This window comes from Colletotrichum godetiae, assembly GCF_030913485.1.
Source record: "Colletotrichum godetiae strain CBS 193.32 chromosome Unknown BDP55scaffold_4, whole genome shotgun sequence".
Classification (NCBI taxonomy): domain Eukaryota; kingdom Fungi; phylum Ascomycota; class Sordariomycetes; order Glomerellales; family Glomerellaceae; genus Colletotrichum; species Colletotrichum godetiae.
Genome location: NW_026851252.1, coordinates 57 through 118167, shown reverse-complemented (window position 1 = coordinate 118167; position 118111 = coordinate 57). Strand labels below are relative to the sequence as shown.

At 53.1% G+C, this 118111-nt stretch overlaps 34 protein-coding genes across 34 annotated transcripts; 13 read left to right on the top strand and 21 right to left on the bottom strand.

Moving 5' to 3' along the window:
• Positions 1–4744: 4744 nt before the first annotated feature.
• Positions 4745–5227, bottom strand: BDP55DRAFT_626864 (uncharacterized protein; the record flags this gene model as incomplete). Its single annotated transcript, XM_060571683.1, has 1 exon — positions 4745–5227. One exon carries the CDS (start codon positions 5225–5227, stop codon positions 4745–4747), a length of 483 nt encoding a protein of 160 aa, XP_060434873.1.
• A 1079-nt stretch (positions 5228–6306) lies between these two features.
• Positions 6307–6990, bottom strand: BDP55DRAFT_710829 (uncharacterized protein; the record flags this gene model as incomplete). The annotated part of the gene is made up of 2 exons (XM_060578166.1): positions 6801–6990; positions 6307–6733 (listed from the first exon to the last, which is right to left on the bottom strand). Exon 2 carries the CDS (start codon positions 6643–6645, stop codon positions 6307–6309), a length of 339 nt encoding a protein of 112 aa, XP_060434872.1. The 5' UTR covers positions 6646–6733; positions 6801–6990.
• Positions 6991–17994: 11004 nt separating this feature from the next.
• BDP55DRAFT_646191 (uncharacterized protein) lies at positions 17995–19960 on the bottom strand. The gene has a single exon (XM_060573690.1). It carries the CDS (start codon positions 19589–19591, stop codon positions 18416–18418), a length of 1176 nt encoding a protein of 391 aa, XP_060434871.1. The 5' UTR covers positions 19592–19960; the 3' UTR covers positions 17995–18415.
• Positions 19961–20931: 971 nt separating this feature from the next.
• On the top strand, positions 20932–23453 carry BDP55DRAFT_256419 (magnesium transporter NIPA-domain-containing protein). Its single transcript, XM_060566307.1, has 2 exons — positions 20932–22142; positions 22206–23453. Exons 1-2 carry the CDS (start codon positions 21317–21319, stop codon positions 23423–23425), a joined length of 2046 nt encoding a protein of 681 aa, XP_060434870.1. The 5' UTR covers positions 20932–21316; the 3' UTR covers positions 23426–23453.
• Positions 23454–23951: 498 nt separating this feature from the next.
• BDP55DRAFT_723804 (RNA recognition domain-containing protein) lies at positions 23952–26243 on the bottom strand (the record flags this gene model as incomplete). Its single annotated transcript, XM_060578797.1, has 1 exon — positions 23952–26243. One exon carries the CDS (start codon positions 26241–26243, stop codon positions 23952–23954), a length of 2292 nt encoding a protein of 763 aa, XP_060434869.1.
• Positions 26244–26752: 509 nt separating this feature from the next.
• Positions 26753–29981, top strand: BDP55DRAFT_541658 (nuclear condensing complex subunit; the record flags this gene model as incomplete). The annotated part of the gene is made up of 2 exons (XM_060568239.1): positions 26753–29465; positions 29527–29981. The coding sequence occupies 2 exons, from the start codon at positions 26753–26755 to the stop codon at positions 29979–29981; spliced, it is 3168 nt and encodes a 1055-aa protein (XP_060434868.1).
• Positions 29982–30233: 252 nt separating this feature from the next.
• Positions 30234–33191, bottom strand: BDP55DRAFT_626858 (GPI ethanolamine phosphate transferase; the record flags this gene model as incomplete). The annotated part of the gene is made up of 8 exons (XM_060571682.1): positions 30234–31269; positions 31325–31587; positions 31647–31882; positions 31935–32305; positions 32358–32485; positions 32535–32826; positions 32881–32925; positions 32980–33191. The coding sequence occupies 8 exons, from the start codon at positions 33189–33191 to the stop codon at positions 30234–30236; spliced, it is 2583 nt and encodes an 860-aa protein (XP_060434867.1).
• Positions 33192–33843: 652 nt separating this feature from the next.
• Positions 33844–34970, bottom strand: BDP55DRAFT_646186 (uncharacterized protein). The gene is made up of 3 exons (XM_060573689.1): positions 34508–34970; positions 34384–34434; positions 33844–34326 (listed from the first exon to the last, which is right to left on the bottom strand). The coding sequence occupies exons 1-3, from the start codon at positions 34692–34694 to the stop codon at positions 34187–34189; spliced, it is 378 nt and encodes a 125-aa protein (XP_060434866.1). The 5' UTR covers positions 34695–34970; the 3' UTR covers positions 33844–34186.
• A 1188-nt stretch (positions 34971–36158) lies between these two features.
• On the top strand, positions 36159–38068 carry BDP55DRAFT_542371 (MIZ/SP-RING zinc finger protein; the record flags this gene model as incomplete). The annotated part of the gene is made up of 6 exons (XM_060568310.1): positions 36159–36309; positions 36455–36754; positions 36805–37112; positions 37186–37291; positions 37346–37571; positions 37621–38068. 6 exons carry the CDS (start codon positions 36159–36161, stop codon positions 38066–38068), a joined length of 1539 nt encoding a protein of 512 aa, XP_060434865.1.
• A 951-nt stretch (positions 38069–39019) lies between these two features.
• Positions 39020–40033, top strand: BDP55DRAFT_723799 (transporter particle component; the record flags this gene model as incomplete). The annotated part of the gene is made up of 4 exons (XM_060578796.1): positions 39020–39396; positions 39526–39643; positions 39745–39834; positions 39902–40033. The coding sequence occupies 4 exons, from the start codon at positions 39020–39022 to the stop codon at positions 40031–40033; spliced, it is 717 nt and encodes a 238-aa protein (XP_060434864.1).
• A 184-nt stretch (positions 40034–40217) lies between these two features.
• On the bottom strand, positions 40218–41600 carry BDP55DRAFT_646179 (lactate/malate dehydrogenase). The gene is made up of 3 exons (XM_060573688.1): positions 40897–41600; positions 40702–40846; positions 40218–40632 (listed from the first exon to the last, which is right to left on the bottom strand). The coding sequence occupies exons 1-3, from the start codon at positions 41343–41345 to the stop codon at positions 40492–40494; spliced, it is 735 nt and encodes a 244-aa protein (XP_060434863.1). The 5' UTR covers positions 41346–41600; the 3' UTR covers positions 40218–40491.
• Positions 41601–44171: 2571 nt separating this feature from the next.
• Positions 44172–45245, bottom strand: BDP55DRAFT_256096 (ribosomal L28e family protein). Its single transcript, XM_060566306.1, has 5 exons — positions 45113–45245; positions 44930–45024; positions 44838–44861; positions 44605–44729; positions 44172–44495 (listed from the first exon to the last, which is right to left on the bottom strand). The coding sequence occupies exons 1-5, from the start codon at positions 45162–45164 to the stop codon at positions 44315–44317; spliced, it is 477 nt and encodes a 158-aa protein (XP_060434862.1). The 5' UTR covers positions 45165–45245; the 3' UTR covers positions 44172–44314.
• Positions 45246–47875: 2630 nt separating this feature from the next.
• BDP55DRAFT_626852 (uncharacterized protein) lies at positions 47876–48262 on the top strand (the record flags this gene model as incomplete). Its single annotated transcript, XM_060571681.1, has 1 exon — positions 47876–48262. The coding sequence occupies one exon, from the start codon at positions 47876–47878 to the stop codon at positions 48260–48262; it is 387 nt and encodes a 128-aa protein (XP_060434861.1).
• Positions 48263–49243: 981 nt separating this feature from the next.
• BDP55DRAFT_542270 (fatty acid hydroxylase superfamily protein) lies at positions 49244–50409 on the bottom strand (the record flags this gene model as incomplete). The annotated part of the gene is made up of 3 exons (XM_060568299.1): positions 49244–49448; positions 49506–50087; positions 50162–50409. 3 exons carry the CDS (start codon positions 50407–50409, stop codon positions 49244–49246), a joined length of 1035 nt encoding a protein of 344 aa, XP_060434860.1.
• Positions 50410–50699: 290 nt separating this feature from the next.
• BDP55DRAFT_255975 (uncharacterized protein) lies at positions 50700–51658 on the bottom strand. Its single transcript, XM_060566305.1, has 3 exons — positions 51586–51658; positions 50995–51516; positions 50700–50883 (listed from the first exon to the last, which is right to left on the bottom strand). Exon 2 carries the CDS (start codon positions 51440–51442, stop codon positions 51038–51040), a length of 405 nt encoding a protein of 134 aa, XP_060434859.1. The 5' UTR covers positions 51443–51516; positions 51586–51658; the 3' UTR covers positions 50700–50883; positions 50995–51037.
• Positions 51659–56899: 5241 nt separating this feature from the next.
• On the top strand, positions 56900–59403 carry BDP55DRAFT_255922 (WD domain-containing protein). The gene is made up of 5 exons (XM_060566304.1): positions 56900–57206; positions 57260–57341; positions 57408–58299; positions 58361–58828; positions 58879–59403. Exons 1-5 carry the CDS (start codon positions 57074–57076, stop codon positions 59104–59106), a joined length of 1803 nt encoding a protein of 600 aa, XP_060434858.1. The 5' UTR covers positions 56900–57073; the 3' UTR covers positions 59107–59403.
• A 59-nt stretch (positions 59404–59462) lies between these two features.
• Positions 59463–60452, bottom strand: BDP55DRAFT_626848 (uncharacterized protein; the record flags this gene model as incomplete). The annotated part of the gene is made up of 2 exons (XM_060571680.1): positions 59463–59973; positions 60046–60452. The coding sequence occupies 2 exons, from the start codon at positions 60450–60452 to the stop codon at positions 59463–59465; spliced, it is 918 nt and encodes a 305-aa protein (XP_060434857.1).
• A 3132-nt stretch (positions 60453–63584) lies between these two features.
• Positions 63585–66038, top strand: BDP55DRAFT_690142 (transmembrane amino acid transporter; the record flags this gene model as incomplete). Its single annotated transcript, XM_060576825.1, has 7 exons — positions 63585–63748; positions 63868–64557; positions 64619–65031; positions 65089–65249; positions 65304–65369; positions 65426–65820; positions 65885–66038. The coding sequence occupies 7 exons, from the start codon at positions 63585–63587 to the stop codon at positions 66036–66038; spliced, it is 2043 nt and encodes a 680-aa protein (XP_060434856.1).
• Positions 66039–68125: 2087 nt separating this feature from the next.
• BDP55DRAFT_541885 (kinase-like domain-containing protein) lies at positions 68126–70081 on the bottom strand (the record flags this gene model as incomplete). Its single annotated transcript, XM_060568259.1, has 1 exon — positions 68126–70081. One exon carries the CDS (start codon positions 70079–70081, stop codon positions 68126–68128), a length of 1956 nt encoding a protein of 651 aa, XP_060434855.1.
• Positions 70082–74471: 4390 nt separating this feature from the next.
• On the bottom strand, positions 74472–74840 carry BDP55DRAFT_626845 (uncharacterized protein; the record flags this gene model as incomplete). The annotated part of the gene is made up of 1 exon (XM_060571679.1): positions 74472–74840. The coding sequence occupies one exon, from the start codon at positions 74838–74840 to the stop codon at positions 74472–74474; it is 369 nt and encodes a 122-aa protein (XP_060434854.1).
• Positions 74841–75917: 1077 nt separating this feature from the next.
• BDP55DRAFT_626844 (uncharacterized protein) lies at positions 75918–76724 on the bottom strand (the record flags this gene model as incomplete). Its single annotated transcript, XM_060571678.1, has 3 exons — positions 75918–76096; positions 76200–76366; positions 76567–76724. The coding sequence occupies 3 exons, from the start codon at positions 76722–76724 to the stop codon at positions 75918–75920; spliced, it is 504 nt and encodes a 167-aa protein (XP_060434853.1).
• Positions 76725–81192: 4468 nt separating this feature from the next.
• On the top strand, positions 81193–82228 carry BDP55DRAFT_723789 (enolase-phosphatase E1; the record flags this gene model as incomplete). The annotated part of the gene is made up of 3 exons (XM_060578795.1): positions 81193–81238; positions 81357–81397; positions 81590–82228. The coding sequence occupies 3 exons, from the start codon at positions 81193–81195 to the stop codon at positions 82226–82228; spliced, it is 726 nt and encodes a 241-aa protein (XP_060434852.1).
• BDP55DRAFT_255698 (uncharacterized protein) lies at positions 82197–83198 on the bottom strand. Its single transcript, XM_060566303.1, has one exon. The coding sequence runs from the start codon at positions 83114–83116 to the stop codon at positions 82442–82444; it is 675 nt and encodes a 224-aa protein (XP_060434851.1). The 5' UTR covers positions 83117–83198; the 3' UTR covers positions 82197–82441.
• BDP55DRAFT_541657 (nucleolus protein) lies at positions 83113–84018 on the bottom strand (the record flags this gene model as incomplete). Its single annotated transcript, XM_060568238.1, has 1 exon — positions 83113–84018. The coding sequence occupies one exon, from the start codon at positions 84016–84018 to the stop codon at positions 83113–83115; it is 906 nt and encodes a 301-aa protein (XP_060434850.1).
• A 394-nt stretch (positions 84019–84412) lies between these two features.
• On the top strand, positions 84413–85617 carry BDP55DRAFT_646117 (ribosomal protein L23/L15e core domain-containing protein). The gene is made up of 3 exons (XM_060573687.1): positions 84413–84500; positions 84774–84841; positions 84982–85617. Exons 1-3 carry the CDS (start codon positions 84476–84478, stop codon positions 85360–85362), a joined length of 474 nt encoding a protein of 157 aa, XP_060434849.1. The 5' UTR covers positions 84413–84475; the 3' UTR covers positions 85363–85617.
• BDP55DRAFT_646116 (Tim10/DDP family zinc finger protein) lies at positions 85618–86534 on the bottom strand. Its single transcript, XM_060573686.1, has 2 exons — positions 86220–86534; positions 85618–86037 (listed from the first exon to the last, which is right to left on the bottom strand). Exons 1-2 carry the CDS (start codon positions 86335–86337, stop codon positions 85871–85873), a joined length of 285 nt encoding a protein of 94 aa, XP_060434848.1. The 5' UTR covers positions 86338–86534; the 3' UTR covers positions 85618–85870.
• Positions 86535–86925: 391 nt separating this feature from the next.
• On the bottom strand, positions 86926–88843 carry BDP55DRAFT_723784 (cora-like Mg2+ transporter; the record flags this gene model as incomplete). Its single annotated transcript, XM_060578794.1, has 2 exons — positions 86926–87502; positions 87552–88843. 2 exons carry the CDS (start codon positions 88841–88843, stop codon positions 86926–86928), a joined length of 1869 nt encoding a protein of 622 aa, XP_060434847.1.
• A 1603-nt stretch (positions 88844–90446) lies between these two features.
• BDP55DRAFT_690135 (microsomal signal peptidase 12 kDa subunit) lies at positions 90447–90912 on the top strand (the record flags this gene model as incomplete). Its single annotated transcript, XM_060576824.1, has 3 exons — positions 90447–90497; positions 90586–90645; positions 90712–90912. 3 exons carry the CDS (start codon positions 90447–90449, stop codon positions 90910–90912), a joined length of 312 nt encoding a protein of 103 aa, XP_060434846.1.
• A 230-nt stretch (positions 90913–91142) lies between these two features.
• BDP55DRAFT_626838 (RING-box protein) lies at positions 91143–91662 on the bottom strand (the record flags this gene model as incomplete). Its single annotated transcript, XM_060571677.1, has 4 exons — positions 91143–91241; positions 91290–91360; positions 91423–91501; positions 91552–91662. The coding sequence occupies 4 exons, from the start codon at positions 91660–91662 to the stop codon at positions 91143–91145; spliced, it is 360 nt and encodes a 119-aa protein (XP_060434845.1).
• Positions 91663–93782: 2120 nt separating this feature from the next.
• Positions 93783–94913, top strand: BDP55DRAFT_541929 (uncharacterized protein; the record flags this gene model as incomplete). Its single annotated transcript, XM_060568264.1, has 1 exon — positions 93783–94913. The coding sequence occupies one exon, from the start codon at positions 93783–93785 to the stop codon at positions 94911–94913; it is 1131 nt and encodes a 376-aa protein (XP_060434844.1).
• Positions 94914–97657: 2744 nt separating this feature from the next.
• On the top strand, positions 97658–100848 carry BDP55DRAFT_646084 (ubiquitin interaction domain-containing protein). The gene is made up of 10 exons (XM_060573685.1): positions 97658–98577; positions 98640–98749; positions 98806–98878; positions 98931–99100; positions 99159–99196; positions 99280–99353; positions 99450–99510; positions 99598–99782; positions 99880–100070; positions 100276–100848. Exons 1-10 carry the CDS (start codon positions 97804–97806, stop codon positions 100667–100669), a joined length of 2070 nt encoding a protein of 689 aa, XP_060434843.1. The 5' UTR covers positions 97658–97803; the 3' UTR covers positions 100670–100848.
• Positions 100849–101107: 259 nt separating this feature from the next.
• Positions 101108–101825, top strand: BDP55DRAFT_646082 (uncharacterized protein). The gene has a single exon (XM_060573684.1). The coding sequence runs from the start codon at positions 101254–101256 to the stop codon at positions 101425–101427; it is 174 nt and encodes a 57-aa protein (XP_060434842.1). The 5' UTR covers positions 101108–101253; the 3' UTR covers positions 101428–101825.
• A 156-nt stretch (positions 101826–101981) lies between these two features.
• BDP55DRAFT_646081 (uncharacterized protein) lies at positions 101982–102565 on the bottom strand. The gene has a single exon (XM_060573683.1). It carries the CDS (start codon positions 102350–102352, stop codon positions 102020–102022), a length of 333 nt encoding a protein of 110 aa, XP_060434841.1. The 5' UTR covers positions 102353–102565; the 3' UTR covers positions 101982–102019.
• Positions 102566–115255: 12690 nt separating this feature from the next.
• On the bottom strand, positions 115256–115857 carry BDP55DRAFT_626835 (uncharacterized protein; the record flags this gene model as incomplete). Its single annotated transcript, XM_060571676.1, has 3 exons — positions 115256–115508; positions 115593–115644; positions 115665–115857. The coding sequence occupies 3 exons, from the start codon at positions 115855–115857 to the stop codon at positions 115256–115258; spliced, it is 498 nt and encodes a 165-aa protein (XP_060434840.1).
• Between the last annotated feature and the right edge of the window lie 2254 nt (positions 115858–118111).

Below are 118111 nucleotides of genomic sequence, written 5' to 3'. Positions count from 1 at the left end.
GTCTCTTGCAGAGTCTAGTCCCAGAATGCAACACCGCAGCAGCTCTTCCCCCCTCCCCCCCGTATGTCCCCTCTTCCAGGATGCAGACAAGGGGTCAGGGGGGATGAAGGGATCTGGCTCTGGAGGTGCTGCTGGGGGTGTGGTGTGGTCGTCCAGGATGCCTTGCTGTGAGGATTGAGGGGGGCTGTCGGCCGATGTGGGTGGGTGGGTGTAAGGCAGGGTACAAACGAACTCTCTCACGCACCCATGAAGCGAGCTGCATCACTGGTGGTCCGAAGAGACTAGAGAGAGGAGATAGATAGACAGCAGCAGCAAGTAAAGAAGCAGGCAGCCACGCAGTGTTAGCAGCAGTAGCAGCAGTAGCACCACGCGATACCACTGCCACTACCACTGCCAACGACAGCAGCAGCAGCATCCTGGGCCGCGTGAGTTCGGAGCGGGCATGCAGGATGCGGCGGTCCTGAGTGGATGGCCATAGACGGCCCGGGAGATGCTGGCCGGGGAGAAATGGTCTTGATTATCCCTCCTCTCGAGGCTTGAGACTTTGCTTGTAACCTGCAGACAGACCGATGCATTGCGTACTAGCAGCCGTCTGCGTCGCTTCACAGTCGCGTGCCTAAATCCATTGGGTGAAAGGAGAAGCGTATATGCAGATATGCAACGATAGTAGCAGCAATTATCGCGACTAGCTGGCCGAAGTCGTGCATATTGTACAGAGCGTTTGCAAAGTCGAAGACCAAAGCAGACCGGCAGACGCTTGGGGCAACACTTGGCCAGTCAGTTGAGATTGATAGATATTCATGATATCCTTGCCTTATTACGGTATGGTTGGACTCCGGCCGTCATACTGTAAAACTTTGATGCACTGAACAAATTGTTGAACCGTGGGAATTCCGCCAAAGCGGCTAGCCAATATCTCGTAGCCCCAGGACTGCCTGACTTCCTGCAACAGGTGGGGATGCCAGGACACGAGAGACGACTTAGCAAAGGACGAATATGGGCGAGTGGATAGTAGATGAAATTATTCCGTCCTACAATAGGAAGAAGACGGCCTGGATTCAGCCGGAACGCCAAATGACGAAGGGAAATGAGACTTTGATGCATCCGACCATTGTATGATACGCCAAGTGTAAATTGGAAAAGAGTTACAAATCAAGCGCGTCGAAATGCTAGCTAATGGCTGTCATGCACTGTGTGTCGCGTGTGTATGCCGTGAATACTCGTGTCCATGGCGTCAATTTACCGTGCCGTTGATACTCGCCGCTAATGTCGTGTGCCTCGATATATCCGTACAATAACATTGCAGCATGGCGCTCTGATACGAAGATTCGTTGGGCGCACCCTCATCAAAGGCTTCCACGGTGACAGAGGGAATAGATGCGTGGTCAGTCACTAGTGTGGTGTATGGACTGTGGACCCGCCATTGACCAGAGTTTCTATTTGCAGTTTGCCATGATGCTTGCTTCGCCTTCGAGGTCCACCGCGCGGAAGTCTGGAAGACTTCCATAGTTTTCAGTGGGCGGCTCGAATTGTCACTCTTGTTGTCGTTTTCAGCGTGACGTGTTTTTCCAGACGCTTGCTTCTTCCTTTCCTGATCATCTCCTTTTCTTACGCCTCTTTTCTTCAGCACTGATCTTGGACCTGTGCGTTTGGCGCGAAGGCTGAAAGGATTGCCCCTGAAGCTAGCGGTCGATGGCAGATGGTCTTAGAACCGATCTTGCCCCCGAGTTGACGCCGTCGCCACGACAGGACCCGGAAGCTACCATATGTGCCGACGATGGCGGTATACTCAATGGCCGAGAGCGCTTCAATACTCTAGTGTCGCTTCGGTATGTTGTGGTACCAACTCCTATGCACTATTCGAAGCAGCCACAAGGACCTGGTCGTGTATGTACGCGCGCGTAGTGTAAGACTCTGCGTGATTGTGCACAACGACCGGTCTGGTTGGTCGGAACAGGGTAATCCTAGCCAAAAGCTGGCAAACCGTCCCTCTACGCGTTGCTTTCACAAACCGCTCACATGTTCGTGGTCAGATTGCTGGTGACAGGCCGATCTTTCTACGAACGAGGTTCCGCCTTTTTCTCCCAGAACGTCCTCGATAGTACAAGCCTAAAAGGTTCGAAAACGACATGCAAACTTCATAGGCCGTGCATGAACTTTTCAGTGATGGAAGCCGCCCGGTGAGCTCAACATGCCCTCGGTCGAGGTTATCTCCTAACGTAGGCGAAAGTCCATTCAAACCCTAACGTGACGAAAATTTGACCAGTTTCATCCGAACTGGCCAAACATTTGATCGGCCTCCCAGGCACAGAATAAGGTTCTTGAGTCGTGCGTTGAGATGGACGGATAGGAGTTCCATCGAGCAGCTGTTTCAGCCCATGCTCTGGACGCAGCTCTGACACTCTTCAGATCCCTACCTCGGCAAAAACAAAGTCGTTGATCTCTCTCGTCTGGACTTTGGCATTCGTGGTGATTATGAAATTCGAGAGCTTTGGCCAGCAAGTGTACATGGGACGAAGACGTTGCAATACATTATACATAATGGAAGCTCACTGAGCTGGCGATGCATTGTCCACCAACACTGAGCAGACGATGAAATTGACGACGATGCTGCTATTCCTGGCAAGATTGCCGAGGGTCTAGCCAATGAATTGGCCTATGGTATCCGTAGCACAGCATCTTCTGTTCGCTGCATGGTTCCTTGCCAGGCTGATTTCGTATCAATGCAAAGATGATGTGAGATGTATGCAATTGCTCCACACAGCAGCAAATCGTTGATGTCAGATCTGGGAGCAGTTGAGGTCTGCGGGATGTATCCATAGTCCAACTTTGGGTTTCTTATTCCTCATTGACGTGGCTAGTCCGTGGATACTCGTCTGTATGAGGCGTTTGAAGATTTCCAAAGCGCGTCGAGCGGCGCTAGATCCAGATTGTGACTGATCATGATCGACGACTGCCAGAGGGCTGTGGTCTCCGCCGGAGGACTTTCCCAGTGTCAGGAATAGTGAGGAGGTCTGGGTCCATGGACTCTGGAGTGGACACGGTGAACAAGGGACCCAGCAATTGTGGGCTTTGCAGGTTGCCGGCCGTACGGTATTGCTTCTTCGTGCGCAGCAGCGCAAGAGAGGCCATCCCTGGAGCAGGTTGCGAGCTGCCGAGGGCTGCCGTGTACCATCATCCGGCATCCGCCATCCAGGTAGTAGTAAATCGGCTGGAAATCGGACAGATGCAGGGCGCCGTCCGGCGTATGAGAAACGAAGCGGTCAAGCCCACGACGGAGCCAGCCCCCCGGCCTCCATAGTAAATGCCGTACAACTGAGTGTCTCAAGTTTCAAGACTGACCGTTAGGTTTGCGGTGGTAACGGGGGCTCTGAGACAGCCCAGTCATTCTGCGTAGCTTGAGACAACGACCGTTGTTGGCATTATGGCAGTGCGGACGGTGGGTGGGCGCGAGGGGATTGGTATGCCTCGTTCTCGACCCGCGTGCCATACTCCCAGTCCCCCGAAGGCCGATACCCTAGCCCCAGATCCACGATTGATTGGCGCTGCAATGCGCAAGAGGGCATACCTAGTATACTCGACTGACAAGCTCTCTCGCGTCTCTTCTGCCCTGTCGATATTCGTCGGTCGGTCGGTTCTGGAATTCCCCGTCAGACCCTGTTCGAGCTAGGTTGCCCAAACGCCAGTGGACGGAAGAAACCAGCCAGGGTACGGATACCTTGGGGCAAGGCAAGGCGACGCCGAGCCTTGCCCAGGGCTACGTCCAGCTCGCAGCTGGGGCTTGAACTTGACCAGCCACATTTGCTCCACGGGGTTCCCGGAGCTGGTGCATGTCTGCCATGTTGATATCCAGATATTATTCCCTATCGCACATGTTTTGTGCTCCACGCAAGGCCCATCTCTCCCAGATAGTAAGGTCGGCCGGAGAGGTCCTTTTATCAAAAATGTCATATTAGAGGCGTTGAACGGGAAGATGACGACAGCGGGGTTCGGCTTGGCTTGAATTGACGGAAGGTTTGCAGGGACCTAGGCGAAGAAAGAGAAAGCTGCTGTGCGTTACGGTGGTTGACAAGAAACCGAACTTTGGTGCAAGATCATGAGAAATACTTTGTCAAGCCACAATGCTCTCCTCGTTTGGGCATCTGACTAGTTGAGCCATGGTTCCAATCATATGGATAGCTAGCACTCTGCTGAACTGCGAAAGGCACACACAGAATACGGAATACACTAACACGCAGGCTTGCGCAAGATGAGTGACTTCTTTGACCACATTTTCGCACAGTTGAGAGAGGGGGTTTCCGTAGCGCGAGTAGAGAAAATGGCAACCTAGGTATTTCCGAGCCCGCCGACCGGGTCTATCAGTCTGTCAAGCCTCCCATGGATATGAGGAATTCAAAGAGGGACTGATTGACTGAGTCGCGAGGAAGCCGAGATTTTGGGCCCCTCTGTTTCCCCCCATGCTAGCCACTCTTGCATATGTTGCTCGTGTCTTCTCCATTGCGGGCACCGGGTATTGCCAAAGCTCGTCAGAACTCTTGACGGGCATTGGCTACCAAGAAAGTGATCCGAGAATGCGCCTTTTTCTTTCCCTCGTTTTCCCTTGCTGGGCAACTCGCTCAACGTTGGCTAAAGGCGGACCAGAGTTGCGTGCCTGCATACACCCAACGCACAGACGACGGCGCCAGAGCCGTTTTTTCTTTTCTGTTTCCACTGTCCCACAGAGGCGGGACGACTGCCTATTCGCTCAAAGGCGGAGGTAATGGAGAAGCAAAGCTGCAGAGTTGACTAGACAGGCGGGGGCCGGGGATGGTGTACGTAGTGTTAGTGGCCCGAAGGAGCCTTTCCACAGCTCGTATGGCGGACCAGCAGTGAGTGTGACGGTATCCATGGCTATGACTGCAAGATACGCAGGGTAGATCTCTGTACGTATGCTGCTTCGTAATCCGCATTTCAATTCAGGCCAGCTTCCAAGTCGCGTCTCGCAGTATGACGGACGGGTACGTAACGCGGGACCGAGGGCGAGTCGCACAGCGTTTTCAGAGCTGCGTAGGTACGGACGTAGGCCAGTCCCATTTTCGAGGCGAAGGGAGAACGGGGACGGCACGGTGCAGCGGTGCGGCAGAGCAAAAGCAAGCGCACATGGCAGTGTATCCGTAGGCCGCCAAGCGAAGCCGAGGCCATCTGCAGGGGCAGTGGATTGGGTACGGCCTGGATATCCAATGGGCATGGCAAGCAAGGTCCCGGAGACGCAGAGTGATGAAAGTGGCTTCGATTGGGTTCTGGCTTTGGTCTGGCTTTCTGATACTGGCGATGGCCGGACTGGCGGTAGGTACTGCGTGCTTCGTAGTCAGGTTCTGGTATTCTGCGGGGCCCGAGAGACAAGAGGTGCTATCCGTACCCGTACAGCCTACTGCCAGGTTCTGCAGAACGGGGCTTTCCACTGTACATTGTCGAGCCGGTGAGAAAGAAAGTTTGCCAGGCCCTTATTACGTACCTTGGCTGTTATACGCAACTAGGCGACGCAATGTGCAGTAGTCCGCAGATGACCGTACGCGGTGTGTTCTCTTTTGGAAAGAGAAAAGGAACAAGATCCCGGTCGGATTCCACGTAGTATCCGCGAGCTGGAGAGGGCACCAGGGTTGGCCAAGGGGACGGGAGGGAAATCCAGGGCTCCGGGGATGGATGGACAAGTGACAACCCTCAGTTTGGGACAAGAGATGTGGGTGCTTTGTCGGGATCCCGTATCCTGTATTGTGTGTCCTGTGTCCTGGGTTCCTGGGAAGATTACCGCCAGGTGAAGGTCGGATTGGGGACTCGCATCGAAATTGCTGCAGACTGATTCAGAGCGTTGCGTTGTGGGTTGGTAGCGCGGTTGTAATGAGGGATTCTGATTGGGGAATTGATTGACATTGGGTTTGCCAGACCGAGTGCAGTGATGGACGGATAAGGCGGGCGAATTGAAGAAACGAAATGAATCTTTCCAGACGGTCGGATAGTAAGTCATGGCTAGCCTGTCTGGCAGCTGTCTGGTAAATTGCATGTCTTTCCGGGACAAAGTGAGGAGAATTTAGCAAATGGCGACTGACCGGGGGATGCAGGCGGGATAAAAGAAAGTAGTGCCATCGTTGCTGTGTTCGTACCAAGTTGCGGAGAAAGTGTACGGGCAACGGATTCGCGGAATTGAGAATGAGATGAAGTTTCCATCACACTGGGAGAGGAACTACGAATACTCGTGTTGCTGCGCCTGTTTAATTTTCTTCTGCTTTCGTTCCCTTCTCTATCCGTACCTGTCTACCTTCCCTAACATTAAGGTATCTGTGCCTTACTCAGATGCATGTAACTTGTAACTTTTGTGAGTTTAGGTACAAAAGTATCCGTAAGGTAGGTGCGTATCACAGCTCTATCGGATCGGCAGGTTGCAATCTGATTATGGCCTTCCGCTCCGTCTCTGGTTCCGGCCATGACTCTGACTGGTCGGTCCAAGTGGTCGTTTCCGGAAGGAAGACGGAAACAAGGGAAACATGGCAGTCCGGGAAAGCGAAACCCGTTGCGTAGGAAGGAGACATCCAAGGCGGGCACGGCGGGGAGGGGGAGGGGGACGGGGACGGGGACGGGGACCAGAGAGGCAGCGAGGTAGAGACACATCTAGAGACGAAGGACTGCAAAGGGAAAGAGAGGGCGCGAGGAAAGCATGTCCAATTTATTGTACGGATATATCCTTGCCTGTTCCTGCCTATGTCTGTTATTAGGTAAGGTGCCTTGAGGTCAGGTAAGGCAAGGCATGCCCGAGAGGTACCTACCGTACGTGTTTGATGTCGAGAAAGGCAAGAAAGGGCTGGCGCAACTTGAGTGTGTGAGTGTCTTGCTCCTGCCGTTCTGAACTCCAGTCTCCTTTGAGTGCTTGACTCCTTCCGCCGTTGAGGAGCCGGGGCTCCACACCGTTCTCTCCCGCGAGTCCCAGTTAGACCTAGCGTGTCTTGAATCTCCACATCTACACCTGCCTTAGTCTTGGATGGCTGCAGCGAGCACGCAGACAGCAGGAGCACCACCGACCCCGAGTTTAACCCTTTGTCCTTTCGACAGTGCGACTGTTGGAATCTCACCGTCCCAGGACAAGGCAGGAACAGGAACACAGGCAAGCCGCAAAGGTGGGAATGGAGACGAACTGCAAGTCGCAAGCAACTCGGAACTGCGTGCTGCCCTGAACTCCATGACTTGATCCACTTGACCCAGTCAGTAACCAGGGGTCCTGTTCAATCCAGTGATCCACAACAGCCAGAAATCCACAAACACATGGAACCTGGAAGGGACTTGGGTTGGCAACTGCAAGTGCAACTGCAATTGCAACTCATACGTAGTAGTCAGTCTTTCTGGTCCTTCTTTCGCCCTCTCCATTCGTACATGTTGCATACAACTTATCAAAATACCTGGCCGGTCATTTACTCGCGAGTTGTCTTATTTATCAATGTGGCAGTCTTCCATCGCCTCCCTGGACAGCCATCATTCACCAAGTCATGCCTCCAAGCTCCATGTCGACACTCGACTCAAGTCCAAGGCGGCACAGGCAGCGGTTGGCTTGCGTTGCCGTTGCTGAGGTGGGGTAATCGGCGATATCTCTGGGTCACGGAGTTCTAGGCCTAGGCCATTGCTTTTTCTTCGGCCCAAGGTTGGAATCTGAGAACTGGGATGGCACAGAACTATGGATGGATATTCACTAATCAGAACTGTAGAGTCAGAGAGATTCCCGAGCCTTGTCTCCAAAGCCCCGATGGTGGACGGACGGCTATTAAGCATTAGGGGTACCGAGAGCGAGCCTTGGTTTTTCAACGCAACCCGAGGTTGTCAGACTTCTCGCCACTTGCGTCTAACTTCCATTTCTACGTAGTCACGCGATGTGAAGATTACATCACCCTGTGCTGCGTGGACTCCTAGTTTTGACCCCTGGGTTATTGTGCCCAAATAAAAAAAATTCTTGAGAAAAAGGAGATAAATATGCTTTATAAACTAAAAAATACGATTCTGATATTTTCTTACTGATTCGAATAGTTGGTAGCTATTTGTGAGGGCTTGTTGTTTGAGGGGTAGAAATCTGAAGGGGGCGATGTAATCTTCACACCGCGTGGTAGTACATTCAACATACCATGAGTTGTCGATGCTGTCGCAGCTTACCATAAGAAGTAGGACCTTGGAATCACAGCGGGACGATTCTCCCGAATCAGAAGGGAAACAGGTCCGTTTACCCCAGAACAAATGCAACGGCATCCCCCTCATCCTCATCCTTCTGGCGGGCCAAGGTTCCAATGGCAAGCTCCCCGACGTTGGAGCCCGCCAACCCTGTGCTTGCGCATGTGCCTGTGCCTGTGCCTGTCAGACAGCTCCCTGGTTCTGTTCTCACAAGCGACCCTTTTCCTCGAGCCAAGTCCGGCATCTATATCACCAAATACTACGGAGGTGCGTCTCAATAGTCCTTGCAGTTGCTGCCAAGACCAACCCCTGCCATAGACAGGGGAGTCGACAAGGGGCTGGCTAGGGTGTATACAAGCGGCAGAATTCGGCCACTTCCACCTACTATAATTATCGTCAATTTAGCAGTAAAAAGTCATTAATTAAGGTCAATTAGTGGTCGTTTAATAGTATAATCTAGCCTGACGACCCTCTTTATATTTATTACCGCCCTCTAGGGTAATTATTTATTAGATATAGTAAGGTACCCTTTTTATCTATTTTTAGATCTTCTTTTACGGTAATACTTTCTAGTATTCTTATTAACAACGTATTATTTCGGCCTATAACAAAGGCGCCCCCTTCCTAATAGTCTATCTTTTTATTTACGGTTAATAAGGTTTAATAGGATTAAGGTCGGGTAAATTACCCGGCCAAAAAAGCTTCGTAATCTCAAAAAAGCTATATATATAGTAAATAAAGTAATAATCGTAAGCGGGTGCCTTATCCTCTTATATAATTAAATTACTAGGTAATCCTTTAATATAAAGGAATAATTTAAATAATAGGATCTCTTTACAGTATCTATACTAGTTAATTCCGCCCTTACCGTTCTATATTAACTTACCCGATTTTATATTTTAATTAAATTAGGGCTTACGGCCCGGTTAATTCCGTAAGCCCATTCGCTCTATACTACTTTCGAGCTCTTATTATTAATATCGAATAAGCTCGAGCTCTATATTAAATTCGGTAATCACTATATCGGTAGCCTTCCTCTTAATAGCAATCTCGGGAATCTAATAATAATACGGCCCTTTCGAATTATATAAAAAAGACCCCTAAAATATAAATTCAGAATAACCCTTCTACCTCTCTCGTATATATTATTTAAAATAGGCCTCGTTTAGGCGACGCTAAAGCTTATAGCTACTACGGCGGTAGTTAAGGGTAACTACGGTCTCGTTTAACTATATAACCCGCTTCCAATTATTAAAGGTCTAGTATTAATAATTAAGGCACTACTTAAGTCGCTCTTACCGTATCCTTTTTATTAAGCCTGGCTTATAGGTTGGTTTAATCTTATAAAAGCTATAATAATAAAGGATTTGCTAAATAGTCATTATAGATATATTAATACCCTTATCCCTTAATAGGTCCCCAATAATATTAATATAGTTCTTTTTATACCTATACCGGTTATAGTAGACCTTACGGATAACGGCATTATTAACCTCTTTTATCTATTTAGTTAGACGGCCACTTCAGGGGGCATCTTTATAATAAACAGGCTCAATCGAAAAAGTAAGAGCAGTTAGGTCGAATCCGTTCTTTTTTATATAGGCAAGAACGTCGTAAATAGTTCGAATTAAAATTTCTAAAACCTAAGAGACCTGTTTAGCAGTCCACCTAATAAGTCAACTTTATAAAATAAGAATCACTACCTTAACGCCTAGATCTAGCTTCTTTTTTGTCGGTATCTTAGGATCCATATTAAAGAAAAAAGAGTAGCATAGTAAATAGCGATTTAGCGGTTTTGATATTATTATAGGATTAATGGTAGTATCGTAATAGCGGTATATAGGGTAAAATCGTTACTATGGGCAGTGCTGGGGGGAAAGTAAGTAAAGTGGGTCAAGATCAATCCCTAGGCTCTTATTGGTTCAGATGGGCAGTAATTGTGGGTCTGAGGCTTGGCAGCGACTGCAAGGACTATTGAGACGCACCTCCGTACTGCAGGCCACCATTGGCTCGAATGTCAGACCCTTCGATTGGAGCGACACGGGGAAGAAGGGTGGGCGGGTGCTATGGACTTCAATGCACTGTGAGCAAGTCCGCTGCGCAAGAAACGGAACTATGAAGCCGGTCCATGTCAACGTTGCAACGGTTGGACGTCAAGGATGTTCTGCAGTACACTAGACGGCGCTCTCTCCCGCCCCTCCAGCACCAGCTTGCCTTGTCTTTTTTGGCTACGGTAGGTTGCGCTAACCTAACAGTGGCAGCAGGAGACCACTGTCAAAGCACTCCCGTACAGTATGGATATGGTTGAGAATCTCTCAATTGTTCGTCGTGGTGTTTCTTCTGCCCGCTTTCTACTTGACGCAACACTTCGCTACACTGTTTGTGTTTCTTGTGGCAACCTATGTCACCATAGGTTATCGAGCCACCCAGGGTCTGATATAGAATTGGAAACAATAAGGTTTATGACGTCTTGTAAGGCCGCAAGGCGAGCGAAAAGGTTACTTTAGCGAGAGTCAAGCGAATCCGGCCTCTTTGCAGTTGGATTCGGAAACGGACCAGTCAACTCTTCATCTCGTCGCGCCTTGTGGACGCCCGATAGAACGTCTCTGAGTATCTATCTCAGCCATTCCACTGACTCAATTTGCTGGAGAATACGCGGCACCTCCAGCCTCGTCAGCAAGTACATGGGCTACAGCGAAGGAAGCCATCATTCGCACGGGTAGCCCTCCATTGCAGTCAGACTCTGGCTTATCCATTCCTAACCGATATGAGCGTCTCTCGCGGGCGTTTTGGTCAACCCGCGGCCACCTTCGTTGCTATTCGCTCATATTGACCATCTGTCGTTGGTTCCAACCATTGCTCTCTATGCTGATCCTTCCGCATGCTGCCTTGCAGGATATCCAAGAGCTATTGCCCTGCGGCCGGGAAATTGGATACGTCGTGTTGGAGGGTCGCGTCTCCGGCCACTTAGGTGCTGGAAGCCCAGAACATCGGGGGCAGTTCTTCATCAAACCATACATGACAACAACAACAACTAGGCTTCCAATGCAGCTTACGGATAGCTAGCTAGCTGACTTGCAGCCTCGGCCGACGACATGAGGAAAGAAAGCCATGCTCACGCCTCAGCGCCCAGTCAGCTATTGTTAACTCATCCGTAGACGATCGTCTTGCGGGTTGTCTCTTGGCGATTGCAACGCCGTCATTTCCAGAACGAAAGCCCTGGGACGTTGTTGGGCTTTGCCTCATTCGTGCATTTCTCTCCTCAAGATTTATGGCCGGGCAGGTCGGCTAGGACGGCCGATTCCAACACCGTCATTCGTGAGCTAATACCAGCAAGTCTATCCGCGGACGTGCCGCTCAACGCAACGGATATTCGCACAGGTTCCACAACGATCAACGACTCCTGTCAGACTGCATGATCGGTCCGAAGGACACGAGACAAGGCATAGAAGGAAGAAAACAATTAACCGTATCCTGAAGAAACATTGGGCGGCAAGTACCAACTATGAGAAGAGGAAACACCTCATTCATCCGGCCGAGGCTCCATTTCCAGGTCTTGGGCGCAACGAAGAAAAGGTCAACCGAAGGCAGACAGTTATCAATATTGCTTGTGCCATCGCTGCACGTCGAACAAAATCCGGAATAGGTTGCCCTGTCCAAGGCCTTGACTGCGGAGAAGGATGGGATCCCTGGGGAACACATGCCTGCAGCATTATCTTCATTCAAAGTCGTCTTTCAAGGGACCGATCTTCAAGGGCTCGACTGTCGCATTCTCAACGACACGCCTAGGCATGTCCCCGGAGAGGAACAACATCACTTACTTACTTCTTTCCTAGACCCAAAACGCCAGCTGCCGTTCCATCGATCGACCCTAGGGCAGCGTCGCGTTGGGTACAATTAGCCGCGGCTTCACGCAAGTGTCTTCTTTGCTACTGACGGACAATAAACGGTTGAGTTGGAGGTTTGCCGAAACTGCTGCATACGACGTTGGCGACCTATTCCCTTCCCTTTCTTCTCTTCCCAAATACTGGAATCGAATGGTCTATAGTGTATCTCGACAGAGTCTCTGCTGAGGACCGGCGATCAGTGGCCGACTCTCAAGTCCTCAAGTTCCAACCCCCGCGTACCTTGGAGGATTCGCCGGGATACATAACCCTGCACTGTGCCACAGCGAGGCATCGAGTACATTGTTGAACCAGCATAGGCTAACGACAGATTCGTCAGTCGGTGTGACGGTCCAACTGCTAGCTGCGTGCTGCTGGTGCCCTCAAAGAAGCGCTGATCGTCCTTGCGAGTCTGCAAGGTCCCGCGAAGCTTACATGGAAGCCCCAGAGAAGGCCAGATGGCCTGTTTTCGCGGCCTACGCCGTGCATGCATGAGCATATGGCCAAAAGGCCAGCCTCTACTCCGTATTTGTATCGCTACTGGCAATCGCCGAGAGATACGATAACCCAAGCCTCACCATTTTGTTGGGGCCAGGTGGCGCCTATCTTACGATGTGAATGAAGTTTCCGGATCGAGGCAGCAACGATCGTACATACAATACAGAGACATGTCATTACACCAACCTCTAGACATGTTCCAACTTCAGGGACAAACCACCAACAGGTGGACCGAGTGTCACACTTCTCCCCAACTTCCATCTGGGGGGATGCTGGTGAGACGGGTTCGCACTCAGTGCTCCTGATTTGCTGTCAATTCTGGCAGAGAAGCTTGGACTCTCGACTGGTCGTCCCGTCACTCCAATCTCCCAACATGCTTCCAACATCACGCCACAGTCACCCGCTCACTTCTCAACCCCCATGCCTCAGCAGCGCCGTCCACGGATTACCCAACCGTGACTAACCCCTCTCTGACCGTCTTGTTAGAAATACGGCCGATCTTATTGCAAAAGCTAAGTGTAACACTACAGCGAAAAGTCTTCAAGGGAATTGTGTCATCGATCGAGAGTTTCAACCGCTGTACGACCGCGTCCCGAGCAGGGAGGATCCCGCCAGCTTATCCAGACCGGTGCCGGCTCCTCATGTGCCGTCTGTAGACCCGGTGCTGCTGTCTCCGACTGCATCCACTCTGTCGCTCTTGAGTCTTGAAGACAATGAAGAGCAAGACTCGGGCTATGCTGCCACTGGATGGCAAGCGGCCCAGCTTTCCAGAAAGGGACCGTCGTTTCATCTGCTCTGCCTAGTTGAGCGCCGTGAGGCCTTGTCGGCAAGCAATCCCTCTCCAGAAACAGACGACCGTTGAAGTAGTATCGCGGATCGAATGATGTTCCCTGTCAAACTCCGCGTTGCTTGGACCCAGAGTTCTGCCCATGCTTCTGGGAGTCCATATCTGCAATAGCAGCTTTTCTATTATAGCGCTTTTCCATCGCTTTCTTGTCCGTCTCTCGAAATTTCCGACACTGTTCATCTGTCACGTTGGAGTTTCATCACGTCGACGCATACCAGCCTCTTTTTATACAGTCGGCATATATACCGAGTTATCGAGTGCAGAAGATGGGGACATCGCCGACGCAGTGTGTAAGCGATGCGACAGCGAACCAAGGTGTTATCGCCCTGTCCGTCAGAGAGCATCCGGCTCATCGAGACTCCAAACAACCCGGGCATCCTCCGGCCCCCAAAGCCGTCGATCCCGGGAGCGGCTTATGGCTTTCGGACGCCCACCTTCGGATGGTCCATCGACGAGCTAGGCACAACCCAGAGGTTCTTTGTCAATCTCCTACAAACCAGCGCGTAACGTTTCCAAAGGCAGTCCTGTCAAACTTTGGCCGCTAACGCTCGGACGGTAGTGATCAGCAGAAATATGAAGGAGGTAGGCGTGGGATGGAGAGAAAAGTTTTCTCCGCCGGCGCTCAGACTCGGGTCTGTTGATCCTTGCCCAAGAACAGCAGAGCCAGTCCTCTATGGAATACTTGGGCAAGACCACGTCAGTCGACAGACAGGGCCAGACCATGAGGTTGTATGTCTTCCGCTGATCGAACCAGACACGACTATTATTGTCTCTCTGGTCTCACTATCTGCCCTCAAGATACCTCATCTCCATGTTTAGTATCCTAGACGGTGACAAACCGCCCGATCTGGACCTGACGCCACCAACGTTATTCCCTGTGCTGTCCTAGTATGGATGTCGCCAGAGCAGATCCGATGCGAGAACGTTTGAATGTACGTACTACATACACGCAAACGCGGTGATGGCGTCGACACTCGACGTTGACCTGCAGGGTCATTTTGATATCTGATCTCATTCGATATCACACTTGCTTGGGGCCTGGCTTTGTCGGATACGACCAACGAGATCCGGCTCCTCCAAGGCTCCAAGGCTCTTTCCGGCCACCCTTGACAGCCCGAACTCTGGCCGTGCGCATCCGGCCCGTTGGTGTTTGGCGAATTGTATGTCTCGGGACGGCTTGATGCCCAAACCCCGTTTACGGAGTACAGGCAGACTGACTGACGGACGGACTGACTAAACATTTTTCGAGCCGCCCGCACAGACAATGCAGACAACGCCAGTCGTGTCGTTGATGGGGAACAGAGAGACTTGTTGAGCTTGCTTGTTGGTGCCGTATCGTTGTTGCTTGCGCAACTGCCGGCGCTCGTCGCCGGGGTCAAGGAAGACTATTGGAGCGCGGCGTGGGCGGAACGGTCTTCCCTTCTATTCCCCTTCACGTCCCCCATGCGAAGGATCGACCTGTTTCGGCCAAATTCGAGGGATCGTCCGCCCCAAATTCGGAGGATATTGGCTTGGGATGCGGGAGAAGCCGGGGGGTGAGGGGCACTTTTTCTAAGTGGGCAAGCCACCATCGACAGAACATGTCCAGGATTACATCTTCGTGTTCTCTGTTTTTATCGCGATGGAAATTGGCCCGCAATCTTGTAGATAGGGTTTGTCGTCGGCATCGGACGGGGGGGGCTCTGCTCTGCTGCACTGCTTGCCGCTGGATGCGCCCTTGCCAGTTTAGACCAACGCGACTCACGAGGCAGACTGGCAAATTCTGGAGCTCTCTCATTTGCCCGCCGCTGCTTCTGTGGGAGTTTCCAACGATGCGAGATGTGATTGAGGAACCATTTGAGCTAGGATAGCTCTTATGAGACGACTTGAGAGAAAGGGAATTTCCCGCACAATGTGGCTTTCCATCTGTGGCCGCCCTCCCTTCACGTCTCGACGACTGCTGGGCTTTTGCTAAGGTACTCGTAGCCTCGTGACTAACGCGAGCCCGCCGCGCCACCCTGCAGCTAACAGCCTAACAAGCTGCTGGACCCAAAGTCAAAGTAGACCGCCGGTCCAACGGACAGCTGTCAAGCAGGCTGTGTCTGTTCGCCTGTCCCGCATGGGATTTGGGTCGTGGTACTGGTTCGTGGTAGGTAAGGGTATCACAAACCCGCGTTGTTCATTCTTTCAGGGGTTTTTCATCGGAGATGTCCCCGAGATAGCTCGATGGAGAGTGTCTTACTCTGAGGCAACACCAACGCGGCGTCTCGATGAAGGATGAAGGGGGGGAAAGTGGTGCCGAGTGATGGGGAGTTTGTGACGATCCTGCTTGATATTTGGTCTGTTTCATGACCAGAGAGTTTAGCTACATCTAGTAGGACTTTGTGAACTTTGGCCGTGGCTTCACATGCTGCGCGCAGGACCTGCAGCATTCCGACCGATGAGGTTTTTTTTTGTTGCGCCGTGAAGAAGCCGAAGTAGATGTGTGAAGCTTCCTACGTGGACTCACTCGTCAGACGAGGCGAGGGGAATTGTCGTGTGCCGCAGGCACTCCACCCCCTGAGGGCATTTCTTGAACTTTCTGACTTTGGTTTAGACCGCTTCAACGACTTTGGTTCCTTGGGGGCCGGCTCGTGGAGAAACAGGAAAGTACGCTAATGCCGAGCGTTAGGTACTAGTAGCTAGTAGGGTGTAGGTTTGGAAGTCATGGGCTCTTGGACTCCTTGGAGGATGGGGAGAGAGAAGAGATTGAAATCAACCGGTTGACAATTTGACGACCTCGGCTACCCCCGTTCCGCCTTAGTTTTTATCTCTCTTCAGATTCTCCGAGGTTTGCTGGTGGTTGGTTGGTGATGTTAGTTTCTCGCTGGAACTTATCCTACTGGGGATAACGGAATCTATCGTACAACACCCTCAAGTACGAAACCGAACTTGTGAAGCTGGAGCGTATGGATTATTGGCAACGGCTTTCGAGCTTGTCTTGTATAGCGCCAGTTGCTTCTCGTCTCCTTGGGCGTGTGTCAGAAGGAATATCTTCTCCTTCCTACTTTAGGTAACTCTGGTAAACATCGGATCGTCACGGGGAGAACCGGCTGGCTTTGCGGGAACCAGGGAATGATGGGGGGGAAGGAGGGGCTAACGTAGCTAGAGTCTAGAGAAGGGGCTCCGGTGTGCCACTTGTGCCGTTGATTCGGGTTCTAGAGGATTGCGAGGCGTTCGGGCGTGTGCTTTGCCAAGTAGGAAAACTTGCTCATCATGAAATACCAATGACAAGCTTTAGTCTAATGTGTGGCGTCTTAGGATGGGGGGGCGACGGGAACTAGCTGCAGAGACAGCTTGCGAAGATTGAAGTATAAACCCCCTTGCATATCTTTGATGACGAAGATGGAGACGAAGATGAAGACGAAGATGAATGAAAAGGGGGCGAGAGAATATCGTTGTGTTTTTGGAAACTCTATCGGCTGTCTGGCTTGAGATGGATATGGACCCCCGGCTGGTCTGTGACGCCAAGAAGGGGAGCTCCGTAATGGAAACCCTTCATAGAGAGTCGAGCGAGACTTGGTATTCGGGCCGGCTGTCAAGGCTAAGATGGACGATATGGCAACGGCTGGCTGAGGGTGAGTGGCGTTAAACGTTGAATATCCCAAAGAAGATGGAAAGAGGAGCACAAACTTGAGGTCTTGAACAGCATTCTCTCTTCGTCTTTCAAATCACGTAGTATGAGATAGATGGTCAAAGAACTTCGGATGTTGAAGAAAGTGTACAAATTAGAAGATGAACATTCCGAGAGGAGAGTACACATTGCAATTTGCGGCAGAGGTTTCCTCCTTTTCGATACCGGACATAGTCCAAGCACTATCACACAATTCTCTGCTTCGGAACAGTGAGCCTCCGTTGCTGGTGTACAGACATCGAATGATCATCAGGTGACGAGATACTTTGTTTGCAGAGAGCAGCTTTTCGAAGCGCCTTTGGGCAACATCAAGTAGAATAAAAGCCTCCAATAATGAGCACGCGAGGAAACCCTAGGCAAAGATACGCGGACGCCCAATATTTTGAGAGCAGAGCCCGTGGACGCGGCCAGAAGTGCTGAAGCTTTCACGACGTTGACGACGTCGAGGACGATCGAGCGGCGCGCGCCGCCCTAGTAAAGCCGACACTGCCCCATTCACGTCCACGGCCGACGAGAGGTGGCTTGTGACTTTCTCGTGACCCTGTCCAACGGCTGGGTAAGCCAGGAGACGCTGAGATATATGTTCTTAATCGCGTGAAGCGCAGAACTTGGCTGAATAAGACCATTGGCAAACAGCGTCAACTCTGGTATTTAAAAGTGCTTTTTTGTTTTTCTGAAAGCGGGAAGCCTAGAGGAACACTCTGTCGTGTCTTAAAATCGCCGAAAGCCGTAGAGTGAGGGACTCGCTGGGAAATTTGGTATAGATGGTAACAAGACATGCTGGTTCTAGCACAGCTCGAACGTGATTCTGCAGGTGCCGATATTTGGTCGCTCTCAAGTCACTCGGCATGAGATATCTTAGACCCATGATGCTTACTGGATACGCTTTCTGAGATCAAAAGATTGGATTACTGAAGAAACGTTGGGGTATAAGGCGTATAGCATTTCATTGTATGGTATCTGTGTTGTTTCGTGTAATCTTATGGATATTGTCTATGTCAACCCTCTAACTAACAAAACCGATATACCGTATCTTCTCGGGTAAACCTCTAGTGCCCTCGACCATTGACCTCGAAAGGACAAACTTCTCAAGCTGGAAAGCGATCCAAGTCAGAGTGGTGAGTCTTCTTACATCAGAAGAGGGTTGTTTGTGGCAGGTTTCCTTCAATATGTGCCCATTTAATTTGACTTTAGATGAGGTTCAATTTTCGTCCAACCTTTCTTTACACAAATAAAACCCGTGGTTCGGTATTTTCTTCCAAATTTCATCCATTTCCCAACCCGAAAAACAGCCCAATGAAACTCCTTAAGCCATGATATGAAAGCTCACAAATTCGACAATGTCCTGCTTCATTTCCAGAACCAACTGCCCTTGTCGTCAACTCCGTCATTCTCTTGCTGGTCGCGATCCCTGTTCTTGTGCCCGCCGGTCGAGAAGCTCGCCGACCAAGAGTAGTTGGACTGTCTCTCTGTTTGCTTACCAACCTCCTCGCCTCTGTCATTGTAAGTCGTGACGGTCTTGGTGATGTGTACGTTTCCCTTGCCGTCCTCGCGTTCCTGCATATTTTCGACGACGCGCCATCCTTGAGGCAGACCTTGTGGTGTGAGGTCCTTCGTCGAAGAGTAGTTTCTGGGGGTTGGTGATGTTGACGTTGATGTTGACGTCTCCCGTGAGGTATTTAGACGAGCTGACCCCATGACAGAAAAATATGAATCTTCCTCCGTTTCCCTGTGGTCCTGTTCCGGAGTAACCGGAGGTTCTCGTACCGTACTCTCTTCCGTAACAGGCAACCGCCTCTCCTCTGAAGCCGAGTCAGTCCGGGAAGATCGGGACCTTCGTTCGTTAAAAGGGTCGTTTTGCTGTTCCAACCACCGTTGCCAACGCTCACTCACGGCCCTGTCCAACACCTCTGGCCTTGGTTCCCATCCATCCCACAGACCTTGACGAGTGAGCTGGTGAAGCCACAGCATCGGAGGCAGTCCATGAGGGAATGAATCGCGGACCTCCTTCCTGAAGCGGACGCGTTCGTGAATATCAGACAGACCCTGACCGCTGCTCACCATGAGCAGATCCTCAAATGCATCCTCGAATCCGAATAGAGTCGAGTCCTCGCCATTGGGAAGGTCCCGGGGTACAGGCTGCGGTAGATCGTGGAGTCGTAACGGCGAATATGGCGAGTCGATGATGAATGAGAAACACATGAGCTGGTACAGAGACTCGGTAACCTCTTCCGCCTTGAAGAGGGCTGAGATGGACGACATGGGGCCGAAGAGGTCAAAGACAGTAGGGTGTGAGTACTGCGTGGATGAATCACGGGGCTGCAAGCTGGTGTTGTCGTCGGTGAGGGCTATTCTGTTCTCAAGCTCTTTGTCACGGGATGATAGAGGCGGTTCCGGCCATGAGCTGTTAAGGCGTGATACGGCCGATGGAATGCCTAGAAATCGCTGGAAGGCTAAGGCAACGTGGTCGTCGACTTTCTGTTTGAATCGGACGAAGACATTGTCGGAAGAGTTGCCGTTCGACATGATTGAAATAAGATGGGTTATTTGATGTCTTTCGAAGCTATAAGTCAATGACTTTTTTTTTGCGCGTGATCGTCTCAGTGGATGAGACGCGTTGTATGTGAGTGTGTTGCTGTCGTAAGCAGTTCGCGGGTTTGCCCTCGGATGCCAGTCAAAGGCTCGAGGCCTACATGGGAAGAGTTGAGATTTCGCTTGCTGGAACAAAAATTGGCAAAGGAACGTTTGATGAAAATGACGATGTTGGCAAGATCAGGTCACCCGGCAGTGGCGATCGGGGAACGGCGGGGTCTCCTAGCAGGTGTGCAGTCGATTGATAGGTCGGAGACTTTGAAGTTCCGACAATTTCCCAACAACCTGGGATTGGTGGAGAGCACGGTGACAGCACGGCTTGATGGCGTACGGCGGGAGGAGCCCGGGTTCAACGCGCAAGCCACAGTCCGTCCATGGCTACCTCACAGGCTGGCTGACAGGCACGTGTGGTGGCGAACTTTGATGACTTGGCCATCTTACCTTAGTCATCACTAGGCACTCTGTACGCAGTAGAGTATAATCGTTTAAACGGGGCACTAGACACCTCGATAATGACTACGAATACGTCGGCCTAGCAAATGCGGATACGCGGATGGACCCCGAGGCTTGGCCCGGTTGCCCCGGCCGGTTGCGTTCCAAGCGAGCCGCTGTCTCTCGCGACTCGGCCAGTACCTAAGAAAAGGTATCCGTACCTCCCACTTGGAGCTGTGGCTAGACTTAGTGACCTTTGGTCGGTGTGGCTACTCGATGGAAAAACGAGACTAGGTAATCCAGAGAGGTACCTGGAATACTTTGCTCTCACATGCAAAGGACAACTATTGTTCGGAGCTCTTTCAACCCACTGCCTGCTATCTTCTCTACCGCCTGCGAAATGACAGCATTGAGGAGCAAATGCTGAAAGCCTGGAAACCCCCACATGTCGCCTGAGCCACACTTTACATTTAATAGAATCAACCCGGGCCCCACCGTTCTATGCTGGTTGTCTTTGATTCTTTCAGGGACCTCCTTTGAGAGGAACGTCGGTTTGGGGGCTCTTTGACCGGGGGATTGAACCCCCCCCTTCTGATTGAATGTGGGAACGTGCTTTCACTTTCATGCTCCAAAAATGCCCAGACCCGCGCGTCAGTGTCGGGTCGGGCCTCTATTGTCGACCGATGTGTCGAAACTGAGTGTCGGACCCAGGAGAGGAGAAAGTCGCGGCAGGAGGAGCGTCACCCAAGTATTAGTACTTTGACATCGCAGTGGCTGCTCAACGCCTATACTACGTACTAAAATCTTGATTGATCCATCTTATTCCAGTCCAGTACCTAAGTACCTCCTTACTGCCTACCTACCTTACCTTACCTCAAGCTATCTTTTACTCTTTCAACGTTCCAACAATACCTTGAAATCCTCATCTTCTTGACGCAAATCCTCATGGCCGGCTACGACGATTTGCTTTCCCGCAGAGCTTGAGGTCCCTATTCCCCTCATCGTTTGCGCAGTCCAGATGATACTGCGTCTTGGCCGTGTCCAACCATCCGTCGCGCTTGGATGACCGGCACTCAATTCGCGCCGTCGTCATTATCTCCAGCCTGCGCCAAATTAGCACCAAAATCCCCCAGCTGCTTCGAAAAAAAATAGCTTGTGATACGACCGACCGCGATACGACTTGTCTCCTTCTACCTCGCCTCGATACACACGACTCAGCGAGTCGTCATGACGGTAGCTGATGCGGTCATCGCCGCCGAGCCAGCGGCAAGACCGGGCGACGATGGTAAGGACCTGCAGAACTGGTCATCCCTCATCGGCATCATCACCGCCATCGTCGGCAACGTCCTTATCGCACTCGCCCTTAACGTCCAGCGGTACGCCCATCTCCGACTTCACCGTGAACGCATCCGGGTCCGACGTAGGGCGAAAGAGGCTCTGAAGCATGCGCCGAACGAAGGCCAGACGGGGCCCTACGGAACCGTTGGCGGAGGTGGAAGAGGAGGAGATACAGATGGAGACCTACCAGGGAATGGACAGAATGCGGGCCACGATGCTGGCGAATCTGAGCCTCTGCGAAGATCATTCCGTTCCGAGGAGTCCGCTGGCTCCGACTACTCCGGCGACGAGGACAAGGCCCCCTCGACATACCTCCAGTCACCATACTGGTGGGCAGGTCAGATCCTGATTACCTTGGGCGAGCTGGGCAACTTTCTGGCCTACGGCTTCGCGCCCGCCTCTATCGTTTCGCCTCTGGGCGTCGTTGCCCTGATTTCCAACTGCATTATTGCGCCAATACTGTTCAACGAAAAGTTCAGGCGGCGCGACTTTGGGGGTGTCATCATCGCCGTGGCGGGTGTGGTCGTGGTGGTTTTGAGCGCCAAGCAGGAGGAGACAAAACTTGACCCCGACGATGTGTGGTACGCCATTACGACTTTGGCATTCGAAATATACTTGGCCGTAACGATCTCGTTGATCATCATCCTTATGTGGGCGAGCCCGAGGTATGGCCACCGGACTATATTGATTGATCTGGGACTGGTGGGACTATTTGGTATGTGCTTTCTGCATTGGACGGACGTACAGACGAAGATGAACTAACCTTTGCTCTCCTTAGGCGGCTTTACGGCACTTTCAACTAAGGGCTTGTCTTCGATACTATCGACAACTCTCTTGGCTGCATTCAAAACCCCTGTCGCATGGGCACTAATCTTCATTCTGCTCTTCACGGCGGTGATGCAGGTGCGCTACGTCAATAAGTCGCTGCAGAGGTTCAGCTCAACCCAGGTCATCCCGATTCAGTTCGTCCTCTTCACTCTCAGCGTCATCATTGGCAGCGCCGTGTTGTACCGCGACTTTGAGAGAACATCAGCTGAACAGGCCGGCAAATTCATTGGCGGTTGCTTGCTTACCTTCTTTGGCGTCTTCCTCATTACTAGTGGTAGAGTTGAGGAGGACATGGATGATGGCATGTCTGATGTGGATGGCGTGGAGGAGACGATCGGCCTGGCTGAGCAAGACGGCTACAGTCCCACACAACCGCTCCCGCCTTCTTCCACCTCTATTCCCTCGTCAATCTCACGCCGGTCATCTCGAGCATCCAACGGAAACAACACGAACAACGGGTCGAAGCCGTTTAGTTTGCAGCGCGATTCCGGCATTCCATCCCTTCGCGTTCCTACAGCAGCTTCGGCAGGTAACATTACTGGCGTCGAAGCTGAACCGCTGTTGGCCAACCCCTGGAGCAATTCGGCGACAGAAGAAGTCCTTCCTCCGCCAGGCACCAGGACCATTTCAGACGAGTCTATCCACACTTTCCCCGGCTTCGGCTTCTCTCCGTCAGAGCCGACAACCCCTTACTATGACGGACAAATCCAACCTAGATATCCCACGAATCCTACAGACAGACCCGTCACACCACGCACCTCACTGCCGCCCCGACCTCACAGCCACAACTACCCGGGGCCCCTCTTCTCCCCGTCCCCCCTCTCATCTACCGTGAGCGCGGTCGTTAAGGATACTCTCCTTAGGAACGCAGAGAGTCCGCTCCTGCGTAGGCCCTCGGTGCGTCGGCTGCGTTCCAGTATCAGAGCGAGTCTTTTCATGCCCGACGATAATGGCGAGGGCGCAGACGTCGACGACGAGAGACAAAATCTCGTAAGCAGAGGGGACGATCAAGACGGTGGCGTCGCGGAGCGTAGTCGCACGGCGGGCGAGGGCGCCTCTCGGGAACAAATCCCTGGGAGACAGCGGAGTCTGAGTGATACGCTGGGCGACTTTTTCAGAGTGAAGAAGAAGAGGAGAGACGGCGGTACAGATCCGGAAGAGGAGGTATAGGATGTTTTTTTGGGGGGGGATTGCGAATGGGACTATGGAGGGAAGGAGGCGTCATTTCAATCGTTCCGCCAAGCATTGCATATCGGCGTTCCTGGTAGAGAGAGAAAGTTTGTAATTGGGACTAACTGTGGTGTTACTATGGTGTTACACTCACAACACACCTGTCCATCATTTTGAGGCGCGTTGGGTAGGAAATTGGGTATTGGTTTTGGGGTTGCCCGTGTATATAGATACTTTGTTAATAAGGAACCACGCGCACTGTTTGTGCGACGAACTCTACTTTCAATTATGGGTTCCTTTACTGTGATCCACGCCATTGTCGGTTGCCCTCTGCGCAATGGGTAATAGGGAAGAGGGCCAAGTACCAGAGAAAGCGAGCATGACGCACGATGGGACAGATATTGTTTGCTGTGAAGTAGAAATTTGATACTTTTGAATAACCTTGGTGATTTGCATAACACATCCAAAATAACAAGTCGCCCATGATTACCTTCCCACACAAAGATATGCCCCTCGATCAATCAACCTAGCCTCGGGACGAAGCCTTCTTCTTCCTCATCAGTCGCTTTCTCGCAATGAGCAGCGGCTTGACATCTTCGCGATCAACCTTGCCCGCGGGCGCCTTATCACCACCAGACTTCTTCTCCCCCTTCTGCTCCGTCTCCACCTTGGGTCCCTTGTTCAAGTTCCCCTTCTTGCCCTTCTTGCCCCCCTTCTTCTGGTCCTTGACGGAAGCCATGTTGGGGAGCTCCTTGCCGCCGTTCTTCTTGTCAAACTTGCCGCCCTTCTTTCCGTTCTGCGCAGCCTGGGGACCCGCCTGCGCGTTGGGCTTGTTACGGTCCAAATTCTTCTCGTTAGCCTTGCGACGGGCGACGACAGAGGCGTTCTCAATGGCGAACTCGACGATAAGGCGCTGCTTCTTGCCTTGCTCGTTCTCCATCGAGTAGCCGTTGAGGAAACGCAGGCCCATGAGCGCCCAGCGGTGGGACGAGTACTCGATGAAACCGTATCCGCGGGACTTGCCGCCGCTCGTCTCGGGAACCTTGGTGCCCTCACGACTCTCAAACTCGATCTTGGCTTGGCGAACGATACCCTTGCGCTTGAGCTTGCGGTCGTGCTCGGCGTCCTTGTCCTCCTTTGCGCCTCTCACCTTCTCCTCCTTGGAGAGGGGCTGACGTCTACCCTCCTTGACATCCGTGGCGAACTCGACACAGGCCTTGCGGGCCAGCTCCTTGAGCTCCTTGGCGCCGATGTTGCGGGGGATGTTGCGGACTGCCAGGCGGGTGAGACTGATGTGCAGCGAGGGGTTGCCCTGAACAAGCTTCTTGCGCTGCTTGGCGCTGTCCTCTCTCATCTTCACCTCGTTGGGCGTGAGCTTGTGGTACAGAGCAGATCTAGTGTCGAGCTGGCCCTCGTTGAGCAGGAAAAGACGACGCTTGTCCTTCTCCCGTCTCTTGGCACTGCCGTCGGCAGCCAGGCGCTCGGCGTCGTCTTTGCTGACTGCTTGAGCAACCTGCAGCAGACGGCCGTCCAGAGTATAACGGCCGTCGGAGTCTGCGGATTCGTCCTGCAACACAGAGTGCTTTGTAGGCAGGGTGTTGACTTGTGTGCGTGGCGCGCCCTTGATGCAGGCTTTTGAGTCTTCCTCGTTGACGAAGCAGACAAATCCGGTACCAGCAGGTCTATCAGTTGCCCGATCCATGACGACACGAGCGTATCTGACGGGACCAAACTTGACAAAATGCTCCTTCAATTGGTCGTCGGTAACGGTGAATGGTAGGTTTCTGATGAAGAGTGTTGATGTGTTGTCGGTTGATGTTGGCGCCTTCTTGACGGGCTTCTTCTCTTCCTCGTCTTCGCTGTCCTCTCCATCGGACAGCTCTTCATCCTCATCCTCGTCCTCGTCTTCGTCTTCATCCTCCTCGTCCTCGAGATTCATGATGTGGTTCTTCATGAAGTTCTCCAGGTCTGCGTCGGCTCCAGTAAGTTCCTTGCCGGGATTTTCATCTTCAGCTGGCTCCTCCTCGTCATTATCCTCCTCCTCCTTCTGCTTCTTCTTCTTTGGGTCTCTTTCCTCTTCCCTAGCGCCGTTGGCCTTTTCCCACTCGTCCTTGCCCACAGCCCAATCAACGGCAATGGTTCTTCCGTCAATGGTCTTTCCGTTCATCTCCAAAGCCTTCTCGGCATTCCTCTTGCCGCGAAGGGTAACGAAACCAAATCCTTTGAGCTTGCCCTTGTTCTGGGGAAGATCGGCAAACTTGACAATTCCGTAAGCGCGGAAAAGAGCACCCAGTTGCGCAGACGACTTGATAGACCAAGGAAGGTTTCGAATGATCAACTTTGGGGCTTTCCTGGATTCCTCAAGGTCGTCCGCACGCTTCTGCTTTGCGCTAGATGCGGCCGCGCCGACGGCACTCTCTTTAGAGTCACGAGTTCTGGCTTCGGCAACATCGACCTTGATGCGGCGTCCCTCCCAGAGAATGTTGTTGAGCTTCTTCTTGGCCTCCGTAGCATCTTCGGCATCCGTCAAGGTAACGAAGCCATAGCCTCGAGAAGCCTTGGTGGCCTTGTCGAGAACAACGGTCGCATGCTTGACAGGGAAATGTTCGGAGAAGAAATCGGTGAGGGATTCGCTGGTGGCGGTCGCAGGTAGAGAGCGAACGAAGAGAGAGCGATTGGCTTCTGTGCGGGCCTTCTTGGCTTTCGGTTCGGATACAGCGTCTGCAGCGATGTTCTCTGCGACGGCAGCTGCGACGAGGGCATCGTGCTCGTCTTCCTCCGCTCGTGACCGCTTCAACGGCTTTCCAGGAGACGACATGTTGCGTAGTAAACTCCGGAATACACCGCAATGTTTACTATTGAGTTCTAAAAATGAATGAGACAAGTTCAAGCTGAAAACCTCGACTGTCGTAGGAGGTTGTGGAGAGACTTGGTACCTTATTCTGCTTAGGAAATGGCTGGCAATTCGCTGCTGCTAAAATCTTCGATAAGGATTTTTTTTCTGGGCTTATCACCACGTGCGGGCACTTGGAGTCGGGAAGCGGGGATGAAGCTGATCGACCCCGCGCTATACCTCTTTCGGAAGTCTATTGACTTGCCCGTTGCAGACTGGATAAAAACAAAAACGCGCCGGGGGGTCAGTCACCCACTGTAATTGTGTGCGTTGGCAGCTAATTCGCGAACGGGGCGCCTGTCATCCATCATCCAGACTAATCAACAAACATATCATTTTTTGGCTTCATTAACAACGACAAAGTTCCCCGTGTTTCACGCGGTCTCGACCGATCCGCCGCCATACAACGACAATACACGACGATAAACCTCAATATGCCGGCACGAGTATCGACTAGGTCCACGAGGACCTCAGCGGCAGTGTCGCACAAATCATCCGCAGCGACCCTTGGCTCCCGAGCTTCAACAGCATCCCGCTCCTCATCAATCGCCGCAGATATCCCGACCGAAAGACCGGACAGTGAGCTTCGCGGCCAAGTATGCGCTGTATTCCGCGATGCGCAAAGAAACACAGCATCGCACCGCAAGTTGGTTGTCACATTGCGCAAGATCCAAGAAGCTTGCGCATACGAACCGACCAGCGTGAAGAAAACGGCAGCAAACGACTTTGACGAGGAAGCCTTCAACTCCGAGTTCGTTCGATGTGTCCTGAGAGTCATGCCTATCAAGAAGGCAGAGAGTGTTGGAGAGAAGACGATTCGGTTTGTCGGATTCTTCCTACGACATGCGAACGACAAAGACAACGAGATTCTTGGAGAGGTCGATGAGGAAGCTAGCATCATGCCCGAGACCCCCAGCACCAGACTCACCAGTTATCTCATGAGCACGATCTTGCCCCTGATGACGGCCAAGGACAAGTTTGTCCGATACAGATCCACCCAGTTGATTTCCCACATCATCAACTCCCTCGACGCAATCGACGACGACCTCTTCCAAAAACTCCGCCATGGGCTTCTTAAGCGTATCCGTGACAAGGAGGCAATGGTTCGTGCACAGGCGGTCCTGGGCTTGGGACGTTTGGCTGGCAACCAGGTTGACGCTGCCGCGAATGAGGACGGTAGCGAGGATGACGAGGCTAGCGGCCTCCTCGAGAAGCTGCTTGAAGTTATACAGAACGACCCAAGCGCCGATGTGAGAAGGTCACTTCTCGTCAATTTGCCCATTCTCCCAGCCACTTTGCCATACTTGCTGGAACGGGCTAGAGATCAGGATGCTCTGACTCGCAGAGCGGTGTACTCGCGACTGCTACCCGCCCTCGGGGATTTCCGACATCTCTCGCTCTCGATGAGAGAGAAGCTCCTCAGATGGGGCCTCCGCGACAGAGACGAAAATGTCCGCAAGTCGGCGGGAAGACTCTTCCGCGAACGTTGGATCGAGGACTGCGCTGGTGTCCCGCCGCCCGAGGAGGGGGCACCGCCTGCGGAACCTGCGCCGCCAAACTTTGATGGCCTTCACGAGCTCCTGGAGCGTATCGATGTCGTGAACTCTGGCGTTGAGAATGGTGTTGCCCTCGAGGCGATGAAGGGATTCTGGGAAGGCAGACCCGATTACAGAGAAGCCGTCACATTTGATAAGAACTTTTGGGAGACGCTTTCTGCAGAGTCTGTCTTCACGGCTCGCAGTTTCAACGACTTCTGCCGAACCGAGGGCAACGGCAAGTACGAGTCTCTAGTTGAGGAGAAACTACCTGAAGTGACTACGCTCGCGTTCTATCTCGAAAGATACCTCGGCGTCTTGATTGAGGCCATTAAGAGGGTCTCTCAGGCAGATAGCGAAGAGGACGAAGAAGAGGACACGGTAGAGCAAGAGTTCATTGTCGAGCAGATGCTCCACATCGCCATCACTCTTGACTATTCCGATGAGGTTGGCCGTCGCAAGATGTTTGCTCTCCTCCGCCAATCCCTATCAGTCCCTGAGCTTCCTGACGACGTAACTAAGCTTACAATTAGCGTTCTCCGAGACATTTGTGCTCCGGACAACGCTGGCGAGAAGGAGTTCTGCTCGGTGGTATTGGAGGCCGTTGCCGATGTTCACGATACTATCGTCGACGACCCAGCGCCCGATGACCGCACCGATGATAGCTTTCACTCGGCGAGGTCAGAGGTCAGTGGTGACATCACGCCTACAAGAAGTGGGAGCCGAAACAAGAGCCCCGAGCTCAGTGAAGAAGAAGCCAGGGCGAAGGCGGTCAAGGAAATCATGATCAACATGAAGTGCCTGCACATTGTGCAGTGCATGTTGTCAAATGTCGCCGGCGACCTGCAGCAGAACGACCACCTGGTGTCCATGCTTAACAATCTTGTCGTCCCAGCTGTGCGAAGTCACGAGGCACCCGTCCGCGAGAGGGGTCTCGTCTGCTTGGGTCTCTGCTCCCTGCTCGACAGGTCACTGGCCGAGGAGAACTTGACGCTCTTTATGCACTTCTTTACCAAGGGTCACACTGCCCTCCAGATCACCGCGTTGCAGATTCTCACCGACATCCTCAACGTCCACGGCTCTCAACTATTGAGCTCAACACCAGCTTTGCTCAAGATCTACATCAAGGCTCTCAAGTCGGGAATCAGATCACCCGAGGTCCAGGCTGCCGCCACCCTGGCGGTTTCCAAGCTGCTTCTAGGACGTGTCGTCACTGACCCAGAAGCTTCGGCGGAAATGCTCAAGACGCTGGTTGTTCAGTACTTCGACCCCGTCACTGCTTCCAACCAGAGTGTCAGACAGGCTCTCAACTACTTCCTGCCCGTGTTCTGCTACTCCCGGGCGGAGAACCAAGATCTCATGCGCACCGTCGCTCTGGACGCCCTGCATGCGTTGCTGAACGTCCGTGAGAACTTGGAGGACGATGACGCCGATGTCAACGAGGAGATGGAGAGTCTGACGACTATTGGTGCTTGCCTAGTGGATTGGACGGATCCTCGCAAGTGCTTCAACCCTGCGACTGGGCTCGACTTGGAGAAGAAGACTGTCAATGGCGACATTCACCTGGAGTTCGCCCTGGACATTCTGGACCGCTTGGGCGGAAACTTGAGCAGTAAGTTGTTCTATTCTCACCTACCCACATTGAGGCTATCGGTGCTAACACACATTCTCAGAGGAAGAGAAGAAGGTGGTCGCACCTCTCCTCGGAAAGCTGTACATTTCGCCTACGAGCACCGAAGAAAAGATCAGGGAAGTCTACGACGAGATCACCATCGCCGTCAACGACAAACTCGTCACCGACACTACGGGCCGCAACGCCCTCAACAAGATCCACGTCAGCCTGGGCAAGATCGTCGCCAACCTCGGCGAGCAGCAGGACGGCGAGCCGCGTCGCATGAGCAGGAGCGTCTCCGTCGCCGCGTCACGTGCCGACTCCGTCGCGCCGTCTGTCGCCGGTTCTGTCGCCTCCTCGAGGCTGCACGACGCCGATGAGGACAAGACTGTCACGTTGGAGCCTGACATCAAGGAGGAAGACGAGAATAGCGATGATACCGTGATCCAGAATACGCGGCAGGGTGACGGTGACTCTATTGTGAGCGAGCTACTGTCTGATGAAGAAGGCGCGTGAGGATCAGGGCAATGAATGGGATGGGTTCTTTGAATTCGGGTGGTATGTTTTTGGCTTGACAGATACCTATCTCCGGGTCTCGGGAGCATTGCGGAACGGTTCTCTCTACAAGAATTTATGATCTATGTACTAGTAATGATGAAACTGCTTGCAGGATTGAGAATGTCTTTGCTCTTATTTTTCCCCCGATATCCTGCGTACTATTACAAGCCTGCTACTTCAGGTAGCAGACAGTGGTGAAAGCTTCGTCCATCAAGCCGATCCAAGCCGGTACAATAAACCGGCAAACACGACGTTGACGAGGAGATGCTGCCCGATGGTCCAGGCCATGCAGTACAAATATTTGGGCGAGAACACCGTCCAGACAAAGAGGTGCGTCCGCAGCGCCTCGCAAGCCACCATGATGAACGCGACGCTGCACGCCGTGAACAAGGTCATGTGTCCTACATGTCGCAAAAACACATGTCTGCCTTTGTCGGTCCCGGTCCTGCGGCCGCGGTACTGCAGGAGGAGTAGGTTCGTTGCGGAGGCCCAATAGATGGGGCCGACCCAGTTGCTCACGAAGGTCAGGGCGCCGACGGCGACGACGTTGAAGCCCGCCACGCCGTTGTAGGCGCTTGAGAGGTCGACGGATGAGATTGCGTTTGTGCCGCCAAAGGCGAAGAAGGAGGCGTATTGGAGGAGGAGGGAGGTTGTGGATAGGAGGGGCAGGGAGAGGTCGAGGGAGGCGAGGAGGGGTAATTGAAGGGTAAAGAGGAGGAGGAGGGGGATGTTTGTGACGCGGGATTGTGTTGCGAGGAGGAGAGTGATGAGGTGGTGGAAGAGCGGGGAGGTGTGTCGCGCTTCGGTCTTTGGGCTGGAGAGGGCAAGGTAGGATGAGTAGAGGGCTGTTGCGCCGATGCCGGCGAAGACAACGCGGGCTCGGGTGACGAGGGAGATGCCTTGGGTGAGAGTGTTTAGGATTGCCAGGGGCCGGGTCACGAGCTCGGGGGCGTCTTCGTTGGTGAAGGCGAGCTTGAAGGTGAAGGCGGAGAGGATCAATATGGCTGACGTAGTTGTCACGGCAGCGCGGGGAAGACCGCGGAGCTTTCTGAGGATTTGTGCAAAGAGGAAGAGGTAGGTTACGCTGACAAGAGTCCAGAGGACGAGCGGGCTTGTGACGATGAAGGTCTTGGCAATATCGGGCTCGCCGGCGTGCTTCTGGCCTGTCTGATTCCATCCCCGGATCAGTCTAGTTGCTGTCAGGGCGATAAAGAGAGATACGAGTGTTCCAAATGGTGACCGGGTGCTGTAGCTGATGTCAGTTTTATTATTCATAGGCTAGAAGTGTGCTTGGCACTCACGACTGCATCTTCATGATACCCATAACGCCCAGCCAGGCGGACGTGGCCCAGTACCAGAAATGGTGTTCTTCTTCTACGTAGCTACTCGCGAACATCATGATGCCGTATGTGACTGAGATAGCCAGCAGCGGCAAGAGACTTAGTCGAGCACCGATGATGAGCGAGCCGGTAACGAGAACGACGACTGCTTCGCCAACGTGTAGCCTTCCCATATCGTAGTTGCTGGCCATGCTGCTCATCAGGTCTTGAGCTCTGCTCAGCCACTGTTCAACGTCAACACATATCCATGATTTAATACACCAAAGTCAGAGTGTTCACGTACCTTGGACATAGCTTCACGCCAGGCTGGATCTAACTCTGCCTCGTCATCCATGGTTTTGAGTGCATCGTTGACACGATGCCATTCACAAGCTAGCTCTTGGGCATCATCTCGAGGGTTTGAGCAAGTTTTTTGGTCAGAGGTAGACCCCAAGTCAAACATCTCGGAGCCAAAAGTTGCCGTCACAATATTCAATATCTGTCGAGCATTACGGACCAGTAATTGAATCTGATCATTTTCTACCAAGTGTGAGTAACAGCACAATCGAAGTTGGGAGCCACACAAACTCACTATTGGGCCAGAACGGGAGAAAGTCGGAGATGAAGGCGCCGAGGTTGTTTTGCGGCACCGGGAAGCCCAGCAGAGCGCCAAGGGTGGGTGCCAGATCCGACTGCTCAATCTTGGTGTAGTAAGAAAAGTCCTCTCGGAACGGGACAGGGGCCTGGAGGTTTCGGTGCAATGTTTTTAGTTTGGGGGAGATGAAAACGAGGGCCGGGGAGGTCTCTCCAGGGGAAGAAGCTCCGTGATTGCCGGCGTCATTCATGCCGTGATCTCCGCAGAGAACCATCAATGTGGAAGACATGTGTTCTCGTGATTCCATGGCGTTGTATATGCGTTTCACGATACCATCCATCTCGTGTTGTTTCGGTACCATGTGCGAGCTGACTATAGTTAGCAAGGGGGACTTGGAGGGCAATCCAAAACAGATTTTACCTTCGCGGTCCTGATTTATGCCCGATGTGATCGAGGCCGAGATAGTGCAGGATTAACGTGCTCCAGTCGTCATTCTTCAGTTCGTTATCTATGTGCCTGGTGACATTATTGTCCACCTCGGTGAAGTCCTTGGAACAGTCAGTCAAAGGACAGGAAGGATAGAATATGAAGACATACTGCTACGAAGAAGCTCGCGGTACCATCAGCACGATCAAAAGTGCCCGGGAAGAGCTTCAGCCATGTGTCATCGCCGTACATGAGCATTTTCCCGGTCTCCTTGGCTTTCATCTGGGCAAGCCAGGTGTCTTGAGCAGCGAGAGTCGAGGACGAATCCGCCTCGTCCAGGTTCAAGATGACGTCCAGGAAAGAAGGGATCGAGCCAGTGGTGATGGCTTTGATTCTGGGCATGGTGACGGTTGGTGACCGCGCGTAGGCAGTGAAAGGCAGGGCGGCGCCATCGCGGATGAGTCTATAACATGATTAACACGGTGGGAGTAAAACGATATGGTGCTCGTCGGCGTACTCTTGAGTATATGTGAAGCCGGAACCGTCCAAGTACACGAAATCGCTGTGATTTTGTCAGCATTGTTGAAACATCAGTGGTATAATGAGCGGCATTCACCTTCGTAACGCATCGACTACCATGAAGATGAGGCGGTCGAATGGTGCCGGTGGCGGCGGGCCATATTCGAGAGCTTCATACTGGGCCAAACCTGGCAGAACCGGCTTATACGGAAAGAAGCCGGTAGCAAAAGTGAAAACCGCCAGTGGAATCAAGATGTTGGCGATTGTGAGAAGAGTTGCCAGGAAGCCCGGGCCGTACCGAAAAGACATGTTCGTCGCGTATCCATCAAGATGACGGTAGGCCGCAGGATCGCAATAAGAAGGCCACGTTTACTTTTGGTGTGTAATTGATGCTGTCGGGGGTTTTGATGGCTTGAGAACAGAGTCATCACGTTCAGAAAGCAGTTGGCTTATCCGGTCATGATGCGACAAGGGATGAACGGCGCGCAAGCCACGGTGAGTTGGAAGACGGGTGAAGTCGCCAATGCGCAGGCAACGGTGGCAGTTCCGTCAAGGTTCTCGGGATCCAGTCGTTTAGAACCCAAATAGGTAAAGTGAATGTCCAGCAGGCGGAGCATATAGCTAAATGGTATCCGTAAGGTATCCGTAGGGATGGCAAGGTATCGACCTTAGGCACTCTGTATGTACGGATAGCTAGCTAATTACCCTGGTACATCGGTAGGTATGATGGACATGACAGGACCTCGGGAGCTGAGAGGACACTGTAACAGCTCTGGCACAGGGATGACATGTACCGAACTGGAGGGAGTCGCGCCCGGGCGGTGATTGGTCGAGAACATACATAGTAGGAGAGTCCGAGCAGAGAGACCCCGGCCCGTTACGAGCAAGAGGTATTCTTCCGCTTCACCCGACGCAGGATTGAGAATCAATGAAGGAAATACTTTCAGAAAGTCTTTAACGTGGAGAAATTGGGAGTTGACAGTGAGTTTTTCATTATTCGTCTGGCAAATACATGGCTATGCCCAGTGCCATGTCTATAGGTCTATCAACTTTTTGACCGCTTCTCCAACGTACTCTCTCAATGGGGTGAAAAATGTGAAATGACCCCCCAAAATAACCGATGAAAATTTTAGTCTCCCACTATTCACAAGAACGCCGGAAAAGGAATTGGATATGGCCAGGAATGAGTCCCTCATCACGAGACTCTCTGCGCGACCGCACTTAGGCTTTTCGTCCATGAGCGCGACTCTTCGCCCATGATACTGGAAGAAGCGAGGGGAAACAACAGTGAAGTACATAAGCCTTTACTTTCTCTTGGAAACGCCGCCCTTGGAACCTCCGCGACGGTCGCTGTACTTGGGGAAGACGACCTTGGAAGTCTTCTTCCTTTGCTTCTGAATTCTTCCGGAACGACGCTTGGGTTTCGCCGAGTCAACGTCCATGGCTGTGGAGAGAGTCAGTTTTCGTGAGTCGCAGAGAGTATTGTATGAAGTTAGCTTACAGGTGTCATCCGCCTTAGCCTCCTTCTTCTCATCATCGCCGTTGATTTCCGCTATATAAAGGTCAGTTTCGACACTTTCTTGGCTCATGGAACGGCCTTGCATTGGCTGGTTGGGGGAACTCACCATCGTCGTCCTGCTCCTCAACGTCCATCTTGGTGTCTGCCTCTCTCTCAGGCTTGGGGGCCTTTGCCAATTCTAGCAGCTTCGCCGAGAGACGCTCGGCTCTGGCCTGCTCAACGGGACCAAAGACATTTGCCTTGAGTCTCTGGTTGTTCTTCTTGATAACGCTGGCTCTCGCGCTCTTGGCCATTGCTGCGGATATGTGCCGGTGGTGTGGTGTATTGAAGGATTTCAGGCGGCGACTCGCTGCGTATATACAGGCAAGGAAATAGTAGCAGGCTGGGTGAGAAACAACCTGGATATGCCTTGGATTACTGAGAAACGTAGAAGATTCGAGTGGGTGAAAGTGACCTTGTGAAAGCGAACGGTCTTCACTGAGTAGTGGTAGGAAATTTTACACAGGTGGTCGCAGCCGTGCCCCGCCTCCCAATCTAGTCGTCCACTCAGGAAGGGTACTCCGTAGGCAGGTCGCAGCGCTGATTTGGACGGCAGCAATCCTTGGGTCTCACATGGGCCAGACCACTTCACCTCACCTCAGTCAATGGGCCGTCGCGGGGACTGCCGGCTATTGGCACCCCCACATTCGTCCAAACTCCTGGAAGGCGGCTCTGGCTGGTAGTGGTTTCCACGATGGCCCAGGTATTTTCGTTTCTCACCTGCGTTGTCCGCTTCTTAGGGAACGCAGATGCTGAAACAACGGTGGACCACCCACAAGAAAGTGATCGGTTCAGGCTCTGACAGTACACCTCAACTACAAACCCCCGAAGACTACAGAGTCGACGGCCACCATTTCCTGCCTCTTCTCGGCCAATATCAATTTCACCCCAGCCGTTCACCTTCGCCTTCACGCTTCACTTGCCTTGGTCTAGGCCCACACCCAAAGTAAGGGTTGATTACCGCTGCACTCGCAAGCCATTCAGCTGTGGTGGACTCTTAGCCGTTCAGTGACTCTTCGCAGAGCCCCAACAGAGAATGACATCAAACTTTTGCCGACCCAATACATAGCCCGCGACCTAGTTTGACCTCACTTCATCACAACGCTCGACTGATGCCGTTGCTCTTGCCTTGGGTGCCGATGTACCATCCATCCTTCTACTCGATGCAATAAAGCTTGTACCGGAAGACAAGCGCAATATTTCACGCACATCAAGGTCGCTATTCTCGTTATTGTCGCAGTGGGGAACATATCTCCCACTCTTGCTCTCTCTGGTCGCAAAACAGAGAGTGGGAAAGGAAGGAAAAAAAAAGGACGGAAAAGGCAGCACAGCACCACCACCACTACTCAGCCAGCACAGAGCTACCTACCTACCCTGCCCTTGCCTTCCTCGACCAACCCGACTGCAACTTCCCCACGCACTTTTGGCTCTTGCCTGTCGGCGCGCACCACGAGCCTCATCGCTCCTGCCTCGTGTGGTCGCGCCCATGATTATTCTTTCCATTTGAAGCCCGTCGTTCTTCTTCTCTTCTTTGTTTTTCACCCATTCCTCGGCCGACGAGACCTTGACGTAAAAGAGTATCCGCCACATACACCTACGGCCTGTCGGCGTCGTCTCTAGGTACCAGCGACCCAAGTCGATCCGACGTCGCACCTGCGAACCTTCATGAGGCTGTCACCGAAGACACCACCACAACCCTTCCACCTCGCCCGAGAACCATGACCTCCATTCAGAGGCATGAGCTCCAGGCTCTGGTCAAGCTGGTGAACAGCAACCAGCTACTCAACCGCCAATTATCCCAAATCTGCCAGCTCAACGGGCTCACTAGCAGCGGCGTTAAGGCGGCTCTGCAAAGTCGCATCGTCAGTGGTGAGTACTTTCCCTCTTCTTCTTCTCCTTGCGCTCTACTTCCTTGAATTTTTCTATCCCACGGTCACTGTTATGTCTAAGTATTGCCCTATGCGGCAGGATTGCTTCTCAGAACCACCCAAGGCTAATATCTCTCGTCTCTCAGCTATCGAAGAAGCCTTCAAGAACAGCGACGCGACTCGCTTCCAGCAAATACAACGAAGCATCGAGACCACACGAACCGGCTCCTCCGCTTCACCCGCCTCTCAGAAGGGTGGGCGCCCTGCCACAGCAACTCCGCCAGTCTCAATGATGCGGCAAGACCAATATTGGGGCCGTAGCGCCCGTCCCGGCGGTGCGACTGGTCCCGCTCTGCCCGGTTACGGATCAAGCAGTGGACTTTCTTTCAAGAACAGTCCTTTTTACGAGATCCAGTTCCGGGTCGGTGATGTACGCTTATGCGACGGTAGGTCGCCATTCGTTCCTCATCTTAGCCGTTGCTAATTTCCCAATCAGCTATGAGCCAGCATAGGAACATGGTCTCGATTCCAGTCAAAGTCAGCGAACATCCCCAGATCAACAGAGTTCTCGAGGACAAGTCACTGCGCATCATGGTCTTTTGCGCCGGAGACAATAGTGGCGTCCAAGAAATCGCGTTTCCTCATCAGTCGGAGATCAAGATCAATGGCAACGAGGTCAAAGCGAATCTCAGAGGCTTGAAGAACAAGCCAGGATCGACGAGGCCGGTCGACATTACGAGTTACTTGCGTCTGAAAAATGACAACAGAAATCTCGTTGAGTTCACTTATGCGTTGACTCAAAAGGTGGGTTGCCTCAAACTTGCCAGTCCGAATTTTTTGTTCCGTTCCTTTTCGCTGACACTCAGTTTGTCTGCAGAAATTCTATCTTGTCCTCAACGTCTGTCGAATCACCTCAGCGCAGGATCTGGCTAAGAATATCAAAAAGGGGCAGAAGATCCCCAAAAACAAGGTGATTGAGGAGAGTAAGTTTCGTCGATTCATTTCAAGACTATCAACAGCGGACTAAAATCTTTCAGTCAGCAAGAAAGCGGCAGACACAGACATCGTCACGACATCCCAAGTACTGTCTCTCAAGTGTCCTCTGTCCTACATGCGTCTCGATGTCCCTTGCCGCTCTGTAAACTGTTCACACATCCAGTGTTTCGATGCAACGTCGTACCTTCAATTGCAAGAGCAGGGCCCTCAGTGGTTGTGCCCGATTTGCAACAAACCGGCCCCGTACGCACAGCTGGCCGTCGACGAGTAGGTCCCACGTTTCGCCCCCACGACTTCTAGCTAACAGTCGTCAAAGATACGTCAGAGACATCCTAGCAAACACATCAAAGTCCCTTGACCAAGTTACCATTGAGCCAGACGGGCAATGGCGAGTAAACACAGGACAGGATGAGAATAGACCTACCAATGGTGGAAGCGGCGTAGTTGACGACGACGATGATGATGACGACGATTGGGGTATCGTGGAGGTCAACCCCGTTCGCAGTCGGAACTTCGAAACCCCCAACCGGTCAGTCGCCAGCACGGCAACCCCGACGACAACGGTGATGTCCCGAGAAAGCTCGACGATGCCGCGGGGTGTCGCCACGACGAGTGCCAAGAGACTGCATTCGGATAGGGTGACAATAGACCTGACCCTATCAGACGATGATGAGCCAGCCGCACCGCCTCCGAAGCGGCAGCAGTTACAGGACCCGGGATCGAGTAACTACAACAGCAATGGTTACAGCAGTAGCATGTTCTGAAGAGACTGCTTTAGCACTTCCTGACAACGAGCTGCGAGATACGGCGCATGAGGTTAGTCGCCTCAGTCAGCACGTACATATCTCCCTAGGTACCTAATGAAGGCGGATTTGAGGCTCATGTATGCGTTTTTTTTTTCCGTTTCGGCATGGGAAGGGACGGATGGATAGCTGTCCAGGCGTTAAGGAGGCAAAACATATTCCAATAGCCCCAACAGCCTTATTCAAAGGCATGAAGCAGGGCGACATTGAGCGTCTGAACAAAGCTTTACTTAGATGGTAAGGTAGATGAGATGCCCCAGAGACTTTGCCAGCTAGGTACCTTAGGAAAGCATGGGAACAAATACCAATCACTACGCTGCGGATATCGCATCCGCACAACAAGATGACTTCCACTCTGAAAACTCTCTGCTTCGTCCATGTCTTCTAGCACCCCCCCCCAATGACTAGCTGTGACTGCGTAACAGCGTATCGTTCAAGTTGCCTACTGTAATCCCTGTCGAGGGGGGATTGAAGCTCTGCTGAGTGGACCCTGGAGAGCTTAGAGGCCAGCTCCACAACATTGTCAAAGCAGGTACGTACCCGGCCTCACTCTTTACCTCAGGTAAGGTATGTAGCGCCTACCTTACGTTCGTCTATCCATCCCCAGCTACCTACCTACCTTGAACCGCACATCAAGCTCAACGACACAAAGTCCACAGCTATTCCTGTGATTCTCTACAAGCACCATTGCTTCCACGCCGAGCCGAATTTTACAATTTTTGTCGTCCAAACTCGACTCCCTTGGAGTAACGACAAGCTTTCATCGCATTCGGTTTCTAGACAAGTCAAACGAATCGCACCTCACGAAAAGCAACAACTGCGCGAACCCCCTTCCTCGACGAAGCCAGGAAGCAAGCTAGCTATTCCCTCCCCACTCTCCTTATTACGAACAGAACCTCCGCAGCAAGAGCCATGTCCTTCGAAAGCGTCATGCCGCCGTACAACGCCACGGACCCGTCGGCCTCCTTCCTCAACTCCTCCTGCCTAGACTTTCTCCTCATCGAGCTCGTGCCCATGGCCTTCCGCGTGACGAGGGACCTCGAAGCCGCGCCGACTGATGCGAATGGGACTGGGTCTGGTGCCGCGGTAGGAGGCGCTTCGGCCGATGCGCTATCGACCGTGAGCCATAGCCAGGGCGGGGGAGCAGACGGGGGTCCTGCGCCGTCGAGCGCCGACGGGGCCGCGGGCGGGAGCACAGTCAGGAAGCTTGACGAGGATGAGGAGCGGGACGCGGTGTTTTATCGGCTTGAGACGCTGGGCTATCGTGTTGGGCAGGGGCTTGTTGAGAGGTATGTTTCCTTCGTCTCCTCCTCCTTCTCTCCGCGGCCGTCTTTGGTGACGGCAAAGGGGGGGAAGAAGACACAATATTGGGGTTTTACAATGATTGGACGCTGACAGTCTATGGACTTGGTGTTTAGGTTCTCGAGAGACCGGCCGCGTTTCAACGATACGCTCGACGTGATCAAGTTTGTCTGCAAGGATCTGTGGTCGCTTGTGTTTAGGAAGCAGATTGACAACCTCAAGACGAATCACAGGGTACGTCGGCGAACATCCCCCTACCTACTGGAAATTCTGGTCGAGGGCGACACTCCAGGCGAGCGAAATAATTGGCTTGCTAACCCGGCGCATTGGAATAGGGCGTCTACGTGTTAACGGATAACTCGTTCAAACCATTCTCGAGGATGAGCACAGAAGCTGGCGGACAGGCGGTTGTTCGGGCACAGCCGGTACGTTCGAGCTTACGCCCATCTACCAATTCGACAACTTGGCTGAGGCTGACTTGTCTTACTACAGTTCCTTTGGTTCCCATGCGGCATTGTGCGCGGAGCACTGGCAGCGTTAGGTATCAACGCTACCGTCCAAGCCGAGACCAACGAGCTACCGGCAGCTATTTTCCAAATCAAAACACTGCCGTCGAGCTCATAAAACCCAGCTTCACATATCACGAGTTGCCCCTGTCCAAAACCAACGGCGCATGGCAGAATAGCAGATGGAAGTGTCTGTTCACAGCATGCAAGCGATGAAAGATTTAGACTTTTGCAGAATGTTGACCAAAGATCTGGTCATTCGAGTTGATGCTCACGGTGTCTAACTCCAATTATAAACCAGCAGCAATTATCGCCATATCCAAAATTACCGACGCCATTGCCCTACGTACCGCGGACTCAAGAGATCTCAACTGGTGTTATACGCTGGTCAACTATACACTTGCGAGACCAACAACACCTCACAGCCTAGGAAAAAGAAGAGTCGATCAGCCATAATTCTCCCTCGGTTGTATTTCATCTATCACCATTTTGGCTACATTGTTGGAAGCTGTCATGCGGCTTCCTCGAGAGGGGGTCGGGGGCTGTTACTGAAAACAAGTGTACAAAGGGGGGAAATCACTTTTGGGGGGCCTTGTGGGCGAACTCGACACCCTTCTGAATGTTGCCCTTCAATCCCGCAACCGCAGCCTTCAGCAGCTCTTGCTCCTTCTCTGTGATGTCGCCAAGGATATCGATGGCCTTTTCGGCACCGTTGGGCTGCGAACATGTCAGTGTGAGTCCGTTTGGTTTTGGAAAAGGGGCAGGATGCGATGCTGCGCAACTTACGCCAAGCTCGATGGGAACAGAGAAGAAGTCAACACCAGTCTTCTCGGCAATCTCCTTACCGCCGGGAACACCGGGGAGGTAGACGTAGCTAGGCTCAACGAGACCCTTCTCGCCCTTGAGGGCCTTGAGAACCTTCTCGGCGAATCTATCATCTGTCAGTCCCAAACTTTGACTCATAGGAGGTCCCTTTTGTACCTGTAGCCAGCGTAGGCCATGGAGAGAGTGGCGGAACCAGCGCCGTCCTTGGCCTTGACGACCTCGTCACCACCGAACTGGACACGGTTGACGAGAGCATCGTACTTGTCGTCGGCGATGGACACGGAGGGCTTGACCTTGCTGAAGAGGGGAACAATGGTCTCGCCGGAGTGGCCGCCAATAACGGGAACGTTGAGCTCGCTGGTGGCCTTGCCGGAGATCTCGGCAACGAAGGTCTCGGCTCTGACGATGTCGAGGGTGGTGACACCGAACAGACGCTGAGGGTTGAAGACACCCTTGGCCTTCAGAACCTCGGCGGAAATGGGGACGGTGGAGTTGACGGGGTTGGAGATGACGAGGATGAACGCCTTGGGGGCGACCTCGGCCGCAACCTCGATGAGACCCTTGACGATACCGGCATTAATATTGAAGAGATCGTCGCGGGTCATGCCAGGCTTGCCTAGAGTGGATTTGCCGTTAGAAGAAAGCAGCGGACGAGGCTCCGTGGTTGTAACTCACGGGGAATACCGGCAGGAATGACGATGATATCGGCATCCTTGAAGGCGGCCTTGGCGCCATCATCCTTGGGCAGGTAGCCAGCGATCTTCTGTTTGCGGTAACTTTGTTTAGCAAGCAATACTACGGGTATCACGAGGCAATTGAGACTGCGATGCAACGTACCGCATTGGAAGAGATGTGAGAGAGATCGGTGGCGACGCCGGGGGTGTTGACGACATCGTACAGGGCAAGCTCATCGACGAGGGGAGAGAGCTTGAGGAGGAGGGACAGAGGCTAGAGTAGAAAGATGGATGGTAAGCCAATGCGCACGTTATTTGCTGACCACGCGGGGTTCCGGCTTCACTGTACCTGTCCAATACCGCCAGAGGCGCCAGCAACAACTGAGAAATAGTTAGATTGACGAAGCCCTGCGCGATAATCTCGGGTGGCGGAAGCATACCGGCCTTGACCATTTTGAATGTGATTTCTTGTAATTCGGTTTGGGAGAGAAGATGGATGAAGGAGGAGGGAGGCCTGAAGGGTTCTCGCGGATTAGCGGGGTGATCTTGAAGCTTGCTCGCTTAACACGTTGAGCTCTGGCGCATGGTACGAGGCCAAGTGTGGGGAGCTTCCGCAGCTTGTCAAGGAGGGGAGGGGAGAGGCCATCGTCAAACGTACACTAGTCAGGTTAACTGGAGGGTTTTGCTTGCAAGAAGGAAAACGGATGAGAATGGGAATTCAAGAGCGGGAAGTTGTTTGTTTTAGTATGAAAGGGGAGAACAAGAGAGGAGAGAGAGAGGAGAGCAAACCGAGCCAAGGTAATGTAGAAGTAGTCTGAGCCAGCTGATACCTAGTCCGGAGGCTGTCGGCGGGGACGTAGGTTCAACCGCGGGGAGAATTGCGACCTTTGGTTTCCCACCCCTCGTCCCGTGGGACTTTGCCCGTGTCATTGGATGGAGGGGTCAAAAAGAGGGGCAACTTGGAGGGGTGAGAAGGGGACCATGGGGGGCTCCTGAGGCAGGCACGGGGGGTTCAAGTTTCCATTGTAGCTCTTGCCCGCTCCTCAGTCCTCGAGGTGAGGTGAGGTGGTAGCGGCAGAAGGCGCCAGTGATGCGCAGAAAAGCGAACCGACAGCGAAAGAGCCCGCGACTTGACAGCAGCACTGCGGGTGTAGTTACGGTAGTGTACCTCAGGTGCTGCGCCGCTGCATCCAGCAAGCCCGATCCTGTAGCTAATACTTGCGCGGTTGCGGTGCTTTATTAGCCGGACCAGTTGCTGCTTCGCTGCTTGCTCTCTGGCCCTGTTGCTGCTGCTGTCTCGGGAATCGGAGAGCTGCAGAGAGAACAAAGACAGAAGCAAGTGCAAGGTACCTTTCGGCTTGCCGCACCAGGGAATAGCTGTCGCAGATACCTCGTCATTCGACCCAAACAAAGGCAGCCACTGAGACACGCCCAGCCCGTGGAAGCAGTCGCTGAAGGAAAGATAAAGATACATTTCATAGGTACCTTCTTAGGTGCTTCCAACCAGTGCTTGCTCACCCACCTCCTAGCATGAATGCGCCAATCCCCTGCCACCCACGTCCTGCAACCAATTGCAACACCCGCCGTCAACCCCTTTCGTTCGCCATTCACCTCCGGTCTGATGCATGTGAGAGAGAGAAACGGACGAGGCTAATACGGCAATGGAGGACTAGGTATTGGAAGCTCGAATCTCCCCCGTCAACTCCCGGCCATCTGGACCAATGCCTTCCGATGTTTTCCTGCTGATAAACGGTCCCCCGTCCTCGTCCCGACGTCCCGAGCTCCAGGGGTAGCTTGTTCCTATGTATAGCCAAAACTCGGGTGCGGGAACGGTAGAAACAAGAACGCAAGGCGGCGCCCCGTTATTCCTACGGAAAGCCTGTGACGTGCTGGGCTTCATACTGTGATACCTATGATTATCCTCGGCGATGAGACAGCTCAGCACAACCTTAGCTGCGGACCCTGTCTTTCGTGTTTGGGCGGGCGAGACAGCTCACTAAAAATACATATTCATCTGTCGTCGCTTCTACGAGGTACGGATACTGCTCATGTAAATGTAAGAATTACCTACACTGCGGCACGAATTACTCACAATATCAAGAGTACGTACCGATGTGTTCAGAAATGCCATGTTAAGGGCAATTATGCAACCCCGGCTGGCAAAGTTACCCCGCCATGTATGCGCAAAGGTGCCATTCCAGGTATCTCAATCAGGTCAATGTCGGCGAAGACTTACTCCGTGCAAGACACAGATGCGTCCCCGTCTGCCATCATCCATCAATCCTCCGGCCATATTCTATGATCGAAAACTAGCTCCGCTTCAAGCATCTTCGGAGGGTAAAACAGGAAGACGTTATGGACAAAGCCGAACGGTACCCTCGACATCCCGATTCGTGCCCGTGTTCCCGAGGTTCAGCAGGAATTCGCTCTCTGTTCTAGTCGGGCAACTCCGGGTGATGGCCGAGGACCACGGCATCGACAGTACCACGACCCGTAGTCCGGCTACTGCGATGAGATGCTCTATCGACATCGGCCTGTTCGACCACCATCTCTCCACTCCCGCTCCGAGCTTTTCCTTCCCGTGTAGGCGCATGTCATGGCACAAGATAAGGTAGACTCAGCATGCATCATCCTCACCGTGCAAAGTCATTGGCCAAGAGCCTCACGAATCTCTTACACGCATGACATCAAACGAGGAGAGGACAACACTCTTTTGGAGCAAAACGAAAAACCAGTCCCAGTCATTATTTTGTGGCCTTTGACTCAAGCTTTTGATTTGTTTCGCCTGTGTCCCTCACAAAAAGGTATTCTCTATTTGCTCGACGTAACGCCCAAACCAAGCCCTGTGTCTTTCTCTTTTTTGTTGTCCAGTCCGCCCGCTTAAATCAGCATTTCAACATTTATGCCTCAACATCGGCAGCGGCGGCGGCCTTGGCCTTAACACCGCGGGGCTTCTTCTCGGGGGTGGCCTTGACGGCGCGCTGGGAGCGGCGGATGGCGGAGACGCGCTGGACGGCAGCCTCGCGGAGGTCGCCACGGTAGCCGCCGGCGGCAGCCTGGCGGGCAACGGCGGAGTAGGTCCTAGGGTGAACCGTCAGTATCTTCTGTTCCCTCGAATCCTTGGTGCTTTGCCCGTGCAATGTGTCGCGGTACGACACAGTGGTGGCTGCTGCGGTGGTCTAAAACTCACTTGCGGGAAGACTTGTTGCCGCCGTAGGTGACCTCGGTGTAGCCCTTGGAGGGCTTGTTGGAGTTCTTCTGGTTCTTGCTGATCACCTTGACACCACCCTTCTCGTTGGGGACAACACCGATGGCCTAATCGTCACATGTCAGTCATCTCTGTTCTGCGTGGTGTTGCGGATTATCGCATCGTTCGAGCGAGGGAGGAATATCGAGTTCGATCGGTCTGGATTGTAATCGTACCTTGTCGTTGACGAATCCGGCGTACTGCGATCCAAATTAGCTAAAGTTGCCCTTAACCCCGCCAGTATTCTGACGACTCGATCCCAACATACCTTGCGGGAGTGCTTGTTGACCAGGTTAAGGGGGTCGCGGGAGAGCTGGAGACCGCCGGCGTCGTTGCGGTTGACCAGGAACGCATTCTGGGCGCCTGTATCGGGAAAATCCAGATGTGAGCAAATTGCGCATTCAGGCCGTTTTCGGCATTGCTGGCAGCAGGGCGCCGTGGTGAAACTTACGGACGACCTCCCAGATCAGGTCGGCGGAAACGTTGGGCAGAGTGGCGGCCATTTTGACTGATTTGAGGGATCACGGAATGGTTGATGAATACCTTCACGATTGCTCTGATGCCGGTCTGCGTGTTCGTAGAATTCAATGGCCTGAATTGAATGTGTGGGCTATCGCTTAGCAGTCGCTTTGCGGACTAGCGCCTCTTGGGCCCACTTGTTCATTCGGCGACGCCACACCGAGTTCCCCTCCGGGGCACAAAAGCCCTCCTCGGCGGGCCGGTCTGAATGTGGCTGGTGATGGCGGTGCAATTGACCCCCGAGCCGGACAGCGCGGGCTCAAAGCACAACCTCGTAGGCTTGGTGAGACGAGAGATCTTGTCATGTAAGTCGATCATTTTTCCGGGTCTCTTCAAGTGACTTCCATGTTCTAGGAATATTTCAACACGCTGTCGCCAATAACGCAGTTTGACCGCACAAACTTAGGGCTCCAATGTACTAGCATGCGGCAGACTTATGCTCCTGTTCCGGTCCTTTCAAGATCCGGAAAGTAGAGTCTTGCGTCTGTTCCAACATATGTAAGGACGACATGACCGTGATGCTTAGTTTGACGTGGAAAAGTCTACCACGCTTCTAGAAAATATGCAAGTCCATAGTGTCTAGGTGCCCAGCATTCAAGCATCTCTTGAAGAAAGCTTTGATGACTTCCAACGTCTCAATACCAAGTGCAGCCATTGTTTACCGTTCAAGACCTTGATGCATATGAATCATTCGGCTTGATATTATGTCACTGCGGCTATTCTAAAATTCGAGTAAAATTTGTCCCAATGCCAAGCCGTGGAATCATATCCCGCCGGGGAACAAAACCCTGGGTCTTCTGTGGGATGTGTATGTTTAGCCTGTTGTGGGTGTAATACTTCATCACCATAGGCCTAGTACTTTGATGAAGGGCTGAGGCCAGTTTAAGCTGCAAACTCTATGGTATCTAAGGTAAGATGATCAAGTATCAACCCATCTATCGGTCTCTTTCCACAGGGCAGAACACATGTGTTCGTCTGTCAGAGGCACTACGAAGGTGGGCATTCTGACCTGCTTCACCATCTCGCTCGGCACATGAAATTGCCATTATATATGTCCGCAATGCCAAGTCACCTTGACATGTTGGCCGGTAATATTCATGTTGTCCGTGAGCCATTGAGAAAGACAGTGGTGACAAGAAGTGTTGCCACTTGAGCACTTTCGAGAGGCGTTCCACTCTTGATTAGTCAATATCGCTATGCTGTCAGACGGTGAAGATATGCCCAACGTCGGTGGCGCGCCGGGAGACAGGATCTACTACATCTAGAAAATCATCTTCAAGAAGGGTTCTCGTCTGGATTATGTCATCGTCATGTTATCCTATTCATTTATCGTGCAGACATAATGCTGTGTCCAGATCATTACTATGAAATACACGGCCCAGAGGTAAATTGCGTCTGTATGTCCGAACATCGCTGGTTATCTCCAGGAATTGAACCGTCCCACGCATGTCAGAATAGCTCAAGTACTTTTCGAAGGCTGGCTTCCCGCGCTCAGGTTTTAACGAGCAACCAATGGAAGAATGTTCGGCGTAGGTACAACTCCTCTATCATCGAATTTGACGGCGACACTCACGGATAGTTCCGATGTAAATGTCGAAGCTGGGTCACATTCGCTCCTCAAAAGCAGGCCGGGGTTATCAAGTCATCAGTGGTCGGAGCTTTCGGGTATCTCCCAGGACTCTGTCATGCAAAAGCGTTAGTTGCGTGTGTCATGCAAATTGCCTTTCATCTTCTCGTTGCGCGCCGGTCTCAACCACGAAGAGTGTTATTGAAGAGCATGTCCACAGATAGTTAAGGTGACTCGCCTATGGTTATCAGCAAATCCTCGATATACTCACCTTCGGTAAAGACCAGGGACGCAGTGTAAGTACTGAGCCAGCCCTCTTGGATTATTCAGCGGTCTCTGTTCGGTACATAGCACAGGTGGTCCTGTGGGTAGGGGGACCCAGCTGGCGGGGGTGGGACCTCTCACGTGACGCAAAGCTCTGCTCGTCGGCATCAGTAGTGACCTCCTCCCATGCGGCCCTGGCCCCTGCCGTCGGTACCCTGCGCCCTGCGCCCAAGCCTTACGTACGCCCTCGAATGCTCCATGCCCGGCCGACCTTAGTAAGTGGATCCCCATGGAAATCAAAAAGCTGCAGGATCACACGGGAATACGGGGGGCAGTGACAGCCCGAGTCCACCTTCAGCGACGCTGAGTCTCTGAGAGCTCTCTTCCATTCCCAAAAGAGGCCAACCAGGGGGGTGAGCCTGAGTGGTGTTAGTGTCCAGCGCACTTACGCAGCCCGCACCACTGCACCTCCACATCATCGTACGTCGGTCGGTACGCCTGGCTGATCGCCGAACTTCACCACTTACACTTCCATTCCGCATAACCTCACTCTGCCTGGAGTCAAACGCGACCGTTCTCCTTGCAGGCCCCGACATGATCGTTTGATCCTTTCGAACGGCAGTCCCCTGACCGTTTGCGCCAAACAGCCACTTTCTCTGTGACTTCTTTTCCCCACACTCTTCAGTTTCCTTGTCTTCCGTTCTATTCCATTTCAAAATTACCAGCACCACTTCTACAAGCTTTTCGGAGCGAAGCCACCGAGGCAGCCGACGATCGCGAAGTAACCACACCAGCGCATCGGCCAACCAGCCAAAACATCATTCCATCTCGACCGCGCACCCTCGAACCCGAAAGTCACCCAAAATGTCGTACCTCCTCTACTCCGTCTCCTTCCTCCTTCTCGTCACCGCAACGGCCCTCTACTTCACCCGCGGCCACTGGCTCCACCACGTCCCCGACCTCCCGATCCCCGGCCGCGACTACATCTACTCCCGTCTGCCCTCCTCCTTTACCGGTGACATCGACGCCGGACTTTCGAGCTCGACCTTTGACTTGGCAGGCAACGTCGAATCCGGCGACAGCCGCGCGGGTCTCGACGATCGCAGCAAGAAGGAGATCCTCAAGATCATGAAGAAGCGCCGCATGAAGTTTGACGACGCGCGCAGGGTGTACATGGAGCAGCGATTCAAAGCCAACGGTATCGGACCGGACGGTAGGCCTTTGGATCCCAAGGCCGTGACGTTCAGCTAGGCGAGATGTGCGCAAACCAGAGAGAGCGAGAGCGAGAGCGAGAGAGAGAGAGAGAGAGAGAGATGAAAAGGGGATATCCGACATGAATCGGATAGACGGGAAACGTCTTTTGCAGCATATATTTGCACTAGACTGCGATATGGATCACCCATGGCTACCGTTCCATCTTGTTCGAAAGGGAAGGGCATGATTACGACATGGGACTGCCTCCGAACGCTTTGCTTGTGCAAAGCACTACTCAGCATTCTCGAGCGGTCCCACCAACAGCCACCAAACTTATCCCACGCCGAAACAGGCTCCGACTTACTTCCCTTGCTTCTCGACATTCCATTACTCATAGGGGCAATCAGGCGTTGCAGCGGTCCCTTCTTCCTCTTCTTTTTTCTCCATATTCTATGTTTTTTGGGTTTCCCGGTAGTGGACGTTTTTAAGGGTCTACTTGACAAAGCCTTCTTTGCGCCGGTAAGGATCGGCGTCTTTTTTTGGGTACCGTCTATCGGAGTAGAACTTGCGTGATGCAGTTTCAATGGATATTCACTCTTGTTCCCGATCTTCGCCCCTCTTTCTTGACTTTGTGACTCGACTTTTGACCCGGGAGTTAGTGTCGGTAGAATGCATTTCTTCAAGCATTTACGCAAGCCCCGATTTCTCTTTGACTACTTCCACCATGTTCTCACTCGAACCTCATACCATTTTGGGGTTGGCAATTTGGACCTTTGATAGAGTCCAGATGCGCTACTAGCAATTATACCCTGGGCCCATTCTCACCTATGAACCGCCAGTCGGCTTCGTTCCCATCATATCTCCATCATCCACCCATCCTTATTATGCCCAGCATTCGAAACTGCTGGTTCTTATATGTACAGTCAAAGGTATGGCAACAAGCCAAGTATTACAAAGGTCTAAGAAGTGGTCTCTTTAGCCGTTCACTCGTAGCCGTCATATACTGAAGCGCGTCCAGCACACTTTGGACCGGCTCTCTCAGTTCGTCTTCTTCGCCTCGGCGGCAACGTACTGGCGGTCATCGTCGCCCTCGACCTCTTTTTGGATGTCCTCCATCTCCTTCATGTTGGATTCCCACGTCTCCTTGGCCATCTTGGTCTTTTTATTGAACCAGGCTAGGTCGGGCTTGCGGTAGGTGCCGCCGAGACGGTCCCAGAGGGTGGTGAACTGGCCGTAGTTGTAGCTGCGAGGCTCGTTAGAAGCAGGAAAATTCTTTCTCTTTTGTGTTGTCAGAACTTACTTGAAGTACAAGTGGTGGGCGGTATGACACGCGGAGCCGTTGATGATGGGGTTGTCGGTAATATACTCGCCGTCGTGAATGAGAATGGTCCAAAAGTTGATAAACACAAACAGGGCCACGTATGCCAGCTTGTTGAGGGGAAACAGCATCGGGTAGACGTGGTAAGGGACCGACTGCGCGAAGCCATCCAAGGGGTGGAATGCGTGGCTGGCGTAGGGCGAGGGCATGATCCACTTGTGGTGAGGTTTGTGCAGGTGCTTGTAGACGAGCGGGAGATGCAGCCACCGGTGAGCCCAGTAGATGCACAGGTCGGTGAAGAGGATGAAGAGTGGGAACTGGGCGTAGTCGTACCAGCGGCCGGGGCCCTCCTCGGTGGTATCGTAGAGCTTGCAGTAGCCGCGCACTTCGGCGACGAAGGTGAGCGCGGTGCAAATTGCCATGACGGGCATGGCCATGTTGGCCTGTTTCATCTCGAGGCGGATCTGGTTTTTGAGGAACTTGGGGTGGCTGAACGTCTTCTTATCAAAGATGAAGATATACGACAGGGTCGCGAAGACAAAGTAGTTGAGGATGCCGAAGAACCTGACATCATTTGCGGTGTTGGTAAGCCCGGTCAAGAATGCGGTGGGTGTGGTGGAACTGTAGTGGCAACGTACCATGTGACGAGGAAGAGGGATGTGAACTGTCGGAAGATGTTATCTCTTGGCCAGGCGCTCATGTATGCGGCTTCGGAAGGCTCAAGGTAGAGCATCTGTGTCGAGGGCTTATACTGCCATGTCGAGATCGGTTGCGCCGTGGCGTTGGCGTGGTGAGGGAAGTCGTACGGGGCTGAACCGGCCGGTAGGAGTTTGGCGTAGAGCTGGTCGCCAATAAAGGTGTCGACCACCTCGAGAACGACATCCATAATGGATCGATTCGAAGAGTAATCGGTGGATGACCAGTCGCGTTGTTGCGGTAATGTCTAGAAAAGCGATCGCAGTGGAGGGAAGACGGACCGGCTGTCACGTATACGCAACGGAACGGCACGAATCGAGGTCGCGGCCGGGATAATTCGGTGGGGTCCTGGATTCATCGAACGTTTAATAGAAATCCTGGGGCCATGAGAAGGTGGGCAGATGCGCTTTACCTCCGGTTTAATGGGCCTGGCTTCCGAGCGACGGGTATACAGCAAGGGGTGGGATCGGCAGCGTTTGCTTTCACGTCGGTAAGAGCTTCCACCAGAAGACTTGGACAGGGATATTGCTGTGAGCTTTGTAGCAGACTGCAACTCGTGCTTGTCCAACGTTTGCGAGGCGGGGGATGAGTGAGAAAGTGCCACGACGGACGCCGAGAGACTGAGCCAACGTCGACAGTCAACGGCTTCTTCTCTGACAATGGCCTGATGTTGGTTGAACAGCGAGGCTCAAAGAAAAAGGGGACCAGAACACTTAGGTTTAGGTTGTCAAGGTTGTCAACGTTTCTGTCGAGGGACCTCGACGCTGGCACGTACCCGATCTTAGAGTTTGGGGGTCAGGGTACAGCTGAGATGGCAATCAAAGACCAAAGAAAAGTGTCAAGATGGCGAGTGTTGCTGTAAGTCGATGCCGAACAAGCTTCCAACGAAGAGGCAGCAGATTTTCTTGGGCGGGATGGGCCCTTCTTTTAATTCCATCCGACCCATCTCCAGTCGCAGGCGGGCAACTACGAAACTCGGGTGAGTCGGTGTAGGCAGGCCCATTGCATCCTTGGAGAGTCGTCCGAGGTAATGTCCCAGTGGGCAGTTCGTCACTTGGGGAATCGCATGATCCAGCGGGATGGGCTTTCCCAAGGCCCGCGTTGACCAGTTTCTGATGTTGGACTTTTGGCTCAAGTTGGGTGGGAAGGCCAGGGAGTCCACTGGCGTAACCCATTGGCGAATCAGAAGCAGCCGACTCGTATTCGGTTTCCTGAAAAGTCATCCACTAATATCGCGCCGCTGTGGTTGGGGTGGTGGTCTGATTTGACGATACTTGCGCTGCAAGATCTGGATGGTCTGGCACATTGGTTAGTGCCATCTCTCTACGTATGCCATTTGTTTGTTTCACATGTAAAGACGACCAACCAGTGCAGCATCAATGTTTATTGAGGGTCCATTCCTTGGTGCTTGTCAGGTAGCAGTGGTGGAACCTAGCCTGTCGACATGATTGCCGTTGTAGGTCAATTCTGCATCACCGCCGTTGCCAGTTGGTGATTCGGGGTCCAGCTAGCCTGGGGTGATTCTATGTTGTCGGTAGTAGGGTCTTCTGAAATGTCTAGATCCACATCATATCCTAGGCCGGATCATGCGGACATTCCTGGCAATTGAGAGGTCGCTGCTAGGCGCAATGAAATCAATGTTAATGTTGTCAGAGGAGTTGACGATGTTCTCAGGCAGACCGTTGGTGCCGTCTTCTCGGGATCTGGACAGAGCGTTGCGGAGCGTGCGGAGGTATCCTGTGGATGCGTTGCAGTACTAGGTATGTACAGACGAGTTTTCAACCATGTGACAAGCTCTCAACATTGGTCTAGTAGAGATGTTGGCATGGGGAACAGCTTGTTGTAAGGTCACCCTTACACGGAGGCTGATCATAGCACTCTTGCTGCTAGATGTATAGTCACAGAGGGCGTCTAGAACGTCTGCAAAATCGCGGTTGAACGTTGAAACGAAGCGTGTTTGCTGATTGTGGGCCACTGAGCACCGGCGCTTCGGCGAAGTGACCGGGGTCGTACTTTATGGCTATCCTGTCGAAGTGAGCTCGGTGAGCCTCAGACTGAGGATATATCGGCAGTGCCTTGCTCTTGGTCTTGATCCAGTGAAGACATGAGAAAAAGTTGGACTCTCCGCCGGCCTCTATATGCTGACTGATGGGCTTGTCTGGTACGTAGTTGCAGGCACGCTTGCGATGTGGGAAGTAAAAAATGGCAATAGGAGGAGATGGAGGACTGGTGGGCGGTACAGGCGTGACAGGAAGGTAATACATCGATCGGTGAACCTGATCTTGACCGAACCTCACCTGTGACCCACCATTTCTGCTTACCTCAGCTTGAAATCTTCTCCAATCTCCGCTCAATCGGCTTGGGCTTTCTAATTCTACCCGAACTCACCTTACCCTTCCGATTTTCGAACCCCAACGCTAAGGCACCCAGAACTGCCGCCTTGTTTGTCCCGGGACCGCCAGCTGATGTTGGGGGGGGGGGGGGGGGGCACCTCATCATGCTGCCATCGCCAACCGCGCTTCACACCCCTCCTTCACCCTCATGCCTCCGCCACGCTCAAGAGCGGTCTGGCCCTTCACTCCGAAAAGGTGCACATCCCCCGACAGCTCACGTAACTACCTGGAATAGACTTTGGTCGTGATATGTCAATTCGGAATAATGAAGATTGATGCAGATTAACGGAACGGGATGACCGGTTACAGTTAGGCTCAAACGTGGAACTTGGGGAAGAGCAGCCTGTCGTGCCTGCTTCATTTGGTTTCGTTTGGTGGTGTTGGTGATATGATAGGTAAGCAAGCACTGTGTAGGATTGATCAAGAAGATATCTGCCCGACCATCGAGATCTACTGTGTGTTTCTTGTCTATTCTCAACTTTCAGACAAGGCAACATGAGAGGTGTCCTCATCTGCAACCTAAGCCGTTGTGTCAGCCTCCGCAGCTGTGTGGCGTGGCATGTTATGGCTGCTGATACTGTCTACGGATAGTGTGTTGCACTTTGATCAATCTAGTCATATTAATGTCGACAGAATGATTTTGCGCGCGTACTAGTCATGGGCAGAATATGTACAAGAGTGGAAGAAGGAAGGAAAACGAAGCGAAAAAAGAAACCATCGTCAAGAGTGTGCGTGGAATGAGGCAAGACTTGTGTTACCGCAACAGCTGCAACAGAGTCCCCAGAGTTTTGTGTGTGCGCGCGCGTGAATAAGTGTCTAGTACCACCGTAATCGCGCTAATAATGGCATTGCATGGCGCATGCATGCGACAACGGGAATGCCTCTATGACATTGTGTTGGCGATGCCGAGACGCGGGGGGTCGCCGAATGTTCTACCAAATGTGCGCGGGTCTACCTATTCCGAAAGCCATCGTTTTCACCTTTTCTCCCCTTCGGCATCCTCTTTCTCTTGTGTACCTTGGTAAATGTCAGAAAAAAGTTAGAACCCAACTGCATCCAAAGTCTAGCCCGACGGGCATGGAACGTTTCGACAGCTTCCATGGATGGGAAAAAGGAGGATGGGATGGGCCACAGCACAGGCCAAGAGCCATGATCCTTGGTGTGTGACACGGCGGGCGGATGGCCGAAGAACGCAACATGCTTGGTCGCCCTCCCAACCTTATTACCTGCGGGGGGCTTCATCACTCATCATGTCCGCGCTGCCCGCCCCAACTATGAGATGAGAGGGAAGTGTCCTTTATGGGCGGTTCATGTTGGATATCTTGGATCAGTGGCTACAACTACTCATACAGTGTAGCTATGAGGTGAGGTCACCTACCTTAGGTGAGAGGCAGTCTCCTCACCTTGGCTCACCGAAAACCTGTCGCATCCCGAATAGGCAGTTGTCGTTCACTCTGACAGATTATTCGCATTTTGGTGCGGGTTTACAGACGTCTGCTCGTGTATACGAATACTGCGTTAATATAAGAACTACAGTCTACAGACAACAGGTACTCTGTAAGGAAGCTGGGAAGGTATGTAGGAGAGAATAGGGAGGCTTCAAGCGTAGGCGCAGGCGCTAGGCCGCTAACAAGTTAGCTAGGTTGACGCAGGTTCTCCCGGTTCTCAGACGTCGTCAAACTCTCCCTCGTTTCCATCTTTGCTCTGCGGATACCAGACCAGACGATCCACCACGGGCACAACCCTCTCACTCACAGTCATCACACCCACCACACACGCCTCTCATCGTCTATGGAGAACTGCGCAGTACGGCACGGATACTTCCATTTCGTACCTTGACCCCCCTATCAGCAGGTTGCTTCTGCTGTCCCTCCTTCTCTCTCTCTCTTCCCCTCTCACGCACACACCCCCTTTTGCTAAACCCTTGTCGTGCCTCGCTCCTCAGCAGCCGCCCTCAAAGCTAGGAAACCCGTCACGTCTTTCAATGGAACATTCTGCATCTGCACCCGCACCCGCAACCACAACCCATGGCCCACCCATCCACAGTTCATAGCTTCACGCCCTCAAACCCTGTACTACATGTTATCCACACTCTCTTGCACCCCCCTTCCCCTAGTGGGTTGCGGCTTGCCCTGGCCTAGTGGGTGGTGCTTGGATGCTTGTGCTTTGGTGCTTTGGTGGGTGCCTCACTGCCATGCCAGTCGTGGATGCCACCTCGTCGGTCGCATCTCCATGTTGCGCATCTCCATGCCGCAGCGCTGCATCTCACGATAACTCCTCAGACTGTCTTCTTCCGCAATACCCAACCCTGTTGTCATACCTTGACCACCTATTTGCCTGCCCGCCCTCACTTCCCGTCTCATCTCATCCCCTCACACTTCCTTACATCTGATAATGCTTTTGGACTTGTTAGTTGGTTTTGCAAGCTGAGAGCTTCTTTCTGGTGGCTACTGCCCATAATAAGTGCATGCAGGCGAATCCCCTTCCCGCACAACGTCTCTTGTCTCAATTGCACACACATCTGGGAGCGCGCCGGCAACAAAGACCATTGCAGTGATACATGGCTATGAACGGGTTGTCTTTGGCCTGCTCCCGCCAGGGTTGTAACATCCGTCCGCAGCGACGTACGTGCGAAGAAACAGCACTTCTAGTCTGAAAGTTTGGGGGCCGCGAGTTTGCACAGAGCTCTGCCGATGTTTGGGAAAACGGTCGAGCGGGCTTTCTTTACCGGACAGAATCTGCTTCAACGTACTCCCATCACGATCCGAGTTGGTTCTTTACTAGTGGACCAAAAGAAAATTGTCCGATGCCAACGCCGGAACGTAATGCTTCCAATTCTGGGAACGACCATCTGCGTACGGGTATCGATCGAATATGTCGTCCACAGTGTTTAGCAAAGATTGGTGACGTCCTGAACCATGATCGTTATAATCGTCTTGCTCATCACACGGCGTTCGACTTCTGACCAGGCCATGACAGTTGACTTACTCGATACTGTGGATTCGTCGCTGTCGTAGAAATCAATATCCATGAACATCGCAGTGCACCGTATGGCAAGCATGTAAGCAAGAAGTCTACGCAGCACGATATTGATGATGCAGACTGAGTAGTAAGGATCTCAGGGCAAGCCAATGGAGACAGGCACATGGATTGGCACATCAAATCTAAGGGATTGGCCAGCCAGCTCAGGGTAACATATCGAGTTGCTTACGGAGTACGGAGTACTTGCCTTGGCTACTGGGAAACGCAAGTAAGGTGTCGGTAGGCGAGCAAAATAGAGGCTGGTGACGAAGGTTTGCGAGTGAGGTACGCACGAGGTACGGAGTGCGGGCTGCACCTGCACCCCACCGCCCCACTAGTAACACGCCCCCGCTCCGAGAGCTAGCGTCAACACTAAGGCCCCCTGCCCTACTGAACCGATTCAGTCGCCGCCGTCTAGGTGCCCACGTACCATATCCCAAGCCTGGGCAGATTGAAACCTAGCACACCCCGCTGGGAGCAAGCGCCACATGGAAAGAGACCCACCTTTAGAGCCAGCTCACCAAGATGGAAATAAAAAAGATACAAAAAACATAGAAACGCACAGACCTGGACTCCACGTCTGTAGTGGTGTCCCAGTCGATACCTGACGCTACATGGCCATCGCCCGTGATGCCTGCTTCGTACCCCTCAACGCCCGCCTACGGTTCCCTAGTGCCGTACCTCTGCATCTTGAGCATGTATCTCAACTGACCCTGCTACTTCCCGGTCGTCTACCTCTAGCTTGGCGTGCACCTGGAGCCAGGGGGGGGGGGGGCGGCACAGAGCAGTTCACCTCTGATGGGACCCACCTTTGGATCAAATCCCCAGGCGGCTCCCATCCGTCTTCTTTTTTCGCCTGTGCACCTTGCACCTTGCACCGTCTCCTCTCGTTCCACTCGCCAGCCTCTTCAGGACGGGTCCCTTTCTCTCCTTCCACCTGCTTTGCCTAACCCGAACTTTTCTTCCCCTTCCTCTCTTTTCCCCCATCTCCGCCGTGACAGACTCGACACGCGCGCCGCGCACATAACATCATCAATCGCGAGCCCAACGCCTTTCTATTCCATCATCCCCTTACGCCAACCGATTCCCTGACGCATCACGCATCGCGCAGCGACCATCTGCGTCTTTCTGACTGGACGGCTCTGCCGCTGTCAACGCAACTACCCTAGACCTTACCTAAGGCAAATCGCGCCTTGCCTCAGTGCATCCAGTCGATTGAAGGGGGCCCATAGCCGCAACACCTAAATTTTCCGAGCCACGACAACCTCAAACCCAAACCCGACGCATCCTTTTCATCATCGACGCTCGAATTGCGGTTTCTCTCGGTTTTACTTTCCCTGACAAACTTCGCCGCTTCAACTTCATCAACACCAATTACCCCACCGGGCGCGAATTGTTTGTTTCCAGACTAGAATAATCTTGTCGACTCCAACCGCAGCCATGTCCATGTATCCGCATCGCGCCATGGGCGCGGTGCCCCCCAACAACTCGGCCCGACTCAATGAGCTCCTCGAGCAAATCAGATCCGAGTTCGACACCCAGATGCGCCAGACCGAGGGCTATGAACACCAGAGTAAGACGATTGCATTCGACACCTATCGTCAGTCACGCTAACGAATTGTCCAGTCCAGGCTCAGGTTCAGGAGATGCAGCTTGTTAGAGAAAAGGTGTACGCAATGGAGCAGGCGCAGATGAATCTCAAGCAAAAGTATGTCGATGGAAGCATTCGCGAGCCGAGACCGTCCACAAGAAACTAACAACATGGCTTGAACAGATACGAAGAGGAAATCGCCATGCTCCGCCGCCAGCTTGAGGGAGCTCGTGGAAACGCGCCTCCCAGCATCGGCGGTCCTCCTCCCCACGCGGGCCCGTCGCAACAGCCCCCCTCCATCACCCCCGGCACCGGTCTATTCAACGGTATCATGACCGGTGGTGGCCAGGGCCAGCTGGCCCCTCCTCCGCCCCCTCCTCCCCCTCAAGACCAGCAAATGGGCCCGCAGCATCAGATGGCCCAGGGACCTCCAGGTCTGCCTGTCCCGCCTCCGCCGCCACCTCAGTCGCAGCAGCCTTTCCAGCAATACCCCCCGGGTCCCGGCGGCCCCGTATCTAACGGTCTCGGCTCTCAGCCCCCCCAGACTACCGCATCGCCGGGTCCGGGCAGACGTGGAATCGGAAGACCACCTGCAGCTGTCGGTCCGGCTACGCCCCAGATCAACACTCCCATCCCTTTCCCGGGCGCCACCCAGTCGCCTCAAGTCAGCCATCCTACTCCCGATCACGCGCGGATGGGGGGCCCCCACGCTCCGCCTGTGGGAAACGCCCTTGGCGATCTTGACCCTGATCGCCTGCCGCCTCACTCAAAGAAATCGGGTCACGACTGGTTCGTCATCTTCAATCAACACGTGCCTCGCATGTTGGATGTCGATCTTGTCCACACTCTCGCACACGAGAGTGTAGTCTGCTGCGTGCGCTTCAGCCACGACGGCAAGTACGTAGCCACTGGCTGCAACCGTTCCGCTCAGATTTACGACGTTCAGTCTGGCGAGAAGCTCTGTGTCCTTCAGGATGACACTGTGGATATCACTGGCGATCTGTACATTCGTAGCGTTTGCTTCAGTCCCGATGGCAAGTACCTCGCTACCGGTGCCGAGGACAAATTGATCAGAGTAAGTTTTGGCTGAAGAGACATATGGGTACAGGGCAAACTAACTTTGTTTTCTTTCTTAGGTTTGGGACATCCAGTCTAGAACGATTCGCAACACCTTCTCCGGTCACGAGCAAGACATCTACTCGCTCGACTTCGCCCGCGACGGTCGCACGATTGCATCTGGCAGTGGAGACAGAACCGTCCGTCTCTGGGATATCGAGCAGGGCACCAATACTCTCACCTTGACTATCGAGGATGGTGTTACCACTGTTGCCATCTCTCCCGATACCAAGTACGTTGCCGCTGGTTCCCTCGACAAGAGCGTCCGCGTTTGGGACATTCACCAGGGCTACCTGCTCGAGCGTCTGGAAGGTCCCGATGGCCACAAGGACAGCGTCTACAGTGTTGCCTTCTCTCCCAATGGCAGAGACCTCGTCAGTGGCAGTTTGGATAAGACGATCAAGATGTGGGAGCTTAGCACGCCTCGCGGCTTGCCTAACCCCGGACCTAAGGGCGGCCGTTGCGTCAAGACTTTCGAGGGTCACAGGGTAAGTGGCTTGCCTACAAAGTTGATAATTAGATTGGCTCACACATTTAGGACTTTGTTCTCTCCGTCGCGCTTACCCCCGACGCCGCTTGGGTCATGTCTGGATCCAAAGACCGTGGCGTGCAGTTCTGGGACCCCCGCACTGGCGCTACGCAGTTGATGCTCCAGGGACACAAGAACTCGGTTATTTCAGTTGCGCCTAGCCCAACGGGCGGCTACTTCGCTACCGGCTCCGGTGACATGCGGGCGCGTATCTGGTCTTACCGAAGCGTCCAGTAGGAACCTGTCGCTCCGTCATGGCCCGAATACATGTATCTGAGGTAAAGTTGATATTTCTTGGCGAAGGCTTGTTTAGTGGCCAGATATGTATACCAAACAGCGGATGTCAAAGAGAAGAGGTTGGGTTGCTCTGTTACTAGGGAGGGTTTCGTTTGCGGTGGAACAGGTTGTCCCTGTCTATGTCTTGGAATATTCTCAAAGAGAGATGCATAGGCCGGTAGGGGGCGTACAGGCAGGGACACGTCGGAATCTCGTAGCAAATAGCCGTCGCTAATGAAAGATTTGAAACTTTATATGACTGTCGTTTATATGATGTGTTGTTAAGTGTTATTGGGGAATCTTTGTTCTGTGAATGTCTACATGAGGGAACTGAACAAATCCCCAAAGTCGTCCGTCTTTTTTGACTTCTTCTTCTTCTTGACTAGCTTGTCCTCCTTTGCTGGCTTGCTAGCTTTGGTCTCGAGAGGAGGGCCAGTCGTCAACTTGCGCTTCTTTGGAGGGATAGCAGCTGGCGACTCATCAGCATTCCGTGACGATGATGATGAGTGGTGGTGATCTAAAGGTTTCGCAGCTAGCTTGAGCTGGTCCCGAGAGATGGCCACGCCGAGACCCTTTGAATCGGATTGTTGCTGCCGTCTCTCATCTGCTACGGCGACTGCTGCATCAATTTTGCTCGTCGATGATGATGAAAAGGTAGGAGTGAACTCGCTTGCTGGGGTGGCCTTTTCGGACCGAAGAGCAGGAGCAGGAGTAGGTGCAGGTGCAGGTGCCAGGAGTGTGACGACCGAGTTGATGCGTGCTAAGAGACCTAGGAGTACCAGGCCCAGAGCGGCGTGTTGGTTGTCTGCTGCTAGTTGTGTAAAGGCTCTGCCGTTTCCTTGGTGTCAATATGGGTTCGAGTATACCTCAAAATGGGAGGCATATCAAGTGGAAACTTACGAGAAGGACGAGGGGATGGTGGAATCGAGCAGCATCCGCACCCTGGCGGCGACGTCTTCATCCAACGCATTCTGACGACGTTCGGCGCTGCTGACGATGGGTTTGCTGCTGCCGCCGCTGCTGCTGCTAGACCTTTTCTTCAACGAGGAGGAGGAGGACTTGAAGCTAAGGGCGCGGCGGTGACGGGCTTGGGCTTCGAGGGCGTCGTGCAGGCGGCGGACGGCGCGGCGGAGGCGGTCAAAGGCGGACCACCAGCGGGCTACGCGGTGCTGGTTCTTGTTGCGGTGGTTGAAGCTGTCGAGGATGGTGAGGACGGGGACTAGGGTTGCGATTGGGGTTGTTTCGTCTGGCGATGATGGTGCTGGTGCTGTTGTTGCGGCGGTTGTGTTGGTGGCGGTTGTTTTCATGTTATGAGATGCGCCTTTTTGGTTGGCGCGCCAGCGATGTCTTTTGAGCACGTCAAGATGAAATCAAGAAAGTCTAAACGAAATTCGAGATGTGAGGCGTGGGTGGGCTGCCGTAGGGCGTGATGCGCGCGAATCTAAAAGTTTGATATACAAAGTACCATAGCATGCCTAGGTCGCAAACTTCCATGCAGTGAGGTGAGAGTGAGAGGTGTGGAATTGTCTGTATGAAAAGAGGGACCGTGCACTGAGCTGGAAAAGAAGCAACGACGGACCGGATGTTGATCGATTTGGTTCGGATCGGAGCGCGGTTAGCCTCGAGTAACGTAGCGAAGGTTAATTGTACCCGTTTTAGTCTGTACCGATCACTCATCATGAGAAAACACTTTTCACCGTCACATTCTCCCTTTCCTTCTTCGGCATATTCCCTCGCCCTCATCAGAGAGATACAGCTAGAGTGCGTGCTTGAGCCGCATGCTACGTGGGACAAGACCAGCGGCTGGCGCAGTAGAGAGAGTCAGTCAAGGTACGCTACCACATGTACTAATCCCTAAAGACATCTACCCTGTAACGTAGGGCAAAGTCTCGAGTAACGGCGTAATCGTGAAGAGCTAGAGGGAGAACAAAGAAAGGGGAACAGTGTCAGTGCATCGTAAATTCGTCCGAGGCCCTGAGGGAGGTTACACGATCTGGTCTGCGCTGACTTGTCACAGAGAGAAAAAAGGGTCATGGGATCTTGGAAATTTCGAGATTTTTTCGTAAACATGTGTATTGTGGCTCGAGCATCTGGAGTACTGCGGTAAATAAGAGAGGCTCGGCGGCAGATGATTAGTTGCCAGGATTCTTACTTTGACTTTTGGAAAGTATAGGTTGCGAAGTCTACTACCGTACTAATCTAGCTACTTGGCGGGGTGGTGATGGCATCATTTGCATCTGAACCTCCATGCATGAACCTGTCTCAGGAAGGCATTTGGATGACATGTCATGTGGTCCTTTTCGGGGGAAAAGTATGCAAATAGCGGTGAGTAACAAGGTGGCATGCGGAGAGATCTGGGCGGGGGACTCGGGCGGTTATCTTGAAGGGACGGATAGAAACCATCAATATCCGAGGTTTTCGACCCGGCGGCCGCTGAGTATCGCGTCACCTTACTCTGCGAGTCTGAACGGATAGGTACTTGGAATATTGATAACTTCCTTAGCTAAAGAAAAGGCCCTTCAGCCGTTTGATGACAAGACTCCACAATCGTCCCGTAAGTAGGCAAAGACATGTGGAGGCAGGGAATAAAAAGAAGAAAAAAAAAAGAGACAGTGGCAGATGATGTCGAAAGACTTGCCGCACGACATTACGTACTGCAGACGTCTGGCACCTATTACCTAGTATCGTGCTGTGATACCTTGGGACGGCACGGTTAAGAGAGGCGCAGAGGCGAGAAGCAGGCTGGCCGGCACAGCAACCCGGGAGGGTCGAGGGGTGGGTTGTAGTTGGTGGAGAGGGCGGAGCCGGGGTTGGTTCAAGTTTGAAGGTTTGCAGGTTCTGGCCGCTGCAAAGGCCCTGCAGTGCCTGCAAATGCCCTGCAACAGGCCCTGCCACTTGCAGCAGACGTACAGCGCGAGCGCCATTCCATTCCTTGCCATTGTCCAACCAGAGACGCCGGCGCGATAAGCCGACCAACTTTTGACGATGCAGGCGGCGTCATGAAAATCAAAGGTTGGACGTCCAGCTGACTTACTAAGAGTTTGCTTCCAATTTTCATCCTTTCTTGCCCCTACGTTTTCCCTGTTGCCCTCGTTGCCGGTTGATGCTTCACCCTCCCGTCAGGTCTGCGTCCGCTTCTCGGCAGAGGTACCCCTCTCGATCCTCTCCTTCTGCTCTCGCATCGAACCATCTCTTGACTGCTATTCGTCGCCGTCGCAGTCTCGGGTTGCGTTCTCGGATTCCGTAATGCAAGTCATCCAATGACATATCTGCAGATATCGCCGGCGATAGCCCACCTCGAACCCCATCTTACCTTACCTTACCTAAGAATTAGATGGTGATCTGTGTCAGTGTGTCTCCAAGATGCCAATGCCATAGCTACCTACACTAGATAGTTGGGTACCTTGGGGGGTGTCAAGCAACGGTTTACCTCTTCATCTGAACCATCTGAAAAGTAAGAGGGAGGGGAAAAGAGGCAAAAAGAAGCATTGACTTTTTGTGACTTGGGGATCGTGGACGGTGGTGGTCCAACTGGATTAAGAAGCAGAGAAGTTCCTTCCTTGGCTTTCCAACATTTACAGCTCAACTTCGCCTTCGTCCTCCTTTCAGTTTGTTCTCCAGCTTTCCCTCTCGTCTAATTCCCTCCTTACTCGTAACCCATGGCACACGACGACCACCACCACATAGGTACATAAAGGTAGTGTACGCTAACACCCATTCGACTTCCTCAACTCTTGGGTCATGATGTGGGAAAAAAGTTCAAAACTTCTTCCTAACGCCACAACGTAACAATCAGTGATCACTGCCACCAACCGCTGTTATCTCTGTCGTTCCGCCCTCCTATCCACTTGGACGTGGAGACTGGAGCCAGACAGGAAAGAAAAAACCCAGTCGGACCTCAGCAGACACTTGCGACAAGACCCAACCTGGGCTTCCGACAACCCACTGCACTAGCAACCCATCTCATCTCCCGCTACGACTCCACTTGGAGCCGGCCTTAGTAGGGGTGCCTTGGTTTTGCTTTGCAGCCTTTGCTTACTTTGGCTTGGGGTGCGTAAGAGGAAAAGGCACATTTGCCTTTTATCGATACACGGCCTTTTCGATACATGCTGCTCCTAGGTACTAAATCCCCTACGTACTCAGTAAGGTGCCGCGCTCACGCCGTGTGCTACTACTCCGTCCCGACCAGGTTTCTATACCACCTCCAAGGCTCAAAAACGCCCGCGCGAACAATAGCCCAGTCGCGACCGTCTACCCTGCCCAAGAGTCGACTTCAGATTTTTTTTTCCCCTTCTTCCCTCTCCCTCCTCTTTGCTCTCTTTTTTCCTCTCTTACTGTCGCGACCGTTTTTTTGCAGTCAAATCGTCGTTCTAACAGGGACGCCGTGGGAACGACTTGAACCAACCTTTGTTGTTGCTGGAAACCACGAGCTTTTCCCCATGCCCTCGAGAAACCCGTCCACTTGGGACGAATACGAACGGGGCGCCTCACCCCAGCGCTCCGTGAGTATCGACTCCAATGCCGTAGCTGAGGACCAGTCGCTCCTAGGAGAAGATGACGAGGGTGACTACGGCAGCAGTTCTCACGGACTCCGTCGCAGAAGGTTATTCTCTCTTACCCAGGCCGAGCAAGTATTGACGTCAGCTTGCTGCCACTGTCTCGGACACTGCTACTCGGCGCATGATGCCCTCAATTCACCCCGCTAACCAACCCCTCCTACAGATCTTCAGTAACGCGGCACCTTGCCGCCATCACAGATATTGGTGGCGTCAACAGTATCCGCTCCTTCACGCGCAGTTGGGCGCGTGCCGCAGGCTTTGCCGAGGTCATTCCTCAACGGCCGTCCTTTGTTTTCGCGCCTGACCAGGTCCCGATTGCCTCGTCATCCACCGATGGCCTCGACTACTCTCGCAGCCATGTCGAGTCCGGCTCCCACCCGAGGACCTCACTGCTGAGGCAGCATCTCGAGGCCACCCCCGAGGCGGCACCAAGCACATCCTACCAGAATGGCTCTTCCCCCTCTGGCGCGGACGAAAGCGCCGTGCAAACCGATTTCCGCGACCGCGAGCGCAAGGCAGTCGAGGCAGAGCTGTCTGGGACCTTCCGCGGCTCCAGCTTTGGCAGTGGTCGCCGACCGTCGCAGTCCATCTTCGCGGTTCCGCCTCACCTGGCGACCCCGCCGCTGGTTGGAAGTTTCAGCTCGTACAGGACGTATGGAACAATAGCAGATGTCGATGAGCCGTCAATGGCCCAGGCCGGCGAGCTCTGGCGCCAACAGCAAGAGGCAGGGGGCAATGTGCCTGACGGTGAGAACATGCCCATTCTCGTGAAGGAGGTCGAACAAGACGGAAAGATTATCTTGACTGTGGAGGGACAGTCCACGCTACCCCAAACCATTTTCAACTCGATCAAGTGAGTAGCAGCCCCATTTGGCGCGCGTTGAAAGACTAGGCAAATCTAACCTGCAGCGCAGTGTCCTGATCGGTGTTGGTCTTTTGAGTTTGCCCATGGGTATTAAGTACGCAGGTTGGATTTGCGGCATGGTCGTCTTGGCAGGCTCTGCGGCCGTGACAGCATACACGGCCAAGCTTCTGGCCAAGTGCATGGATCTCGACGCCAGCCTCATCACATTCTCCGACCTGGCCTATATCTCCTACGGTCGCAATGCGCGTATTGCCACCAGTATCCTCTTCACCCTCGAGTTGCTGGCTGCCTGTGTCGCTCTGATTGTCCTGTTTGCCGATTCTTTGACGCTATTATTCCCGGGTTTCCTGAGCGTCAACACGTGGAAGCTTCTGTGTTCGATTATCATGATCCCCCTCAACTTCCTCCCGCTGCGCCTCTTGAGTTTTACCAGCGTCATTGGCATTGTGTGTTGTTTCAGCAGTGAGTTACCCCTTTTCTCCTCCGCGCCAAGCTCTGATTGCTGATACGCATTTCCAGTCGTCTTGATTTTGGTGGTCGATGGACTCATTAAGCCCTCAACTCCGGGCTCTCTCATCGAGCCGGCCACGACCTACCTGTTCCCTGCGAACTGGGGCACACTACCCCTGAGTTTCGGCTTGTTGATGAGCCCGTGGGGTGGTCACAGTGTATTCCCCAATGTGAGTATTCATCCGTCTCAGTGAGTTCACACGGTTTGCTGACTTTCCGACAAGATTTATAGGGACATGCGTCATCCTCACAAATACCCAAGGGCCGTCAAGACGGTCTTCACGTCTGTTGTAAGTAGCCGGAACATTCGTCTCGGCCCCTCTGCTCACTGCTGACCGTTGACCAGTACCTGCTTGACGCCTTCACGGCCGTTGTCGGCCTGTTGATGTATGGCGATGGTGTCATGGATGAGATCACGGCCAACATCCTCCAGACGAGTGGCTACCCCCGTGCCCTCAACTTTTTGCTCTGCATCTTCATCGCCATCATCCCCCTGACCAAGATTCCGCTCAACGCTCGCCCCATTGTTGCCACATTGGAAGTTTTGACCGGTATCCACCAGCAAGCTGTTGCCGACAGCTCGGCCATGGTCGGACGCTCTGCCACCTTCCGCGGTATCATGAAGGTTGCCATCCGTGTCGTCACCGTCCTGGTGTTCCTTGTCATTTCCATCCTATTCCCAGCTTTTGATAGCATCATGGCTTTTATGGGAAGTGCCTTGTGCTTCACGATTTGTGTGCTGTAAGTTTTGCCCCTATCCGTTGCCTGATGTTGGTTGAGAAGACGAATCTGACCTAACCTCTAGTTTGCCTTTGGCCTTCTACGTAAAACTCTTCGCCAAGGAGATTTCCCCCCGAGAGAGACTGCTTTGCTACGTCTTGATGACCATTTCCACGATCCTCTCGGTCGTGGGTACAGTCTGGGCCTTCTTGCCCAAGAGCCTCATTGGTGCAGAGTAGGGCTGGTCAGTCACTGTTTTGCTATAGCTTCTGGCATAATTGGCGTCCTCATGTTGCGATCGTTTGGCTATCATTGCACGGCGCTGGCGGCATCTGGTTTTGGTGCCTAGTGTGGAATAATGCTTGCAAGGCTAGCAGATTGCTGTAAATATGATGTGTTGATGGTATGTATTGATGAGCTGCATGTCTCTTGTGACTACGCACATGTGGAACTTCTATTCAAGAGAAATCCTTCACATGTATACTAAGCCGTACTACTGAAAGCATAATCATAACTTCAGAAACGACAGCTCAACATGTTTCACGCTCACTGTAATATGAAGAATACTCCAAGAAGCACTACGATTAGTAGTAAACAATCCTGAGGCACCACTATTGCAATAGCCTTTCAAACTATCAGTCGCCAGTTACTAGGCTATAATCCGCCGTACTATAAAGCCCATCGACTCGAGAAACACAACGTCCGCATCCAAGTTACACATCAAAGGCCTCACAGTTCTCGTGAGATGAAGTATGCTGAAGAGGAAGAATGGTTCCTTGTTTACCAACCTGGCTTTTCTTATGTTACTCTTATATTACACTCGCAGGAGGTGCCTTTTCCAGCAAAAGCTCTACGGGGGTTAAAGGGCCCCATGATAGGATTAAACTATTAAACTACAGTGGTCCGTATCTGGTAGTCTATACCATTGGAGGGTAATTGCGTATAGAGATATTTGTAAAGGGTGAGCTTTTTACGCACTTACGTGCCTAAAACAACACAAAGAACCAATAGTACACTCGCTACAATCGATGACTGGAACCAAGACTCTTGTAGGAACTAGTGGTAGGCAATAAAGGCCCCTTAGGGAATGGGAGATCATGGATGAGAATAGATAGAGGTTGGTGCTTCGTCTTTTCCATAGACAGCAACAACAGGGTGACGTTGAAATGACACAGGCGTACAGAACACACGAGATCCAACTGACATTGTGGCTAGTTTTCTCTCTCTCCAACGCAACGGCCCCCCGTATTTTGGCAATGCCATCACTCACACCCCGTTGCCAGCAAGGAAAGAAATGCCGCTGTCCTCTTGATTGAACAGACACGCACACATTGTCTCTCCCTACAAAGTCTCAGCCAATGGCTGCCACCTACCATACCAAGATTCAAAAGCCCCTAGTAAACCTTAGCAACCCCGCTTTCCGAGGGTATCTCGTGAGGGAACTTGGAGAGAAACGTTATGTCATGTCGTCTCTATCTTGAGGCAATCGACGCTCAACTGGATAAGTAGATAACATGTCGAGTCAGTTCAAAGGGGGGCACGATAGATGGATGGATGGCCAAAGGGATCGGCAAAACGATGTATGGCTTCATCGACATCCACAGATACGGAGGGATTGGTACTCGATATGCAAACAGTCACGCACCCCGTTATCGGCTTTCCTCAGACCGTCCAAGATCATACAGTACGAACAAAGGGGAGGAGAGGGAAAGGTTAAATAATGCTATGTGTCCAAAAAGCAATGGAGTCGACAATACACGGCCATGACCGCCGCCCATCAATATAACCAACCCCCTTTGCACTGGGCTTCCGACGATAGATAGAGAGCTGGGGGACTCAGGAGGGTGCTAAGCCAATTCCGGGGTTGCCGATCCTGTGGAGTGTGTTCTTCTTGTCTGTATAGTATAGACCGGGCCTTGTTATCTCTTGACTATCATGGGGTTGGTGATCACTCATGACTCGAGTCAAGTGAGGGGTAACATGACGCGCTATTCTTTCACCAGTTGCAAAGAACGGCACTTACAAAGGCTCTCACGATGATCCAGAGGTTGGCAAGTAGAAAACATTTATTCCTTGGAAGTGTAAACATGTCACAGTGAATGGTGAAGAAGAGATGATATGAGTGGGTAACTTCTGGTATTGTTCATTAATCTGGAGATATCTAATACACAGAAAGCGAGTTGAGTTCCTTCATCCAAACAGGTGTTTTGTCTTGCCCAAGTAGAATCCTCACGACAGTCAAGTCGTGACTACTGCCACAACTAAAAAGTCAGGTGGAAGCGGCAATGCCCTGATGGTGATAACCCAACCACAAGAGGTGACCCGACTAGGAATGCGCTTCCTGCCAGCCACCAACCCACTCGACGTCTGCGAGATCGTTGCGCTTCTCCTTGCGCCAATAATTCCAATCTCTGCCCTTATTCCAGGGGCAGTCCTTGACCTTATCCTTTGGTGATTGTTTTTGTGTGATGTGATGTATCTGGTTGTTGTGGTGTCCGCCATGATCCCAAGCGGCCGTGGCAAACGAGTTGGCTCCAGCCGCATAGGAATTGTAGCCTAAGCCAATTGCTCGTTGTCGAGGAACGTCTGGTGACATATGGGAATATGAAGACCCCGTCAGGCCACGGCGACGCTGACCCAGCGCAGCCCACTTGTCAACATTGTCCCTCTTAGGAGGCGACGATTGATATGTGGGCAACATGGGCCTAGCCTTGGGCGGAGACGACTGTTGAAAGAAGAATCCGTCGGCAGCGAGGTCGCTGTCAATGTCGTTGTGGATCAGCTTGTGGCTGTCATGGAAGGAGCGTTGAGGTGTGGTCGCAAGAGGGGTAGCGTCCACCGTCTCGCAGTCATCTTCCTTGTCGTCCGACTTGCCATCCTGGCTCCAGGTCCTTGAGTTAAGATCCTTGAGAGATTGCATCTCTCTCTCACGCTCAGCCTCCTCTTCTTCCTCATCCTCATCCCACATGTCGCTCCAGCTCTTGGAGACGGCGTCCTTACGGCCGAAGACCAAGGACATGGAAGACAGGTTGCTGCGAGGCTTGGCCATGTTGATGGGGAGGGAGCCGGCCATAGGCGAAACCTTGGGGATTGGCCGGGGAGCAGCCTTCATGGGTCGGCCAATGTGAAGAGACTGCATGGAAATACCGAGGCTAGAGTTGAGTGTTGACGAAATCGAAGGTGCCTGAGCAGAGCTGAACCAGTCCGAATTCTGGGTCTCACCAGACTTGGAGAAGAGATCCTCGTCGGGGATGGCGCTGAGCTGGCGAATTGGCTGAGGAGGGCTGGCGTGCAAGGCCTTGGCCCAGGGGAACGCACCCTGGTCGACCTGGGGGCTCTGGATGGACGGGGTGCGAAGAGGCTCACGGTTGGCGCTCGCCATGACATGACGCTCAGCGGAGCAGAAGTCGTCGTCATCCTCCTCAGTGGTGGTGAAGCTGATGACACGCTGGAGAGCAGAACGGGCACCGACAAGAGATCTCTTCTTAGGATCCAAGCTCATGCACTGAACAATGACCTCATAGGTATCCAGCGACATGGAGGGGAAGACGTCGAAGAGCGATTGCTTGTCTCTGGAGAAATCCAAGAACAGCGGATCCGCCTCGGTCGGGGTGGTGAAAGGGTTCCGCGAGAAAAGGATGTTGAGGAGGCAGATGCCAATGGCCCAGATGTCGGCCTGGGCAGGAGAGTAACCGGCACCCGCAGAGTCGTATTGCTCAGGGGACATGTAACGGTCGCTGCCAACAGTGTTCTCCAAGGTCCAGTTCTCGGTTGTAGCGAGGCCAAAGTCGCCAAGCTTCATTTCACCAGACTGGGTAAGGAAGATGTTCTCCGGCTTGATGTCCCGGTGGAAGATGCCCTTGGAGTGGATGTAGTCGACGGCATCCACGAGCTGCAGCATGAACTGTCGGACATGCTCGGTCTCGAGAGGGCCGTGGCCCTTGCGGATTGCTTCGTACAAGTCACCCTGGGGGCAGAACTCCAGAACCAAGTAGAGGTGAGCATCGGTTTCGAAGGTGTCGAGAAGGTTGACGATGTTGGGGTGGGATCCAAGGCGGCTGTGAAGAACGAGCTCCTCGGATTTCTCGTCAATGGCAAAGTCGAAACCGTACTCATCGGCAGCTTCCTTCTTAGTCAAGCATTTGATGGCAACGGTATCGCTGGTCTTGATGTCCTTGGCCATGAAGACCATGCCAAAGGAGCCGTGGTTGAGGGGAGAGATGGTCTCATACCGACCACCGAGGAGCACGCCATTCTGAAAGTTGTCTCTCAAGCATGCCATATCGAAACTGGAAAAGAAGTGTTGGAGCACGGGGTATCGAACTGAGAAACGACGAGGTAGCGGCGAAGGTGATGTTACAGCCTTAAAGCAAGCTTTTCTCCAAGTTTCTTCGAGGTTTCTTCGTTGCAGAGGAAGGAATATTCAAGTGGTTGCTGGATCGAGAATGATGGGTGTAAATGGCGTTGGGTTCGTATCGTTTGTTGTTGTAGATCGAGAAGGAGGTGGGTTTGGGTGTTACCAAGAATGTACAGGGTTGAAAGAACAAATCTAACAGGAAACAAGACGAATTTCTAACTCCTTTTCGTTGACTTATCAGAGGCTCATTGAGGGTATTTTTTTGCTGTAGACGGACATATGAAAGCGAGAGTCTGTTGTTGTTGATTGGTTGGTTGGTCGTAATGGGGTTGGACGATGTGGTCCGGGAAAAGACAAAGAAGTATCGTTATGAGGACATTGAAATAGAGCAAGCTTGCTGGGAAAAGTGTAGAGAATGGCGCCCGAAGGTCGAAGAAGGGGTTTGCGAGGTCAGCTTTGGAGAGTTGATTCGCAAGAGAAATGAAGGTGTCGATTCCTAGCTAGAGGATTCGGACTGTGTTTTGAGGTGGCACCCAACTGCTTATGCGGTTGATCGTTGGTTTACTGGCTCAAGTAGGCACAAAGGCGGGGGGTGACGTGAAAGTCGATGGCCGAGGGTAGATGTCGTTGGAAGTGTGAATTGCAACGGCTTGCAAGCAAGCTGACTACCGAGATCGGCGAGAGTAGTGGCTACGGAAGCATTCGAGCGTTGAGGAGTGTGGAACAACGAATCGACAGGCGAGGATCGTTGGTGAGTCGGTCGATGGGAGGTGGTAGCTCTTATCTCGAAGGATGAGTGAGGTGTCGTTGCTTAAAGCGTGGACGGATGTTGGGCGACAAAGGCGAGGGCCGAAGTGAGTCAAAGGACACGAGGTGTGAGTCAATGTTCAATGACAGCAAATTGCCGAGGCTGGTGGAGTTTGTAGGGAATCGTGGTTCCTGAGGCCTCTCTTATCCTATCTCTGTCGATGGGTTGACGGATTGATATACTGTTCAACTCGAAGGCATAGGGTGATAGGAGATTGCGTGATTGCTTGCAGTATGACTCGCGGGTGGGCACGCGGGAGCTGGCGTTGCGAGTATTGGTGGATTTGTTGATGTGCGAGTAGATGATAAGGAGGTCGGAGCGAAAGGTGGTGGTAAGGGAGGAGGTTGAGGCGGGGGAGAGGAGGCTAACAAGCAAGGAGGAAGAGAGGCCGTTGACGACGATGATTGAAGGATGGTAGAGTGAGGAAACAAACAAGAGAAAGGGCGAGGATGATGAAGGGGGAGTATTAGAGTAAAGTAGGTAAGTGCAGGCAGAGGCAGAGAGGACGGTACGGTAAGGTAGGTTGGACGAAGCAAATGGGTGGTGGTGGGTAGGCTGGTGCAGGACAGGGAATACAAGGCGAGAGAAAGAGAGGTGTGGAAGTAAGTGAGTGAAGAGAGTGTGTGAGCAAAAGACGGCCAAAGAAGAAGATGGAGGTGGATGGACGAGGATGGATTGGCTTGGATAAGACGGGATGGGAGAGAGAGAGGAAGCGACAAGAGAGCGAGGAACACCAGGACTGAGGAGCGAGATAGGCAGACCGGGGGTGGAAAGGCGAGCGCGGGAGTACGTACCGGAGGGACTGCGTATTGCGACAGCCCCGGGACGGTGAGGTGCGAGTACATTTGCGGCGATACGTACCGAGAAGACGGGGGCCCAGAACTGAGAAAACTGAGGTGGAGACGGGAGTCTAGGTAGGTACCTTACCTTGTGCGGAGCAGAGAGAGAGAGAGGTACCTGGATAGGTTCCTTACCTGAGCATGCTATGAGGTAGCATCCTTGGGAAAGGGTGACGGACGGTCGAGAAAGCGGTGGGGGAGAGTACGTATCATTCGCACTCACGGGGCTGGCACCTGGCACAGGCACTGGGCAGTCTGGGACAAGTCAACAGGAAGCATGGCGCGCTACGTGGAATGATGGGGGGAGGGGAGTGGGACGACTGGGACGACCGGAACGCACGCTTGACCAACTTGCAGACAGCAATTCAAAGCAGGATTGCTTGTCTGAGGTCTCTCTCAGACTCTCTTTCTCCAACCCTCGCCAATCCCCAGCACCAGACAACCGTCTCCTGCATATTATCCGTATGTATACCCAGCTACCCAGCAATAGCATGCACTACCCTATGCTGTCCTGATCCTCCTGCAGGACACGACTGGGCTTTCTTTCTCGCTGGGCTGGCAACGAGACGCGATGCAACGCAACCCAGCCATGCCCGAAAGACTCCATCCTGTCAGCCAGACCGACACTTCGATTGCTCGCTCTGCAGTCTGCTCAGATCTCAGCCCCCCCTTCGCTCGCTCTGTTGCTTCCCCAGACACACGACAACCTACCTCAGACATAGACAGCAGTCAGGTGTGTGAACTGTGGAGGAGGGGGGAGCAGCTCTCTCTCCATGCCTATGCAGCAGAGAACAGACGAAAGAGATGGCCAGTGAGTGAAAGGCCGGGTCAGCCCAGAAGCCCCACTTGCTGTCTCTGAATGGCCTGTTCTGATGTTTGTGTCTTCTCTCGAGGTGCATGTAGACATTGTAGACTACTTTGGTGTCCGTTTACGACTCCGTTAACCAACTCCACGCTTGGAGGTCCAGACCTCGGACGGTGAAAGCTGAGGGTGTGAAGACTGTGACACTGTGCCGTCAGCGGTGTCATTACGGGTTCACGGTGCCCAGTGTTGGCTGAGTCTGACGCACTGACGAGCCTCGAGGCCAACTTGGAAAGTCAACCATGTGCCTTGGTAAACCTAGTGCAAATAGTTGGTGTGAGCTAGGTACCGAACGGGCTGGCAGCCGTCTACCGAACGAGGTGTCCGTACTTCATCGACTTACCCAAGCACACAAGCACAGAAGAGCACATCTGTCTGCATCACTCAGCGGCCAGGCCAGGTGTACCAGACCAGCTGACTATTGACATAACCCACGGTGGATAACCAACGGGTCCCGGCACGGTGATTCTCGCCCAACTTGTACCCGTCCGCCCCGTCTTGAGAACCCATTCCATCATCTCTCCGGCCCCGTAACTTGCTGGAACTGGGAGCTGCCAGCGAGGAGGCAAGAGTCATACCTCTCGGGATCCTCTCCAGAGTCCACTGGGAAAAGAGAAGGGGGCAAAGAGGTAACTCCGTGCCCGCTCCGGCGAATGGTAGACGGGGTCTTGTGCTGTTACTCATCGTCGGCGCGGACGGCTCAACGAGACCGCTTTGATTGATAAAACTTGATTGCTCATGACGGAGTACACGGCACCAAAATCGTCCGCTGTGACTTCTATTGGCTTCGATGGATGGCGAATTTAAGACGAAAGCAAAGACCAAAACACGCAATCTCTGGGTAGCCGGTGATACCACTGTGTTGATACGTAAGACGAGAATGCGTTGCCGCTATGTATGTAGTTGTTGTGTATATTGGCCGACGCAACCAAGTAGACACGGGGTCGGAGCCGAATAACTTTGTCAATCAACATAAACATCAACAATACGGCCGCCGCAACAATAACAACCTACGAAGAACGCTGGAGTGAGGGGTGTCTGCAAAGCAATCAAACTCGTGCAGCAGCGTAACTATGACGAAGTCCAGTAGCGAGGTACGTCTCGGAGGGGGCCGATGGTGCGGGAGATGGCAGGTAATCTCAGTAGAATCAGATGTATCTCGCAAACCCAAGATCAGGGGGGATGGGAGATTGACCGGCGGGACAGTGCGACTGACAAGGGCCTCTCGGAAACTTGGTTCGAGATGTGGGAAGTTTCCTTGAGACAGCGGGCGAACCCCTGCGAAGTGCATGAATCCGCGAATGGCTGGCAGGCTGTTAGACCGGGGGGGGGGGGGGGGGGGGGGGGGGGGATGTTCGCAAACTCGCTGGCGATGAAGGTCCAAGGTCTGATGTGCGAAGTGGCTGCAAGGGACCGTCTGGGGTTGAACACTCGAGGTCTCAAACTATATTCCCCTCTCTGAATCTTCTGATTAGCTCTATCGCTCTGCGGCTTCGTGCAATATTGATGATTGGCATGATAAGACCTCAACGGCAGCATTGCGTGCGAGTGATGATATTTTTGTCACAGAGTGGTACTCCCTTGTGGACTGTTATGGAAGTAGATGTATGAATGAGGAAGACAGAGAGCCTAGAAAGGAGAAACGTACGGATACCATCTGAATGGATGGCACCGAGAAGCCAAGGTATTGCGAATACCTGGGAAGGAACGTGCTCCAACGTTTATTCTTACACGGTAGATCATTGTTGGACGGTGGACGGTGGACGGTGGACGGTGGTGGACGGTAAGCATGTATCGACGGAGAGCCTACCGTCCCGTGGAAGCGACGCCATGAAGTGAGCCCAGGCAAGTATCCGTACTGCGACTCCGTACAGAGCACCCGCGCCAAAATCCAGCGTATTGCATGGCTGTCGTCAATGCACTACCGGCTACGTACCTGACAGCCACCACGGGCACAGCCAACCATTGCCAACCGTCCTTGCAAAGCAGGATCCACTTGGATGCGTCTCTAGTCGCCACACCGCCCTGGGGGGTACGTGGTCGGCAAGTACAGCTCACACAGCGTCTGGTTGTCGACAGCTCCAAATTCGACATGACTGCCGCGTACTGCGAAGCAGCGAAATGCATGCAGGCTGCCAGCGCCAGGAAAAAGCCAAGCCATGCTGCCATGCTCATTGTGTTTCTTTTCTGCCACGGCAGCCGTCGCCAGCCAGTCAGGCCCGTCGACAATCCGGGGTGCCAGGCCAAGCCCCCCCAGGCCTCCCTCCCGTTGAGACGGGCTCCAAATCGCCTGCCGCCTGCAGCATCGACGGACAGACATAGTGTAGGGCGGTCGCAGCGGGAAGCGCGCAACCTTTCTTGCACAATGAGTGAGAGAGACAGAGGGCGATCGACGGGGTCCAGACGGCCTTAGATCCAAAACTAACAAGTCATAGTGCCAGCAAACCATCGCCAGGCTCTCATTCGCTCCTGGCGCCCATACAAGTCTCGCGTGTCTGCCAGGTACGGGTACCAGCAGCGCTGGCCAGCCGCCAGAGAACTCTGGGCCTCATTGAGTTGAGCCTGCATTTGCGTATCCCGTCTGGATACTTGGTACGAATACAACATGAACAAACTGCCGAGGGCGTTTCCTTCGGTCAGTGGACGCGGTGCCGGAATGAGCCACCGTGTGGATATCGTCCAGAGGAAAAAGAGGCCCTTTCTCCAAATATTATGTCACGCTCCCGGTGGGCTTTATTGATCGTGAACTCGTCGTTCTGGTTAGGTAAGGTCGCCTTATCCGTCCCTGGAATTCGGAAGACCCCGTGACTACTTAAGCATCCACGCCACGACCACGGCTATTCCTATTGGGTGTTTTGTTACATAAGCTATCCATGCTGATTCGCAGATCTGGATATCTCAACTGAATGGACGTGCCTGTTATGGCTTAGCTTCCAAAGATAGAGTGGCAACGTAACGGGTCCAGTATGTAGTGTACTCCCGTATGCTCGCCGGCTCGCAAAGGGTGTGGGATCCAGTCTTCTCGGAAAACGTGGACCTGGATCATGGCTGAAGAATATCGTTATTTGGTCATTTGGTCATTTGGCCGTGGACCGAAATTGGAGTGCATTGCCGCGGTACAGGCCACGTCCACCATCCCCCAGGTCCCCTGAACAAGAATAGTAGCAGGTTCGCCACTCGTCACGTCAGTTGCCCAGTCCTATGACTCCCGTCCCAACAAAAGTCTTGTGGATATGTCAGAGTAAGGAGGAGTCAGGACAGTTGTTCAACTCTCATTGCCAGACTATCAGTGCCATTGCTTGCTCTTGCCTCCTTCTCATTACAGCAGAGGCGACGTGGAGAGTTTCTTAGCAACTTGGAGTTGGGGCTGAGAGTTCGAGACTCTTGAGAACGTAAAGAGGCAGAGTCAATACCTAATAACCGAACACTGCCTATTACTTTGCAGCTATGAAGATTACGGATACTGACCAACCGTTTCCCCAACGGTCTTGAACCCCTCCGTTACCTTCAGTACATGTGTGCCTGTGTACTTACTATCCAGAATGGCAGAGACGGTGCCCACTGCCCAGACAGTCAGCACGCCAGCCAACAACGCCAGCTGTTTATTTCCTACAATCTCTCGACTGGATTCCTTGGGGTTCTGTTTCACTTGCTCACTTGCCTTGGTCTCATTGGTCGTATGACACTGCACTCCTTTCGACCTGCAGATGGGACAGAAGTATAATCGCACCCGCTCGACATCATTTTATCGCGTCGCGGACCTGTTCAAAGTATCCTTACTGTCAATCCCGTCCCGTATCTTGTTCGCACAACCAGCCAGCGTTCTCTGTTATCAGGCCGCCCCTCTGGAGTCTGAACTCTCTCATCCATGCTTGGAGGGGAGGGAAAGCGAAATGCTCACGGACGGCCACGAGTGTTCCCCAGAGTTTCCACGAACTTGGGAGGTCCCCAAGCGCCGCCGGCCCTGTGCCACGAATCCTTCTCCATCGACTTTCCAGAACAAGAAAACGGGCTTTCATGGGTCGCTTCCTGATTGGGGTCTAACCACCCCTCCTCCATGAAGGGTCCCAATCTCAGTGCTCTCCCCTCTCTGTTACAAGTTACCCCAGAATGATTATCTCAAATGACCCGTGGGCCGTTGATACGAGTGGGACACTGCGCCTGCGGAGAGCTTTATCTTGCATTATCGTAGATGAGGTAGCTATCTTTCACGGTTCCTCCTTCCGGTTCACTCCCAATCTTTGGCCGTAAGCCAACGAACGGATCTGCGTTCTATGTACAATTGTCCATCCAAAGTGTCCTTAATTACAGCTTCGCAACATGGCGACATTAGAAACCTTGAACCCGCTCACCCCCTTGCTTCGTATCGACAATCTGGCCCAGTCCGAGGTCTGGGGAGGGGCTCTAACGTCAAACCTTCGTCCGATCATTGAACGCTGATGTGACCCTCCAGTGCTCCCCAAGGCCACCTCACCTCAAAAGCTGGGCCCCCAAAGAGGCCTTTACATACACTGCTCACAGGCTCAGAGCTGATGCTTCTGCTATGTGTACTTAGCGCCCGTGACGCTGAGCCATGGCTGATGCCGATCACGGCCGCTCCTCGAGAGTGTTTCAGAGGTTGGCGCTCTTCGTCATCCCCCATTGAACCCAAACTGGTTCTTACGAAAGGTTCGTGGGATGCGTGGTCCGCAAGTTTCCCTTCATCTCAGTTTACCATGTGCACCTCGGGGAAAGTGAACAAGTATACAACCCAGTATAGTATGTGTGTGCCATCCAGACGACGTAATAATCGCGGAGTTCGCCAACTTGACTCCTGTCGTGTGGAAACGCATCCCTGGCATAGCTCGATGGTTCGGCAGGCCGGGTCGACGATGATGAAGGTATGGAGAATCAGATACAGGTATCACTCATAACATGAGTGTAACCATGACCTCCTTTTCCATCGGAACGGGAAATGGGGGGCCGCAGTCGGCGTTCGACTGCTTCTTACGAGTCACCACGTCTTTCCACATCCCCGGTGCCACTCCGTTCCCCAACGACTTGGTCGTGTGACCGGGCAATAGTGGTCTCACTGCTGAATGAATGACCCTGAAGAAATGTCCCCCGCCACCTGGAATCGATCCCCACTCTTCGCGAGAGAGTCAGAGACGTAGGAACATACGAAAGCCTCAATGCCGCAGTACGCTTATTACTGCGGGCAATGGGGGGAGGCTTGTAAAGTGCCAGTCAAGATCCAGCAGTAGGCGGTGCAGGCATCAACTGATAGAAACAAATCAGAACTCTGAACAACAGCTGATTACAATGTCTCGCTTCAACGTTTGATAGACTCCATGGCTTGTCTCGTCTTGCCGCCCTATCTGGTGGTACCGGTACTACACCAAACTGACTTCGCTTAGGCGACAGAATGTCTTGTAAAGCAAAGCATGCCACGATACTACCCCACCACCACCATCACCAACCAACCAAACGACCCCTTCTAGATGAGTAGAGCGTTTTGCAGGTGTTTTGCTTTTTGCGGCTGGCAGGAAACAGTAACTTCGTTGTAACTTGTTGGCGAATAAAACTGACCAATGTGACTGGTCAGCCGCAATACGAAAAGGGAGAAGGATGCGTTGGACACGGAACAGGCGGGCGAGCGCCACGGATCGTCGCCGGCGTCCAAGATGACCCCGCCGCCGCGAGCGGCGAGCTTCACGGGAATGAACACCGGGTATCTGTACGTTTCACTGTGTACTCGGGATGTGACGGAAGCACGCGGTGGCTTCTATCAACAATGCTCGCAATGATGTGACTCTCACTAATATCATCAGACGTGTCCTGAAGTTACTTCCCAGGTAGATTGAGTTGTGTGATATCCAAGTTCCTAGGTACCTCGATTTCAACCACCGTATCTGACTCTTCCACCAACTCCGTAATACGTTGATGTTTCGCCCCGTCACTCATACCGCTCTATCAACCTTACCGTCACCGGCTCCAAATCTCTGTCCAAGCTCGTGAGACGATGTGTCAAGCGGCGGCGGCGGCGAAAGCACATGTGGCCAGCAGGAAGAAAGAAGGAAAAAAAAGGTTTGTTGACCTCGCCCTCAGTTGCGTGTTGCGGAGGCGATAATCGGACTAGAGCCAGGGTCCGTGATGCCGCCGCGCGTGGTCATCGAGACTCGAGAGACTGTTGATTCTTCTCTTGGCCACGCGGTCCGAAAGTCTTCACCGTCTCTCTCTCCCTGTCCTCGCTCTTTCGTGACTTTCTTCGTTTCTCGCGGTGCAACTAGATCCCACGAAGCAGGCCGTGCGCCGCGCTTTCTTCCATCAAGCTTCCAGGTTTTCCCATTGATTCACACCGTTGGGACTCTAGCACGAGGACGTGCTAGCGCAACGACAGCAAACGCATTTCCGACCCTCAGACTGTTAGGCCAGTCAAGGCAGATTTGAATCCACAATGGCAAGTAGACGAGAAGAAGGCGTGACGTATCGTGATGTTGAGTACATCTTGCGTCCGTTCGGCATTGGGCGAGATTCACGCCGTTCGCACCCGTCTGCTCGGTCTTGATCCGCCGCTTGTCCATTGGCATATACCAACACCAATGGTCCGCTCATCACCATCATATGTCAGCGAGACACGTTGCTTGTTGGAGCGGGACCCCTCCGAAGCTCGAGCTCTATCGAACGAGGAGAGAGAGCATCAGAACGGCATGGCGCAATTAGCGGGTAGTCTGGCTCAACTGCCACACTTGTCGAATGCGGCGGACAGATGCATCTCCAGGCCAGGCTACGGAGTACTTCGTGCAGATTAGGTGCTCAGAAACAAAGGGGTCCAAATGTCGTGTGGCTTGTTACTCAACGCCAATTCATGGACCCTTGCTGTCGCCGTGGCCGTTTCCATTCCAAGTCCGTCTCGGCAATGTTTGTTTGCATTGTGGTTGACATCCCGATTCCCCATGCCCCTTGCGGCATTCTGGCGCTGGTATTCGTAAAGTAGGGAGATTGTCGTACCACGAGATCACAGATGTGACAAGGATTGATATCGCAGAGAGGCACGATTGGATGGAAGCACAGTAACGATGAGACTGCACGAAAAGGGCACGGCGTGTGTGTCGGAGGTCTCATCGGCAGGGGGGGGGGGGGGGGGGGGGAGGGGGCCGAACGGATTAGGAAAAAAGAAAAGAAACCATCAGCCACTTCAGAACTCCAGCCCAATAGCCTTGTTAACCGCAGCGCTTGTATCTGGCCTCTCACCTCTCAGAGTGTCAACCTGTCAAGAGCTATCAAACTTCCAATCAAGCCAAGAGATAGCTCCATTCTCCAACACATTCGGTCAGGACCTTTCTGGCGTGCTCGTTGTGGTTCTGGACTCCCGTTCCTTAGATCTCGGGCAGGTATGGGGTTTCTCGATACCATAATCAGCCTAACCAAGTTGCCAAATCCCAGGCTTCTCGGCCGGCGACCTGAACCAGGCGTCCGTTGAAAGGACTCGGGAACAAGGCCGGTGTGCTCCACGCAAGGTACCCGAGCGTATCGTCCTTGGGTCCGTCGACGCCCGTACGAAGGACCGGACGACGACCTTCTTTGCGCTTCTCTCGAGTTCACCGGTGACCTGTCAAATTCTCACGATGGAGGGAACCAGACCGCCTGACGCGTGACGGACTCGCAACCAGCTTCCCGCCGGCTCCCCCCTTTCCGGCCCCCGAGTCCACCGTCCGGCCGCAAAATGTTCCAATCCACCTGCCTACTCGCTACATGAAGCCTTGGAACAAGAGCCACTCTGCCACTGTCGTCGGCTGGTCCGCGGACGACGGACTCGTTCCAGCCGCTGCAGCTTGATATCGCCCCCAATTGAATCCTCCCTCTTCAGTCTTCACCGCTGCTTCAGTGTTAGTCCTGGTCATGCAATCGATGTCTTAACAGTCTGCTGCTATTGGGCCATGTCACCGGCTGCTACCATGGCACGCCTGGGTTGGTGTAGCCCTCTGCGACCTTATTCGCCATCTCCACTCACACACACCTTTGCGGCGTTGCGCAGCCCAACTCTCTCTCTCTCTCTCTCTCTCTTACACGGGCACACACACAATCACACACACATCACACAAGGCACACCTCGCACCAACTCTCACCTGCACCGGGCATCCACACGGCAAGTCTGCAGCTCTGCAACCGCGTTTTCCCGTTCCGGCCCTACTCGACTTCCGGACGCTGGCTTGACCGCCTTCTTCTAATCTCCCGCCGTCACAACCTTCATGCATGAACTAGCTAGCGCCAGCCAACCTGCCTCCGTTGAAATGCGGAAAGCTTGAATTGGGAGAGCAAACAGTTCTTCGAAACGCCGCTGAAGGATTTCACAATCTGGAAGCGAGAAAGACAATCGCAAAGAAAGGGAAAAAAAGTCTGATCGCGCGTCGCGCCTCTGAGTCTCACCGTCTCGACGTGTCACCTCGGGAATTAAATTTTTTTGCCCTTCCTGCTGCCTCACCTTGTCACGACAACGCACAGTACCAAATTACCAAGTTTTCTCTCCCTATAGACAGCTCACACAATGGCCCACAACCTCGGCGCTATTAGTGTCGTATTGCTCGATATCGGTGAGCGCCTTTCTTACCTGAAGCCGAACTCACCGCATCCAGAATAATCTTGTTGCATTTGTGGACTCAAGTCTCGATAACATTGCCCATACTGATTCGAGATTTTCCAAACATGCAGAAGGAACCGTTTGTCCCATATCCTTCGTCAAAGATGTGCTGGTACGTCGTCTCACCCCAACCACCCACCCCCTTGTCCATCGGGTAATTTGCGGCCCCCTCCGGATGACTCTCTCGAGGTCTCCGATGGCACGGAGGTGGTTTCTGTCATTCCGAGCCGGGCAACCGTGCGCATGCTCCCACGGCGGCACAGTCCCGCCGCTGTCAATCCGGTGCTGATGTCTCGGTTTCCAGTACCCGTATGCCGTCGATGCCCTTCCGGCAGCCCTAGACAAGCAATGGGACAATTCCGAATTTGCAGTCTACCGTAATGCGTTCCCTGAGGACTGCGTATCTGATCGATCAGTCTTCGAGGCGCACTTCCGCGACCTCGTCAAACGCGATGTCAAGGCCTCGTACCTCAAGGCCCTCCAGGGCTACCTCTGGAAAGAGGGCTACAAGTCGGGTGAAATCAAGGCGCCTCTCTTTCCGGATGTCGCTGAACGTCTTTTGTCCTGGAAAGAAGCCGGCCTACGCCTCGTCATCTACTCCTCTGGCTCTGTTCCCGCCCAAAAGCTCTTCTTTGGCTACACAGATGCTCAGCCGGCGGACTTGACGCCCCTCATCTCGGGCTGGTTCGACACAGTCAACGCCGGCCTCAAGACTGAGCCCGGCAGTTATGCCTCCATCCTGTCAAACTTCGCCGACACCAAGCCTGAGGAATGGCTATTTCTCAGTGACAACCCCAACGAAGTCACAGCCGCAATCAAGGCCGGAATGCAGAGCATTCCCGTCGTCCGCCCCGGCAACGCACCACTCCCGGACGACCTGAGCTCAACGTTGCAGCCGATCAGAGACTTCAACGAACTCAACGGCCTTGGATCAAAACACTGATACGCGACTAATTTGACTTGCGGGGTACCCGACGACGAATGTTCCTCCTAGACTTTTGGTAGCGCTATTGGAGACAAACCGGCATGGAAACGCCTCGAATACAGTCTGCATCCGGTGAACACCATCTTCAGCTTTCCCATCTCCGTCGACTGCACAATTCCACATCTCTTGTCCCTTCCATCCTTATCCCTTACTCTTCAAGCCAAGTCTGTTCTAGATGCCAGTCGCCCATTCCTCGGCTTCAGACACGTGGGATCTCATACCTAGCTTTACCCGCAACAGCTGATAAGAGACCGGAAACGAGATGGCCATCTTGTGAGAAACAGGCAGGTCGAAGCTGTTTCGACTGGAGCTCGAGACCTTGACGCCCCATCCAAACGCCAGAGGTTCCGCAGCAGCCGACAAAGTCCATATTTTGTCTCGCATGGATTGCCGATTGATCCAGATGTAGAACATGGCCTCGTCCGTCCTGTGGAAGGCAGGTGAAAGCAGCCGTGGCGGCCCCTCGCTTGCAACGGGCGCTTGCCAAATGCCCAGACGGCGGGGTTTATCGTGGACTCGTCGTGCAGACGACATACGTCCCACAATATAGGTCATCGTTGGCTTATTGGAAACGTGACTTCTTCGAGGCGTCCAAACGGATGCGAGAATATTGATGATCGTCTGCCGATCGCTGTGAGGGGAAAACGCTTGGAACTTGCACCACCTCAAGGCCCGCCTCGGCGTCTGATCGTCCAGTATTGCCCCCAAAAAGGCAGCCAGAATTGTGATTGGGGCCCGTCTTTGATCATAATGACAATGGCGACGTCCTGTTTTCAACGCACTTGATGATCTGCTAGCCGGCTCCTGAGACCAAAGCAATGGTTCAATCTGGTGGCACGCAATCATGGACCCTTCAGTGTGATTGTGAAGTTGTTACGATTCAGACCCGGGTTGAGCTCCTTCTTGGCAAATGCGGGCAGCGGTTTGCTTGGAGCATTCTTTCTCTTCCAGAATGAGTAGACAAGCTTGTTCGTGATCTTTCCCTCAAGTTGGACGTATCCCAAGGACGTCATGATCTCGACCAACCGATCCTGAGAGAAGTACCGCGAGTTGTCAACACAGCTTCGGGGGAGGACCAAGAAAAGTGAGGGAAACAGGGCGCGAGTAGCATCCGATAGATCGTCTCCGGGCTGACGGAGAAATGAAAGCGTGCGGAGAAGCATCTCACCGCGGAGAGAGTGGTCAGGAACGTAGTTGACCACCAAGCTGAGTGATATGATGTCAAACCGATCCGAGTCGTCCATTGGTAGAGGTCGCTCCATGAAATCCTGCTGAACGATGCCCGCTCGTTGGCTGTTGAGGTCGATGAGAGTCATATCGAAGAAGCCGCTCTTGGAGCAAGCGTTATCGGTACTGAGAGCGCCCACCTCGAGCATTCGCAATCGGCAATGCGCAGCGCCCTCGTCCTTCCACTCATCTCGACTGCTCTTGGACTTCAGGGGCTGGAGATCGGCTGATCGCAACCAGTCGAGGAGAACTCTTGAGCTGTCCCCGCCGCGATCTACTCGTTGGCCTTGGAGACTGGCTCGCTGGTACTCCTCTAGCCCGCCGAGGGCAGAAATTTCGGCTGCAACCGCAGCTGCCTCTTTCTCGTCATTTCGAGCCAATGCTTGTTGGCGCTTCTTCTGCAGTGTGTGGTGAGTGTTGATAAGCGTTCTCGTCTCCTTGCGAGAGATTGACTTTGCTTTTTTGATAGTGGGAGGGCGGCCTCTTGACAACAGCTTGTTGGCGGACTTGGTCCTTCCCATGTTTCCGACGCTTGTTTTGGGAGAAGGAGGAAGACCAGAATGAGAATCAAGAAGACTTGGTGTTTGTGCTCCTGAGTCGAGCACTTCGAATGAGTTTTGAGAATACTCAATGAAGTCAATATCAAAATCGACCTCGCAGGTGCCGTGGATTTTTTTCTTCCCCTGCTCGATGAGTGTAAGTCGAGCCTTACATAAGCGGTCCGTTTCCATTCGGCAAGCGCCAGGTTGAGTTAGACTAGGTAGGTTGCCAGCACCGGCGGAATGATTTTCCACTTTGCTTTCCCCGCCTCTTCGGATACGATAAGATAACGAATCGACATGCACAGACCAATTCAACCCTAAGCCCACAGATGAGAAAAAACATTTGACTTTCGGAATCTCTTCTTTTTCCATTCGAACTCGACACCGACGACAACCAGCTAACCCGCCCAACCAGCCAACATCCCCATCAGTCAAAATGGCCCCCAAGGACGCGAAGAAAGGTACTTGAAAACCAACTCCCGGCAGCAGCAGGAACTATACACTTGCGAGCGCAACACTCCCAACTTTTATACACACAAAACCCGCACACAATGGCGACTCGACAAAATCTCTTGTTTCGTCGACAGCAATGGGCAGAACGGTGACGGAACGGGGGATAACACCAACAATCTCTACGCCGAAGCCTCTCTTCTCCCGGAGCATCATGCTACAGCAGATTTTGCGAGTTCTTTTGAAAATAAAGAGCGATTGCTGATGCGACATCTCTACTCTAGGCGGTGCCTCCAAGGCGCCTAAGGGCTCCAAGCAGGCCAACAACGCTGCCAAGGCTGCCCTGAAGGGTGTAAGTACAAGCAAACATGAACACTCTCCCGTTATACTCCAGGGAAAAAGATAATCTTCGTTGTCCATGAAGTGACGGGCACTATCTGCAAAAAACAAAACAAAAAAAACAAGCAGGAAGCTGACAACCATCTTCCTTAGGCCCACGGTCACTACAAGAACAAGGTCCGCTACACCACCTCGTTCCACCGCCCCAAGACCCTCGTCGTCTCGCGCGCTCCCAAGTTCCCCCGCAAGTCGATCCCCCACGCCCCCCGCCTCGACGAGCACAAGATCATTGTCCACCCCCTCAACACCGAGTCCGCCATGAAGAAGATTGAGGAGAACAACACCCTCGTCTTCATCGTCGACGTCAAGTCCAACAAGGCCCAGATCAAGCAGGCTCTCAAGAAGCTCTACGACATCGACACCGTCAAGATCAACACCCTGATCCGCCCCGACGGCTCCAAGAAGGCCTACGCCCGTCTCACCCCCGACGTCGATGCTCTTGACATCGCCGCCACCAAGCTGGCTCTCGTTTAAAGCGGATATTACCTTTCGCTAGGGACTGGAAGTGGGAATGGGAAATGAAAAAGTAAAAAGCTATTCGGGTTCATTGACTGTAAAAGGCATTGGCATGGGCGTCTCAAGGTTGTTGATACAGATTCCCCAGGAGTGGCATCTCCTCGAGGGCACCAATCGATTCTCCCGGTACTCAGGCTGGGGTACCATGACCGTGTTCAGTCTCAAAAATGCTCATGAATGCGGAATTCGCTTCCTGTGACAAATTTCGTCCATCGAAACGTCAACTTGCAATTGTGAAATCAATGTGACATGTGCCAGATGGCGTTGTATGACGATGGGTTTCCCATTCTATCTCGTAACATAGTTATACATATGCTTGTACATGAGCAACCTCCGTAAGAGGTTCTCCCCCTATACCCAGTCTAATCCGGTCTACCGTTTCTCATTCGAGCATACCGTTTCCAAGCGTTCCGTTTTCTGTTTTCTCCAGCATGGGCGGATTCTCCGACAGTCCCTCCCGACCCCTTTAGCCAGAGCGCATGTTGTTCAGGTGCTTCATCGTAAGGAAGTTGACGTCGAGGAATCTGTCAACGCAGTTGGCCAGGCATCCCTCCTCGCCCTTATCCAGCTTCGAGCCGCGGATCGAGCCGCTGACGCACTTCTTCCAGCAAATCTCGGTCAGAGCGTGGGTTTCTAATATCATGATTCGAATTAGCTGCCAGTTATTTTCTTGCTGCGCCGCCATCCGGTTGAACCGCGCGAGGCCGGGACCGCGCACGTGTGTGCTACCAATCCCTCCTCTACAGTCTCCCATCGCCTTCAATCTGCCATATTCCCCGGGTACGTAATTCCACGGGTGAAGGGGGTATACTAACGTGACTGAATCTGAGATCTCTGCTGCTCATTGGCGAGGAATTGGCGGAGCTCGAGCTTGTCCTTGTCGTTAAGCTTGTCGAGGTCAGAGTTCTCGAGCGCTGACCTTGAAGAGTCCATGGTTGCGGCTGTGGGATAGTTTGCCCTGTGATTGACAGTATCGTTCTTCGATATGGATTGCGAGTACCGAAAGGAGGGCGTATGTTGGTTGCGACGAAAGGTAAGTAGTATGGTAGAGGTCGAAAGTCTCGAAGTGTTTGCCGTCTGGTGCTCCTTGAATCCAGCTTTTTTTTTGTCTCCACTATAACATGGACTTCTCCCATTGGTTGAGTCTGTGCGTAGCTCAGAAACCAAGGGACAGTCATCATCATTAAGGCATTCACAAACAAGCCAAGTAGGCAATGCAGTGCAAGAAACCTCTTTCTCAACTTCCATGATAGTGAATTGTGGATTGAACAAGCCTTGTCGATTCCAGGCGTAGTTTCAATGGGACATGTCTTGAAGCACCTCGAAACCGCTTATTATTCTCTCGCATCTACCAAGACTAAAACTAAAGTCGATTATCTGACAGAACAATACCATTATCCAATCCCATTGCTTGTTTTATTGCTTGTACAAGCCATCACGATTATACCTCATGCCCTACTAGTATAGCGGCATGCAAAGGAACCAAGTCGCAGCTTTGACAGCAGCGCCCCAATGCGTTCGTCAGATGTACTTGTACTTGCGAGCCAACGTCATGCTAACAACGCTGAAGAGAATCAAGCTTCCAAGGATGACAAAGAATGGAACAAGAGAAGTGTCCGCAAAAGGAACCGGAACGTTCATGCCGAACAGTCCACAAACGAGGTTGAGTGGAACGAGAATTGACGCCAGAAATGTGATCTTGCTGAGCACCAAGTTCGTGTGTGTACCCTGGGAGATACTGTTGATAGAAAGCTGGGCCAAGTAATTGCTGTGGGAGCGAGACAGGATCTTTTCGAAGTGGCCGAGGTTGGTGACCATAGTGACGACGTGATCCTGTATATCGCCAAGATAAAGTCCAATGTCCATGCGAGGGGTAACCTTGTAGTTCTCATTGCAACGCTTGGTAAAGCCTCGCAGGACATCAGCTTTGCCTCCAAGAAGGCGCATTAGAGCCATGGTGTTCTTGCGCACTCGGCCAATGGACCGCAGAAACTGGTTTGAATCGTCCTCGCGGGCTACAAAGACACCGTCCTCAATGGCGTCAGCCTCCAATTCAATGTCACGGATGACTGGAGCAAAGCAATCCACGATATCGTCACTATACAACATATTAGCACGGGTATTGACATTCGGCTTTGTCCACTTACATGAGAGCATAGCAAATCCAGTCGCTGCTCAACGCAACGTAATCCCTGAGCAGGGCAATACGCTTGCGCACGTGAGAAGCGTGGGCATTAGGCTCGAAGCTGAAGCTCAGGGTACCCTCGCGGAAGACGACGACGTAGAGGTTGTACGGCTCGTACTCCAAGCCGTCGTCTTCCTGAACCGGGGTAAAGGATCGAAAGCTTGCAAAGTAGTACGAGGGAAACAGCTCAATCTTTTCCCGCGCCTCTTGGGTCGTAATATCCTCAATCGTCAAGGGATGGATACCGAATGCTTTGCAGATGGCGGTTACCTCCTCCTTCGTAGGATTGTTGACGTTCAACCACCAAACTCCGTCAGACTCATCGGCCGGAAGCGTGAAAAGGCCCCGAAGATCCTCGCCGGGAAGAACCAAGTCCCCGAGTTCTGCCGCGTGAATCGTTGATTCCCAAGCCGAAGAGAAGAAGCTGAACCGGTTAGGGTCCAGAGGCTGTTGGGCAGCCGCAGACTTATTCTTAGCCTCTTCGGCGAGATGCTCCTTCTCTGAGATCTCCTGCTCATCAGAGGTGTCAGATGGCATATTGACAATATCTCCATCTACAGTGCTGAGTTGCAGCTGAGGCTGGGCCTCAGACGTCTGTGTCTGTCGTAAATCCGGGAAGGCACGGAGAGAGTCGCGGCGACTAGCCGTTCGCGACGCCTGGTCAGACTGGACGAAATTCTCCAAGTAGTCAAAGTCGATGTACAGCTGGTCTTTGCGCCGGGGATCTTGAAGAGGGAAGCAAACATCCTCCTCCGCTGACTGGTTGGTGGCCAAGCTGGCGCCGTCATCCACCGTGTAAGGTCGACTGCGATGGCTACGACGGCTGCTGATTGAGCCGGCGCGATGCAGGTTCTCTTCACTGCCTTTCCTCTCGGCCTTGGACTCGGAGAAAGACATACCACGCTCGCGGCGGCGCGCTTCAGCAAAGGCCTTGACCGAATTGGGCGGGGAGATGGATCTCTGATCAGTGATGGTCTCAACGGTCGGTCGACGGACCCGTCGCGCATGCGGCGAGACGTCCCCTCCCTCGTCATCGACAATTGCCTCTTCAAAGTCCCGAACCCGAATGCTTGGCGACCGCTCTCCGGATATCGAGTCGGGTCCAAGCAAGCGCGCTCCATAAAGCGTATCGAAAGTGCCCCTCCGAGGCCGCTCCGGGTGAGGGCTGGTGGCGACCTGATGGCGGTGGTCGTCGAGCTCAGGGATCGGCGTCTTGAATCCACCCTCAGAGATGTTCTCCTCGTGGTCAGACATATTGAGGTTTGGGGCTGAAAGCTGGTGGTATTGCTTGTTTCAACAGCCGACAAAAGGATTAACCTGCTCGTGTGTGGGTAGCCCGTTTAGGGGAATGGGTCATAAGTCTCAAACTCGTTCCTCTTGGAAGGCCTCCGCAACTCTTGAATCAGGCGGAAATACCCATAACTGATGCGTATTCAATGTAGACCGTAGCCGAATCGCACTCCGCGCGGCCGGCGCGGTGTGCGCTGAAAGGGTAGCGAGCTTCCAGGGTGGCTGTGGTCGTGCCAGTCCCAAGAAGGTGCGTATACGCTGAGGAGACAGCGTTAACGCGCAAAGATGCTGAAGATGTGATGTGATGTTTCCAATTATTCCTTTTTCGATATTGAAACCTGATTACGGAGGTTTCTTGTGCACTCCGCTGTAGACCCAGAAACCAGGACCTCGGAGTGAACAGGTGGGAGAGGTAGCGTCAGCTGCGAGTGAAGCCAACTTGGTGGTTTGAAGTGTCGGGTAGAATATCAAGTGGGTCTTTCGACCTAGGGAACTCGAAAGTCGATTGCGATTTTACTGTTTATCCCGCAGTTCGAAAAATGCAATGGTGTATAAGGTCGTCGAGGTAGTTGTTTGTTTATACGAGCGGTGTTGGGGGAATCGGATGACGATCGAGGTACAATGGTCGTCGGTGGTGCGAATGGCGACCCAAGGGTGCGGGACTTTGTCTTCGTCGTCCGGAAACAGTATGCGATTGTTGTGGTAGGTCGCTGGATCAACAACCGGAACAAGGTCAGACTAATCTGATGAAGAAGAAAGCTGCTCTGACTGCTGCACAATCAAATGAGCAAAGATTTGGTTTGCACAGAAAAAGGAGTTGGGACGACAGGTTTTTTTTGTTGTCCTGAGCGTGTTGAGGTTTTTTTGTGAAATTTTTGGTGGTGAATGGAACCGAAAGATGACGGGGACGGCCAGAAGGTGATCAAATGCAAGGGAAGATTTCCCGGTTCTGAGTAAAAATCCGACTTTGGAGCCAGTGAGTCGCTAAGCTAGGTGGCGGCACAGGCCAGCCGAGAGAGACAGAGAGACTTTTTTCTCAGGTTCCAGGCCAGGATATCTGGGTGCCCGCGGGCGTGTCATACCACGGGGTGGAGCCGCGGCAGCACCGTGTGACCCCACACAGTCCCGTTAGCCTGTTTAGCCTGTACCCCATCGTTCGCCTTGTGGTTGGACTCTAGGTGCACCCAATAGCAGCTGCTAGAGCAGGAACATGGTGCCGAGTGGAAGCTTGCAAACCAGACCTGAGGACCAGAGTCCGTGCTCGACTTGCTTCGGAAACGGCATACCTGTTCCTTAATTACCTACTTACCACCTTACCTTACCTAAGGTACTTCGAGACCTCTGCTCCTTCCGCCGTAATACCAGATCATCAACTGTTGATCGTCTCGAGACCACAGACCGAACCAAGTATTCGGACACACATCTACGGTCCGACATTCTGCACCTACGACTTGGCAAGGGGGTTGTTCACCACGCCGATTCATCCTCCGGCGCATCTTCCATCACCAACCGGCCCGGCCAACAACCAAAAAAATAAGCCTTGGACAGTTCCGCGGTGCTAGTTACAATGGCCGATCAAATTCTCGACCAGGTTCGCGATATCGCGGAAGGCCAGATTGTACGTCACCGGTGGAAACCGACCTTCCCCTCGGCGTCGTCTTTGACGCCTCTTTCACTTCCAGAGGCTAACAATATGTTCCCTACAGGACTTTGAGGGCCAGAAACTGGCAGATCTCCTGGCGACTCTACTTCTCTCGGCATCTGGAGTAAGTTCCGACAAACGCTCGACTTCGACATGATGGCACGCCGTGCTGACTTTCCCTTCCCTATAGGTTCTTGCCTTCATCATCGGGTTTATTCTCCAGGACATCAAGCTCGCAGTCTACGTTGGTTTGGGCGGAACCGTTCTCACATTCCTCCTCGTCGTGCCTCCTTGGCCCTTTTTCAAGCAACATCCAGTCAAGTGGCTACAACCTGGATCCACGTCCGGGTCCGGAGCACGGAATGTGGCTACAATAGAGAAGTCGGGATAGCCGGTACTGAAGACGTCAATTGTTCATCAAGTCATTTGTGATGTATGGTTCCTGCGTCTGTAACCGTGCCCACCCTTTAGGGCCTCTCTAGCTAGCTGTTTCAGCGAGCTGGACGCAGCCCTCGCTCGTCAGGAGAGTATCACGAATTGTGTCCTTGTTCTGCGTAGCCATGACACCACAATGCTGCGTATCCATTTACCGAGATCCTCGCACCATTGTCTTGCGCCACCTCAACGACCGTACTTCTGGAATTCCCAGTCGCGGTTGTCCAGCGGGCAGACTTGTCGAGCCTTGAGCCAACGAGAGATACAGTGGAAATGGAAAGCATGCTGCGCGTAGTTTAGCAAGAGTAGGCAGAGGCAATAAAGAGAACATACGTTGCAGATACCCCAGGCCACAGTGCACTCTTCACTAGTAGCGGACGCTTGGTTTGCCTGGCATTCTATGCCTATGAATTGTTAGCATGCGAAAGAGCGAAACAGCGGGTTACCGCGTCGGCATTCAACTCACAAAGATCCATGATGTGGTTTCTGCAAATGGCGCAGTTGTCGACGACGATGTCCCATGCCCACAATGCAACGGCATTCCACTAGAGGCACTTGTAAGCTTGCGTCAAGCTATCGGTTCCCATCTACTCACCTTCTTGACTTCGAAGCGCTTCTTTGCGTCGACCGCCTTGCTGCTCTCGCCATCGGCGGCCTTCTTGGCAACGGCAGTACCGGGCGCATCCGTCATGTCGACATCGGCCATGGTGGTATGTGGGATCGGGTACGGTTCGGGCTACTGTCCAGGCGGTGAGTTTGAATACTGCGCGACCAAGCGATATCGGACAGAATCAGGATGTTAAGTCGAAAATCGAGGGGGAAGCAGCGGTTCGGCAGGGGAAGGCTTGTGGATAAAGCGTGAGAAGCGTACCTTTTCTATGTCTTTAGAGGTGGTCAGCTAAGGTAAGTCCGATCAATGAGGTCAAAAGGGTTGCAGGCGGGCAGGCTAGCCCGTGTCGAGCCTTCCGGGTTGCGGGTAATTATCTTACAGAGATGACTCAAAGCGACTCTTCAAGTTTGCAGGGAGAGAAACAAGCTCTGGGGGATTATTGCGGCCTTTGTCGTGTCTCGTTTGCTGGCCGGGCTTCCGTGGTTTGGTGATGCATACGAATGGCGGGCAAGAAAGGCTGCCAGCGGGCCCTGGTCCGTAAGGCAGGCGCCTCATTCCACGCCTGCCTTGGCGGGGTTCATGAGGCGTAGAATGACCTACGGGTTCCCTTACGGTGTACAGTGCGGGAAACGAGGTCGCTGCTTGCCCCTCAGGACCGGGACTCAAGAGTCTCCCGCTGTAGGTAAGGCAGGGGTATCCGTAATACGCTCTGTGGCTCTGTAGGCCTGCCCACCTCATCTGAGCGGCAAGTATTACCCGAGGGGCACTAGAGATGGGTGACTTTAGCGAGTAGATTACCTAAGCATGTCATTATGCTACGGTGCTCAGTCAATGCAGTCTTCCATTGACGTTACGGAAATGCGCACTGGGCTGCGAAAGGACCGACAAGTCACCACAGAATCTGATGGCATGAGATACATTTAACAAACACTTTCCATGGCAAGATACCTGTACTATGGAGACTAGTACTCACCCACTCAGCGGAGTCTCAGTGGAATATCTTGCAACGGCTTCCGCCATCTGACATGTCGGGAGTAAGGGACTTAGATCCAGCATTTGTCTGACTTGGTAATCGCACTCAGGACCTACTTTTAGGAGCGGCCTGACTGGCCCGACCTTCAACAAATTGAAAGCACGCCTTGAAACCTGGCTACTGGTAAAGGTAACGAAACCATGGCCGTCGTCCAAGGCACTTTGTCCCTGCTTCCAACCTTGACTCTTGAGGAGTCGGAGTGACGCATTTCCTCCGAAAGCCTAGGGCCGTGACTCGCACCAGTAACTTGTTGCCAATTTTGGCGATGGAAAGCAAGGATGGTGAGGTAATGTTAGCCGTCCGGAGCTGAAGACAGGAGTAAGGCTGGAAGCGCACGTGAAGGGGTCGAGACGGAGATCCACCTCTCCCTTATCGGAGGTTACTGAGCCACGCGTAAGGTGCCTATGAGACAACTTGATAGGGGGGGATGGGAAAGGTACCTGCTTGGATGGGATCCATGATGGGATGGGATGGGATGGGATTGGCAGTGACACTGAGGGGACGGGATGACATACCTGCCACTGAGATGCGCTACCTACTGTGTACGTAGGTACCCAACGCGCCTTGTCAGTGTGACCAGGTACCGTCCCCCCACGAGGAGAGGTTCAGGTTCCTCAGCGAACAAGCCCAATCTGGGCAGGTTTGGCAAGGCACACGCACACCAGGCATCTCCACCCAGCTCGAGATCTCCTAGCACCGGGGTTACTTAAGCCCCTCTCCCCTCTTTCGCCGCATATTGTGGCTTTGGTCCTCCCCCGACACTTTCCATTGTCACCTTACTCGACTCTTCAGCCCGTCACTCATTTGTACGGCAACATGAGCAGAGAATATACACGCGCTTTTCCTGCATCAGACACTGACTTCTACTCTTCGCTTTTACTTTCTCCCAATCCGCTTCCTCAAACAGATCATCCTCCTGGCGCTTGAACTTAGCACTAAACACTACATCGGAACAACGAAAACCCAGCATCTCTAACCTTGCTTCAGCCAGCGTATCGAAGCCTTGTGACCGCCAGATACCTGCCTTTCGCCACCATCATATCCTTACCTTCTCAATCAAGGCATTCTTTACCTTCAGCGACCGTTGTCTAGGAATACTTCCCCTTTGTCGACTTTGACTTACCCCGGTCCCCACCCCGCGGTCGCTGCGACACATCTGATTACGCCACTCCTACGACTCAGAATGCAAGAAACAACAAATCAAGCAAAGCCAACGCCCACGCGTCGCCGACAGGGTCGGGGCGGTGGCGGCAAGGCTGCTGGACAGAAGATGTATGCATCCGAGACCGACGTCGCCAACGTCTCAGCGCTGGCCTACGAACAAGCCGGTCATCCTCATACCCCCCAGAAGTCATACTCTGGCTCGCCTGAGCCGCAGTCCGGCAACGGCAACCAGCCTGGCTCTAAACAGCGCTCTCGCAACAAACCCCGAGCGAAGAACCCCAATACCGTAGCTTCGCCCGACGTCACCCGCCAAAACCGCCGCTCGACCCCTCAGAGCATCCCGGTAAACAAGTCGGCAGCCGCCGCTTTCGCTGGCGCAACTTTCCATGCTTCGCCTGCTCCGTCAGCCTTACCCATGCCCAGCTTCTACTCCAGGTCTATTCCCGAATCTCCAGGACCCAGGCCGGACGCTCAACAGCAGCCGTCACCTCCGGCAACCGAACGCCAACGTCCGACACCTCAGCATCCTGCGACCGCACCTAGAGCTCGCGAGTCGCCCCTTGACGCCATTTTCAGGGCCGACAGAGCTGAGAAGGAACAGGCGCGACGATCCAGTTCACTCAACTCGTCCGTTCAGACAGACGGTTCTGAGTCAACCGCTGCCCCTTCGCCCAGAGAGGCCAACCACGCTCCTTTCGTTGCAAAACCTTACAACACTCACCCTGGGCACCGTATGCCACTCCAGAGATCATCTAGTGGGATTTCGGCCCAGGAGCTCGACGGCTTTTCGGGAAAGCCCCTTGGTCCCGCCTTCTCCACCCCGTACCAAGAGCGAATCCGTGCTGCCCGCGGCGCTCCCAACCAGTCTCCAAATGGTACAAGACCTTCGCAGATCTCGCCAGCTGAGGACCGCTCTGAAGCTCTGAAGAAGTATCTCTTCGGAGGCAAAGGCATGGCTTCGGCTGCTCAGCCACCGGCTTCGGCTCCGCCGGCTCAATACGTCCATAACGGCTTCATGGGAAACAATCCCGCACCTCAGGGCGACCAATCTGCGGACCTTCGCGCCATGGAGGACAACTTGCGCCGCATTCTGAAACTCGAGTCGCCTATGGCATCTACACAATCTGGGGATCGTCCTCTGTACTCTTAGGCGGCCATTGGCTGTCGATTGCAAACAACAAGCTTCATTACACTTGGTAATTCGGGCGTCACTTGGCTGGCTGGCTTTGTGTCGTTGTTCCTCTTTGGAAGACGCAGGGTTACTGGAGATCATCTGGCATGGAAACGGGAGTCTGCGCTGCTTCTATTTGATATGATTTGTTACTTTGTCTTGCTGGGTGTCTTGGGGTTGCGGGAAAGCGGGAAAGCGGCAGGAGCTCGCAGTTGCTTTACGTGCCTACCTGAGATTCTACTTGATACCCGAAAGCGACGTTGATGTTTTACCCTCAGTTAGGACCAATTCATATTCCGTTTCCATCTATCATGTCCGATTTTGTTTGTCTCCAGTCAGTCTGAAGACTATCAGATGTACATCTAGTAGTGTCCATGGTTCAGCTTTGGTCTGATATTTTTTATCCTTGGGGCACTTGGACGGTTAGCAAGAAAGGGTGGCGTTAGATGCTTGGGGGAATGGCTCTCTGCAGAGTCAATATATCAGTGATGTTTCTATCCTTTGATCTTGATGAAGCACCATGGCTAGGCTGCGTGGGAAGATTACGATCATAGCTCGTGAACATCTCTTTGTCTGTACAAGTAAAACCCGGGTATTAGAGTCTAGTATTGTGAATTTGCTGACCAACAACCGTGATGCAATGTTCTCCAGCTACCCTCTTCGATACATGACATTTCGGGCCCTTTCTTAAGATGAAGTTTCTGCGCTCCGCCAACTCTGGGAGTAAGTTCATGTTATGGTGAAAATCGTCCTTGAACCAATTCAGATTTTGGGAGATAGACGTGAAGCTCTTCAAGGGCTTACTCCCAGAGGCTCAGATAAACAACGAGAGGGGTTTCACGGCCACTAAGGGTGAGGTCGTCGCCGCTGCCACTGTAGATATCCTGTTCAATGCACTGATATTCATATTTGTTTGTGCTTCTTAATTGATCAGACACCGGAGTCCAATATATCAAGTGCATGGCTTCTTGTTGAGACAATACTATGCCTGTCATAATGCAGCATGGGAGTAGGCGTGCTCCTGTCAAGGGCCCGGCTCACAACACCGACCTCTGACGGAGCATCCGTCATCGGTGTCTTCCTTGGTCATCCATGGCTCGGGTCGTCTTTCTTCGGGGGGCGTTGATCAACTACATATTGTAGGAAAGCGCCCTCCTCTTCCCTCCTCCAGTGGTGGAGGTTCATCGTAGACTGTCAAGTATATAAAGGCTTTACTCCAGTAGCTTTCGTCTGTTTATGGGCTTCAGAAAGATTAGAATGCCTTGCAGGAGATGTCTCTTGTGAGGATTCCATTCAGGTCCAACATGACAGATGGCCCGAGGACCATCTCCTGCCCCCTTTCGACGATTTGGTTTCGCCGATGTAGACTGATTGCTCAATGGCGACCTCTCTATTTGAATCCCGCTCTCACTGGACAGCCGCTGGATATTGTCAACAAGCACTTGTACCCTGGCCTTGTCATATTTTCCTTTGAAGACGACTGAAAGAACTTTGATCTCGTCTCTAAAATGAACGTCCTGCATCACGGAGCAAGAATAACCAAGAGTCTTTCAGAGCCTAGAAATCGTCTCCACGGCTGCCATTAGTGACGGCATGGTCAGCAGTGAATATGTGAAGATCGATGCTCCATCAGCCCGCGCTGAAATACCAAGACATTTGCTTTGAAGTGGTTATGTCTAGCCTGGCCAGTTTCTGAAGGAAATGACATGGTGAGAGAAGATTCCTTCTTCCCGCAAGAGCCTTGGGTTGGGTTTCGATTTAATCAGGGGCTGGATCGAGAATTTTCTTCATCCACTTTACTAATGTAACCCATTGAGAGACTAGATCTATGGACTGGTGTTTTCTACGCGCTTGTTATGTGCTTCGTTAGAGGCTAGAGACTTCAGCGTCGCTGAGTAAATGAATTGTCGAGTCGAGGATCCATAAGATTCAGAACTTCAAGAAGCACTCAACCACATGCCAGGTGACTCTCTACCTCAACCCCCGCATGAAAGTATCACCAAATCATACGATACGGAACCGTGTCTTCAACTCGGGGCTTTTGTCGCTCTTGTTTAGCATCTATGAAGGTTGAAGTCCTTTTCGGGCGAAGCACTCAATACAAGTCTGATACTTGGCTGCAGGTCCAAGTATGGCCTGCCCTAAGGCTGTCTACCATAGGGCATTCTTGCTGCCATGCTCAAGTGGCACCTCAAGAGAGAGGAACATTGAAGGTTATATATAGTATTGCATAGGCACATACACTCCTACTGAGTAATATTCTAACACATGTCGAAACGCATTGCGATTATCGGAAGTTACCGCAGTACGCAGAGGAGGTTCCTGATCAACCAAATGAGTGTTGCAGGGCCAGGAAATATAACAAATGCCAGGTAAGATGCCGCTGAATCTGCGATCGATAGAAAAGCAAATGCGTTTGGCCATCTCATAAATCTACATGCCTTTACACGAGACCTAGCCAGCGGCTACATATTTATGTCGAGAAAGAGGCACGAGTCGTCCGAACGAGGTGATGTTTAAGTCTGATATCTACGTTGGATAAGATGCCTCCGTTACTGTCACAGGCAGCCCCCGATAATTAGACAATAGGAAAACTGCATACAATTAAGGGCTTATATCGGCCTTGACGACGGACACCATGGGTCAACATGTGATGGCCCAGCATTGAGTGCGACAATTAGACTGGATTTCGACATCGTTATGAAATCTATAATGAAAGCGGTCAACCGAGGTGACTATCTCACTGATATGCATATACAGGAATGTGCGTCAAAAGGAATGTGCACACACGAAAGCACGTGACTTCGCGAGCCAACGTCCCAAAAGATGGGTCTTAGTTACACGTCGGTCGTGTAATTGACGTCGACAGATGTTCACCATCATCACCACAAGGTGGTCCTGTTGCCGACGCTTCACTGCCTTCAATTTACCGCGAGAACTCAAGGCCAGGAAAACCGTCAGACTTCGGTCGGAATTCAAGCCATTATTTCAAGCCAAGACCTGCAGCGAGCGGCCGCAAACGGCCTTGGGAGCGAACATGAGCTCACACAATGACTGGGCGCGATCTCAGTCGCCAAGCGCAGACGACGATCCAGATCTTGCGTTAGCCATTGCGCTTTCCTTACAGCAAGATGAAATTGACAATGACGATAGAGCCAAGACTGCGTCACCTGCAACACAGGCCCCGACATTGTCGGTCACTAACACAGGCTCTCTGGGGCTGTTGGCTCTCGACCGGAAGAAGATGGAAGAAGAACGCATAGCAAGACTCAAGAAGCGTCCAGCGACGGAGGCTGGTATCGATATCCAGCCGTCACAGAGATCAAAGATGCAACGCCCTGAAGCCTCCGAGAGCCACAAGGTTGCTGTTGCTACGACGTTCAAGGCAATATCAGCAACATCAGCAACACCAGCCGCAAATGCTTCGGAATTGCCATTTTCGAAAGGAGCTTTCAAGCGTACTTGGGCCTACGGGAGTCCCAGAAACGGGGAAGACATCAAGATCGAGGAAGTCCTCCAGAAGGACAAACTGCAGCTGGCCGTGCTCTCATCCTTCCAATGGGACGAGGAATGGCTTCTCTCGAAGGTCAATGCCCGAGATACCAAGATGCTTCTAGTCGCCTATGCGAACAACGATGCCGAGGTATGTTCGAATGATATTTCATATGGTGGGTAGAGCGCTGAGTTTGTGCTTCACTACGCTAGAAAGCCAGTATCCGTTCCAATATTCCGGCCGGCAGTCTCATCAAATTTTGCTTCCCACCAATGCATGGCGGACACATGCATTCCAAGTTGCAGATATTGAAGTATGAAGGGTAAGTTGATTCTTCATTGTTTGAGCTATCAGCAGCTACCTAACATCGATTTGCAGCTATCTCCGTGTTGTAATTCCTTCCGGCAACCTGGTACCATATGATTGGGGAGAGACGGGCGGGCTGGAAAACGTCTGAGCTCCCAACTTCAGTTATTCTCGATGGTCTGGCTGACTTCTCCCAGATGGTTTTCCTGATCGACTTGCCCCGGCTCAATGGTCCACCTTTCGAGACACCATTTGGCACCGAGCTCCGACGTTTCCTGAGAGCGCTTGGCCTCGACGAGAAACTAGTAAAGAGTCTGGACAATTACGACTTCTCCGAGACAAGCCGTTACAGTTTCATTCACACCATGTCAGTAGCAACAACCAACTATATGACATCCTGACTGACGGCTGACATCGACCCATAGCTCTGGCAGCCACACCAAGGAAGCTTGGCAACACACAGGCCAGTCTACCCGTTCCGCTCGGGACGCGATGACTTCATGTTCGTGGCGAGTCAAAATTGTGCTGACTTAGACTTTCAATTAGGCTACTGCGGCTTAGGGAACAGTGTCCGAAGCTTGGGTTTGGCAACCGATAATGCCGTTGACATTGACTATGTTGTACGTAGGTGGTCTGCGCGGTCTTTTGGCCGAGCAAGTTGCCCAGCTCTTGGCGAGCGGTGACTAGGGGTGTTGCTAACCAATTTGTCATCCCAGGCATCTTCACTGGGATCGCTGAACCATGGGTTCTTAACGACGATATACTATGCCTGTCAAGGTGCGTGTGGTTGCAATCAACTCCGCTGAGGTTTGACAGGGTGAAAAGATCAGCATGCTAACGCCCAAGCGCTGGCACTCCTTGCAGGCGACTCAGGCATGAAAGAATACGAAGCCAGGCAGTCCAAAGCGACCAAGAACAAGGCTGCAAAAACAGGCTTGGTTGCTTCCAGACCGGTCGACATCGACAAGGAGCCGCTCCAATTGCAGCATCATTTCCGCATCTATTTTCCTACCGAAAAGACCGTTTCTAGTAGCCGGGGCGGTAGATCTGTAAGTTGTGTGCCGGCCGGGATCGCCGTGTTACCGGTCGATCCTGCTGCCCAAGTCCCCATGTATTTTCCCCGTATGCTCATTTAACGTGATTTAGTCTGCAGGCACCATTTGCGTACAAGAAAAATGGTGGAATTCTTCAACGTTTCCGCGAGAATTAATGCGAGATTGCCAGAGCGTCAGAAGTGGCCTGTTGCTACATAGCAAAGCCATATTCGTCCGTGAGCGGGCGCACGACGGCGCAGTCTGGGCATACGTGGGGAGTGCAAACTTGTCGGAGAGCGCATGGTAAGTCAAACAGGAACCCTCGCGATTGGCCTGCACGCTAGCCTTAGCGGTAAGGGCTGTGTGACGAAGAGTGAAGGGGCAGTCTAGTGTACTGTCTCGTCTTGGTGAGGGACAATAGCACAGAAGGGGCAAAGCCTACTGTCTGAGGGCAGCGTGAAGAAACGACGTGGGTCGATCATAGGGCTGACCTAGATTGAACTTCTAGGGGTCGATTAGTGAAGGACCGGGAGTCGGGAACGGCCAAGCTCTCTTGTCGCAACTGGGAGTGCGGTGTGTTAGTCGCGGTTAAGAGCAGCTCGGCAGGGACTGCGGACCAAGGCGCACAGGGACAGTCGCGTCCGCGGACAAAGGCGCAGACTTGGACGCTCGAGGGGCATGCCGAGAGCGAGGAGACAGTGAAGGGCAAGGAGGGAACGACGGCGGCAGCGGCAGAAAGCATGGGGAAGCGGCGGCATCAGCAGCTCGATCAGGACGGATCGGTGGGCCTCGATGGAGTGTTTGGAGCGACGATGCCCATTCCAATGAGGGTGCCGGCGAGGCGCTACACGTCAGATGAATCGGCAGCCAGCCGGCCATGGTTTTTTATGAAGGCCGACTGAAGTGAGCAAGCAGGGGTGGGTGTGTGATTCAGCTGAGACAATGACCAGTGGCAGCTAAGTAAGAGCAGCAGCAGCAGCAGCAGCACCAGTGAGCATGTAGCATGGAGAGCGAGGGTGAGAGGGAGTGAGAGAGAGAAAGAGAGAGAGAGACAGCATGGAGCTAAGCGTGTGCAGACTGCAAAGCACGGACGTGGATCTTCACGGATGGCATGGCGTCGTCTCAACCTGGAGCAAGCCCCGGGTCGGCCGGGCTAATTAGCCCTCCGATGGCGGTACCAATCCTGCCGTACCTAGCTTGCAAGCCAGCAGCCAGCTTCTTCTGTCTAGCGTTCTGCAACTGTGTGTATGGAGTAGTGGGCTAGTCTACTCTTAGGAAGCGAATGGATAGGTACCAATTCCAAGTGCTTGCGTCCCCACGCACTCCTGCAATTGGATGGCATGGGGTTCATGATCAAGAAGTTGCGGGAACGTCTTCGTGCTTTCCCCCCTCATGGCGCCTAGTGGCGGCCGTTGTCGGGTTGCAGATAGTGAGCGAGGAGGACGAGATGCTACGGATACTTACGTTAGTGTCCATGTGAGTGAGGATGGAATCCGAATGCGGCGAAGGGACTGCTGCACGACGCGCAGTTGACGGACTGCTAGACGCACATTGGAGTATTCCACGATACCGAAGGACAGGTTGGCCCACATGCCGGACAAACCCGGTGGGCTGGGTATGGAAAGGCAGACCTTGTCGACGTTGCAGTTCAGCAATATAATTAAATACAAATCGATGATGGAGATGTCCAGAGGCCCCAGGAGGGGAGGGGGCTCGCTGTCAGTCAGGGGCTAGTCTATGGAAACAATAAGTATTAAGTCGATGTGTGTAAGGGGCGGGATCGATGGGAAAGTGGCCGGTTGATCAGGGGTGAATCTATCGAACGCAACGGTGAGGTGTGTTGCAGACATGCGTACTCCGTACAATTACGGGATACTGGTTGTAGCGGAGGTAATGTTCGTCGGCGATTGGGTGATGCTTGGCCTTGATGGGCATTGGTAAATGGAACGGGGTCAAGAGAAAATGATATGAGGATGGATGGCGAAGAAAGCGAAAGAGAAAGAGAGAGAGAGAGAGCGGCTCCCAATGGCCGGCGGTGTTTGATGGTTCGTGATGCGTGAAGTGGGCGGCGAATGAATGAGGACGGGAGGGGATGGAGTTGGATTTACCGTCCGTACCAGTAGCCGCACCGAAGCATATGGATACTAGTCCATGCGGCTATTCTCATTATCCGTAGATAGCACGGGAAGTTATTCGGAATGCAGCTGGTGATTGGTGGTTTTGGTGGTTTTGGTTATTTATTTTTGTCTTGTCTACTCCGTACGTTTCGTGTCATCTAGAAATTTGTTTCCCGACCCCTCCAACATTGTTGTTGTCCAGCAGGACAGCATTGGGAGAACCGATGTCTTGGCAACGAGGTTTGCGTGCCGTGATGGTCTGGTCTGCTGGCTTGGCAGGTCGAGATGAAGGCGAAGATGGAGGCGAAGTTGGTGTTGAAGTTGATAAAAATTTACTGCCAAGACTCTAATCCAAGCGTGGCACGCGCGCGGTATTGCAATGCCGGTCGGTACACAAGCAAGATGAGGTCTCACCATCATTCCCCCCAATGCGGTTGAGACATGCATAGCAACGAGTCCAAGTCCCATGGTCCCCAAGTCCCCAATCCAGGTCCCAAGACTCCAGAATCCAAGGTGAAGGTGAAATGGGGCGTTTGGATGCGGTGTAGTGCGGATATACTTCAATGTACAAGCCCGCTTTGGAAGCTTGGCACAGTCGGGGTCCTTGTCAAGTTGGGCCGCTAGTGCGAACTCCGGATTGTGAGATCGCAGCTCTTTCTGGTGCCAAACACTGGTTTCCCTTTTCTTTTTCGGATTGTGGTGTGAATGGTTGGGGGTTGGCGTGCTGCGTGGGGAGCAAAGTGGTGCGTGGGCGGGACCTGGGATATGCGTGGGTGTCGTGTGGGTGTAGGTAAATATTTCCTTCATCGGACACACTCCCCCCCCTTCTCTCTCTGTTTTTCTCTCTTTCTCTCTCTCGGTACGAATACCTACCTACCTACCTCACTAGTGTGCGGATAAATACACAGTAAGTACTGACTACTGGCCTATGGATAGAGAGGAATGGATTATTAGTCTCTGTGCATCATATGGAAGCGTATCTGTACAGGGCATCTCTCTCTTTCTCTTTTCTCACTGGTTGGCAATGTGGAGGACAACTCCATTTCCGCCATCTACTCCCCTACCCACCCTATATCTACCCCTCGTCAGACAGTCTAGGAAGACTAGCTAACATGTTTCTTCTTATTACTTTCTTCTGCCATCCCTAGAGCCCAGAGAGGGAGGGAGAGAAGAGGAAAGGGTCAATATGCATGGAGGGTCCTCATTGGCAGTGACCACTGACAGGCTCACACTCACTGACACAACATGGCCTACCTAATCTCTGTTCCATCATTTTCTTTTTGTTCCACATATTGTTCCACAACCTGCTTTCCCACTCTTTTGATCATGTCGTCCACAAGCCTCGTGAGCTACATGTGTCGCTGACATCGCTCTGCGTGTGAAGCACCAGATCGTTGCCGCCTTTGGACTCGTTCCCTTTTCTTAGCTTGAGGCTATGGTATGGAGTCCCCGTCCAAACGTTTTGGCGGATATTTCTGCTCGGGGAGATGGTGGAGCAGCGATCAACTTTTCTGCCGGAACCACGACATGGGCTTGATTGGTTCAGAGATGGGATAACTCGGTTGGGTACGGATACAGATGCTGAAAGAAAAGATGGTGGGTAGAGTTGGGTTGAGTTGCCTCCTAGAATCCCAGCCTCTTACCAGTGCCACTGTAAACAGAGTACAGTCACCAGGAATAGGAGGGAAGGGGAAGTGGAGGGATGTGCAACTGCAAGCAGATGAGCGGCCGAGATGGAGGAGAAGGGAGGAGGGAGAAGGGGTTCCGGCGCCGGGATGCGGACTTGTCACGGCCGCACGCACCGGCACTATGCAATCCCCTTGCTGCTGGTCTTTGCCATTTGGTGTGGTTTTGGCCGGTCTGATGTGTCTGAAGTCACAAGTGTCGTCCCTTTTAGTTTCCTTAACCATCAATGCTATCCGGCGCGCGGTTATGTATGCTAAGAAGTGTCATCTAGTTGCAGTGGGACAACATACGTGACGGAGTCACATCAGTGCCACCACCTCACGCTACCCGATTGCTCGCTAGCCGGCCAAGGGCTTCCTGAAAATTGAATAATGTGACATGGCGCCGCTACTCAACCCACTCATACCGGATGAGCCGAGTTTCTTTCTAGGGGCCCAGGGGACTTTGCCTGTCTGCCCGGACAGACATTACGTTAACCAACGAGATTTAGCCAAGGGAAGCAAAGTATGGAGACAAATAGTCTGACTACTAGCAAGAGAGGTAGGTATTTGGACGGATTCCTACAGGCTAATAGTGTCTAGACTCGAGAGTCAAGGACTAAGAGGAGGAGGCGATGATGGCAGAGATGAGATCAAAACCAGTTCATCGGACAGGGTCTAGGGCACCGGGGACCAAACGTTTCAACTCTGCTGTGAAGAAATTGAATGGCGCTATACCATAAGGAGGGGAGGGGGGGTTGGAAACCAAGCAAGTTGCAGGCAAGTCGCAAATTGGAATAGGTGCAAAAAATAGACATTTTAGTCTATTTTGCCGCGGGTAGGAAGAGCATGGGAATTTCTCTGATCTGATCTACGGATCCCTTGGACTCTGGATACTGGACACTTTTTGGGAGTAGGGCAAGCCCGCAAGGCAGGCCTCAGTCCTGGCACCAGACAAAGAGGCGGAGACGGGCACTTTTGTCGTTGATCTAATTACCTGCACCCCGCCAACTACTACACGGCAATTTCTGTGCTACAGCGGCCCCGGCAAAGACCATGGGGAAACATCTCACTCAACGGGCGTACAGGGACAGGGGCGGCACGGCGGGGACATGGAACGATGAAGTATCAAGTATCCGTATTCTCTTCGTATGACAAAAAAGAGGTACGGAGTACAGAGTACTTTTGTCACTTTTGAGTACGTGATAAACCTCCTTGGCCCATGTCTCGGCAGCTGCTTCGCCGCCATGTTGTTAAGCTTCCAGTCTTCCCGCCTCCACGCAGCCAAATGGCGCGCCACTTCCGAATCTTCTAGGGGCCCAGAGAGCTGCACCGGGGATTGACATTGGTTCTTACCAGCCTGGCCGCTGCTCTTGGTGTAAGCCGCGGCGGCTTCGGGCCCAGGGGAATGGTTGAGGTCTGAACCAGGGCAAGGGGGGTGCCAGCGGGGGCGTTCCAGGGGGGAGGGGGGGTCGGTCAGCTGTGAACGAGGTCGGAATTGTGGGAGTTACTTATTGTCCGTCATAGTCCTTTTTCACCTATTATCTAGACGGGTAGCTAGGCACGTCGATGAGTGATCAACCAGTATGCAGATGGCAAAGTAGATCGAACTGCATCCGCATCGCCTAATCTTGCTAGCTGGGAGTTCAAGCATGAGCCTGCTGCAAAACCCTTGGCCCGTCGATGCTAGGGGCCAAGGGCCCAAAATTGACCAACTTCGCCAAATACTGCCCTGTCTTATTCACAGGGCGTCTTTTCGCTCGCGTTCCTCTGCTAGATCTCGTTGCGGCTTAGCCCGCCGCGTGCTAAGAGAGAATGTGGGCAAGGCGAGGCGCCAAAAAGCCAAGCCCTAGCTTCTCGTGTGCCAAGAAGAAGTCGGAGCTATGGACACACACAGCAACTGGCGAGTCGATATCGCGGTTGTCTTGGCTTTTGGTGGAAGACACCACCCACATTTTGTGTGGCGTAGGTTCATGTACCTACCGTAACGTCAGGCTGGCGGGAGGGGTCCCGAAGCTCATGCAACACTGCCGCAGACTAGGCGATATGGATCATGGCGGGGAGTTAGGGTGGCGACGGATAGGGAAGCGTAGAGAAAGTCCATTGGGCCGCGGGCCTTAGCCATCCCGATGACGACGGACAGACGAAGCGGTGGCTTATTCGCGCTCCTGGCTAGTAGCCGCATAAGCATTGTCGTATCATTTCCACAGGCCTAGCGGCTTCTAGGGGGGCGCTTCTCAAATAAGAGGCGCGCCAAGATATATCTTGGCATGATGATTTTTTTTTCGTGGCACGCGTACGTACACACGGCAAACGAGATGATCAATTCTTGAGGAGAGAGAGAGAGGGCTTGGGACTTTGGCTGATGAGGAGGAGGAGGAGGAGGAGGAGGACTTGGCAAGTTGGCAGAGAAAGGCTTGGGTCTTGGCAAAAACTTGCTCATCATCATGCGCCTCGCTATCGCGAGTATCCGTACCCGTACTCAACTTCTAGTGTACCCTCGCTCCGCCACGCCCGAGCGGCTACGTCTCGCATCACACGGCATCACGTAGGATCACCTTGATGGCGAGCCAAGAAAAAGAAGTGATAGACCATGGCTCGGAAGCGAGGGGAAGATGGCTTGGGAGGATACAAAGGGCCGGGGAGGGGTGGTGACTGAAGGAAGGTGGTGGTCATTCGGCGCCGGCGGCTGTGCCGGCACCGGCCTTCCGGAAGCCCGGCGGGCAGACGTAACAGTCCGTCCGGAAGGTGGAGGCGGAGGCAGAGACGGGCAAGGGACGTGGGAAGACCGGCAAGCGAGGCACTCGACCTGATACTGTCACAATGCCAAAGGGCGGGGCGGGGTTTGATGATGACGAGAGAGGTAATACTAGGAGGAGAGGGGAGGGGGAGGTTGTGTTCGTGACCAGCCAAGTCTACGCCAAGCTGTTTGATGCCAAGCTTGGTGATGGATGCCAAAGGCGAGACTCGACGGCCACCGCTAGACAGAAGACGTCGCCAGACCGGCAGACGATGTGCGACGAGGGTTCAACACCTTGTTGCTCCTTTACGCTAGTCTAGACTGCTTTTCTCTCTGTCTATCCGTACCTAGACTTGTTCCATGATTCCATGGTGTTATTAGTGACGGTCCCTTAGTTTCTAAGGGTGACAAATTTGACAAGACCCCTCCCCCATGTTCCACGCCAAGATAATCGCGGCACGGCGGCAAGTTTAAGATGGCTTGGGTCTTGTCCGCACCCGTTGCTGCCGCCCGCCGCCGTCAGTTTGCGGTGAAGGCCATGTGCAGGGCCCATACCAAGGTTGTTACAACTTACAAGGCGCGGCGGCCGCGGCGGCTGTTGCTTGCTCGCCTGGCTGCTGGCGACGTTGCGGGCGGGAGCTGGGATCAAGGGATCAATATGGCGGTGGTGCGAATGGCAGACCAGGCTGTCTGCGGGGGCCCTTTGGGACCCAAGTCACTTGACTACGGCTATATATGATGAGAGACGGGGGTATCCCCATCTCTGGGACTCATGTTTGAATAAATGCCAAGAGCTTTACCCCCCCGGTTACTCAGTCCCACCCCTGGCTGATCTGACATGACCTTGTCTTGGCCTCGGCTGAGCTCAGATGCCCTCGAGAGTCGAGACTGACTGATATAGCAAAAAGCGGGAGAGGTGAGGGGTCACGATGCAAATCGGAGACAGGGAGTGTGAAAGAGAAACCGAGATGGGTCGTGATGGGCAGGGAAACCGGATACCGACATGACTGGGGTGAAAAGAGGAAAGGGCAGCAAATAAGCCAAGCGGAGAAGGGCAGATAGACCGACTGACCGCCTCTGAGGCTGTGGGAATATCGGTGAGATGAGCCGTGTGCAAGAGACGAGAAAAGATGAGAGACATACACGCATCGTGAGGTGGATTGAAGTGAGGTTCATCACCGCCGACGTGAAGATGATCGAAGCCGGTCGGGGCCTTCTCATGGGTCGTGTGCGGCACGGCGAACGCTCCGGTCACACGTTCGCATTTCCCCCTGTGGCCCGGGTGGTTGACGGTGACAGCCCCTCGGGACACGCTTACACCATGGTCGGGTCTAAACAGAGCCCCTCTGCTGACAATAGAGAAAGACAGGCCGATGACATACTCTCATCTGTCGTACGGAGAGTTAGGAGGGGCCGTCATTGGCTCATACGGGATCCCAGTCAGAGAGGTTGGTGAGATGCCGGGCCATTGTGGGTAAGACAAGGGGCCAGAAGTTACCGGTAAGCTGAGCCAGACATTCGGACACCCAGTTGCCCTCTCCGGGATGTAGAAACGCAGTGTATGTATAGGTGAATGCATCACAGTACTCGTTCACAGTGATAGTGCCTTGCCCAGTTCTTTGGGACAGCCAAACTCGGGTAAGATAAGACCAGCAAGACGGTAACCCAATGTATTATCTTGGGACCTCCACTCAACGGGAGTCCAATGGGGTCAAGGCTGCGCGCCGAATCTGGTTGAAACCATCTTCTGTGTCTCCCACAAAGTCCCGAGCCTCCAGATTCTCCCAGCTGCGGGTAGGTATCCGTACCGTGCTCGAGCTGCAGCTCAACGTGGCACAGCAGTTAAGACTCCTCCCGTGGAGCAGGTCAGGTGCGACCTTGGAAGGCTTAACACGACAACAATGCATCGGGTCTAGATGGAGTAATTGGCTGGCCCCACGCCGTCGTCATGTCAGTCTACAGCGAACTGCGAAACCACGACACGTCAAACATCCCCTATGCAGACCCAAGGTCTGCAGCCGCACTGGCATTTCGGCCGGTTCGGTTCTGGACGTCATTCCATTTTTGTTTGGTTTTGTTTTAGCTCAGGTCTTCGACATCTCCTCGGGCCAATGGCAACAGATGCGCGACATTGGACATGTACACCATGTCTTTCAAGGCTTGGATCTGAGCCATCAATGAATACACATTAGGTACTCCGTACAGCATCTCCAAGTTGCGAGTCGGAGGTAGCTTGATCGACTCGAGTCTAGCTCAATATGGGCAGAATCAGCAAGGACTGGAGCTGCTGCACTACTTTAGCGTACCGGGATAGGGCCATCATGTGAGGGGGTCCAAGGATAGGCGTTAAGGACTTGAGATGGAGTCATGTACGGATAGTATTGTGTACAAAGTATCCGTACGAAGTAGGTGATGGAGTTCTTGGGTGTTGCGGACGTGCCTCCGCGAAGTCGTGATCAGGTTGGCTAGGTGCCCCGCCTGCCTGGCGGGACTCATCAGAAACGTCGACATTACCTAGCATCGCGACAGGACTAGGCCAAGCGTTCTCGGGGAACAAGTGCGACACAGAGCGGCAAGGCGCCATGGGCGGGGTCGGGGACGTGAAGCATTCGACGAGGCTTCAAGGCGCATGTCGGCGGGGAGCTTGCTAACGGGGAGCGGGGAGCTCAGCGAGCGGGCGGGCGCATGAGAGATGGCCAAGACGAATGTGAGGCCGATGAAGTGAGCATGGGTGGCCCAATGGGATGGGACGAGAGGGGAGCATGGGGTATCTTCGCTCTCGTGCTTTTTCCGTCCGTCTCTTGTTGATCACTTATGGGTGTATCGGACTCTGAAAGGGTATGGCCATGCGCTCGATGGTATCCGTAGTGTAACAGGGAAAGCTGAACGGTCACCCCGTTCATTCTCTGGCTTCTCTCCCCGCCGTCTCTGTTCCATCTCCCCATCTGTCTATGTCGGCCATGTCGTCTTGACTCTCTCGACTCTCTCGACTTTCGACAGCCTTTCGGCCCCATTTGGCCTCAAACCCCGGTCCTCGAACCTCAACCCTCGGCCCCCTCATCTGTAAGAACCCCTGGTCTCTTCCGAAAAAGAGGGGATAAAGGCGAGGGTGAGAAGACCATGACGCCTTTCTTGTCATGGTCTCTTGATGTTGATATGGGATGAGACAGTTGAGCATCCGCTTAGCTAGGGCGGTTGGGTGAACGAGTCTAGGGTCGAGCAAACGGCTGCTCGGACACGACAAAATAGTATCGCCGAATCACTGGCGTTGCGACCCTTCGCGGAGGCCCGCGGAGTGCGGGAGCCCCGCGTCCGCCTCAGGCCTGCTGTCTCGCCCGTCTAGTGCATCTGTACGGAGTAATCAACCCCCCATCATCATCCATGCCTAGGATCTGGGTACTGTGGGCATTCGCTTTGGTGTTCCATCTGTTCAAAAGGGCCGTACCACGTGAGGCGGACCAAAGACAGACGACAAGGCGAGCGAGCGGTCGAGTAACCACAATCGTGCTCAGGCCCTTTCCGGGCTCATCAGGCTATGACACCACTAGACGCGAGATTTTGTAAAATAACGATACAGAATCAGGCCACTCGTACACAAGGCGGGTAGACAAACCACACCCCAGACACTAGTCAACTCCAGTGTCATATGCGTCGCGCCCGCTCAAGGATACCAATATGGTAATCCAAGGGCGAAGAATGAGAGTAGAGCAAAGAGGAAATGACATGTCCAAGGATCAAGAATAAGACTCGTGGGGCGTAGGGATTCCGCTGCGGACACAGGCCACCGTCAGTGTCGGTTGTGAATGGTTTCTTGTCTGTTGACTAAGCGGAAGCTGTTTACATCCGTACTTATCATCATCGTCTGTCCGGGGCTGAGCTAAGAACCCCAGCCTCGTTTGCTTGGCGGCGGGCGCAAGTGAGGCCTGCCCGGAGTGAGACTGAATTGGCCAAATTGGGGTAGTGCACACATACCGTAGTCGCAACTGAGGATGCTGCTCATTAGCCTCCAGATTCTTGATCAAGGTAGGACCGACCATGGGGTTTGAGTTGGAGTAGGTATTGTGGTCATTGGTTCCGTGTACGGAGTCCCAGATGGAGTCTGGAGATGAGCATCGACCCCAGCACATTCATCGACATTGAGACAGGCGTGGAGCTCTATCCCCAAGACTCAAGAGCCGGTGCCGTCATCAGTGAGTGACAGAATTGAATTTGCAGGATAGAGTGCCGGTCGGCATCATAGGCACGCTTCCGGTAGGTCGGGAACCGAGGCGATTGGCGGCCTTGTTTGCTTCCTCGTCGCTTATGCGACTGATTGGTCAGTTCAAGTTAGGATGATATCGCCGACGGCCGATGGCCAGTGGTGGTCCAGTCTTTGCATATCATGAGTCCTTGCTCAAAGTCCGGCCGGCCGAGTCACTATTATTGCCCGCGGACATCGGGCTTTGATTACTATATTGGTCCGTGTGAACAGTAAACGTGAAGGCCGTTGGTGGGGTCAGGCAAGGTAGGTGTGGGAGGGTTGGTAGGTCTCGTCTCAGGCTCTTCCTTGGCTGTTGAACGGGAGCCCAGGCTCGCAGTCGCTGCCCCCCTTGGCGACTGTGAGGGAGTATTGGTATGGAGTCGGGACTCAGGCCCAGGGAGCGATGTCTAGAACTCCAGGCTTCAGGGAGAGAGACAGTGAGCCGGGATAAGAGAGTCAGCCGTGGTCATGGCCTTCCAAGTTCCCTGGGGAAGGGGTACGGGCTAATTAGCAGGGCTAGACATCTCTATGGAGTACTCCCGCTCCCGCTCTCCTCGCAAGGTCCTTACTTTGGCTTCTAAATTTGCCCTTTTTGACATGGGACTGGGAGTTGGGACAGATCCATTGTTGAGGACACATCCTGGGAGCATGGCAGAATAGTAGGGTACGGGTATCCTGTTGAAGAGTCCAGTTGTTGGTTGGTCGGAACTTGTATTGCCAGAGCTCCGGCTCGGCTCCGGCTCGAGCTCTATCAGGTGAGGAGCGTAGGTCAAGGATGGAACACAAAGAAACGCGTCGATTTCGGGCTGCCAATGCGGGAGTGTTCATCGTGCCTCAATGGAGAGTTTTCAGAGCTTTGAGCTTTCAGACTTTCAGACAGCACGAGCAGTGCGTGTGGCCAGTTCTGATGCAGGATGAGATGAGATGCGAGAGATGATCGAAGGTTGAAGGTTAGGTGGGTGGGTTGCGAGATGAATGGATGGTGCTGGCAGGTAACCGTACCGGCGTGGTAAGGAACACCCTTCCAATTGCAACCCCAGTATTCCCCGTCCGGCCGCAGAAACAACTGGAGGATGTGTCGGGGCCGGCTCCGGGCCCCGCACAGCCGAGTTGCGAGATTGGTGGCCGATGCAGGCAGGCAGTCCAGGATAATTGCTGTGAGATGAAGCCCAAGATGCAAAGAAAAGAGGGGAAGAGTGGTTTGCTGTTGGTGTCAAGTTTCAGATCCAAGCATGCGTCGGGCCCAAGCAAAACGCCCACCTGTCAATAACAGGCACGGCTATCTGTTGGCGTTGAGAGAGAGGAGAGCCAAACCGATGCAGACTGCAGGATTGCAACGCAACTGCAAGTGATATTGAATTGCTGCGATGCAAACCAAGATGCAACGTTGATGCCTCGAGCTTCTCCCAGGTTCTAGCATGCCTCAAACCAGACGAGGCGTGTACGTACTTTGCACCTGTGCGAATTAGTATATCCGTATCCCTCTGGTATTACCTCCCATTCACAATGAGGTAGCATCCGTACCTGCTGTCTACGAATGTCGACTACGGACTGGTATCCGTAGGTCACCTCAATTTGGGTACAATGTGCACCGCATCTATGCTGCCTGAGGATTGACATCCGAGCGGCCAGGCCACAAATATCTCAGGCACCACTCGTGGGTGACTGAGGGCATGAATCAAGGCACCAAGGCATCAAGGCATCAAGGCATCAACAAGCCAAGAACGCCCTCCGTCCCGAAATCTCAACCCTCCTAGGCGGCGGCATCTGAAAATAAAGTCCAGCGCCGGTTTCTTGCCGACAAACGCCGATTCACCCGCACGGCCCTCAATCTCTAGTATCCGAAGTCACGTCACTGGGTGTATTGAGCATGAGCCATTTGCCTTCAACGCCAGGCATCGCGCGCCCGTAGTCTTCAGCGGTGCACCACCACCACCAGAACCTATCCACCACACATCGATTCATCGGACGTAGCTCCTGGGTCCAATAAAACAACCCAGCAAATACCCGGATGCCCAATGTAATCTGCTCCAGGACCCTGGATGAAGAGCCTGCCGTTGCGCAAATGGAACTGCCCAGATGTATGGGTGAACCTTGAAACGCGCCGCCTTGGGATGCCGCAAATCTGCGCACAAAGATTGATTGGGGTCGGGGGTGCCTTGGCGTGGATATTGCATAGCCGTCGCTCAACCACACCCCTACCTTTGCGGCAAGCTGGATGGAGACTGGAGTTCGTTTCTGCCTCGATCCATCCATGTTCACGACAGCTAGCCATCCACCAGTATTGTCATCTCTCTACGGATACCTTGGCCCAACTAGCCGGGCGTGGTACAGATATGGAGTAGGCATACACCACGCCCATGCACACTGGAGGGAAATCAGATCTGGCTTGATCATCTCGCGGTACGGCAGCCCGTACGCGCACTCCCCCCATCATGTACACAAAGCGCAGGCACACGCTTCCACCATCACTGCCACATGCACTTCGGTTTCCTTGGCGCGTTGGCTTCGACCTTCCCTTCGTCAAAACCACGCGGGCGTAAACCAGCACCCTACACAGTAGATGCCGGATGATGCTGCGGTAGCTAGGGCGCACAGTCGCTTGTATGGCACCCTCACTTGCCATGCCGCCGACGTTAGCTTAAGCTGGCATCCCTAGCAGTCGTAGCAACGCCGGGAGCATGTCTCGATGGAATCAAACGGATATTGCCGTTCTCCATGATCCCCTTCCTGGTCGGTGACGCGACATAGCTCCCTGCTTAATCCCAAGATAATCAGAACATTGTACTCCGTACTGATCACTCTGGGTCCGGGGTCCCGAGAACACCAGCTGCGGCGCAAGAGCTTGCTATGAAATCTTGGCAACGATTCGACGACGCCGGCGTGTGAGTGTGATAGTCACAAATGCCGTGGATCATAGCTGGAGAGTTTTCCCGGCCCCGGCTGTTTGCTCTACTGTGGTAACGTTTTCTGCCAACTGACCGTGTAGCTTTGACTGATGCAATTGGATGAGTCTTGGTATTTTTTGACACGTAAGTAAATTTCCGGCCAGACTCGCGGCAAGTTGTCGTGCTGCAGACCAACGTGCGTGTTTGGACGCATGGCCTCGTTCACTACCAACAGTCGAATTGACTTCTGCGTGGTATAGCCTGCTACAGACCCAACCGGGCCGAACTCTTGCCAGGCACAGAGGCAGGCATGGTTGATTTGAAGGTAACTGTAGCTCACCTCTGAGTCCGAGACCAAGCGATCGTGCAGCACTTGTCAATCTACACACGTACGTAGCTATGTATATACAGCCTGTCATCGGCTTGCCATGAAAGACAAAGTGCACGTTTCTGAGCCTAGTTTCAGAATGCAGATAGCCATTGACTTTGACGGCCTCGTGTTCTGATCTGGCACTAGGTAGGTATTGCAAAGAAATGAAAGTCCATTGCGCAAAGTCAGTGTGCTGCGGCAGACAGGTACTGTTGTACCTCTGAACGAATTAGACACACACAACGATGTCTACCTTGCGCATTGCACACCTGCCGACGGCGATGAGGCGGATCCAGGCATGTTGAAGTTATGCTGCTGCATTCCTCCTGTTGACCCTTCTTCATTATGACTGGAATTGGCTCGCCCTACTAAGCCAAGAAGGTTAGCATTGTCGAGGAATATGCTGGGTGTTTCTTGGAGCTAAATTCAGAGCAGTTGGCCAAGCGAGAAATAGCTCTCGGATGTCGGGTGGGCACTTGCACCACACCATCTCAAGGTACGATGAGACGGTTTAGCTTGCCTTGGGTATGTATCCGTACGGATATCTAGGTTCTGTTGGAATAGAGTTGCCCAGCTTCATCCACACAGGTGTCAAGTGAGGAACCAGTGCTTGCTGTCTAAGGATGAAGTCTCGATGGCGGAAGGGACAAGTGTCCAATTGTGTAAGTTAGGCGTTGCAGAATGCCCGGCGACCAATATTTGATCTACTCCCGGCCGTTCGGTCAGTTCGGCACACCGTTCCTTAACTGATACGACGACGTTATAGGTTGTAGTCAAAACTGTCGTTGTAGCCATCGGTTTCGGAAAGTAGGCAGACCCTCAAAATGGAGAATGACGATACTCCGTACACTACACTGCCGGTGGGTGGTGTGAGCTCCCCTGGTCTTGACCCCACACCCCCTAATGTCCCATTTCGACAAGGCCGTGTGTCAGCTGTGGTCTTCCCAGCAAGTGACATGGCTTGGTTTCTTAGAAGAACAATTCGTACGGATATCCGCACATAGTGTTGACGACGTATGCCAGACTGATAGACCACTAGTCAGATAGCCTCAGGGACAGAGAAAGTGGCAGGAAGGTTCGCTAACTAACTACGCCCTTGAGGCAGGCACTTGGGCATCTCAGAGTGAGGCCCACCTGCCGGCACGAGCGTGGTAAGATGCATAAGAGAAAACGACGGGCGGTTGCATTGTTCCATTCCGAAGTACCTTACCTAAGGTCCACTGGATGAGGTAAGAAAGGCTCAGGACGGTGAGTACCAAGGAGCACTGGCTGGATATTCTCAGCCAAAGTCAGAATGGTGCCCAAGTGGGTACAGTCTGCGAACAGCAGGTCACGTGCGTCAACGGCTCGTGCTTTTCCTGGCTTGGCAGACACCCCACGGCCATGTGATCCACGCCCCATTCCCCTTCTGCTCCCGCTTCACCCTTTTCGCTCCTTCAACTACAACCCCACCACCGCCACCACCCACCTCACGTCACCATCCAGCCATCCATTCTTTGTACTGCACGTCGCACAGCCTTCCATCGACCACCCACCCTATTACCACCCTTGTGTTGATCATTCTTCAATTTCTCGGGGACCTGAGCCTCCCACCCCGCCTGGGTTCCTGGCGTTGGATGCTGAGGAGCAGGGGTGGCCTGTGGTCCCTTGTTCTGCAGCTCGCAACTTACTGGCTCGGCTTGCATCTGCATACGAAATGGAAGATCCTGTCCACCCTGCTCCCTGCTGAGGTGACAAGCTTGATGGCATTAGTCTTTTCTCCTCTGCTTTTTCCTCTCTTCCCTATCGTTATTTGCTTTTTCTTACCTTACTGACCGTCCCTTCCCCTTATCCGCGAACTCCTCCCTAAAAGTAGCTACTATACAAGTGTATCCGTACCCGTAGACGCAATTCTACCGCGGGCTTGTACCTGGCCTAGGGAACCTTGACATGAGCACTTGTTCTCTCCCGTCAATGAAATTTCGGCCTCTTTCTTTTCGGACGTTGGTCCCCAGTTAACTTTTCGACTGAGGCTGTTGGCCGGGTTCGCAAACCCGCGGACCCGCCGTTCGTTGCTCGGATCGCACTTCATTGCGAAGTTGCCGCGACCAGTCTGTCCATACTAGAACCCTGTATCTGTATGTCTCGTCTCCTTTTATCTTCCTTGCTACTCCTAGTTGCTTCATCCGTACCGATGATCAGCCATTCGCACTCTTTCACATGGTAACTATGCAACCATTGTCGCGATGAGCCTGTCTCGAATCTGGAAATACATTAGGTGGTGCTGTGTGGTGTCGTCTCATCCGTACCTTACTGTATGCGGATACTCCGACAACGAAGCACTCGGCCGACTCCAAGTGGTGATCCCATGCTCCACTCAAGCGTATGGCATTTGAGCCTGTCGTCGTCTCGTCTCCTCAATACTCAAACCTTTATCATATATACCCTTACCAAGTATAGCGAGACTCAACCCACCGCCAAAATCTGAGTGTCTTGGCAAAGTTGTACTCGTACACGTCAGTGCAAACATGAGCTTCAGCTAGGGATGGAGAGCTTCGATAGTAGTACATTACCAATACTGGTTCTATCATTAACTCTGCAGGCTTTGGGGTGCCGAGACGTCAAATGGATCTTCGTCACCTCTCCACGCCATTTCACAACCCTTCCACCGATCCTAGCCACCTATCGTGTAGGGTTTGAAGCCCGGGCCCTGGTCAGGCACGAATCAATACCCGCGCGGAGTTCTAGCTCAGCCAAATCAGCGAAGCCGACGCAGCAAGCCACGGTCCCCTCAGGCACGGCAGGCCTGTCTAGTCTCTATTGGTACGCATTGCTCAATTACTACCTATTTCCCTGACGCAAAGCCACAGGCGTTTGGCCCTGCGAAAACGAGCCACCAGCATCGGCAAACGGAGTACGGAGTACTCACATCCCATGTGTGCCTGTCTGTCTTACCTAAGACGTACCACGCGAAAACGAGTGCCTCTTCCTGGCTCTAGAGTACGTATCGGCTGTCTGTCTCTCAACGGCGTAAGCGCTAGGATATGTGCCCTAATGGTTCCGGCACCGTGCCGACGAGATTCAACAGCGACACATGTGCTACTATCGGCATCAACTAGAGATCCCAAACACATTTCTGTTGCCAGATGCTCTTATGCGCTGTGCGGTTGAGGAATTAAGCGGGTTTTGTTCCATTTCTAATTAAGCACAAGGCGCGACTTTAGAGCCGCGCTGGGTGGGAAGCAGCAGGCATTCGAGCTTACACCAGCCACTTGGTCGTGGGTAGAGTTTTCTTGATAACAATCTAATAGAGTGACATCGACCAAAGGCAAAGCCGCAGTCAATTTAGCATGCCACGCGGGAAGCGGGCGAGGGAGGGCAAGGCCGGGCAAGGGACCAAAGAAGTAACAGGACGGTAGGCAAATTTGCACCGTCAAAAACAATCCTATTCCACGAGCAGCAGGCACAGACGGTCATTGGCAAAGGGGGAAAGGTGCATTGGTCAACGACGGCGAGGAAGCTCGGCTCTCCAGAGACTGAGAGGGTACTTGAGTCAATCCTTGAACGTACCTACCGCACACCACCACATCATGCTTCTTCTACTAGCATCCGACGTGTAATTAATGAGTTACGACAACAAGTTCACAGAGTACCTTACATAGCAGTACCTTGAGGACACGATGAACCATCCGCACACTACCCAAGCACCGGATGGAGTATGGACTGAAGCTGGGGGTATCCATTGGCCTAGCCCCGTCCTGTCTCAGTCCGGCGCAGTCGGGACAAACACCAGAGACTGCGGGACGAAACCAGGACATGAGGGATTCTCTAGATGGGAGCTGACTCTGCATCGCCCGGCGTTGTCTTTCGGCTTTGTCCCTGGCGCGCTTCGGAATTGGGGTAGAAGAACCCGTCTGCCGATATAGATGTGGTTGGCGAGGGCAGTCCTCGATTACGAAAGACCAAGATGGCACCCGTACGCGCGCACGTACGGATACATACGTACCCCTTGTGGCCTTACCCCTTGTGGCCTCGATGCTCCTCCCCAAGTCAAGGTAGCGTTGGGACAACGTGGAATGGTTCTATAGATGAAATGCATCCTCGCAATCGGAATCACTCTTCACACCCATCCACTGTGTACTGCTACTATGCAAGAACACCTAGGCTGTATTGAGCTAAAGCGTTTTCGATGCTGCTCGCCTCGTCTAGAGAAGTTCGTCTCGATGGTTGATGATGCCTCATCTTACGTACGTATTGTCCAGTGGTTCTTACGCATTCCCTGTTTCCCTCCTTTTTCTTCATCTTCCCCTCTCGCTTTCTCTTTTATTGGCGTCATCAATTCATCC

Coding starts and splice junctions, on each gene's coding strand:
- BDP55DRAFT_646191 (XM_060573690.1), bottom strand. CDS start 19,591: ATGTCGAACGGCAACTCTTCCGACAATGTCTTCGTCCGATTCAAACAG.
- BDP55DRAFT_256419 (XM_060566307.1), top strand. CDS start 21,317: ATGACGGTAGCTGATGCGGTCATCGCCGCCGAGCCAGCGGCAAGACCG. Junction 22,143..22,205: donor GGGACTGGTGGGACTATTTG/GTATGTGCTTTC, acceptor TGCTCTCCTTAG/GCGGCTTTACGGCACTTTCA.
- BDP55DRAFT_646186 (XM_060573689.1), bottom strand. CDS start 34,694: ATGGCCAAGAGCGCGAGAGCCAGCGTTATCAAGAAGAACAACCAGAGA. Junction 34,435..34,507: donor TGAGGAGCAGGACGACGATG/GTGAGTTCCCCC, acceptor ACCTTTATATAG/CGGAAATCAACGGCGATGAT. Junction 34,327..34,383: donor GGCTAAGGCGGATGACACCT/GTAAGCTAACTT, acceptor CTCTCTCCACAG/CCATGGACGTTGACTCGGCG.
- BDP55DRAFT_646179 (XM_060573688.1), bottom strand. CDS start 41,345: ATGACCCGCGACGATCTCTTCAATATTAATGCCGGTATCGTCAAGGGT. Junction 40,847..40,896: donor ATGGCCTACGCTGGCTACAG/GTACAAAAGGGA, acceptor GACAGATGATAG/ATTCGCCGAGAAGGTTCTCA. Junction 40,633..40,701: donor CTGTTCCCATCGAGCTTGGC/GTAAGTTGCGCA, acceptor ACATGTTCGCAG/CCCAACGGTGCCGAAAAGGC.
- BDP55DRAFT_256096 (XM_060566306.1), bottom strand. CDS start 45,164: ATGGCCGCCACTCTGCCCAACGTTTCCGCCGACCTGATCTGGGAGGTC. Junction 45,025..45,112: donor CCTGATCTGGGAGGTCGTCC/GTAAGTTTCACC, acceptor TTCCCGATACAG/GCGCCCAGAATGCGTTCCTG. Junction 44,730..44,837: donor CCGGATTCGTCAACGACAAG/GTACGATTACAA, acceptor TGTGACGATTAG/GCCATCGGTGTTGTCCCCAA.
- BDP55DRAFT_255975 (XM_060566305.1), bottom strand. CDS start 51,442: ATGACTTTTCAGGAAACCGAATACGAGTCGGCTGCTTCTGATTCGCCA.
- BDP55DRAFT_255922 (XM_060566304.1), top strand. CDS start 57,074: ATGTCCATGTATCCGCATCGCGCCATGGGCGCGGTGCCCCCCAACAAC. Junction 57,342..57,407: donor CAGATGAATCTCAAGCAAAA/GTATGTCGATGG, acceptor TGGCTTGAACAG/ATACGAAGAGGAAATCGCCA. Junction 58,300..58,360: donor CCGAGGACAAATTGATCAGA/GTAAGTTTTGGC, acceptor TTTCTTTCTTAG/GTTTGGGACATCCAGTCTAG.
- BDP55DRAFT_255698 (XM_060566303.1), bottom strand. CDS start 83,116: ATGATTGCGTGCCACCAGATTGAACCATTGCTTTGGTCTCAGGAGCCG.
- BDP55DRAFT_646117 (XM_060573687.1), top strand. CDS start 84,476: ATGGCCCCCAAGGACGCGAAGAAAG. Junction 84,501..84,773: donor CCCCAAGGACGCGAAGAAAG/GTACTTGAAAAC, acceptor TCTCTACTCTAG/GCGGTGCCTCCAAGGCGCCT. Junction 84,842..84,981: donor CCAAGGCTGCCCTGAAGGGT/GTAAGTACAAGC, acceptor CATCTTCCTTAG/GCCCACGGTCACTACAAGAA.
- BDP55DRAFT_646116 (XM_060573686.1), bottom strand. CDS start 86,337: ATGGACTCTTCAAGGTCAGCGCTCGAGAACTCTGACCTCGACAAGCTT. Junction 86,038..86,219: donor GAGATCTCAGATTCAGTCAC/GTTAGTATACCC, acceptor TCATGATATTAG/AAACCCACGCTCTGACCGAG.
- BDP55DRAFT_646084 (XM_060573685.1), top strand. CDS start 97,804: ATGTTCACCATCATCACCACAAGGTGGTCCTGTTGCCGACGCTTCACT. Junction 99,511..99,597: donor GATATACTATGCCTGTCAAG/GTGCGTGTGGTT, acceptor CACTCCTTGCAG/GCGACTCAGGCATGAAAGAA. Junction 99,783..99,879: donor GTAGCCGGGGCGGTAGATCT/GTAAGTTGTGTG, acceptor AACGTGATTTAG/TCTGCAGGCACCATTTGCGT.
- BDP55DRAFT_646082 (XM_060573684.1), top strand. CDS start 101,254: ATGGAATCCGAATGCGGCGAAGGGACTGCTGCACGACGCGCAGTTGAC.
- BDP55DRAFT_646081 (XM_060573683.1), bottom strand. CDS start 102,352: ATGGGACTTGGACTCGTTGCTATGCATGTCTCAACCGCATTGGGGGGA.